General features: G+C 40.7%; 4 protein-coding genes across 20 annotated transcripts; 2 read left to right on the top strand and 2 right to left on the bottom strand.

Moving 5' to 3' along the window:
* Positions 1-36830: 36830 nt before the first annotated feature.
* erlec1 (endoplasmic reticulum lectin 1) lies at positions 36831-44506 on the top strand. Of its 2 annotated transcripts, none has more exons than XM_061837654.1 (14): positions 36831-37206; positions 37297-37401; positions 39424-39504; positions 39615-39692; positions 39782-39845; positions 40285-40352; positions 40429-40652; positions 40740-40881; positions 41510-41656; positions 41733-41792; positions 42757-42881; positions 42962-43039; positions 43126-43201; positions 43990-44506. In XM_061837654.1, exons 1-14 carry the CDS (start codon positions 37069-37071, stop codon positions 44059-44061), a joined length of 1458 nt encoding a protein of 485 aa, XP_061693638.1. In that variant the 5' UTR covers positions 36831-37068; the 3' UTR covers positions 44062-44506. The 2 variants fall into 2 exon arrangements, with proteins under 2 accessions (XP_061693638.1, XP_061693639.1); XM_061837655.1 differs by having other exon boundaries at positions 36832-37206; positions 40306-40352.
* A 67-nt stretch (positions 44507-44573) lies between these two features.
* gpr75 (G protein-coupled receptor 75) lies at positions 44574-50036 on the bottom strand. Its single transcript, XM_061837653.1, has one exon. The coding sequence runs from the start codon at positions 50001-50003 to the stop codon at positions 48363-48365; it is 1641 nt and encodes a 546-aa protein (XP_061693637.1). The 5' UTR covers positions 50004-50036; the 3' UTR covers positions 44574-48362.
* Positions 50037-51694: 1658 nt separating this feature from the next.
* On the bottom strand, positions 51695-84511 carry psme4a (proteasome activator subunit 4a). Its single transcript, XM_061836783.1, has 47 exons — positions 83881-84511; positions 82934-83074; positions 82745-82861; positions 77903-77947; positions 76527-76676; positions 71173-71236; positions 70461-70535; positions 70047-70169; positions 69864-69956; positions 68740-69005; positions 68463-68649; positions 68298-68387; positions 68136-68200; positions 66719-66869; positions 66534-66632; positions 66247-66316; positions 66075-66142; positions 65766-65981; positions 65062-65219; positions 64838-64933; positions 64481-64536; positions 64326-64382; positions 64195-64250; positions 63878-63976; positions 63709-63771; positions 63537-63632; positions 63239-63370; positions 62931-63140; positions 62675-62811; positions 62513-62566; positions 62308-62437; positions 62113-62209; positions 61880-62033; positions 61727-61796; positions 61516-61641; positions 61276-61428; positions 61097-61201; positions 60926-61017; positions 60659-60790; positions 60124-60332; positions 59976-60061; positions 59752-59880; positions 55649-55804; positions 53908-54070; positions 53084-53217; positions 52867-53007; positions 51695-52612 (listed from the first exon to the last, which is right to left on the bottom strand). Exons 1-46 carry the CDS (start codon positions 84075-84077, stop codon positions 52873-52875), a joined length of 5502 nt encoding a protein of 1833 aa, XP_061692767.1. The 5' UTR covers positions 84078-84511; the 3' UTR covers positions 51695-52612; positions 52867-52872.
* Positions 84512-85497: 986 nt separating this feature from the next.
* On the top strand, positions 85498-128966 carry wdr27 (WD repeat domain 27). Of its 16 annotated transcripts, none has more exons than XM_061836770.1 (24): positions 85499-85883; positions 87611-87752; positions 88333-88457; positions 88566-88679; positions 88760-88811; positions 88887-88957; positions 89047-89134; positions 89224-89320; positions 89600-89691; positions 89914-89978; positions 92863-92975; positions 94015-94088; positions 96800-96869; positions 97185-97250; positions 97338-97441; positions 97533-97622; positions 98069-98190; positions 98811-98944; positions 99171-99268; positions 100078-100142; positions 103283-103380; positions 109207-109309; positions 111688-111786; positions 126359-128966. In XM_061836770.1, the coding sequence occupies exons 1-24, from the start codon at positions 85749-85751 to the stop codon at positions 126434-126436; spliced, it is 2295 nt and encodes a 764-aa protein (XP_061692754.1). In that variant the 5' UTR covers positions 85499-85748; the 3' UTR covers positions 126437-128966. The 16 variants fall into 16 exon arrangements, 13 of the variants coding, with proteins under 13 accessions (XP_061692762.1, XP_061692763.1, XP_061692754.1 ...); XM_061836767.1 differs by having other exon boundaries at positions 100060-100142; XM_061836768.1 differs by having other exon boundaries at positions 100021-100142; positions 109261-109309.
* Positions 128967-144179: the final 15213 nt, after the last annotated feature.

The raw sequence follows: 144179 nt of genomic DNA, 5'->3' as shown, positions 1-144179 counted from the left end.
CATCCTTGACCCCACACCTGACACCTAGCATTACACACCATTCGTTCTAGCTAAGCCAAGATGCTGCCGTGTTGTGCAACAAAACTGAGAAAACGCACCCAAATTTCTCCTTCTTTAACCTCCCATGGGGTTAACCTGACAGGATACAGCTGTGCCTGTCACAGTTGAGACTCATTATCTAGCAGGGGAAATTTGCACGCATCTAATCATTACTGGTTATCACCTGCTGAGTCATTGTCTCTCGTGCTAATACTGTATAAGCAACAGCATACATTATGAGGGTGGTGCAGCTGTTCAATCCCAGACTTCTGTGTGTGGAGTTTGCATGTTCTCCCCGTGTCTGAGTGTGTGTAAACTTGCCTCCTGCCCATTGACAGCTGCGATAGGTTGCAGCATTCCTGCGACAATCGTGCAGCTAAGAAAATGGATGGATGGATATATATGTATAAGCATACAACAACTTCCCGGTTGCTATTTACGGCGATGTGCGCATGCAAACCCCCCTGCCCCCCCCTCGCCCATCATTCCGGCCCCTGGTTGAACGCGAGAAATGGAGTGCTTGAAAAGTACAATTTGGAGAAGAAAAAAAAAGTCTGGCCACACCTGCTGTATAATCTCTCCATTGAAACCAACTCCTCACAAAAGCATCAAATCTCTGCCGTCCATATAATGGGAGTGTTATTGTTCGTCGTCAACACCACGCTCCTCCAGACACGTCTACTTCCGCCTGTGTGAATTCTGGCTCAAACGCTTGAACATTGTACATTGTTATTTTTGTTTTGTTTGCTCAATGGCAGGAGTAGTATTGGCACGGAGCATCGAGTCGTTGTTACACTCGCTTTGTTGGCTCTGAGCACACAACACTTCCTGGTTACTATTGCAACCCCTCCCTCCCCCCCGCCGGCAGTGGTTCGCAAGAGGCTGACTGCTTGAATAGTACAATTTGGTGGAAAAAGAAGTCTGGCCACGCTTACTGTACAATATGTACATCGAAACCAAGTCCTTAGAAAAGCATCAAATCTTCGCGGTCCATATAATAAGACTCTAATAAGACTATTGTTCGTAGTTAGTGCCACGCCCCCGCTATAACACCCATGTGCTGGATTTGTGTATTCTGGCTCAAGCACACAGGCTTGACTATTGTACATCATGCTATTTTTTTTCTTTGTTATTATTTTCACAAAAATTATCTCCAAAATGCGTGATAGTGTACGTTCTCTGTTCGGTGAAACCCATTCGTATTAGTTTCAACAAACTCTTCCTTTAAGGGGGACATTGGGCTTTTTTTTTACAATTTAAACCAGTTCTGAGGTTTCATCTATGTGTGACATGTTTTGGTCCCCCAAAAGTACCCCAAGGATCAAGAATTAAAGGAAATTACACCCTCATTTTTAAGATGTGGGCTGTTCCTCTGCAATGTATGCCGGGACGAGAACGGCTCTTGTTAGCTAGATGCGGCTTCTTCATGAGCCCTAAGTTGGGGAAAAAAAGCAAGTGAGAACAGCTCAATGCATGGACACAGCCATTAATACAGAAAAAAAATGATTGTATTTTCCCCATGAAGGCAGCAATTGAATCAAGTCGAATTTTAACCTAATCTTTAAACAGATGACCTTCATCAAGACCAAAATCTCTTTTACAACGGCAAACTTTCCTGGTATGGCAGCCAAAAGACAGCGTGAGAACATTCAAGCGAGCAACAAACAACATTGCAACAACAGGTTGACATTATAGGGAAGTCATTCGGCACAGTTGCACCATTGCGAAAGAGCTAATTTGTGTAATCTTTTAGAAAAAATTTAACTCATCCTAAAGTAACTAGTCCTGGCAATTTGCGGTCCTTTTGTAGTTTGTTCCAGGCCAAAGGACCAGCATAGGTTTTCCTCAATTCAATTCGCATTCTGGAATAAACCAGTTGAAGGGCATTGTTGGATTGAAGGACACGCTGGTTCTGCTTGATGCACTAAAAACATTTAATAGTTTATTGGCCCAACCAGATCTTTGTGCAAGGGAGAGAGGATCACACAGCTGCCAAGTTACACAAAAGTTAGTGTGCAGATCGGCGTATGTGGCACATGCAGGGGGATAAGCAATAAAGAAAAAGGATGGATGGATGGAAGGAAATGTACTGCAGGTTATTATTGTTAAGGAGTACATGCTTCCTCATTGCTACGTGTCACTTCCTCTGTCACATACCATAAAAGAAGAAATATTTAAAACAAAACGAAAAAATGCATCTACTTGGACATTTTAGAATGTGCTCTGAGCACAACATAACATGTCATGGCTCCAATAATCTGAATTTGTGGAAAGTATGTATGGTTCTTCCATCATTTGGGTGTCAACCCTGGGTATTAATCATATGTCAAGAATCCAAATTAACCCTCGTCATCACTGAGTCTTAAGTTACTTGAATCGAGCAAAGGGTATCATTCAAATTGATCTCGATTTGTTGTTGCTTTTCATTTGTTTACTGATCTCTCTGCATACTGCACCAATGCATAAATGCTGTTTGATCTCCAAAATTCACTCAAAAAGGAAATCTCACAAAGGAAATGAATGAAAATGTGTCCCTGAGACTCTTATTTATTTAAGGTTTTGGTATGTATAGTCATTTGAATATCCATTTTGTCTCTTGGAGTGAATTTCGAAAGACTATTTGATCATGTGCACTCCTGTTTGCTGTGTCATTTACTTACTCATACAAGTTGGGTGGCTGCAGGGAACCACTGTGACATCAAAAAGTCTGCTGCCACTGCTGTCTGCTTCTGATCTGAGCACATACGCCACACCAATGTGGATGCATTAGACAGACTCAGAGTCAGTCAGGGGTCACCACTTAGCTCACTTGTGTTCGTGACTGTGACTATTATAAGCAAAAGCTCTATTTTTAGTATTGCTTGCTGTGAAAGCAAAATAGACTTTAAAAAAAACATCTTCAGACGGAGCTCTTAATAGTGCTGTAAAAATTTGTAGCTATTAATTTGTTTAACTCCTTGTCTGCCACTGTTTGCTTGTATTGTTTTATACTGTCATTGTTTGGTTTTGTCTTTTTCTGTTCTCTCTTTTCTATGTGTGCACCATCTCATACTATGTTCTGTCTGGCTGCGTTCACAATAAATGTCCATTAGAATACATACAACTGCATGCAAATTTGACCTAATATTCCTGTTTCAAAGCAAAACTGGCTGATTTACCATAGTGAAAGACCAAGGAGCCAAAAATGGCAGCATAAAAAAATGAAAGCTCCAAGGCACCAGTATCCCTAGGCAAGACAAGTGTTATAGAAAATGGATGGATGTAACAAACTAAAGTAGAATAGCATTGTATAACGATATCATTTATTGCCACTGCCATCTGTGAAAACTCCATTAAATATGATCATTTTGAGCAATCGTCACAATGCGGTCTGCCTGCAAAATGTACATTTCTTTCCATTGGAGGAAAACAACTGCTTCATACAGTATTTCTCAGTTTGATTAATTTTGAGCTGACAATGGAAGTGTTTTAACTGCTAATCTACAGTATATTTAAAATTCATCGAATTGAAAAGCAAGTGACTCTAAGTTGTGACTCTAACTGAGTATAATTTCCTTTAATGTTCTCTCAGTATACACTTATGACTTCCTGAAATTCATTAATCCAACCATTCTCCATACCGCTTATCCCTACTAGGGTTTTGGCCTAGCTGGAGTCTATCCGAGCAGTCTTTGGGCGAGAGGTGGGCTACACCTTAACCTGGTCACCAGCCTATCGGGCACACCCTTACAGTATACAGGGAGTCTTGGTCTACGACAAAGAGCCGTTCCTACAGTAGCAACTTACAGTAACTTGAATTTCGACTTAAGTCGGATTCCACCATTAAAGTCAGAATTTACATCAAAATACTTTGTATAAAAAAACAAATACATTGAAATACACAAGATGATGTACTTAGCATTACTTCTGAGAGGTGGATGGAGAAGAAGAAGGGGAGGCTGTGCTTAGCTATTGCGAAGGAACCTGGTCCTCAAACTTCTGCATCTCGACATGTATCAAACAACCTTGTTCTGTGATCATTGTATCCAACATAGTAACGATACCCATCACATGCGCTAAAATACGGGCTTTGTCTTTTATAATTGTCACCACGGTCGAGTGACTGAATCCTTGGTGGTGTTGGTGTCTCTCCTTTCTCCAATCTTTTTATGATCTTGAGCTCTGTTTCCATGGTAATGTACTTTCTTTTGGCTGCAGAAACATTGCTAAAAGACACAGCTTTCTTCTTTGGGGTGATAATGTCTAAAAAGGAGGGCAAAAAATGCAAAGATACTCCCAGCGCACAAAGAAGAACAAGCATTAGCCAGACAAAATGGCGGACAGGGGCGGGCGTTGTAAAGTCAAAATGTCTTCGGTTGAGACCGTCTCAACCAGAGGACTCCCTGTATATACAAACAATACACACTCACAGTCACACTGACAGTCGATTTAGAGTTTTCCATTAACCTACGATGGATGGCTTGGGGATGTGGGAGGTAACAGGAGTACCCAAACAAAACCCACACAGCCACTGGGAATACATAAAATGTAACGAAAAAAATTCTGCAAATAAAATTAAAAGCTTATGTGGCCCTTTTTTGTCTGTATTATTATCTTCGAACCTCACTTGATAGTGATGATGTTGGGTATTGTGATATTATTACTATTTCCTCTCCAAAGTCCAAAACATCATATACTGTATGTACCTGTATCTCAGGGGTAGCCGTCATCACTGCAATCCTTTTCACACCAACAAATGGCATGTGCTAAAACAAAGGATACCTCCGATTGTGTTGCAAATAAATTCTGAAATATTATCATTATTATTATCACTTGTTGTCTTCGTTGCATATTTTCACATAATAAGGTATATTTTCTTGCACTCTTGCTTGACCTACAAACATGTTGAAATAATAATGCCGAACTATACATTACTGTGACCATGTAATCCAAAATAACCTGTAATTAGAAAATAACCTGATCCATCTGTGTTGCATGTTGCATATGGTGCGTGATGCAGCAGTGTTCCTCATTACTTTCCTCCATGTTAAAATACCAACTGACAGCATACCTGGGGGATAGCTTTGTGCTGCTCCCTTATTTATGTGCTATACGCAGCACTGAAACATCTCATCCTACATGCTGTCCACATTTCCCATCTTTATACATTAAGATCAACCTGAGCAGCCCCTCTGGCGATCCACAGGCTTGGTACTGTATATTTGTTTACGCACTCTGCAGTCATGAAGGTTTCAGACATTAAAGGTTTATGTAAATCGAATTCTAATTTAGAAGTGAGCAATGAATGAAAATGAAGGATATGTAGCTGGAGATTTTTTCTTTTTAAATCAGCACTGTGAGATTGGTTGTTTGGTTTGCAGGTTGGTTGGTTGGTCAGTCGGTTGGTTAGTCATCAGAACAGTCGATCGGTTGATCGGTTAAAGTAGTTTGGACAATGATCTGCAACTGTTGCCTTACATACAAATTTGATCATTCAAAGGGCTGTACTGTAAAGCATCACTGCACTCATCAGATTACGCATGAGGTTGAGCCTGCTGGCCGCTTCTTTGTGCCCCCCGAAACTGTTATGGCCCTTTCCAAGATCAGATGAGACCAGACAGATCAGATCATAAAATGGTAGGGCCGTAAGCCACAGTTATTTATTGTGTACGTGAAAGTGATGGTCCACGAGGTATCCACTTGCTGTATGGGTGGGCTCCAGAATTGAAGAATTGTTTTTATTATCATGTGTTTTGGTTGAGTTAGCATGCATGGGACTTTATTCTAAAGACAGACAGCCTGTTGAAAAGGCCTTCAAGTTATTAATTGTTGGGGGGAAATGTCTTCATCTCCATAATGTTGGAGCCTTAAGCAGTTATTACGTTCGTGTTTATTTATATATACATTCACGTTTCTATTTACACCTATGGGCAATTTAGAGTCTTCAGTTAATCTACCCTATATGTTTTTGGGGTGTGGTAGGATATTAGCAGCATCAGCAGGGGTGAAGGTCACTGGCAGAGGGGCTTTTGAGGGACTGGCTGGACCTTTGGTGCCACTGAGGGGGTGGTGCTGGTCTTGGAGAACTAGGATGAAGAAGATGTGATGGCCTTTTTGGGGGAGAAGGAAAAAAAGTGAACACAAGGTAAAAATAACCAAACTGGTAGAGAAGCAATGAGTAAGGCTGGCACAGTGCATATTATGCATACAGTGTATACAGAAAAAATAGTGAGACCTAAAATCACAGTCACTTTGTTGCAAGGCAGTAGGAACAAAAAAAAAAAAAAAATTGGTTTTAGTTGTGTGCACTGGGGGCCTCTCCATTTAATTTCCTGGACTGAATTTTCAGTCCAGTGCGTCCCTGACACCAATCAGTCAAACGTAGTGGTGGTAGTGTGATAGTCTTGGGCAGATTTCTCCATCAGGACCTCGACAACTTGCTGATCCAGAAGAATGTTCAGCCATCAGCTGAAGTGCATTTGGGTTCTTCAGCAGGATAATGATGCAAAACACGTCACCAAGTCACCTTCTGAATGGGTTTAATGAACAAAATGGAGGTTTTCGAGTGGCCTTGTCAAAGTCCAGCCATGAATCTGAATGAAATGGAGTGCCATGACCTGAAAAAGGCTGTTCATGCTCAAAGAACCTCCATTTTTTGCTGAATTAAAATTATTCTGCAAGGAAGAGTAGGCCAAATATCTCCACAGAGATGTGAGTCATTGGCAGTCATAGAAAATGCTTGATTTCAGTTTTTGCTGCTGAAAATGGTCCTGCCAGTTATTTGGCTTAGGGGGCAATCACTTTTTCACACATGGTCATGTGGGAATGGATTTTTTTTCTCCCTTAATAATAAAAAGTTGCATTTAAAATTTGCATTTTAAGTTCCCTTCGGTTATATTTATACTTGTATAATAAACTTAAACATCCAAGAGGGCAATCTTTCCAAAAATGTAAGAGTTTAAGATGGCAACATATCTAATAAATATAACTAATTAATAACTTTATTGAGTTGTAATTGTAGGTCAGTGCTTTTGATGATTTTTAGACAAGCAGCAAAGACTCTGAAGCCATATTACTGTATTTTAGAGTTACAGCAATGTGGAAACAAATAAACATTTTAGATAGTGTGTCTTATGTGTCTTGTAAGTTTAAACGTCGTGGCACCCAGACAGACACACACCATTTCTCTGACGATCCACAGTCATGCCTGAACATTACACACAGACCCCCAGCCCACACCCCTCACTGATGGCCTCCTGCTTTGTTAAGAGAGGGGCTGCCCTGCTTTGCAAGCCTCATTGATTCTGGAGGGTCACAATCAATTAAATCTGTTAGGCTTTCATTCCTCTGGATCCGAGATGGGAAATTCGCCCCCCCCCCCTGTAAAAATCAACAGTGAGTAGGATGCTCTTTTCACTCTCAAACGTTGTATAAAATGGAGTTTCATTTAAACAGTTAACAGCTGCACTTTTGTAATGTTAACAGAAGACCAAGTGGTGTGCTGGCCCCTGTCACTGCTTGCAGAAGTTGGCCAATTGGGATAGATAGATAGATATGAATAATAAACAGGCATGGGCAGCAATGTCTTATTCATGTGTAAACAAAGACTCCTTATTTGTTTGAAGGCAACCTTTTGGAAGAAATTCCGATTTGCTGCTGCCGGATACAACAAGTATCACGACAACAACAAAGAAATTGGCAGCTTCACTGTTGATTTTAACGTTACAGTCTAAAAGTGATAACATAGCCTAAAATAAGTGAGACACAAGCACTTAACAGAAACAGTAAACCTTTAAGTAGGAATGTAAACTCTCAAAGAGGATCTCTCAATCTGCTTAAGGTGATGAAGCATTTGTCCGGAAATGTAAGAAATGTCATTCGATATTCTCTGCACAGCAGCAGATCTGCAGAGAAAACTAGTAAACATCTTTTTACAGATTCAAAGCATTTCTGTCCGATGCTTCAATTAATATAACATTCTTCACCTCGGAGATGTTTCTAAATTCCTACCATCCAATTAATCTTTGTGTTTTGCTGTGTAGTTGCAACACCTATACAGTCTGTAACTATAGAGAGATGAAAACTTTTGTTGGGGGGTCCTTTATAGATCTGCATACTGTGAGAAGGTTAATTGATGGCAGTGATCCTGTAGAATCACTTATGGAATGTTCTGATGTGTCAAATATCAGTCCAATTATGTTTGATCCCTCATAAACACATAATGTAGCCCTATATTTTGTTTACACCACTATTAAGCATTTATCTTGAAGGAGGTACGCTAGTGATTGCATGCTAATTCATTTTGCAGCCTCTCATTCTGTCAATAGCTCTACCAGGAATAAAATAAGTTATGTTTCTTCGCCCTGCCTGTGCTGGTTCAGGACTCTTGGGAAATAAGGAACATCCCACTTGGAAGTTCTGGGGTCTGGCCTAAATGCAATTTTAGTATTAACAGACAATAGGGATGACAATTTCAATAAGCTAGTATTTCTTTTTGCTTGTAAAGAGACAATTTCACTCCCTGCTGTCCTGTCAACAAAAATTTTGATTCTTTTTTTCCTTTTGGCCTATATTAATTCCGATATAGTTCAAAAGCACATCACCGTGGGGACTGGGCACCAACTATTGCTCTGGGATGTCAAACCACATGAATTTTAGAGTGGTGTTTCAGGTCTAAAATTTTGTATTACCTATTTGTAAGAGCTTCAGTTGCTCAAAATTCTTTGGTCTGCTTTGTTGTATTTTGACTTTCATAATCTACAACACATTTCAAAAGGAGACAGGTCTGGACTGCTGACAGGACAGCCAAGTACTCGCATTCTTTTTTGACGAAATCATGTTATTGTCACGTCCCATCGGAACGGGAGTAGGACCCAAATGCAAATGAGAGCAGGTGAGCGGGCAGGCAGTAGTCGATACACAGGAGGTTTCCAGGGCGACGTGAACGAGAGTCGGCAGAGAGTCAGTCGAAACTGACACGTGGGCGTGTCTCGGGAGCGGATCAGTTCCAACTGCCAAGTGAATCTTCGTCAGCAGCGAGTCCGTCGCAGTTGTGACGTCAGCGTAGCTCGGCTGGTTCGCCAACCCTTGCCGGACCTGGGCCGTGAGACCCGCCAATTCGGCGCTCTGCCGCTCTATCTCCACCCCCATTTCGCAGTAGAACGCATCGCGATTTGGCGGCTCCTCCTCCCTCTGGGCTGGAAGCTTCGCCACCAGCTTCGGGTCTGCCGGTTTCACCGTTGCCGGCGAGGAGTGGGAGGGCGAGGACGGAGTGTTTGTTGCCGCGCCGCGGGAGGTACAAGGGAGCGCCCGACCTGGACGTCTCCTCTGGACGCCAAGCGGAGGTCCCGGGTAGATGGCCAAGCGGGTTCCCTCAAACGGATTGGTGTACTTGTACCCACCGGGAGAAGACGGTCGGGTGCTGGAAACACGGGGAGATGAAACAAACTGACTGGGATGAAAGATCGGACGAGCAGATTCATAATCAGAATAATCTGAGTCGTACTCCGGCAGCCACTCATACAAATCACGGTCCTCCTCATATTCAGAAAAGTCAGAGTCCAGAAGAATATGAGGAGCCGGACGGGTCGTGGTCGGGGCGTATTCATACCTCGCTGGCGGAGCGTAAGACACGGAAGCGGAGGACGTCAAGGAGCCTACCCGGATCGGACAGGCTTGGTCCTCCGACAGACGGTCTACCTTGCGTCGGTCCCGGCAACGCCGGGTCTTTCCTGCTGGGTCCTGTGTTGGCCATTTCGTTCTGTCACGTCCCATCGGAACGGGAGTAGGACTCAAATGCAGGACTCGGACGATGCAAGGTAGTGCGGGGAGAAATGTTTATTATTCCGAGGTCGGGGATCAAGCAGGCAGTCAGGTGCAGCAGCGGTAGTTGGGACGTCGGGTGAAGAGAGCAGGTGAGCGGGCAGGCAGGAGTCGGTATACAGGAGAACGATCAAAGCAGGCAGAAGTATCAAAGGAGTCAGGCTTACGGGGTTGGTCGGAGAACAGGCGAAGGTCGGTACACACGGGTTGTCGATCAGGGATAAGAGAGTGCTGGAACGGGACATGAAGCTCAACGAACTGGCGCGGACCAGTCGTCATCGGAGTCATATAAATACGCCGGATAATCAGCCCGCATGAGGTGCAGGTGTGCGCCTCCCAATCAGCACAACCGCGCTGGCACTCGCACAGCCCGGGCTGGAGCGGCAGGATCATGACAGTTATTTGGTTTAACACGGGGAAAATGTGGCTTGGGATTGTCTTCCAAGTCAGTAGACAAGGACACTCCTGAAAAAGATGTTGCTTGGATGGGAGCATGTTATGCTCCATTACCTAAATGTACCTTCAAATCTACCTTCAAAACATTAATGTTGCCTTCACAGGTATGCAAGTTACGTATGGGTAACTAATACACCACCATAATATCACAAATACTGCCTGTTGAGGTTTGTGCTTATTGTGTGTGTTGTGTGTGTGTATTCGTATGTACACAGAACCTTTAAGCTCCCAGGCCTCTGGTAGATGTATTTTATTATAATTGCAGGGAAGAAAGAAAAAAATCCTCATAGCAGAAGCAAAATGGAGAGCGAATGTCAACCAAGAGGGAACGTTGAATGCAAATACAGCCAAGTGACTAGAATTTACACTGTTGGTCAAATATGATTTATTATTTATTCTTCCTTTAATGTCAGAACCGGGCATCAATACACGGTGTGTGTTTCTGACTGGTGATTCTTCAATTGTGTATGATGGTTAGCTCGTAAGTTTCGTCTTTCTCTTCAGCATTTTGACATTCAAACTTATTTTTTCTTGGTCAGTTGCTTTTTCTTAACTGAGAATCAAAAGTATCATAATATATTAATACTGTACATGTAGTGTCTTCTAATGTGTCACATCACATAAAATCAATTTTATACAGGTTTTAATCATTTAATATTGACATTATTTCTATTTAAATTTATACAGGAAATAATTCTATCCCAAGTTTAATTATTGCTATCTGCTGTATCAGATCTCATTTGATTTATTTTTTAAAGCGCATGGGCCATGAGACAACCAAGACAAGATGTCGTTCAAATTTGGTGCTTTTTATATGATGAATAAATAATTAATAATAATGAGAAAGTAAAGTGTGACATTTAAATTCTTGAACATTAGACATGCTAAGCGATCTATATTTCTGTGCATTGGCAAAGAATCCACACACAATAGAACATTAAGAGAGATAAAGTGTTATGAGTATTTTGAAAACGTCAATCCATCCATCCATCCATCCATCCATCTTCTTAGCCGCTTATCCTCACAAGGATTGCGGGGGTGCTGGAGTCTATCTCAGCTGTCAATGGGCAGGACACCCTAAATTTGTTGCCAGCCAATCACAGGGCACATACCAAGGGGCAATTTAACATGTCAAATTAATGTTGCATGTTTTTGGTATGTGGGGGGAAACCGGAGTACCCAGAGAAAACCCACACAGGCACAGTTAGAACATGCAAACTCCACACAGGGAGAGCTGGGATTGAACTCAGAACTGTGAGGCCAATGCTTTAAAGCTGCGCCACCCTGCCTTTTGAAAACCTAATCTTTTGATTTGCATCCATGTGCAAGACTGTATGATACTTGTAACCCTTAAGTAGGCTACATCGTTTTAATCTGACTAAATGTACAGTATGTGTTCTCTGATTTGCACTGGTAGCATTGTCACACCACTAATCAATGCTAATGTTATTGATAAAAGACATTTTCGCTATGTGTAGCACATCTACAGAGAAGCACGTCCAAGCTGATAAACTGTATGCCCCAGCTTCAATGCATGCCTTTTTTTTTCCTGACAGTTGCTTTCATGTTGCTGACATTCATTTGGGTTCTGCACAACTGTGATCAAATTAGCACTTCAGAAATGTTCCTCAGGGTGTTGGCAAGCTCAAAGAGCCATCCCTGAGTGTGTTTAATAATTCTCTTATCCAGTCTTGGCTTCGGTTTTTCAAGGTAACCGTTTCCCATTTTTTGCACGTTTCAAAGGAGGTGACTTCTTTCTGTGTGTATTCCACAGAATAAATCAGCCCTTGAAAGTATTCATGTTTCTTTGGTGGAGTCTTTAGATTGAATCCACATGACAAAAAAATAACTTTCTGAAAAAAGTTGGATACCATGTGATTCAACACTCACCATTTTCACTTGGCCATTCAACTGTCCTTCAGTCCACTTGACATCAAAAGTCAAATATCTTTGACTCGTGTTGGACACAGTGTAAAGCAGTTCTTTATTGTACCAGGGCACATATTTTATGAAAAAAGTCATAATAAAATAAAAATCTCATAGCAGACCAATAAACAATGTTTCAATACAAGGATGGTTAATTATGTAATGTCTGCCATCTAATGGAAGTGTATTTAATTGTCGTGCTTGTTTTACACTTTAAGGAATGGAGTCACCCAATTATTTGTGCAGCATATTAAAGTTTTGTTTGTTTTATATCTGTAAACTGCACAGAATACACATTTAGCTCACAGCACATAAATAGCATCCGATAAGAGCTCTCACACACTATACGTCTCCATGTGTTGTAGCTTCTTCTGCGAATGAGCTGGGCAGCGTCGCCTGACGACTGCAACACAGCGTCCTCCGCTGGCGAATTACTGTTACTATAAGAACGAACACGCTTAAACGAAGCAAATGTTATACATGTCCAGTCACACAAGAGTTGAATTTCAGGGGTAAAGTATTTTAAAAAATGTTTTGTGTGTTGTGTATTGGGTGGGCCAAAAATAATGTTTATATTATTATATATATATATATATATATATATATATATATATATATATATATATATATATATATATATATATATATATATATATTATCACTCACAACACCATGTGCCACATTTGTCACTATACACTGCTGGCATAGATAGATAAACAAAGACACATTATTTGTACTAAACCTATTGTCGTGATTGTCATGTCAAGTAGTTGCCAGCAACTCCTTCAATTTTGCTGTCAAAAAAATTTTCTTCAAGTTTTCATGAATTTTAAAGTGTTGTCCGGTTCTTTATGATGTCCCAGTTAGGCCATGTCTTCTCCACCTAACAATGAAAGGCTTCATTAGGTTTTATGGTATTTTTAATGTCTTCAAATGTATTTTGTACCTTTCTCTTGACTGATATGTTTGGACAATGAGATCTCTCTATTGCTGCTTTGTGGACGAAGCTTAGACCATAGAAGGGACTTTAAAAAATGTCAGGAAAAGACTGCTAGACAATTTGAATTCTATTTGTGGTCAATCAAAGGCACTTGAAATTGTTGTAGGTGTGTGCTGACTCACATTGAACATAAATTTGAATGTTACTGGTTAATTCTAAGCACAGCGACATCCCCAGTTGTAGGATCTTGAACACACTTTTTTCTTTTTAAACAAATTGGCTTAGTTGTACATTTCCCCTAATTTATGACATAAATAGTGCACAAAGTTTGAAATGATTTATTTTCATCTAAATTTTTTTAGTACGACAAAAACATGACATTTGAATAGGGGTGTGGAGACTTTATATCCACTGCATATGCAGAATTTGTTGTGTTCCATCATAATTATTTTAACATGGACATAATGAAAAGGGCTAGACAAAGGTGATATTACCCTTAATATTTTTGGAGCGCCTCTTTAGTGTATAATACTTTGACAAGAGGTGGCTTACCTGAGTTCTTTCCGCAATCAGAATTAGGAACTGTCATGATCCTGCCGCTCCAGCCCGGGCTGTGCGGGTGCCAGCGCGGTTGCGCTGATTGGGAGGTGCACACCTGCGCCTCATGCGGGCTGATTATTTATATGACCCCGATGATGACTGGTGCGCGCCAGTTCGTTGAGCTTCATGTCCCGTTCCAGCACTCTCATATCCCTGATCGACAACCTGTGTGTACCGACCTTCGCCTGTTCTCCGACCAACCCCGTAAGCCTGACTCCTTTGACACTTCTGCCTGCTTTGATCGTTCTCCTGTGTACCGACTCCTGCCTGCCCGCTCACCTGCTCTCTTCGCCCGACGTCCCAACCACCGCTGCTGGATCTGACTGCCTGCCCGATCCCCGACCACGAAATAATAAACGTTTCTCCCCGAACTACCTTGCATCGTCCGAGTCCTGCATTCGGGTCCGACTCCCGTTCCGATGGGACGTGACAGGAACTAATCAATTAACATTATGTTAATAACTCTAAACATCTATTACAACTTTACTCTTTACTTGTGCACTTATTCCCTCTCAAAAGGTCTCTGAAATAATATTTCCTCTTATGAGTTAAGGTTATCCTAATTTAAAGAACCAAGCTACCATATAAACTCCCCACTTTTTTAACTGAATTTCAGACAATCAAATAATGGACCTGTTTATATAAAACAAAGAGTGAACATTAAATAATAATATAAAATAAAGATTGAAATTTCAAAACTGTTTCCAAAACAAACACCCGTTCAAATAAATATAGTCAACACAAAAAGTACACAATGCACAAATGAGCTAAGCTAAGGGCCTGAACAAAAAAAAGGAATTCAAACCCCAAATGTCCCTGCAGTGTTTGAAACGGCAGGGTGAAGAAAGTCGAGGGCTGTGTCCCTTTGTCCAGAATCATCCAAGTCCTCACGGTCCAATTCGTTACGAAGTTTTCGTCCTCGTTGTCGTCTTCTCCCTCGTGGTCCAATATGGGCCTCGGTAGCTTGCTTTAGCTTGTCGCTAGCGTCCTTGCAAAGTTTCATGCATCCACTTAGCCTCTGTATTAGCGACTAACTCCACCACATTACGAGGTGATTTGAGTAGTCCACACAAACGAAGTGCATGTTTCAGCTTTTTCCATAGTTGTTCAATAGACTTTAGAATTATTTATTGTTTGCTTTTTTTATTCTTCTGTGTTTGGGGTTTACATCCTGTTGTAGGACTCGCGACCTGCAACTGGAGCTACATTTTCTGACACTGAGCAGCATATTTGGTTTCCAAATTCCTTGATAGTTTTTGAGATTTCATTGCACATATGAAAGACTGTGCGGGATGCAACAAAGTAGAAATGTATGCCACCATATTTCACAGTTAGGCTCTTTTTCCTTGTAAGCAAAATGTTTTAAATTTGTAAACACAGAGCTGATTCTTGCCAAAATGCTGCACTCTATTCTCATCCATCCAAAGGACATGCAAGTTTGCAAAATCCAGTCTTTTCAGTGTTCACCCTAAGCCAGTCCGTGTTTATTCATTACTCTCAGATAGCAGACAGTATTCAGTTAGTGTTGTTCACCACAGCAGCTGTAAATGCAATTTAGGTCCCTTTCACCGCCGTTTAAAAAGATTATGTTCATTCACTGAGAAGAACAAGGCTTGGTGCCACTTGGCTTGAAGCAGGTGAAGTTGAGAATACTGTTGGCTGCCTTGAAGGAGGCAGCTGTGATCCACTCACTCCACCATCCAGATGTTCGCAGTTGAAAGCCTACTGTAGTCTTCATGGAGGAAATCTGAATATGAAATGAATGAAAAGCCATTGCTGCATTGAAACGGAACTATTTTTGTTCAGTTAGGTTTCCCTCAGCTTTGAGACTGATATTTATCTGCTTGTTGTTATATACTGTAGATGAATTCCTTTTGGCATCTAGATACAAAGAGATGAAAATGCCACATCACATCCTATAAATAGACAAAATCAACAATAATTCAGGCAGACAGAGCTTTATTAAAGAATTTTAATCCATCCATCCATCTATTTTCTTCACCGCTTATCTCCACAAGGGTTGTGGGGAGTGCTCGAGCCTATCCCAGCTATCAACGGGAAGGAGGCGGGGTACGCCCTGAACTGGTTGCTCGCCAATCGCAGGGCACATCGAGACAAACAGCCGCACTCACAATCACACCTCGGGGCAATTTAGAGTGTCCAATTAATGTTCCATGTTTTTGGGATGTGGGGGGAAACCGGAGTACCCGGAGAAAACCCACACAAGCACGGGGAGAACATGCAAACTCCACACAGGCAAGGCCGGGATTGAACCCGGGACCTCAAAACTGTGAGGCCAACGGTTTCCAGCTCTTTATTGCAGCTTTTTCACTTCAAAATAATACACTCGGAAGTGTTAATTTGATTAGTGTTCAGACGGACAGTACAAAGGGTTGTGATAATCTGAGGACAACAAATTTGTGCCTAAACGTTTATTCATTGCAGCACAGCCAGCATTTGCTATTAGTATCTTGAAATAATTACACTTGCAAAATACTGAAATCTGTCATCATATACAATAAAAGCATCTATCCATCATCTTAGCCGCTTATCCTCACATGGGTCGTGGGAGTCCTGGAGCCAATCCCAGCTGTCATCGGCCAGGAGGCAGAGCACACCCTGAACTGGTTGCCAGCCAATTGCAGGGCACGTGGAGACAGACAACAGTCGCACTCACAATGATACCTAGGGGCAATTTAGAGTCTCCAATTAATGTTGCATGTTTTTGGGATGTGGGTGGAAACCGGAGTGGCCGGAGAAAACCAACGTATGCACGGTGAGAACATGCAAACTCCACACAGGATTTGAAACCCGGTCTTCAGAACTGTGAGGCCAACGCTCTATAGCTGCACCACCGCGCCGCTGAATATAATACATTAATTCAATATATAATATAATACACTCACCCTGCAAAAAAAAAATAGAATGTAGTAGACAATAAATTAAAGCCTGATTGGGTCGTAAAGTCTGCATTATTGTTAACGTCGAAATCACATGCAGGAGAATGTGAGCGGATGGTTAATGTGAGCGGATGGTGTTAACAGGAAAGATGAGTTTCCGTGCATTACTGTACATGTTTCTGCTAGCCTCACGATAGGTGAATCACGAGCTAAAAGTATCCACGCAGCAGGTCATCTGTCAAGGCTGCTGACAGTACCAGCTGCTTCGTTCTGGTTGCCAGGGGTACGGGCAGGTTAGAGGGTGGGCCTCCTGTTGTGATGGTTCTCTTTTCTTGAACAGGGACTGAATATAGAGCCAAGCCTCTAGTGGTGTCATGCTGGCCCCAATGGACAACTCTATAACACCAGAACAAATCCAAGAGGGAAAAAAAAAAAAAACAACAACAACAACAGAAGGATGGGAGGAACACTTTGCCCTTGCAGCTATTCATGAACATGACTGAGGGTCCCAGGTTCAAAATGGGTCAAGATGGAAGTATAACAAACACATTTTATAGGTGGACAATGTGATATGATAGCACGATATGAGCAATAATAGCATAATATTTTACAGTTGCTAAAGCATTTCAAGGGGGGAGACACATTGATTTCTATTTTCTGAACACAATAATCTGGAAGCAATAATGAGCACTGTAGCACTTTTTTTTTAATTGTCCCTCTCTTTCTAGCCTCCAAATGCCACAATCTGTTCACCGCCGACTTGCTTGCTTACTGAGTTGTGTACATGGGCCCCATCGAAACTACTTTAGCTCAATTATAAATGAAGTTGATGAGACCGGTGAACCAAAGCAGTAAAGCTGCAGGCTGTAAAATGAAAATATTGAGTCTAAAGACGACGAACTCCACAGTCAGATGATAATTAATCACAGCATGCAGAGTACGTCCCTTCTTCTTGTCATTGCGTGCGGCCCTTTTCTTGTCACGCTTGGCCGTTTGAGTCATTGGTGGTGTAACAATGAGATTTGTTAAAACCTAAAGTCAAAATGATCATCCAGCATGTATTCATGTGCATGTGTCGCCAAGTCCAAGCAATAAAAGATGAAAAACAAGTTTGTTTTCTTTGGTTTCTTTGAATACACTTATTATAAGGTCGATATGTTTTCTTTTTTGTTGGGTACAATATTGTATATATAGATGGATCATCCACAGACACAATGTCAAAACCACAAATCCCAATTCACAGAATCCTAATCCTCACAATAAAAGGGGTTCCTGTTTTAATCAAACACTAACTTGTGCTAACACAGGTTAAACTCCTACTTACATGAATATTATTATTTACCTCACTTTAAAGGCCATAATGCAAAAAAAAATTGAAAAAAAAGAAACTAAGTATGGTGGTAACTAAGCACATCTCTCCTTGACTTTTCCTACAACTTTTATCAAAATCACAATTTAGGCAGACAATAAAAAAATATTAAGTCACCAGGGTGCAATATGATACTGTAAATATGTGATACTGCTGTGTGCAACGATTAACATATGCACTCAGTTCCATCACAAGCAACCAAATATGTCATGTGTCATATAAATGTGTCATATTTGAAACATGGACCACCTAATGTTTGGATGAAGAATGATGTGTCAAATCCCAAATAATTATAAAATACAGGTGTTTTTTGGGAGCTTCCATAATATGAGCATTACGAGCCTCTTTTACATGGGGAATCCACAAAATAGCCACTTCAGAGCCATATCAAGAGATCCAAAAATAAGACAATTTTTGTAGCAACGTGACATGATAGAATCAATTCATTAGTGTTGATGCATGCAACGTCAGCATCTGATGCAACATTTCTCAAACATAAATAATTGCTTTCGACCCAAATGGGTGAGAGAAGTATGTATGAGTATGAAACTTTACTCCCCTGTTGCCTATTACACAGGCCCTGTGTCTGTTACGACTTTAGTACTTCCAAAAGCAGAATATTGACAGGGTGACTTCATTCCATTCCAAGTTATTGTCATTTCATTTCATCCAGAAAAATAAGATTGGGGGGGGGGGGAGTGAAATGAATTCAGACTTTAGTTTGGCCACTTGGTGTCTTACAATACTGAATTATACTCCACGCCAGTATGGGGTGCATGGGAGCTTTTTTTGTGCTTACAGGTCATCAGTTTACAAAGGCGTTCCGTTCCCACGTCAGCAGAGTTTGTACATAAATCAGACCAGTTTCTATCACAAACCTATTGTACATAAATCAGAGCACAGTTTCTATCACAAACCTATGTTAACAGTACTCAACATGACTACAGTTAATAGATGTTTAAAATGTTTCAGTCAAATATAAGCCAATCCCATTCAAATCAGTATCAAATAAAAGACCTATTCCTTACCATTACTCTTGCACAGTGGCAGGTGAGCAAATTAGCTCGAGAATCGTAACAAAATGAACATCAGAGGACGAAGTCATTGTAAATTTTGGACACGTTGTATTTAAAGCCAACAAGTCAATAGGATCCCTTTTTAAATACAGGAGCCAAATACAGCCCCTTGAAGCAGGCCACAGCTTAGGTGTTTTAAAACCGAGCCTAATTTTCCAACATAATTACCTGCCCTGAGACAGTTTGTGCAAGAACTGACAATTAACTTTGTGCCTCACTCCAATGTGCTCTTGTGACTACTATTATTTTTTTTTCCTTGAAGATAAGAAGAGGAAGAATCACAAGCACTCCTTTCTAAGTAAAAACACTGGCAAGTAACTCAAGTGAGACATTTAGGAAAAAATGGAGTGTACAATAGAATTAGCAGAGTAGTTTGGCAGCATACGTCAGCATCCCAGCAGTGCGAAGGGCGAGAGGCCAAAGACTCTGCTGTGAGGTAAGCTCAGGTCAAAACTGCAGATGCATCATTAATTGAGGCAAGTTTTAAATAGTAGCGGAAATAAAGTTTGGGAGGATTCTGTCTTCACTTTGGCTCCACGCCACTGATAGTATAAGGATGGAATTGGAAAAAAAAAAAGCATTGAAAAGGCAGAATAAAGTAACAAAGGTGACCAGTTGCCAAGGAGTCATGTGGCATATGGCTCTATCGTGATTATGTTCAAGTTGCATGAAGACTCACCTTGACTCAGCAGGGAAGCCACATGGCACTTCAGACCCCAGAAACTCCAAGAAACAAGCTTAGCTATCCATCGCTGAGTTTCTGAGCCCTAATGATTACAAATGCGTGAGCAACAAATGAGCTCCACACTCTAACTTTAACATATAAAACCAATGAAAATTAACTTTAAAGACCAATTACGGTACAATATGATGAGGAATTGTGTGACCTAATGCCGTATCTCCTTTTTTAACATTCATACTGTAAATTCCTCCTTGCCGAAAGATAAGAAGATCACCACTGTAAATATAAAACAAATGATGACAATTGACAAGTCTCACTGTTGGCGGACTGTTGCCCTGTCGGGTGATAGCTGAATCCTGCGTTGGGTCCTGTTATTGGTTGAGGCCCCCGTCCTTTTCAGCTGTGACTAGGTGCGGTGGCAGGGGAGGGGTGCGGAGTGTGAAGTTGGCTGGCGGGAACTGTGTGTGGGGGTGAGTGGTCCAGGCCTCTTGCCCCCTCTTTTGGGGGATGGTCGAGGTCTCTTCAGTTAGGCTGGTGGCACTTCCCTGGGTCCTGGCAATTAGGTAGCACACCCTTGAGTGATTCCTCCATGGGATAGGTGCACTGCCTTGTCCCCCCGCTGCGGGTGGAGGGGGGTGGGCCTGCCCTTCCTCAGTGTCCCGGCACAGCATCTCCATACACCAGTTAATCAACATGTATCTGATGTGACATTTATTCACTTGTAAATTCTATAGACCCACGTCAGGTTTAAATTGCTTATCCTGGGATAACTAACAATAACCCGAGTTATATTAGGACATCGACTCACGGGTTTTAACAGGTGTTTAGAAACTATAAAATCATTCCACTGCACAAGTCATCAGTATCACTGCCTTTCTCATTTCCGACATCCTGTCATATCCTGCCTACTCTCATCATGTTCTATTTTTAGTTGTTTGCATGTCCTCGCTGGGTGTCCCCCCGTTCACATTTAAGAACACAATTTGACTTTGTAATCCTACTTGTAGTTAAATATCTAGACCAGTGGTCTCAAACAGGTGGCCTGCGTTCCATTTGCAGCCCATGAGATGACATTTTGTGGCTCCCTGTCATGATCCTGCCGCTCCAGCACGAACTGTGCGGGTGCCCGCGCAGGTGCGCTGATTGGGAGGTGCACACCTGCGCCTCATGCAGCCTGATTATGCTGTGGATTTATATGACCGCGATGACAACTGGCCGGCGCCAGTTCGTTGATCTTCATGTCCCGTTCGTGTGCTCCGGTATCCCTGATCGAACCTGTGTGTACCGACCTTCGCATGTTCTCCGACCAACCTTGTAAGCCTGACTCCTTTGATACTTCTGCCTGCGTTGATTGTTCCCCTGTGTACTGACTCCTGCCTGTCCGCTCATCTGCTCTCTTCGCCCGACGTCCCAACTACCGCTGCTGCAACGGACTGCCTGCTCGATCCCCTACCTCTGCATATAATAAACGTGTCTCCTTGAACTACCTTGCATCTTCCGAGTCCTGCATTTGGGTCCTACTCTTGTTCCGATGGGACGTGACAGAACGAACTGGCCAACACAGGACCCAGCAGGAAACACCCGGCATCGCCGGGACCGATGCAAGCCTGTCCGATCCGGGTAGGCTCCCTGATGTCCTCCGCTTCCGTGTCTTACGCTCCGCCAGCGAGGTATGAATCCGTCCCGAACACGAAGGGCGAGAGGCCAAAGACTTTGCTGTGACTCTACCGGCTCCTCATATTCTTCTGGACTCTGACTTTTCGGAGTATGAGGAGGACCGTGATTTGTATGACCGGCTGCCGGAGTACAACTCCGATTGTTCTGATTATGAATCTGCTCGTCCGATCTTTCATCCCAGCCAGTTTGTTTCACCTCCCCGCGTTTCCAGCACTCGAACGTTTTCGCCCGGTAGGTTTAAGTACACCAATCCGTATGAGGGAACCCGCTTGGCCATCTACCCGGGACCTCCGCGTGGCGGCCAGAGGAGACGCCCCGTCCGGGCGCTCCCCGGTGCCTCCCGCTGCACGGCAACTAAGACATCGTCCTCCCACTCCTCGCCGGCAACGAGGAAACCGGCAGACCCACAGGTGGTGGCGAAGCTTCCAGCCCAGAGGGAGGAGGAGTCGCCAAATCACGAGGCAGATAGAGCGGCAGAGCGCGGAATTGGCGGCTCTCACGGCCCAGGTCCGGCAAGGATTGGGGAACCAGCCGAGCTACGCTGACGTCGCAACGGCGACGGACTCGCTGCTGACGCAGGTTCACGTGGCAGTTGGAACTGACCCGCTCCCAAGACACACGTGTCAGTTTCGACTGACTCTCTGCCTACTCTCGTTCACGTTGCCATGGAAACCGACCAGCCCCCTCGCCAAGCGCACGCTGCAGTGGGAACGGACTCTCCACCTCGCCAAGTGCACGCCGCAGTGGGAACGGACTCGCCACCTCGCCAAGCGCACATAGCTGTGGAAACTGACCCGGCTCCTCGCCATTCCCACGTCGAGGTTTTGGCTGTTCCGAGCAGAGTTCACGCGGCAGTTGGAACTGACCCGCTCCCGAGACACACGTGTCAGTTTCGACTGACTCTCTGCCGACTCTCGTTCACGTTGCCCTGGAAATGGATTTGCCACCGCAACACGCCCACGTTGCAGTTTCAACGGATGCACTGCAAGCTCACGTGGCAGTGGGGACCGACCCGATGCCGCCTCACGTTGCTGTGCAGGAGGTGGCGGCGTCTCCACAGCCGCTTCTCGTCCGTGCTCTGGAGTACCAGTGGCGACCGGCCCGCGGACCCTCCACACTCCTGCTCTGTCGGCGACCGGCCCGCGGTCGCTCCCCGTTCCTGCTCTGTCGGCGACGGGCACGCCCATACGTTCCCGTCCAGGAGGTGGAGTTGGTGATGCTGCCTCCGCCTTCTCACGTTCCTGTCCAGGAGGTGGCGACAGTTCCCCAGCCGCCTCACGCTCCCGTCCAGGAGGAGGTGGAGTTGGTGATGCTGCCTGCGCCTTCTCACGTTCCTGTCCAGGAGGGGGTGGTACTGGCGCCGCCTTCTCACGTTGCTGTCCAGGAGGTGGTGATGGTGTCGCCACCCTCTCACGTTGCTGTCCAGGAGGTGGCGATGATGTCGCCGCCTTCTCACATTGCTGTCCAGGAGGAGGCCATGGTGTCGCCGCCTTCTCACGTTGCTGTCCAGGAGGAGGCCATGGTGTCGCCGCCTTCTCTCGTTGCTGTCCAGGAGGAGGCCATGGTGTCGCCGCCTTCTCACGTTGCTGTCCAGGAGGAGGCGATGGTGTCGCCGCCTTCTCACGTTGCTGTCCAGGAGGAGGCGATGGTGTCGCCGCCTTCTCACGTTGCTGTCCAGGAGGAGGCGATGGTGTCGCCGCCTTCTCACGTTGAGGTCCAGGAGGAGCTGGGGAGTTCTGTGGAGCCACCCTGGAGCTGGAGAGACTTCGGGATGGTGGTCATGGCTCTGGTCCTTCTCTCCATCATCCTATTCGCTCCAGATGGCTCCCAGCCACATCATGACCTGGCCTCGTTGTTGACCAATCCACGGCTGCCTACTGACCAAGCCTCGGTGGCGACCAATCCCTGGTCGTCTTGCAACCACGGCGGAGCACTGGCCTGCCTCGTTATGGTTCCTGCTTCGCCATTTGGTTCCTCACAGAGGTCGTCCGCCCAAATCGCCCCTTGGGGACCCTGGTGCTTGGCGTCCGGGTCGTCCTCCTGACCTGTCCACCCGGACGCCTTGTTTGGTGGCCTGGATGGCCTGGGGCGTGCCCTCCTCCAGACACCCCTTCCGCTCACCCCTGCCTGTGTTAATTATTGTCTGTTTTTTCGTTTAGGCACGTCTGGGAGCCGTGCCTTTGAGGGGGGGGGATACTGTCATGATCCTGCCGCTCCAGCATGAGCTGTGCGGGTGCCCGCGCAGGTGCGCTGATTGGGAGGTGCACACCTGCGCCTCATGCAGCCTGATTATGCTGTGGAATTATATGACCGCGATGACAACTGGCCGGTGCCAGTTCGTTGATCTTCATGTCCCATTCGTGTGCTCCGGTATCCCTGATCGAACCTGTGTGTACCGACCTTCGCCCGTTCTCCGACCTCCCTTGTGAGCCTGACTCCTTTGATACTTCTGCCTGCGTTGATTGTTCCCCTGTGTACCGACTCCTGCCTGTCCGCTCATCTGCTCTCTACGCCCGACGTCCCAACTACCGCTGCTGCACCGGACTGCCTGCTCGATCCCCTACCTCTGCATATAATGAATGTGTCTCCTTGAACTACCTTGCATCTTCCGAGTCCTGCATTTGGGTCCTACTCTTGTTCCGATGGGACATGACATTCCCACCTTAGTATGCAACTTTATTGTTAGTGCGCCCCACGAGTTATATATGAATGACACTTTTTCAGTGGTGTATGAGGCGGCAATGAACCTACCAATCACAGTGGGGTATATGGCTCTCAGAGGCTTGATACAAGCAGAGAAACATTTTTCAATGAGTGAAAGTTACTGCTGTGTTGCCATGGAGGGTTTTATTAATAGTTTTGGATATAACATGCTTATACTAGCATCCTTGTTTATCTTATTTGGTGTTAAACAATAAAATAAAAATGTTGAAGGAGATTGGATATTTTTTTCATTTGTAATTTAAATTGTGTCACGTGCATGTGCGCTTAGGCTACAGACCAGGCTCAGCTCAACTCTGCCTCCAGCAGCCCCGAGGTAAATTGAGTTTGAGACCCCAGATCTAGACTGTCTAATGATCATTCTGCTGTGCCTTGCCCGTTCTGTCCCTTAAAACCATTTTCTGTCCAGTTGCGTATTCAATAAACAGAATAATTAAGGTGTTTGGGAGAAAAATGAACAGAGGGAGTATTTCAAACTCCCCTGTTACATACACAGCAAAACTGCTCCAGCACAAAAGGCATACAGATCCACCACTCCACATGGCCACGCAGCTAAATAGGACTTTTTTTTTTTCTAAAGGAAAACATGAAGAATTTCAATACAATTCTTGGAACATCTCTCTTACTGCTCTGTACAATACAAGTATCTATGTATGTGATTTCCTCCAATGCTTTTTCCTCTTTCCAGTTCTTGTTCAGGCTTTTAGGGGAATAAGCATCAAGAGGTTATCTTACAACCTATCTTGTGTTGATTTGTTTTGTATTGTGCTGTATATGTTCAATAAAGACAGTATGCAAAAATAAGACTTTCCATCTTCCAAACATGTTTTTCAACACAACAAAAACAAACAAGTGCCAATTACTTACCATCTATTACAGTTTGAGTACTTCTGCAGGATGCAGTGGTCAAACTGTCTCATTACAAATTCCTCAGTACATTTCAAACAGAATACATAATCAACCATTTGTACCTTTTTTTATGTGAACAGAGCAATGTGTATGTGTGAGTTGGTGGGGTTTTTTTCCATCCCTTTAGAGGCACATTTAGCGCATTGACATGAGATGACGTAATGCTTTCTAAAAGTTACCACAGATCATTTTTATTCTTATTATTTCACTCACGATGTTACAATTGACAAGTGCGCTGCCTCGCACCTTGTCTAAAAGCGCTAAGTGCGAACGCACTGACAAGTGTGCAAAAAGGTCATCTGCCGACAGCGCCCAAATCACCAAAAGGTCAGACTCCTTGTGCCATTTGGAAAAGAGGCGGTGTGATACCGAGCTGCCAATACACTTCCTGCTTGTCTTTTTCATCACTGTGCTAAAACCACACTTTGTTTGCTAAAGAGTTCAAAGTGGCCCAATCATGAAACATGTAAAAGGCTGTGTTTCTGACGATGATGCAAAGAGGTGTGGAAACCACGGACACGCAATCATGTTCTGTTCGACTATAAAACAGTGATATATTTGCAGATTCAACGTGAGAAAATGGCTAGCACGGCAGGCCTTGTGGTTGGCACATCTCTGCCTTACAAATCTGAGTTTGGGGTTTGAATCTTAGCTGAAGCCTTCCTGCGGTGAGTTTTCTTGTGCCAGGATCAGACTACAAGACAAATTTAGTCTTTCACGATTGCACTATATCACACTATGAATTCTTGCCGACAGTGTCAAAACACTACACAATGTGTACTGCGACACCACGTCTTTTAGGATCACTGGGATTTAGATTGTCATATTCAACCCTATCAGGGAGAAAATGTCACCTTTCATCACAACCGGACACAACTGTTTCCATGCCAACAAAAAGTTGATGTCAAATAATGGATCGCTGTGGGAATGTTGGGAAAAAAGTACAAAAAGAGGCGGAAAATAAAATGTGCAGGCTCTCAGGGTGATCGTGAGATTCCATTTTGGGCTATTTATTGAAGGATTGCTTGAAGTATGTTCACATACTTTTAATGCAATATAACTTGCAAGCAAGCAACAAAATATTGTGTAGCCTAACAAGCTAGTGCTAGTACTAACATTTGGAAGTAAACATTCTGCCGTTCCATCAAATCAGCCCCCCAAGCTTCAGTAAACATTAGTTTGTGCATGGAATCAAATGTTGACAGTGTCACGTCCCATCGGAACGAGAGTAGGACCCAAATGCAGGACTCGGACGATGCAAGGTAGTTCAAGGAGAAACGTTTATTATATGCCGAGGTCAGGAATCGAGTAGACAATCCGGTGCAGCAGCGGTAGTTGGGACGTCGGGCGAAGAGACCAGGTGAGTGGGCAGGCAGGAGTCGGTACACGGGAGAACGATCAAAGCAGGCAGAAGTGTCAAAGGAGTCAGGCTTACAAGGTTGGTCGGAGAACATGCGAAAGTCGGTACACACAGGTTCGATCAGGGATACCGGAGCACACGAACGGGACATGAAGATCAACGAACTGGCGGGGACCAATCGTCATCGGGGTGATATAAATACACAGACTAATCAGCCCGCATGAGACGCAGGTGTGCGCCTCAATCAGCGCACCCGCGCGGGCACCCACGCGGACACCCACACAGCTCGTGCTGGAGCGGCAGGATCATGACAGACAGTGTAGTGAACAAGTACAGTATGTTTACAATGGCAAGCACTGGAGGTCAAACTAGATGGAAGATATCCCAAAAAAAAATTAACATGGACTTTTCATTGGGCAGCACAGTGGACCAGCTGGTAAAGCGTTGGCCTCACAGTTCTGAGGACCCGGATTCGATCCCGGCCCCGACTGTGTGGAGTTTGCATGTTCTCCCCGTGCCTGCGTGGGTTTTCTCCGGGCACTCTGGTTTCCTCCCACATCCCAAAAACATGCAACATTAATTGGACAGTAAATTGCCCTTAGATTAAGAGTGTGGTTGTTGTCTCGATGTGCCCTGCGATTGGCTGGCTACCAGTTCAGTGTGTACCCTGCCTCCTTCCCGTTGACAGCTGGGATAGGCTCCAGCACTCCCGCGTCCCTTGTGAGGATAAGCGGCAAAGAAAATGGATGGATGGATGGATGGATGGATGGATGGATGGATGGATGGATGGATGGATGGATGGATGGATGGACTTTTCATTTTGGCATCGTGAGGCTATCATAGGGGCAAATAGTTGGTCGTGGATTATGTTCCACTAGAAGAGGTTTTGTCGTTCCCGACAAAATATGTTGGGTCTTCTCTGGGAAATCGCCTTCAGAAATCGTGCCAGTTTTTGGGTTAAAATTGTATATTGGCATAATGATTGAATTGATGGCAACAATGAGAAAATGCAATGCCTGTACTTTAAGGGGAATAGCTTGTGAAAAAGAAAAAAAGAATTGTGAACAATTACATTTTTGGAATCGTGAACTAACTGCAAAATTCTGAATTATGAACTAGTTCATTTTGGAACAGTGAACTGAACTTTGAACTAGTTCGCAGAGAAAATGAACTTTGCCAACATTGTATACAGCACAACATTCTTGAAAAGTGAGTCAAAATGGCATTTGAGGGATGTTACGAAAATTGCAGTGAATGAGCTATAGGCTAAACTATTGAATTATTTTAAATACACATTGTATAAATGTACTAATTCTATGTTTAGTTTGACAATAAACGTCAACTTGGAGAGTCAAACAACTTGAAGCCTCCTGCCTTTCTGTATGCATACATATACTGTATAAATGTAGTATTCAGTGTAGATTAAAACCAGGAGACCGGCTAATTTTTATCACGAAGCTATAATGTTTCCATACCAGCATTAGCTTATGGCCCCGTCACACCATGACGTTCTGGTCAGCGTTCTATAGCGTTTGAGGAAATGTTGGTAGTCTCCCATGGTTGCCGGGATACCTCCAGAAGAGCGTTGTTTGAACGCTAGTGAACGTCAATGATCGCTGGGAATCGGCGGAGAACGCCGGTCCGGAAAAAAAGTTTTGAATATGCACAAAAGTTCTCACCGAGATCAGCGTTCATCAACGTTTAATTTTAAACGCTGCAGAACGTTCAAAACGTTCGTGGAACGTTTTACTAAGGTTCGCCGAGCGTTGGACGCATTTTGCTATCGTTAGTCGTAACTCTACCTTTACTTGGTTGTTACTTAATCGTTTGCTTTGTATTGAGTGACTCACTGGCGACCTGTCAACGACCACTGAACAATCCCCTAGCCCACAGCGTGTACCTAAAGTCAAACGAACGTCGTTTGGAGTACATTGAGCGTCATTCGTGCGTTTCCCGAACGTCCATGCATATGGGTATATAAACCGATGCTTTGTAAGCAAGGTCCATTGAATATTAAACTACAGTAGAGAGCCCCTCCTATGGAAGATCCAGAAAGCAGCAGTTCGTTTTCGCAGAAAAACTCCAACATACCAGCCTGGTCCAGGATCCTGCAATCCTTTCTCTGCTTCTTTTGTCTCTTTGTTGGACCGTCCTCACTGGGGTTTGCAAGGTGTTTAGGGTCCCCAGGGGGTGTCACATGGTCTGTGACTTCGCGGACGTGCTCTTCCCCTTGCTGTTGTTTTTCCTCCAAACATATTGCTCGTGATGAAAGAGACTTAGCTCTCTTACTAGCAGCGCACTAACATTTTTTCTTCTCGTGGCATGATGCTCACTGTTCTAACTCATGACAACAACTTGTGACTATGAACTTTCCAACATTTTAGTGCCGGTTCTACTGTAAAAATTATACGCCAGCAAAACGCTTTTCTGTCGTTATTCACCCATTGGTTACACGCTCAACACGCTCGTCTTACGTTGATAAATCGCTCGTCGCGCCCCAATGACACGTTTGCCCACGCCAATGGTTTTTAGGGGTATCTTATTTGGTCGCTGTTACACGCTTTTCGTGCGTTAGACACACGTTTAATCATGAGTTAGACACACGTTAATCACACGGCAGATGTGTCATCCTCGTTTGAGAACGCTGAAAAATAGAACGATTGAAATGTTCAGAGGACGGTGACCAGAACGTCATGGTGTGACGGAGCCTTTACCAACACATGCGCATTCGTTTCAGTCAAACAAGCTTACACAGATAACACTGAGAAATACAATCCTTTGGTGTATTTGACTTCCGCTATGTTAATGGATTTCTTTAACCATCTTTGGGTTTGTCATTTTACAATTATTTTCACTCTCGATTTAACAAAGCAACAGACCTTAGCATAATGACTTACTTCATTGGTTTGTGTATATGTGTACTGGGTATAGCTTAGCTTCTTTTATCCTTTTAGTGCAATAACTCCTCTCTCTCAGGTGGGTCTGCAAATAAATATGTATAACAAAATATCACCTGAAATTGTTTCCAATTCGGTAAATACCACAAAGAATTCCCAAATTCATCCCCCAAGACGAACTTTTATTCAAGATCCCTGCTCGTGCAAATCACATTCCCTAACTTTATTATACATGGCGTGGGCTACTTTTCCCTTCCTGCAACAAAATATATGAGGAGCAAAATGCATCACATCAGCATCATGGCTATGCTAAAAGGACTGTGTGTAAATCCCAGCAAAGGATTTATTTGTGTGTCGCATCTGAGGAGCCAATCCTGTCAGCTGTTGTGGGGCTGCTTTGAGCCATCTCCATATCATTAGCACACTGCAGCAGTGGTTTGAGACCAGATGCCAGGTGCTCTACTGCAGATTGGAGAGCTATGCTGATCAAATTAGTTCTTGCTAACAGCACATCTGGGTGTTTACCTTAGCAGATCTGTACTGAAGAAGATTTCCATTCAACATAGTCAACATTGCAAACTCCTGTCATCTAGGAGTGTTGTATTAATGTTGTATTGATAGTACTGTGCATGAGTCACCGCTAACTATCATGGTCTTACAGGAAAATTCACAGCAGTCATTTTGACACTGTAAAATAGTAAATAATAGGAGAGATACATGTTGTAAATTACTTGATTTTGAGTTCCATTACATTTATGGACCCCTACCCTATGTTGTGCCTTGGCAAGATTATATATATGGCACACACCTCCATCAGCAATCAACATATGTTTTAACACTTTTTTTTTAATGGAATACCCTTCTTTTTATTACATTATTTGATTATCCACCCATCCATTTTCTGAGCCACTTATCCCTACAAGGGTCACGGGAGTCCTGGAGCCTATCCGAGTTGTCAACGAGCAGGAGGCAGGGTACACCCTGAACTAGTTGCCAGCCAATTGCAGCATTATCCAATTGTTATATGTTAATATAATTTAATTGGAATTTTAAACATTCAAATGAAAAGCCTGGATAATATTGTCAACTTTGCATGTCTAATATGCAGCATATTTCTTTCCCAATATAACATTGTCATTACAGTGAAATGGTGAAAAGCAATAAACCTGTTTCACACAGCACTGATTTGGTCTCATCATTTGGAGTAAAATTGGTGGGGTAATGCTTTACATCAGAATCAATGTTACTCATCTTACGAAGATATAAAATCACTGTCAATCAACATCGTAGTCAGCTTCACGTTGCTAACTAGATTATCTGATCACCTTGAGTTGTGAAAGATTTATACCTGTGGTAGCAGGACCAGGATTGGAACAGGATTTGGACCAAGGGTTTATCATCAACAAAATACTCGTATTAAGGCTGATAATGTGAGGACAATAAATTCTTGCTTAGACTTTTATTCATTCCAGCACGGCCACTGTACTTAGCCAGATCACTTGCAAAATACTGAAATCTGTCGTCGAATACAATAAATGCACAACATTTTCAATACAAAGAGTGAAAGAGAGAAAGTTTTTTCTAGTCTGGTTGCAATGTGTCTTACAACAAGCTATGTTATGGAACACAAGATGACTCATCAAAGAGAAACAAGTTCAGGGCTCCAACTATTAGTCAGTCAATCAAACTTTATTCTGAAGCGCTTTTCATGCAAAAAATAAAAAGCAACACAAAACACTTCACATAAATTAAAATGTAAAACTATATCATAACCGCCCACTACTTGCCCCCCCCCACACACACACACACACAGACCCACACACAAGTTGAAAATGATACCGTACTGAATAACCTGAGGCTGATTACAGAGCATCTTGGTGAGAATGAACCATCTCAGGGAGCCGTCTGCGCCAGGATTGGACTATTGGCCGTAGCCACAGGCCACCAGGATTGCCCCCGGTGCAGCTATGAAGAGAGAGCCACCGCCTACGGCGAGTGGGGACCACAAGAGGGAGGAACACGACCCTGCCCACTGCAATGGGCTCCTCCCCCTTTGAGGAAACACTGGAAACATCCATCCATTTTCTTAGCCGCTTATCCTCACAAGGGCCGCTGGAGTGCTGGAGCCTATCCCAACTGCCACCGGGCAGGAGACGCAGTACACCCTGAACTGGTTGCCAGCCAATTGCAGGGCACATGGAGACAGATAACTGTCGCACTCACATTCGCAACTAAGGGCAATTTAGAATGTCCAATTAATGTTGCATATTTTTGGGATGTGGGAGGAAATCGGAGTGCCCAGAGAGAACCGACGTAGGCACGGGAAGAACATGCAAACTCCACACAGGCGGGGCCGGGATGGAACCCGGGTCCTCAGAACTGTGAGGCCAGCGCTTTACAGCTGCACCACCGTGCTACCAAAGTTTATTTTATTTATTTTGATTACATACTGCAGGTGGGGGCAGCACGGTATATTGCCACTTACACGCCTCACAGCTCTGAGGACAAGGGTTCAAATCCCGGCCCCGCCTGTTTGGAGTGTGCACATTTTTCCCGTCCCTGCGTGGATTTTTCCCAGGCACACATCAGTTTAGTCACACACACACCCCAAAAAATATGCATAGTAGATTAATTGAAGACTCTAAATTGCCCATTAGTGTGAATGTGAGTGAGGATGGCCGTTTGTTTAGGGGTGCCTGCGATTGGCTAGCAAAGACTTCAGGGTGTACAGCACTTCTTGCCCTTAGATCCGATAGGCTCCAGGACTCCCGCGACCCTTGTGAGAATAAGCAGCTCAGAAAATGGATGGATAAATAGGTGGCTTTTGGGCCGGTTAAAAACTACAACATTCTCTGAAGCCCTGAGGTTCTCCGGCAGGCTGGTCCACAGACGCGGGCTATAAAACTGAAACACTGCCACATCTTGAGTGTATCCGGAGACGAGTGGATGACTAAAAGCCAGAGCCGGAGGACCTCAGTGCTCACCAGGGTTCGTATAGTAAAAGGAGTTCTGAGAGATAGGAAGGCCCAAACCTGTTAAGACATTAAAGACCAGTAAAGAATCTGAAACCAACCCTGAAATACGCTGGGATTGATTTTAAAATGGGTAAATTATGCTCTTGCCATCTGCTAACATTCTGCCAACTTCTATGGTGATTATAAAAATTGAAATACTCTCCTTGGTAAAGTGATTACAACAACAATATTCAGTGCAATGAAAGGTATCTTTATCATTTGCAACTGGTCCAGGGCGTAAAAAAGATTGGGGACCAGTGATTTTAGCATTGTTGTGCATCCATCTGTCACTTCGTCCATTTTCTGTACCCATCATCTCTCCGATGAGCTGGAACCAATCCGACCTGACTTTGGGCAAAAGATACGACCTGAACTGTTGGCCAAACAGCCCTAAGGCCGGGCACATATAGACACACACCTATGGATCATTTACAGTCTTCAGTTGACCTAATATGCATGATTTTGAAACATGGAAGGAAGCCAGAGTACCCAGAGAAGACTCTGAAATACAAACCCAGAACCTCATGCAGTGTGGCAGACACGTTTACAACTCCTACTACCGTGCTGCCCATCTGTAACTTTACATCGTCATACCATTTATTGTAAAACTGTCATACAAATGTCACTATGCTATGTAGGCAAATTGAGCACAGGTCAAAGGGGTGGGAATCAAAAACAGGTTCTGATTTAGAGCAGATCAATTTTATTGGAACTGTATCTCTCCAACAATCCCAGTTCTCCTTATTGATCCTTTGCCAGCTGCCACGTAGCCTTCATGTTTTGACACTGGACCGCTCGGGCCAGGCAGCAGTACTAATTTCTAAGGAAATGAAAAATTCCCAATACAAATGGCCCAATTGCACATATTTGGACTGAACTACTTTTATCAATAAGACAAGATGCTATGATGACAAAAGGAAAAAACACAGGAACCAGGTGTTAGCCTTGCGTTGTAAGCCAAAGCTAACGAAACTAATGTCATGGAATGGCGGCAATGCAAAGTGAAGCTTCATCAGATTTTTACATCCAATAATTTTGTAGACAACAACTTTGTGCTACCGAGAGCTTCATTCATCATAAAAGAAAACACACGCTAACACTTGATACTGTACGACACTGTGTTTTTGTATTTACTTCATAACACTTGTTGGAAGACGGCATACAGCCACCATGAAAACAGTCAGTGGGGTTGAAATATTTTAGGAGCACTGTCTTTATATAAAAAATTTGCTTTATATTGTGCATTATTTGTTTTTTTATTCATTTCAAGGATAGACCCTTGTCCTTCCTGTCTTTTCAACACATACAGCATATATAATCATCAATATACAAAATAATAAAGACAAATCAAAATCATAACACACATGTATCACACTTACACATGATGGTTCTCTAAGATGAGCTTTCCACAAACCAGTCAATATTTATACATTATACAGAGGGACAGAAAAAAAATGGTCAGCCATCAATTGTGCAAGTTCTCCTACTTAAAAAGATGACCAAGGCCTAAAATTTCATCATAGATATACCTCACCTATGAGAGACAAAATGAGAAAAAAACAATCCATAAAATCAAAGTAGTGAGTAAATGGTGAGTAAATGGTAAACAATTGAACTAAAGACTTTTTTTAGATATTTGCTTTGAGGTGTTTTTCCAAGGGGCTTTATGAGAGTAATGTGAATATGCAGTAAACAATAGTTCTAACATAATACTGAACGCTTTGTTACAGAAATGCATTCAAATGAAGATTTCAGATTTAACAATAAGCCCATTTTTGTGGTTGAAGTTTGCTGTGGTGCAGAACTGCGTTGTATTATTTGACATCATGTTTGGTTCTCTCATGAAACAAAACAATCAAAGCAAAATATTGGGACATGCTCTCATTATGTACTGTTCTACAGCCACAATAATAAACACTGTAAAAACTGTCTTACAGTGCCACTCAAAACAGAACATTATTGTCTGTATAAAGCCATCATAACATTTGATGGAGCTCTTGCTTGAGTTATATCTGCAGTACTAAAATTAATAATTACTGTATTGTGAAAGTGGTCATATTGTTGTCACTTTTGGGTGCATGCATCAACCTTCATGTTATAGACCAATGCTCTAAGTGATATGGAGATACAGTCGTGTAACATAAAAATCATATCTTTCCTGCCTTTATATTATGCTTTTCTACCTTCTGCACTCTACCGCGACAGCTCCATCAAGAATGATCAATATGACATTTAAATATTGTCATATTTGACAAGGGAAACATTAGAATACAAACCACTATGTGTAGAAAGGCAGCAGATGAATCAATACCAAATGCCATTGACAAACCGTGCATAAAGTGGAAATATTGATCGCTCTGACATCTGTCACAGTCTTGTGTATTTTTGGGTATTGGTTCAGGAAGAGTCTTTAATCTTGCTGGAAACCATCAAGTGTCAAGATACATTTTTCTTGTCTCCTCTCCAAATGATGTTAATACGCTTGGAGAAATGACAGTTGTATCAATTATGTATAGAGTGAAGTAGGTATGAAAGGCATCAATGCAAAGCAGGGTAGTAAAGTGGAATGAATTAAAATGTTCATTTTAGAGTGCTGAGTTCATGCTTGGGCAGGGGGGCTGTATGGCATCACAGAGGAAGACAGATACCACGCTTCCAATCTGATGTGATTTTTGGAGAAAAATAGTTTTTATACAGTATGTAGTTCATCCCAAATTTGTTTGATGGGGTTAAGATCAGATGCTTAATCCAAACATGCCCTCCGAGGTTTTGTTTTGTGTTCTGGGGTACAGCTATGCTAAAACGCAAAGGGGCCTTCGCAAAGTTGGAAGGATTTCACTGACAACTGAAAAACTCTTAATTCCACACTAAATAAAACTGTCTTGACTGGATCCAAAGCTTTAGTAGCATGGGTAGAAACAAGCCTATTTTCAGTCCAAAAAGGACATTTCAAATATCTGTAGTTTACAGACTATGCTTGGAGATCAGTACTTAATTGTCAGATGTGACCCTGATATATCCTATTTTAATGATACAATAGTTACCATGGAAACAAGAAGGATTCATCTGGTTGAATCTAGCAGTCATTTGATCCATGAAAGTTTCATGCAGACATCAATCAATAAGTATTATTGACACTGTGGGCAGAGGTGAGTCAGACCTATGAGGGAAGCGTGGGTGTGTTAGAGGTGGAATGATCTTTTGGGACGTTTGTCTTCCTTGAATCCTCTCCGACAGTCCACAATGCCCTCCTGCTAATCCTCTCTCTCCCTATCACAGTCTGTGTGATCACCACGTCCCACTCGTGGGAGGCTCGTTCTCATATCAACAGCTCCACCAACAGGTGAAACATGCAATTCTATTCTCGAGATTTCCAGTGCTGTTCATTCAAATGAGCGAGATTTATTTATTTATATTTACGCATTCATTTAACCTTTAGTTGTTCAGGAGACAGTTGAGAACAGATTCTCATTGGCAAAGCAGACCTGGCAGCAGACAGCTGGGTCGGCAAAAACAAAGCAACATTAAAAAAGAAAGAAAACAAACATATTTTAGTGTTACTGAATAAGACGGCGGGACGATGGATCAGCTGGTCAAGTGTTGGCCTCACAGTTCTGAGGACCCGGGTTCAATCCCGGCCCCGCCTGTGTGAAGTTTGCATGTTCTCCCCGTGCCTGCGTGGGTTTTCTCCGTCACATTAATTTGACACACTAAATTGCCCCTTGGTATGTGCCCTGTGATTGGCTGGCAATAAATTCAGAGTGTCCCCCGCCTCCTGCCCATTGACAGCTGGGATAGGCTACAGCACTCCCCGCAACCCTTGCAAGGATAAGTGGCAAAGAAAATGGATGGATGGATGGATGGATAAGACGCATGAGCAAATTGCAGGAACAACTAATGCAAAGGCAAATTAACAATTCATGTTAACACAGACACTATTCAAAATAAATCCATCCACTAAGGCCAAATATAAGGGCATCTTTTTTACTTTGTGCTATTCTTTTATTTTTATTATTAGCATAATTATTATTATTACCAGTGACAATCGTAATAGTACAGTATTATTAGTTTTGTAGTAATAGTGGCAGAGAGTAGTTATATTAGGCACAGTAATTACCACCCCTTAATCCGACAGTCCACTTTTAGACCATTGCAAAAATTTACTAAGAATAATAAATGTTAAAGTAACACCTCTATAAGGATGTCAGTTAAATTAGAAGATTGACATATTTTAAATGGAGGGTTTTTAGACTGCTCACCAATACATTTACAGTGTGTCTGTTTGTCTCACGATATGGGCCTTAATATAATTAATAATCAAGCAAGAAACCATCGTCACATTTATACAAACCAACATTTTTTTTTGTTTATTTTTCCAGTTGCCATCTGATTGTGTGATTTGTTACGGATTTCCTCCTTTGACCGCGAGATGTCCCTGCTGTCATTTTACCAAGGAAAAATATTAAGCCGGAAAAAGACGTGGCAAAGAGAACAGCTCACTTCCTGTATTTTCCTTCTGTGTTTACATCACGAATGATCGAAGTAATGGTACAGTAGTTGGTTATTCCTAAACGGATATCAAGCCGGATCCCTTCGGACGAGTTTTGAATTCCTTTTGAAGGGTTGACTTAGTGTGAGGAGCCCGCTGCTGTCGTACATGAGGAGCGGCCAGGCGGCGTTCAGCGGCCGGAGGGGGTGACAATGGCTGGCTTTCTGTTGGTGATGGCCGGCGGGCTCCTGGAGCTCTGCGGCGGCGTCTTGGCAAACGGGAACGGTCAGCCATCCTTCACTGATGAAATTCCTTTTAAAATCGCCTGGCCCGGGCCTGAATTCACACTGGTATGCCACACTTGATCTTGGTCCTTGAGCCTTGTTGTGAACAACTAAAAAAAAATAAATGTTTTAACTGGGGGTCAATGTGTATTTCAGCCCAATTCGGGCGCACTTTACAAGGACGACGACTTCGTCATCATAACCACGTTAGAGAAGGAGAAGTACAAATGCCTCCTGCCTTCGCTGACCTCTGGAGAAGAGGTAATGGTTGCATTTCATCATATCAATCGCAGACAGTATTCTGAAGCTTAAGTACTCTGAAACATTAAAGAAGAAAAATAAAACTGCTGTATGTATACTGTTAAAAACTTCTAAATTTTGACACAAAACTGAACGGTCCCTGGACCTACCTACTTCACGGTGACGGCATTGGCACGTTTTCCATAGTGCTGGACTTTAAAATAATGACAGCAGAAAGATTTCCCCCCAATCCATAATTGACTCAGATGTGCTTATGCCTGGATCGATTTCTGATGAAATATTTGAGTTCAAGCCCGATTTTGCCCCACCCAAAAAAAAATGTTGGAAGTGCTATTGTTGAAAATAAATTGACCATTCAAATCCCTCCATAAGGAAAGATCTGTACTGGATGACATGTCTTTGGTCACCTGTCTCAAAAGTGCACCAGCTGTTGTTCATATGATGAACATGACACATTACAAAAATATACCAAGTTGAACAAAGCTGCTGTTTGGAAATTCATTGAAACTGTTGTTATATTCTCCAAAAAGTAGCAATATTGGAGGTGAGGCGATTCCACTCGACAGTAACAATACACAAAATTAGTTAATACTGGGCGGTACGGTGGATCAACTGGAAAGCATACACCTCACAGTTCTGAGGTCCGGGGTTCGATCCCGGCCCCTCTTTTTTGGGGTTGGCATGTTCTCCCCGTGCCTGCGTGGGTTTTCTATGGGCATTCCGGTTTCCTCCCATGTCCCAAAAACATACAACGTTAATTGGACAGTAAATTTCCCCTAAATGTGATTGGGAGTGCGGCTGATGTCTGTCTCCATGTGCCCTGCGATTGGCTGGCAATCAGTTCAGGGTGTATCCTGCCGCCTGCCCGTTGACAGCTGGGATAAGCTCCAGCACTCCCGCAAACTTTGTGAGGATAAGCGGTGAAGAAAATGGATCGATGGAGTTAATACTGCCACTTTATAGAATACGTAGTACATTCCTTTGTCCACACACTGCGCGACATTTAGTTTAAGCATTGCGTTGTACCTGTCGGCAGTAGTCACATCGCAGGATATGCTGTGATGTTGGTGTTCTGTAATATACAGTGACCCAACTGTATAGTAAAGTGACCAGCAGAGGGGAGCAATTTAGTCAAGATTATCAAAATTGTACACTTGCTAAATTTCCTATCTCATTCTTGAGAATGTAACTCGGCAGTGTGTAAGGTGGGTTCACGGACATTGTGTAAATGGGAGTGATTGGATTCTGTTGCAATATAGTATATAATTGTAAAAATGCATAACTAGGAAAGTAATTTGTATCAGAATACTTTAGTTAAAACACTGTACAGTCACAATAAGATAATGTAGAATTTAGTTTGTTTGTTTTAGTTTGCTTGCTTATCCTCACGAGGGTTGTGGGTGTGCTGCTGCCTCTGTCCATACTGTACATCACACGCAAAGCGCCGTCTAATGGTTAGGAGATGAATCCAGTCAGAGGAACTGTTGAATCGATAATGAAAATCGGGGGGAGTATAATTGTAATGCATCGGTTAATCTCTATTTTTGCCCACCCCTACTGTATTGCATGATTCTTGCAGCACAGTGTGTAGTGTTTAGCACATCTGCCTCACAGTCGAGAGTTCCTGGGTTTTAATCCTGGCCCCCTATGTGAGAACGCATGTTCTCTCCATGCTTGCGTGGGCTTGCCAAATTCCAAAAACATGCACGTTATGTTCATTAAAGCCTCTAGATTGTCATGTGAATTTGATTTTGACACAAATTAACAATATTCTTATGGCTATAGTTTGTGGACATGTATAATTGCACTCTGTCACATTGTAGCTCTTAAATTCGAGTCCTCTCATGTAACAAAATACGCTACATTGTTAGCAACATTCATATGATGGAAATTACAACTCCAATAATGACATATTGTGTGACTGTTGAGTGTTTATTGCAAGTGTTGCTAGGTAAGAACTATTAATTATATTTAGCGCTTTTCACCTCATTAATCTCGTTTTTTTTTTTCCCCTGACCTCAGGACGGTGACAAAGAGTACACCGGCCCAAGTCCGTCTGAACTCCTGGAGCCTCTGTTCAAACGCAACAGCTGCTCATACAAAGTAGGTCCAGTCATGCTCTCACTTTTCCTTGTGTGTGATTACGCTGGCACAGTACAAGCTTAGCTAGAGTGTAACGAGAAGCCTTTTTCTTTTTCTCCACTGGCTGGCAGATTGAATCTTACTGGACCTATGAAGTATGTCACGGTAAACATGTAAGACAGTATCATGAAGAGAAGGAGACTGGTCAGGTTTGTGTTCTCAGAAGAGCCTGAATACAAAGTTATCACTTGGTTTGAGACGATGATCGTAGTAATCCTGATAATGTTTGTATCCACAGAAAATAGGTGTTCAAGAGTACTTCTTGGGAAATTTATCACGGAAAAGAAAAAGTACACAAATGGGTATGTTTTCTTTTCATCTTCCAGCAATTTTTGAAAATGTATTTTATGTGTTTATTTCATTGACACCAGTTTCAACGATCAACAGAGAATTGAGTGAACATCAAAAAGTGTTCTGGAGCCATGGCAAAAATTCAAATGAAAATCTGCCCTTTTTTTCCAAGTAGTCATTTCAGGGAAATTCCAGTGCTCATACTGTGGCAAACTCATAACTGGAGAATTCACTCAAATAAGCCCCAATTGCAATAACAAGGTTCCTTGATGGATTGGCAACACTAAATAGCTTTTTTCCTTGCACTATTTATGTTAGGTAGATCATTGTCTCAAAGTTTGATGATCGTTTTGAGGATTTTCATTCAACATTGAAAAGGAGATGCCCATTCATTACTGCTTGTTAATTCGTGTATTGTTTTTTTTTTTGTGTGTGTTATGCTCATATAAGAAATTGTATTTCTTCTGTCAGCTAATGTTGAAGAGACAAAAACGACTCAGTCAACAACCGAAACAGAAGTAAGCTTTACAACTTGAGCAGTCCACCGTATTTGCTGCTATCTGTGTGACACATATTCTACATCTTGTCTTCTAGGTGCTGTCTAAGAACATTGAAGGTCAGCTGACGCCCTATTACTCACTGGAGATGGGAAATGGGACACCTTGTGTGCTGAAGCAGAACGAGCCGCGCTCCACTTCCGTGCTGTACGTGTGTCACCCGGAGTCCAAACATGAGATCCTGTCGATCGCTGAGGTCACCACCTGCGAGTATGAGGTGGTGGTGCTGACACCCTTGCTCTGTGCACACCCGAAATACAGGTGGAAACTCTCAAAACTGCTGTTGTATATTTTATGCATGGGGTATAGCAGATGAAAACGTAAGCTGACACGCAGTCTTGTGCACAGATTCAAGTCGTCCCCAGTCAACGCCATCTTCTGCCAGGCGCTGGCTGGCTCACCGTTGCGGCCTCGGCGACTCACCCAGCTGGATAAGGAGCAAGAGGAGCAGCTCAAACCTCCTTTCAGCGCCACCGCTGAGCACAGAGAGGTTAGCAATTCGCCAGTCTTCTGTAAAGTCAAAGTGGTAATTGTTTAATATTGGTAGGATTAAAACTCACCTCGTACAATATTACTTGACTGCCATTATTTGTCACGTATAATGTGCATTTTTGTTTCCTCCCCAAACTGTCAAAAGTCAACAGTGTGCATTATATGGGTGGGGGGTGGAATGGTCACATTTTATAAATGTATACTGCCATCTACAGGTTATGAAAAAGTAGTACAGGTTTATTTCAATATGCCACCGCCACCTCGAGGTTATAAGAAACATGTACACTTTCATGAGCAAAGTTAGCTAGCACACTTTAGCCTGGCTCCCACTTTGCCTAAACAAGGTGACAACGTAAAGAAAATTGGCATTTTGACTTCACTGGTTTAAAAGAGAAAATTCACCTTACTTGATATATCTTTTTTAATTTAAAAAAAAAAGTGTATGACTCTATCTCTAGGCGCCCAGGACTATTCTTTCGCTTTGTTCTCCATGACTTAGGAAATGAGCCATTAAAGTATTTCTCGTGGTTTTAATTTACAATAATGAAACGTATCAGAGTAAAAGACCTCAAGACCTGACAAGGAAGTGAATGACTTTCATTGACAACTATGTGCAATGGCTGCAGGCGGAGTCACCAACAAGAGAGGAGGCCTTCACTTCTTCACAAAAGTCCGTTGGGGGGCAGGCGGCTGGGGGCACCACTCGGATATCCCGGCTGACAGACGAGCAGCTTGTCAAGGAGTTTCTTAGCGGCTCTTACTGTTTACACGGGGTGAGGCCTTGTCAGCTCCGCTGGAGGGCAATCAATTGCCACAGTGAGATGTAAAACATTTCAATGTGTTTTACAGGGGGTTGGATGGTGGAAATATGAATTCTGCTATGGAAAACACGTCCATCAATACCATGAGGTGAGACACAGGATGGTGTAAGTTTGTCTTTTAGGAAAGTAAAAGAACATTTACCTTGGAGAACGGATGTCAGGGGGCATGTTTGGAACGCAAATGATCTCACTTTAAAGCTCAAGTGTCGTCAAACGGATGATTTTTGGTATATCGCCTATCCAACAATGTCAATGTTGACAATGTCTCACTCAGTCTGCAACATAGCTCGGCTCCACCTCCTCCTTATACAGCACGGCGGGCCAGAACTCAGCCACACCGGCTTAGGCATCGCGTTCAGCGGTCACATCTTCCCCGAAGGCTGCGCGTCGGGCTTTGCGACGGGGGCGGCTCTGAGGAAGACTACGTTACTCAGTCGCGTGCGCGCATAAAGGGCTCTGGCTCGACTGTGACTAAAGCTGCACTGCTCGGCTCTGTCATAAGCCACACTGGCCGGCTGCGATGGCTCATCTCCGCCGCGGGAGTGGATCGGACGGGAGGCAGTTTGGCCATGATCGGATATCATCTGAATATGGCTTGAAACAATAGTGTAATATTGCCCCGGTAACTTCACTCGGTTGTGTGGTGTTGTCCTTTTCGAAAAGAGCTTCGGTGTCAGAAGGGGCATCCGAAATATGCGAATATCTCTGTTGTTCGGCTTCCATAGAAGCAGGCACTGCGCGTTTTCAACGGCGGAAGTGACGATGACGTCAAGAACAGATGACGCGACTAATATGGTGACCACTTGGATGTTGAGGGACACTTAGTGCATGACGCGCTCTCCACTCACTTTTTTTTTTCGTATGGACATTGAAGTGAATACTGTTATATGTATTTTTCATTACAATATCTATTTTAGAATGTTTATAGGAATGTCACCCGCTCTTTAAAGATCTGCCCTTTATAAATGTGCTACGTATTTACATCTACTTAACACTTAATACCTGCCTTGAGTTTGTGTTTGTTTTTTTTTGGCGGGGTGGGGGTGTTTCAGGATAAGGAGCAAGCAAAGAACATTGTGGTGGTTGGAAACTGGAATGCCGAGGAACACATCGAGTGGTCCAAGGTGAACGTGGCTCGATCTTACCACCTAAAAGACAGTGGAGTGCAGAAAGTCAAGTATGCTATCGCTGGAAACTGATCTTAAATTGAAACCAAGCCCTATTATCTATGCTTACGATCTGTTTGCCTCTCTACAGGCTGGTCTCTCATTTCTACGGCCATGGCGACCTATGCGATCTGACTGGAAATCCTCGCCAAGTTATTGTCAAGTTAAAGTGTGTGAACAGTGTTGCGGTAATAGGAGTTGACTTAATAAGAATCACGTTTCCTGACTGACTGCCACATCTTGTTCCTCCATCAGATGTAAAGAGTCCGAGTCTCCTCATGCAGTCACCGTCTATATGCTGGAGCCTCAGACTTGCCAGTACGTCCTTGGGGTAGGTCTACTCATTAGGCAGCGAAGAATAATTAATTTTGTGTGTACAGTACAATGTTAAAAAAAAATTTGTACTACTGATATTTCACTTTCTGAACATTTCAGACATACAAATTCTTCTGTGTTTGTTAAAAAAATACAGTAATTCTGTACAACCGAATTTAGCATTTATGGGCCTTCAAGGTAGTACTATGTTGTTCCATAACATGTCGAGCAGCACTGAGGTCTCTTAGAAGAAATGGAGTAATAGTGATTGTTCTCACAGAGACGAGATAATATATGGTTCAATATTGTGTGCTCAGTTTGTTTGTATTGCTGCCCTTTGTGTTTTTAACGAGCATTTGTTTGAAGGTTAAGACGTACCGTAACTTTAACACGTCCGCACCCTCATACTGGTCAGTGGAGACGTCAATTTTATTCTCTTGTATATTTTAATGAGAAAATAGTTGTAGTTGATTTGTTTTGTTTTATCTTTTTCATATTTTTTAATAATAAATACAATTGCTGGGTAACATTTCTGATCATTTCAGTTAGCCCATCTAACTGACTCACATTTTACTTTCACTTTAGCATTAAGCTAGCAGACTTTAGTTCAAATTTTTTGTTTGTTTGAATGCTTTGTTTTTAAATGTATGGTGTTGTATTTTTTTATTTGTTTTATGCATGTTTTACAGTAAAAATCAATTGGAAGTGAGTTTCACATGATTTTTAACAAAACATATCACGATCACCTTTTGAAATTGGTGATTTATTTCTGTAACTGTATTATCTTTTTTGTTTTTGTCTCAGGTTGAATCTACAGTCATATGCCGGATTCTTGACTCGGCAGATGAACACGGACTTCTGTCCTACTCCAGTTGAGTGGCCCAAAGATCATGTGGTGAGAACAAGAGGAGAAGCCCAAGTAGTACATTTAAAGGAGAAGGACGTACAAATAGGTGTGATGTGACATTTAAGACCAACAAAGGTTCATACTGTGGTGATTTTAAGGCTGGACTTGAGGATGCTCAGGAGCTGAAGAGACGATTCAGGCATCCTGATATGACCTGCGGATTAAACCACATGATGGCCTCACTCAGATAGCTTGTTTCTTAAATAAATCAAGGACAATGTGGATTCACTGTCCGCATTTCTTATATTTGCTCAAAATGATTTTTATAATGTACAAGATCATGGCTGTGTGTGTGCGCAGGGAAGGGATGACAAAAAATTGGCAGATACTTTTATTATGGGTGAGTGTAACTTATGCATAAATGGCTGTTTTGAAATGACATGCAAGTTTGATTAAAATGAATTTGTAACTTTATCTTGGATTCTGAATTGTGTTCAACGGGTATTTCTAAAAGACAGACACCGCATAATACATACATACACACGCAATTTGTCACAGGGACAAAACCAGTTACACATGAGCGACATCGCATGTTTGCATTCACCATGTTAACTTGTAGTTAAATGGATCAAATCAAGGTAAAGCTAGGTATGAGATTACATCTTCTGCCACTGAAAAACAGATAATTTCAAGATATAGTTGAGGTCATGCACTATAAAAAAAATACACTACTTGTATTGTCTTAATTCTGGAGCTGAAAATATGAATCATCTTTATTCTGCCAAGTATATCGAAACACAAGGAATTCATCTCCAGTAGTTGAAGGCACTCCAGTACGACAAATTGACAGAGATTAGCAGTATGGAAGTCCTTCAGGTTGGGTAGAAATAAGCACATTTGTTATTTAAAAAAAAAAAAAACAGAATGGTCTATATATGTTGTATTAAATCTTAACATTAATTTCAGCCCCGTGGGAAGAATATACCCTAAATCAGTGATTCTCAAACAGTGTGCCAGGGTACATTAGTGTGCCGTGAGCCCTCTTCAGGTGTGCCGTGGGAAATTATCCAATTTTATGTAATTGCTAAAAAAAAACATTTATATTTCCAAGAAATAATGTATCTTTATTCCTCTATTTATGCCAGTGAGGCACAATGACACACAACAAAAATATCCTCTTAGATGGCAGGAAGTACATACAGTAATTAATCGATCCATTTATGGTGACATTTACTTTTGTTGGTGTGCCGTGGGATTTTTCAATTGTAAAATACGTGCCTTGGCTCTATAAAGATTGGAAATCACTGCCCTAAATTACGGTGGCTTGGTTCGTCTTTGTTTTTTTTTTTTTTTTGGTTTGTTTTTTTGGCACTTGCAAGCCACCGTACTAAATGTACCTGATATACCAGAGTTGATGCGGTAACTTTCAAAACCACTACGGGGTGCTGTTTCCAATGTCAATACTGTACTCCAATAAGAAACGAGTTCTCAAATGCTTCCCAATGCAAATTTTAGTCTTGAAAGCACGTAGTCACAATTAACGCCCATATTTTTTTTCCTCTTTGATGTTCAACGCTCATCTTTTGAAACATAAATGCATGTAGAGAAAGTACTGTATAATGAAAACCAAAATAGCAACTACAAAAGGTGCGAACCTTACAACAATTTAATTACATTACAGTATTACCAACCAAAGTCACACTGCACTTACCAGACATTTCTTGAAAAGTTTATGAGGTTCTAAACATAATGAAACACAATAGGTACACCTTCAAGTGCCGCATGGGCCACTAAAGGCTGCAGCTGAGGTTGTAACAGCACATACATTATGGGATCATCAGTAAAGACTAAAAAAAAAAAAAATCACGAACAGTGGAACACCTTTGGATCGTAAATCTGTCACCTGTCAAACACAAAGCTGACAATCAATTTACACTTCTATTCATAATTCGGCCAATTTAGTCTTCAGTTAGCTCAATTTTTCCTTGTTCTGCAAGATGGGGTTCAAAGTATGAATGAAAAAATGCCATCAAGTTACTTTGGCTAAGTGGTTATATTTCTTTCAAATATACACTAGATGTCATAGTAGCGGAATAATAGGGAAACTAGGAGTGATCATGATCCTTTATAATTGCAGAGTTGCAATGTTCACCTTGACAACATTGACTGCTTAACTCTCCCCCACAGATTTGAAAGTCCCTGTCTGTGATCGTCTACCAAACTACGATGTTTCGGGCTTGGTGGCCCGAAAGACTCAATAAAGGCTTTGAATCAGAACACAAATCAGAGTGTTCAGCTCAAATGTCGAAGGTATTTCAGATCTCAACATGGGTCACAAATTGTATCTTACTTCAATTTGGATGACACTTTTTATTCACTGATTCAGTTAATTAAGACAGTTTAGATCACAGAACACTTTTTCTTTGTTGAACAAATTTTGCGTAGCATATTCAGTAATTTAACAACTAGAGGATGTCCGGTGGTATACAGCTCGTTCTGTTCGTCTATTGTGGAAAATAAAACCCATTGGCAGTTACAATATTAAAGGATACACATCGTGCATTTTCCCCACAACTTAGTTTCCAAATAAAAACATTTGTGTGAGAATGCGTTCAGCTCTTGGAGCTAGGGGCTTCTGACAAGGCTTGCAACTAAAATATTTCTGAAAGTGGCAGTCAAGAGTGTGAAGTGAAAAATAGTGAGTGCCTATTATATAAAGATACAAAGAAGGATTATGGTTTCATTCTTCAGTGATGGAAATTCATCACCAGGCCACCAAATTACCTTTGTCAATTAGTGTGTTGTTCAGTTTGTTTGCAGCAGAAACATTGCCAAACACAACATTGAAATGCATTTTGGGAAGTAGAGGCCTCACAATTTGTTGCTGTCGGGCGAAATCCTTGTTTCCCCAGAACTGCTACTTTTCAAGAAATGGGAAAACGTCATCTTATTTTGCTTGAGGTAGAAAATGCAACAAGGTAGTATAATGCCTTATTGCTATCATACAGCATTGCACCTAACATCAATACGACACCACCTCCAAATCATGTACAATTGCTAAATTATTACATTGTTCACTGACTTAAAAAAAAAAAAACAGTAATGACAAGTTGTCACCAACAACCATGCCCACCAAAGTCTGCAGTGATCATAAAACAATTTTAGTACTTCACAAAAGTAAATCACAGTAAAAAAAAAAAACATGGGCTGACGACGTTGGTTTTCATTGGTGGTTGACTTGTCCACTCTAAGACTTCCTACAGACCGCTCTCTGGTCTTCATGTTGGATTAGGAGCAAATGTAGTTTCCCCAGGTGAAACCCAAAGCCAAAAACAAACGGAATCCATTTTTTAAGCAATCCATCTAAAAGGCAACACCAGAGTAATAAATAAATAAATAAAAACACCTATTAAGTCACATCTTCCAATACTTTTGCTCACTTTAAAAGTGGCTGGCTTGAGCAGGAATTCTGAATTTATTCATCTTTTGATCTTAAATCTAAATGTCTTCAGTATAGAATGACAAAGGAATTGACGTTGCGGTTCCAATACTTTTGGACTGGACCATATTTGTGTAAATAATGTAACGAAAAATCTCTTCACACATCCCTTTACTTCCTGTTTGACGGCTACACATGTGCTGTCCTCCTTGCAAGCTGCCAAAAAAAACAAGTGCAGTGTGACAAGGCCTTTACAACTAACTACCCATTTGTAACAAAACATTCTTACAAAATCGAACATATTTTGACTAATTGCTGTCTAAAAAAAAAAAATCCAGACTTCCCCTAATAAGGCGACATAATAGCAGAATGATGACTAGGCAGTTTTACAATACTTCTCAGATAGTTTGCGTCCAACAGAGTTACAAAATTTGCAACTTCAAATTGGTGGGTAATGTGGAACATTAACAGAAAACATTGGGACACAGCAGAGAATTATTTGTGAAGAAATACGAAATGGAAACTGACCGTATTTGGACATACAAGGTTTCCGCCAGATAGCAGTGAAAAGATTTGCGTAGTGGTGAAATATTCTACTTTATGGATAGCTCAACCTCCAGAGGCCTGTTTGTGTACAAGGTTTCATTTCCTTCATATGTCCCTTTTAAGTTACTAAGGAAAAGATACGTGTCAGGGTGAGGAGAAATTGTATGATCTATAAAACTGTGACGCCACGAAACGTTTGGGAACCACTGCATGGAGCTAACATTCTGTACATGTTTTTGGACACAACCCAAGCAAATACTGTATCCAAAAGGCCCGAGTACACACACACGGTCTTCTTGCTGTGTGGCAATGACGCTTGGTCCCCTTTCAGAACACAACACTGGTTCAGACAGAGGGGATGGGGATCTGTTGCACGGAGGTGCTCTCAAAGTCCTGTAGAGTGTCCTGGTGAGTGTGGTAGTGCATGGCTACATAGGACTTGGCAAAGGCAAACGTCTGTGAGCTGGCAGGCTGGAGGCTGGTGGGCGAGCTGAGTCCAGCAGAGGGACTGCTGTTGTAAATACTGTAGTACGGCTCAATGCGCGTGTTGATGGGCGTGGATGTGCTGGCAGGGCGACCCCTCCGTGCGCCCCTGGGACTCCCGGCGCAATCTCTGGACTGACTCGGCCCGCAGGCCTGGTCCACCAGCCTCCTTTGAGCCTTTGGTGAGAGCATGTACGCCGAGTTGGTCTCGTGGTGCGAGGATTTATTCCGGTTGACTTCCAGGGTGCCCTTGCCCATGGCGTGCAAGCGGGTCTTGTGCTGACAGCACAGCAGTCCCAATGCAGCCCAGTGCATACAGCAGAGCACACGGCGGCGCAGGCCAGCACTGTTACGCGAGTACATGAAGGGATTGATGCCCGACTTGAGGAAGATGAGGACGAAGCTGCACAGCTCAAACTGGTAATGTGCGAAGCTGCTCTCTGGAGACAGAACGTCTTGCGCCAAGGAGATCCCCATTGGCAGGCAGCAAAGCAGCACCGAGAACACGATGACGACACAGGTGACGACAGCTTTGGAGTCCTTGGTGGTGGCCAAGTTGACCGTGGAGACCAGCTGGCAACAGGTGGCTCCTTGGGCTGCCCCCGGGACGACCATTTGCTGGGTCCTGTTTGTGTAAGAGTGCGTCTGAACATTCTGTAATCTGTTATACATCTGATTATGGTACAAGGGGCCCTCGGGACTGCACGGCACCCCCTCGAAGCCCGCGGCTGCCAGAGGTGGAGGGGGTGGGGTGCAGTTGGCTGCCACGGTAATAATGGGACACTTCCTCACTTGCGCGTTCTTTCTCAAGGTCTGCGCGATCATCAGATAAGACACGGACACCACAGCCACGCAAAAAGCAAAGTCAGCGAGGTAGGCGTAGAGCACCAACCTGGCCCGCCCACCTGCTAGACCAAAGTGGGGCAAGCAGGGTCCGTCCCGGCGCGGGAACGCCCGCATGGTGAGGAGGGCCGCCACGGTGAAGCTGGACGTCCACAGAAGGGCGGTAAGGGCCAGCGTGCAGGGAAAGGAGGCGGTGTGGTTTGGCTGCTGGCCCAGGACCATGCGCAGGCGGTGCAGGGCGATGACTGCCACCGTCTCCAGTGACATGATGATGAAGCCCGAGCCGGTCAGGTGGAAGGCGAAGCAAAAGCTCTTGGACACGCCGTCCACGCCACCCGCATCCAGGTAAAGCACCAACGCGAACATGGGGGCCGTCACACAGCAAATAAACAAATCGCAGAAGGACAAGTTGAGGATCATGAAGTCAAAGTTGGTGCGGAACTTGCGGAAGGCTGGGTCGAAGAAGGACAGGAACACCACGAGGTTCCCGTACGAGCCCAAGCAGAAGATGAAGACCAGGAGGAGGGAGCAAAAAGTCAAGGTGGCAGTGTGGACAACTGCCCAAACTGGGAGGCTGTGTGACGTCTGGGTGCCACTGATGTTCATCTGCTTTGGCACATCCAGCAGCTCTGATGGCATCTCAGTGCCGTTCATCATCATATTATTAGCTGCCCGCTGTTAAAGTCAAGCATTATTCTTCTAAAAAAAAAAAAAAAAAAAAAAAAAAAAAAAAAGACGCAAGCTCCACCATTGCTGCCCCCTAAAAGAGACAATAATTAAGCTGGTGTTCTCCCTAAAAACACATTTCCTGGCGATGAGTGGAACAATGACATTTAAGGGCACGCATATACAAAAATACATCACTTTTGTCCAGATATTTTGTCGAGGACGCGTTCTCAGCTTACCGTTAAGAGGCAAGCCTTCCCAGATCACCATTATTCAGTACAGCTCGTCTTCATTTTTGAAAAGGAGCTTTGCGGTCCATGAACGCACCGCAGCCCCGAAGCGAAAGATCTCTGGTTACACGCCGTTGAGATAAACAGACATTAACTGCATCATCTCGTCGTCTGCCTTGCAATCTGTAGCACGCTTGCACCGAGCAAATTTTCAATGGCATATTTGTTTTGTGCTTTTGTTGTTGGGGGTTCATCTTCTTGGCGATGTATCCATTCTTTCACCCAGGAGCCACCGGACGTGCGCTGGTTTAAAAAATAAAAAAAATAAAAAAAAAAACGAGCAAGAAGTCACAGCGACGCTTGCGAGTGGTGTGCATCAAGAATTGCAATCAACTCGTTTAGTGTTTTACGGAGAAACCGGACCACACCACATATTCTATTCTTGGAAATATGCATATATTTTTTAAATCTATTAATATAAATATGTACTCAATGGGTAATCATTTTCAGCATTGAAAAACATAGCCGTTTAGGGTCATTAGATTTTTTTTTTAATCGTATTAATATAAATATTTACTCTTTGATTAATTATCTTTAGCATAGAAAAGCATAATTCAGCCATCTCGGGTCACTGGGCTGGTACCCTCCTCGAATATTAGTAATAATATCTTCACCCGTACGTGTGATAAAGGTCATATAAGTTAAATATAAGACTCATCAATAGCGAAGTTGTGGTATAAAGGGGTTTTAAGCTGATTTAGAACAATTTTGATGTGCTGGAGGCTATTCCAGGTATCTTCAGGCAGGAGGTGGGGTACACCCTGAACTGTTTGCCAGCCAATTGCCGGGAACACAGAATCATCCAACCAGTCGCACCGAGAATCACACCTAGGGGCAATTTAGTCTCCAATTAATGCATGGTTTTGAGACGGAGGAGAAAAAGCGGAGTAGACCCACAGGAAGAATATGCACTCTACACATGCAGGGTCTGGATTTGAACTCCAGTCATCAGAACTCTGAGGCAGACGCTCCATCCAGTCACCCATCGTGCCCCCTACGAAATGGACATTGTCACATGATTAAACTTGTGGTCTTAACTGTACTTCAATTAGACTTGGTTTAAGTAAGCCCAAAATATTAAATATTGTCCAGGAATCACAGATTTAAAAAAAAAAAAAAAAACTTTCTTCTGAACAAGCAGTTTCAAAACACGTTATCAATTATATTGTCCATTTTCTATACCTGTCATAACTGGAGTTGAGTTGAGGTCTATCCTGGTTTACTTTGGGTGAAATGTAGGGAACACAGCCATGACTGGTCGCCAGAGAAAACAGAGGGAAGGAGAACTTACAAATTCCACACCGGATGCACAGGGCCTAAGCGCAAGGCCACCATGTTGTATTTGTATTATTACAACATTTTATAGGTTATATTTAAGTCACATGGAGTCAGATATCGTTTTATAAACAATTTATTTATACATAATATACAATGAGCAAACAGTTCATCTAAATAAAAAAAGCAATTTTGGCACTACACTAAAAAAAAGGTGAGGTACTAAATGCTTCATATTGGGACTCATTTCAAGTCACTACAGGAAACCATAAGTTGACCTAAAACAGCTAGTTGTAGGGGGGGCGGAGTCAACTATCAATTGAAATTATGGACTGGCACAGTGAACAATGTTTTGCGCTGGAGAACCTTGAAAAGTGCTGTGGTCCTCACAAAAACATGACAGCACCGCATGGGGAGCGCACTCTCCCCTTTCTTTACAAGAGTAGATGAAAATAGGACGTAGTGTTTAACCCAGGGAAAAAATAAAATCTCACTCACCTACTTAACCTGCAGAAATACTTGCTAGGAAAATAAAAATGCAGCACTTCAAGAACTTATAAATAAATAAATATGTTTGTGCATATTAGCCAAAGCGTGACACACAAACCCACAATGCATATAATCATCGAGCCACACAAACCATCTAATCCAGAGTTCCGTTGACAACTTTTTGCAGTTCAAAACAAACACTTTAATTTTGGAAGATGATTATGAAACGCATGTCCTACACTGGGACATTGTGTTGGCTCAGAGTTGATTCTTAGGATGTAAACCCTGAGAAATGGGTCCGAAGCGTCACATTTTCAAGCATCCATACACAAGATTAAACAACCAAACCATAAAGAAAAAAAAAACTGTACAGAAATGTTACACCCTGCAGGTCACCCATTCCTGCCATGATTGATCCTTAAATATTAAGTATAGAATAAACGTAAATGAGCTACATACATACATAACATTGCAAATAATTTTGTATGCGACTTCCTGGTCTCTTTGAATTGCAGCCACCTCCATGATGCTGGCTGGCATGGATGTAGTCTGGAAAAATTCAAGCAAAAAAAAAAAAAAAAAAAAATTTGTGAGAAAAACAGGAAGCAGCTCAAAGAATTTTCACCTATCTACTGAAAATTTCAATACAAATGTCAGTGTAAGTACTTTGCGTAAAGTATGGAGGGTCTCTCTTTGGGTAAGTATGTTTCTTACGGCTTGTCCCTTTCGGGGTCACCACAGCGTGTCATCTCAGATGAACACACATATATGATATCATATATGATATCTCTAAAATGCTTTACCAGGTTTTAGGCATAGTAACAGGGGGAGACCAGGAGGTCAGTGAGCACCAGCAGCTGATCATCGGTGAACTGCTGCTTATGCTGCTGCCAGTTGTCATGATGCGTTCTTCGAAAGTTGGACAGGGTTTTCTTCACAGTCATCTGCACAAATGTTGCAACAGTTCGGGTGATTTACTCATGTGAAACGGTAATCTTATAGCAGAATAGTATGATGTACCTCAATTGGTTGGGTATCGTTGAGGTGGGCACTGAGGTCCATTAAAAGCTGGGGCATCCAGGTGGGCACATCATATGGGCTTGAGAGAATGCAGGCACTCAGCCCAAGAACACCAGCATGGCGCCGCACAAGGTCTGTGACAACATCAAAATGAGGAAAATGAGGCAGTTTTAAACATTCCTTGAGCAAGCTCAATTACCAACACAATATTGTTTACAGTAAACCCTAATTTATCACAGGGGTTACGTTCCAATTAGTACGGTCCTGTTCGTCTCCATGTGAGCTGATGGACGCGAGTTTTGACTTTTGACTACATCAGCAGGGTATTGGCCCCATAAACTATTGTGGGCCCAGTTTGGGCCCAACATATTTTGTGGGAATGACAAATCTTCTTGTACTGTGACATAATCCATGACCAACTATTTAGATCCCTCTTTGAGCCATCCCCTTATCTTGGTGGAGGGGGTTTGTGTTCGAGTGATGCGAGGAGCTAATTTGCATCACTGGTGAGGTGTACTAAGCACGTCCCACCGGGAGGTCACCCTGGCGATGACCCGCGACACACTGAAGAGACTACGCCTTTGCTCGCCTCGGAATACCTGGAGGAAGTGGCTGGGGTGAGGGAAGTCTGTGCTTCCCTCCTAAAGCTACTGCCCCTGCAAGCTGACCTCGGATAAGTGGAAGAAAATGGTTGAATAGATGATTTGGCCCTATAACGGCAAAATGTAAAGTCTAGTAGACTGCTCATATGTTGGGGCAGTTATAAATCAAAGTATAACTGTATAAGGTGGTTTTTTTTGGTTCCTCTGAGGTTCGCTACTAACCGGCAGAAGGTATAGTGTCCACAGTTGAGCCGACACCCCTCTTCCTCTTTTTAGGCAGACGAGTCTTGCACAGAGCCTCAAAGTGAGCCTGCATGGGGGCATCCATGTGCAGGAAATTGCACTGTAGGAAGCCACTGAGTGTGGTGGCTGCCATTTCTCTTACCTGCAGAGGAAGCAGATGGACAAGCACACACCCATGCGTGTGTAGACACACAAACACACACACAAAATACTGAAATGTGAAACAACGAAACTAGTTCTTTAGGGTTAGATAAATTCTCTATTTACCTTGAATAGGAAATTGAATGCATGAGTGAGTTGCCAGTGAGTTTATACGGGAAATCTTTTTCCAAAACAACTTTTAGCCCAGTGGTTCTCCATAATTTTAGGGTCCTGGAGACCCCCTTCCCGCACTCACCCAGCCCTTCCTGGGGCTATGGGTGCGATTTGAGAGAGGCAGTAGAAACTCCACCCCACTCCATTTTCAGGATATCAGGAGGTGATAAGCAGTGCCTGGTTTCTCTACACATACCGCTTAGAATTAAGGCCATAAAGTTCTATCTTGCTCTTGGAGATCTTAGAGAATCTTATTTCTCAACGTCTTGGAGTCCTTCAGATTTTTTTTGCAAATGCAATGGGGGCTTTCATGTGTATTGCATTGACGATAGGCTTCCATCACACAAGGCCACAGTCATAAAGGCCTGAGTGGTGAAGGGCTGCAGGCCCGACTGGTGAAGGGCTGCAGTGATGGTTGACTTTCTAGAACTTTCTCCCATCTCCTAACTCTCTGGAGTTCGGCCAAAGTGAGGTTTGGGTTCTTCTTTACCTCTCTAACCAAGGTTCTTCTCCCCATATTGTTCAATTTGACAGGACAGTCAGCTCTAGGAAGGGTTCTGCTCATTCCAAAAGTCTTTCATTTTAGGATTATGGAGGCTATTTTGCTCTTGGGACCATTAAGTGCAGCAGATTTTTTCGTGTAACCTTGGCCAGATCTGTGCCTTGCCACACTTATAATCAAACAACTGGACTCCAATGAAGGTGTAGAACAATCTCAAGGAAGATCAGAGGAAATAGCACCAGAGTTAAATATGACTCTCACAGCAATTTTCTGAATACTTGAGGCTGTTTGGTATTTGAATTTGATTTTCATCTGCAAAAATCCCAAGGTTTTTTTTTTTCAATATGGGGTGCTGTGCATACATGAATGAGCAAAATAAATGATTTTACCAAATGGGTGCAATATAGCAAAGTGGAAAATTTAGGGGGGGGGTCTTATTCAATTTTTTTATTTATTTGCAGTTAAATGCTTTTAATCATGTAAAACACATTGAGTTGCCTTGTGGTTGAAATGCGCTATACAAGTACATTTGCTTTGAGTACTTTCTGTACCCACTGTACAAGGTAGAGTCTAACAAAGATAACTACTTTCAGCCGTCCCCCACTCTTCCTTCTCTCTACTTCATCCCTCTCTTCCTCTTTCAATCTGAAAAATATCTCCATAGCAACAGATTACTGCAGCCTGAGGTTTCCATAGCAACAGTTAGAGGACCACTGGGAGGGTGGTGGTGGGGATAAGAGTGAGGAACCTCGAGGTGAATGCTGAATCACTACCATGGTCCTAAAAGATGACAGGAAGCCGCCAGCACGAACAAGCATGTATTCAATACTATGCGGAGACTGACTGATGAAATACGGTGGAATCAAATTTGAACTAGTATGTGGATGAATTCTTGGTTTTTACCTCCAGTTGCTCATCCTCCAGCAGTCTTATAACCAGTGCCCGCACGTCATTCACTGCTTTCAGGTCACTCATGAAGGTGAACAAGTTGTAAAATGCCATGATCTGGAGGTATGTCAGCACCGTGTAGCGAGCGTGCCAGGAGCTGCTGCCTGCAATCTGCCAACAAAAGACACCGTCATTGCCTGTCAGTAATGGGCTGAGCTAAATGTTGCACATATAGAACAAAGTGCACAATTTAACGTTTGTTAGAGGTTTGTTCTTTGAGAATTTTAACAATTCAAGCATTACCAAAGGGGACCTAATGAGTTCAGATTACATGCATACCGCATTCATCCAACAAGACATATCTACCGTAATTTTTCAAGTATAATGCGTACTGAAGTATAATGCGCACACCCAAAGTTTACCTTTAAAAGGAAAACCCTTCTACCAATGTACAATGTGCACCACCAATTTGCCGCTACCCATATGCTCAGAATATTGGGAATGACCTGTATTTATATTTTGTTAGGTTTGTACTTGTATTGCTTTTCAAAAAACTGTCCATACAACAATCATTAATAATAATGTGCTGATGTACCGATAATATAATCTCAAGAAAGGCCACAGGACACGCTTGTCCTGGTCACTGTAATTGTCAGAACAGAATCCCTCAACCAACTAAAACAAATGCTCAATGATTACAAAACAAACATTATATTAATACTGTTAACACATATTTCACTCTGAAAAAATAAACTCTTTAACATTGTTTATAAAACAATGCATTAATTATTTTTGCATAAAACGTTTGTGCATAGCGCAGTTTATCCACTACATTACAGAACCTTGGCCAAGCCTTCAAAAGAACCATCTGACTCGTCTCCAATTCGGAAAAGATCCATAGTCGATACATTTGGCGCATCGCTGTGGAACTCATCATTGATGACTTGAAATATTTTTTTTAATCCCAAGAGTTCGGGTTGTGCAGCGCAACCTCTTCCCCTCCATACGGCTCCAATCTGTAGCATCTTTCAGTAGGGCGTCAGGTGGCTATTAAAACAATGTGAGCTTAAACTACATAGAAACGAGTGTAACGGCCAAATTTTTTAAAAAGCGAGCATTTCAATTGTGTGGGCTCTCACGTTTTTTTTAATGTCCCCAAGACACTCGAATTACATAGTTTGAGCTCACGTTGTTTTTATACCCACCCGAAGCCATTGAGGTGAGCTATCCTTGTTTCGGACTGTGGCGCAACTTCCGGGTTGCCGGCATCATCGGCACGAGTTATGACACATTTCTTTTAAAAGCAGCTGCACAACTAGCCGTTGTGGTCGACATTTTTTTGTCTTAGTTTAAACAAAGTCACGGGCAGTCGTTTATGATCTTTGGTGCAGTAGCAACAAGCATGCTCCGCTAAGAATTATAAACTGCAAGCTCCCGGAGGAGGTCATAGAGTTCAGGTTGGGGGAGCACATTACTGTAATAAACATAAATGTGTAACATAAGACATCAAATATCATATTGAAATGTATATGTATACATTTTTTACCACGCTATGGATCTGTATACGACTACACAATGTGATTGTATTTTTTATCTTTCATCCGTACCGAAACATAATGTGCTCTATTAACTTTTGAAAATATTTTTGAAAAAAAATTGCGCATTATTTGAGAAATTACAGTAATACTTTTCTTTTAAATACTGCACTGAATGTCATTTTTCAATTAAGTCCCAGGTCAGTTATCCACTTAAACACAACTGGGTGTAAAGTAGCTTTTACTGTAGCCAGGGGTTGTTAGAGCAACCAAATATTGTACTCAAGTAAGAGTACAATTACTTTAGAAAGATTCCAGTAAAACTTTGGCCTCCATATAGTGAAGTGAAATAAATACTAAAATTGAGCTCTAAGAATTGGTCATATCGTGATAAAAAAACTGAGCTGACTAAGCAGTCCAACAGGCAGAAATTAATCTGTATGCAAATTTATTTTCATGGGTGATTTACTGGATTACTTCACCACTGAAGTTAGTGATTTTTTTTTTTTTTTTTTAAACAAACAAGGCTTAACAAACGCCTTATTACTGCACAGTTCCCACGGAGTTAAGATGATGCAGAGTATTATGACACTTCTCACACAGATTTGTTCAGAATCCAATTCCAAGACTTTAAATTAGTTAATAACGTGTAAAAACACCAGAAAATGTGAGGAGCGACCAACAGTATCGATCTTTGAAAAAAATATCGAATTACATTAACCGCATTTGGATGAACAGGGTTTCCGCACCTGACAAAATTTTGTATAAGTAAAAGGTACATATAAGTACTATTATGCATTGACAGGGTTCATACTCAGTCGGACCCATAAAATTTAAGGGCTTTTTAGGGCCATTCTTAGGGGCTGACACGAAAAATTTAGGGCTGACACGGAAAAAATTTAGGGCCGACACGAAAAATTTAGGGCCATCGTGGGAAATCAAGAGTAAGGAAAAAAGTCTCACCCAATGGTGCCATAGACTGTTCTTGGTTCATCAAAGGTTCCAGTAGCTCAGTACCTGTGACAGTGATCACCTGTCGCCCCTTGTGGTAGTTCTCATTGATATGACCATTGTCAATGTCTTCACATAACAGTATACAGAAAAACTGATTCTAACTACAATTGCAACTATATACACAAATGTCTTCGACTGATGTCTGTCTCAGCACCCCTATTCTAGTTCCTTGAGCCTACCCAGTGTCTCCTCTATTTGCTGCTGCAGAGGTGCCAAAGAGGCTCTCTTGTCCTTTGCTCTGCCTCTGAGTGCATTGGGCTCAGTGATAAACCTCAGCTTCCTCTTTTGTTCTGCCTGCTCACACAGCCTGTCAGCCTTCTCAATAAGCGTAGATATGTCAGTCTCTATTCTGGCTTTTTTGGCTTTGAGGCAGTAGAGATGAAAAGTGGGCAGCGATGCCAAATGTAGCCAGGTACGAAGTCTTCCTTTCCCCACAGTGGTAGTTTTTAGCAATGTGTTTAGCAATTATCTGGGAACATGACTGCAAACACTTTTCACAAGATTTGTAACTGTAATGGTTGCAGATCACTTTTACTTTTAAAGTCCACACGATCTCTGCCTTTAACGAGTCCGCCTTCGTGTATTGAACTACGTTCATAGAGCCTGACTTCTGGCTGGTTGAAGTCGATGGCTGGACAACTGTAGGTGCGCATGCACTGCTAGTACCACTGCCTGAAGTTGATGCTTCACTATCTTTATATTTTAGAAACAGATTCATACCAACGGAAGATGAGAGAGTCTTCGCCAAATCAGCGTGTCTCCTTTTTTTCCGGTGCGACTCCAGCGCTTTGACGCCCATCTTTCCTAGCTGGTAGCTTTGCTTGCACAGATGGCAGTAAAACATGTGCCGATCTTTTGCATCTCGATGAACCCAGCTTCCAAACTCCTTACTTTCAACCCAAGCATCTTGAAAAATGCACTTCCCCATGATACAAGCTGGATCGATGAAAGACGTAACGAAGACGAAGTTGTAGCGCCGGAGAAAAGGAGTCGGGGGCGGAGTGTCGAACACACGAACAAAACTTGTTTTATTGTTCGACATCAAAACACTACTCGCATCACGGCGGGAACTCTGTTAACCTTTTTACTCCGGAAGCGCAACAACAAAAACAGTCCGTGCGGAACACCGCACCCCAACTCGAGGTCCCGCGGGTGAATTATGTAAAGACCACAAAGTGAAATGCCGACTCACGGAAACGAACAATGGAATATCAACGACAAGATGGCGACTCGTTGTCAACACGGTGACTTCCGTTGACAATTTCCGGCTGTTTTAGACGCCAGACGGATCGCTATATTTTTTTAAATAAAAGATAATTTTTTTTCGGGAGAATTTTGGCAGTAGAGGTCCTCCCTTTGATTTTTTTATAATTTAAGGCCTTTTTAGGGGCTTGACCGGTTTTCGCTGATTTTAAGGACTTTTAGGAGCCCCTAAATGCACCTTCGAAAATTTAGGGGTTTTTAGGGACTTTTAGGGACGTGTGCGAACCCTGATTGACTAATGATCACAAAAAATAGAAAAAAAATCTGAAAAAATCTAGTTGTGTCAGCTGTTCCTCAATGGCTTACCTCCTGCAGGACATTGAGGACCATGGGGATCTGTTCTGTGTAAAGGAGCCCCTGTGACATGAGAGACAAGCAGGTCTTTGCATCCCTCTTCAGCTCATCATAACTGTCATCATTTTCAACTGGTGCAATCTGGAAACATGCAAAAAATTGTCAGAATTAGTTGCCTTCAGTCTACTTTAGTGAGTCCAGTGAGAGGGTGAAGCAGTAGAATTCATGAAACTTACTTTGAAGAGTAGAGGAAGCAAGCGCAGGTGCTCAGGGACAGCAGTGGAGTAGGACCGCCCGGCACTCGAAATCAACCACTTTAACACTGAGGTGGGAGGGTGTTGTCAAATGTAACCGTTTTAGACGGGCCACCCAGTGTTAACTCACCTGTTTTGAGAAGCTTGATTGCTTGTGTTCTCTCATCCTGCTCCCCCACCTCATTCTCTTCAATCACATGGTTCTGGATTTCCTCGTCGGCTTCAGTCAGGGGCTTCAGCTGTAACAAAATTCTGTCGGTGAAGTCTGAGATGCGAGGCGAGGTGGTTGGTTGAGTGTAAGGCAGGTTGACATCTATCATGAAGATGTAGGTCAGCACGCTAGAGGGAGGAAAAGATGCAGTTAGTTCATAAATATTTTTCAAGGTCAAATCCAAGTTTTTTTCACCTTCTCAAAGATATTATATAGACAAATATTTATCCTTACTCAAAATAAATAATTTAGTTCAAATTAATCCTCTAACTGAAACATTTATAGACAAAATTAGGTTTCATAATTGCAGAGGAAATACGTAACATGTATACACAAGTAATTAAAATAGTTTGAAGACTTAGACAAACTGAAAACAACAGCACTGGTGGGGAATTTTAAGATGACAGAGAAAGGATAATATTAAGAAAAAAAATGTAAGACAATCGTTCCTCACCTTCCAATCCGCTCCCGCACATTTTTGTAAACCTGGGTCAGTTTGGGCTCCAGGTACTGCAACAATCTGTGGAGGAGCTCTGGCACACGCCACTCCTGTTGGGCAAGGCCTCCTTGGAGCACATACAGGCGACTGGTGTGGGGAGGAAAAAAAGCATCCAACAGCCCCACCAAAAAAAAAAAAAAAAAAAACCCAAAAAAAAAACAAAATCAACATTTTGTCAGTGGTATTGAAACGATTTCTAAAGAAAGCGATCTTTGTTCTGACCAAGCATCGACAAATGAGCCTCCCTCCCCATTGACAGGAGACTCCATGAGCATCTCAAAAAGCCAGTGAAGTTTGCGGGGGTCTCTACTCTCCTGTAGATGGCAAAGAAAAAACAGAAAGGTTATGAACAGCAGATCAGAAAGGGCATGATGAATGAGTGGGAAGGATTACGCATGCGGTGGCTATGCAGGTGCCCCAGTCTGCATATGTTTCTACGGTGATGTTGGACAAGGCTGTACGGAGGAGTGGACACAACACTTCCCAAAGGCTCTCAACCTGTAAATTAAGCATTTTTGTTGAAGATAAATCCAAACAATGTTGTGCAACAAAATAAAAATGAGGTAGACCACCTTAGAGTAACTCCAGTGCTTGGATCCTCTGATTAGACCAGATATTATTTCTGCAACACAACGCTGCTTACTCTCATGGTTGTCTGTTACCAAGCGCTCCATGTGAGGCTGCAGCAGAGGCAGGAAGGTGTCACTGAAATTGCGGAACAAACCCTGGAAACAGAAAAGAAAGTGTTTTTCGTAGTCCTTTCATTAAAAAAAAAAAAAAAAAATGAAAATCACTGTAAGAAATGTGTTCACCTTGAACAAACAGAATCTGCGTGTGCTAAACTTGTCTTTGCCCTTTCGATCCTCTAGAGAGAGAAACTCAATAAATTGATTGATGAATACTGGGTCCGAAAAATGGTCATAGATGATCTGCTCCCGCTGCACAGAAAGAAAAAAAAAGTGATAATATTCAATAAAGTGCACTTACAAAGTTTTCTTTGTTGTTTGAACAATCAACACAAACCTCTGTCATTTCCTCCCGCGTGAGGTTCTGTTTGGGCTGCTCTTCCTCAGGAGCATACATCATCAGTTTCCTAGAAAATATTGTGATCAAAAACTGTAACAGCAAAATATCAGAATAAACCTAAACCAACAAAATCCAGTCTTAAACATGAACCTTGGCCAACTGTAGTAACCCCAATGAGTCTTTTCCACAAAAGCACAGAGATCCCAGTCCTGCTGAGTCCTTGGTAGGCTGTTGCTGTTATACTGGAGCCACTTGTTGTCTGGGCGGTCACCAGCCACTATACCTTCAGGCTCTTCAAGTTCACCTTTTTACAACAACAGAAATATTTTTTCAACATGTTTGATAAAATGTTTTTGAAAAGCAAAGACGAAAACTGGAAAAACCTTTGTACTGCTTGCAAAGCTCAGAAGGGCTAACTGGCACTTTTTTATGAGGCCTTTTTATTTGCTTCATGATCCCTGCCACAGCGGATATTGCCACCTATTGGACAAAATAAAACAATTCACTTGCTCAAGTTTCTATCTATTCGTGTCAAGCAATTATTGGTGCGCTGCTGTGACGTGTGGAGAGGGCCCTACTTTGCGCACGTGGAGGGAGTCGTGGTTGAGGGTTTGGACAAAGAACAAAACAGCTGCTGGCGGGAGTTGGTGGTCATCTCTCAGGAGCAGTGACAAGAAGCCAATAGCGAGGTGCTCAAATTTCCAAGGCCTGGAACATTATAAACAAAGTTCTAACCAAATACACACATTGAAATGTAATGTTGTAAATATTCCAGCAACCTACAAGTTTCTGTTCCCGAGCGAGTTTAGCAAATCACCAATGAGCTGCTGGTACTTCCTAAAACATAGTTACAACATACTGTTTGTTTTACATCAAACAGGTCACACTGAAGTTATGACACAGTAAGGCAATCACAACAACAACATGTTATTATAAATAACTTACTCGCCAGACTCTAAATTCTTGAGTTCCTGCCTGTGAATGCCTTTTAATGTTTCTTCTTCGGAGGGAACAGGGTCTTTAGGAAAGGGATTTCCAGTGACCATAAGTTGTTTGGCTACATTACAGGTCTTTTCAGGGATCTATATGATGAAAAGATACATTTGTGAAAAAGAATATGGCAAATTTTAGCTGATGAGTTTTGTTCATGCTGGGTGGGTTGCATCTCTCAAACAATATTCAATTGTTCTTTCATTCTTACGCAGAAGTTGATGCCAATGGTCTCATAATGTCGGTGAATTTTGTCAGCAAGGTCGTCAAAGAGTCGCACTATGGAGGGCTTCTCTAAAGACATGGCTGAACTGAGGCCAGATCGAACAATAGCAGGCCACGTCAGGTCAATGCACTCCCAGTCATGCAAATTGGCTAGGCACACTCCACTGTGATTCCCAAGCAGACAATACAAGGCACCCTGGAAAGGCACAGACAATCATGTGCTAAAATATAACACCTACTCTGATGCAAATCATAGACATGATAAAGAAACATAATAGTTTGGCAATGTCATACTTTGAACTGTTGCTGTGTGACGCTGCTGTTGTCTGGGTTGAGAAACTCGAGGACGTGAGGGATCACATCCCTACAGCAGAAATTGTATGTACCAAGTGCAGTGAACAGTACACTTTGAGCTTTGCTACGTACCTTCAAAGAAATAAAATATTTTAAGTATTGAACACACAAGACACAAAATGGTAGATTAGAGTTGAGTACAGTTGAGTGAATCCAATTCATTTATGTCAAATGAAAAAAAAACCCAAAATAAAGACAGGGCAAGCTAAGATGATGGTAGATTTTACAATGTCCTCACTTGGCTGTAGGTGCTTGTGGAGAGGCGCAACAGATCCCTCATCAGCTCCTGGTGAATGCTTCTGTATTGACATCCTTCCACCGTCAGCTTGCGTAGCTGATAGTTCACAAAGTGCCAAAATGAAAAAAAAAAAAAAAATCCCCAATACAAAGGCAAAAATTGATCAACTTACTTCATGCTGGAGCATGACTCTGTCGATGAGGAGACCTCTGTTATGCTGTTTTCTGCCATGAAGCTGCAGAAATTTTTTTTTTTTAAAATGCCTTAACACAAGCCTCGAGGTAACTTATTTGAATGGATTTGAATCATACATATTAGATGGCAGCACAATAAATACTCACCCTGTTTTCCATTGATTTTTTCACAAGGTTGAAGCTCTTCCAGCGAGAGTCAAACTCATGTTTGTGGGAACCTTTAAAATGCAGCAATTCACTGATAATCTAGAACACATTCAAGACAACAAAAACACTTTCAATAGATGGCTAATAAATTCCCTTTATATAGAAATCATATAATTCCGTCTTTATTCTTGGAATCAGGTAATCCACAAGTATTTACAATGTAACAAAGCAATTTTGTTCATAATACTGCTGATAGTCATTTGATTCACCAAAAAGTACAATTAAAAATTAAAAATTATGATTGTCAGTCTGTTTACCTTGATAATGGAAAAGAGGGACTTGGTGTCATCTTCAGAATGTTCCAGTATATAATCTTTAAAATGAGATAAAATAATTTATGAACTATGAAGTGATAAAAACTTAGTTGGGGTGTGGCCACAGCACTTACGAAGCAACTGTCTCATCACATGGCAAATGGAATCTCTGTAGCTCTCTTGGGACTCATCTGCAGATAAAAATGACATTTACATTACAAGAAAATACTTACTTTAAAACATAGTTTATTCATTATTGTAGACTATCTGAAAACAGTGTTGAGCATACCATACTTTGTTCCAGTATACAGGATGGTCTCCTCTAGAGTCACCATACTATGTACCCTGTTCCAAAAAGCACATAAATAAAGATATGTATCTTTTCTCTATTACTATTAAGCGGAAAAAAGAAAAAAAATGTAGTAAAATTACATGCAAGGATTAAGAAAAGTGTCACATTATAAATATTTTAAGGCATGAATTTGCAATTTAAACCAATGCCCCACACAAATTTGGACAAGCAGCAGCTGCTCACTTTGTGTGTGTGTGTGTGTGTGTGTGGATGTTGAAGGTGAGCAAAGACACATCCAGAAATGTACAATATTAATTTAATACCACAACAATTTTAATCAGCAAAACTGCTCACAGTTCAGGTATAAGCTCTCCTTTCAAGGGAGGCATAAGACTCCCAGCTCCCAAGAGACAATGTTGAACAATGGTGAGACTCTGTAAGACATCATCCCTGCAGAGGAAAAAAGCAAATGTGTAAATGCCACGACCGCACATTCAAGGAAAACAACACTGGACCTGGATGGATATTGCAATGCATTGCATTTAGCAATGCAAGATGGAGTTTGTGTTGCATTGTACCTGCTCATGTCTTGTTCTCCCTCAGCAAAACTTTGAAGTCTTTTTAGTTCAGGTTTAAGAATCAGGCCCAGTAAATAAAAGGTAAAGGTGGTCTCATCAGCACTGGGCACATGCCACCGGATGTTCAAGTTCCACAAATCACCTGGACGACCCCAATCCTGCATGGGACAATTTTAAAGGAGCATAAACAAGCTGGCAAATAAACAGGCTTAAGTTCAAGCTACATTTTCATCACTTGTGATTATACAGTCCATATTAAAGGAAATGGTGTATAACATGAACAAAACAAAAAAAAAAAAAAAATCAACGCGTCAAAAGTTTTACGTGTATCCGTATTTACCATTTTATGAACATAAAAATAAAGGGGCTTTATTTAGACATACAAGGCCAGTTTATTTTCGAGATACCATTGGTGGGATTTACTAAAGACGAATTCATTCATGAAACAAACATTAAGAGCTGCACTAAGAGTCACAAGAGAGATTTGACATCCAAAATGCAGGGGACAGTGATACAGCTGTGTCCTATTTGTTCTTCTGACAAGTGGCCAAATAGGAATCAAAGTAGTGACTTTCATACAGTCAGAAGAAGATAAATCCAGCTAGGTCAGAAAGTCATTTTGCTTCTTCACTTACAGACAAACTCATTTCTCCAATGACACAAAACAGAATATACATATAATTGTTTAAGTAAAAAGTGATCACCTTGATGGGTAGATACTCTGTGATTGGTTGCCGGAAGCCACTTGGCACACTGCAGTACTCAGTAGGATAGATGAGGGCTGTAGAGCGGAGGATGTGATGGAGTAGGTTGCATGCTAGGATATAGCCCTGCTTACACTTGAGGTGGAGGGTCAACTGCAAAATCTGGACCAAGTCAGAGGAATAGGCCAGGAGCTTTTTACCATCCACTCGAGTAACCTGGAGGGAATATGGCAAAAACACCCAATGATGATGAAGTGAGGAATTAAAAAAAAACTGCATTGCTGAGTCCAGAAAATGAGTTTGGCTCACCTCTGACAGTAGCTGGAGATTCCATAAAAACTCCTTGTCAAGTTCTTCTTCATGTAATACTTCTTCATCTGTTTAAATAAAATCAAAGTGAACATCAGGGAATAATAAGGACGTAAATTAGTCAAGTACAAAAACTGAGAGAAACTTCTTTTTTGGGCAACAGTTCACTTACTAGAAGCAATTTGGTGTATTTGACAGCAGCAGTGAGGCACAAACATCTTAAGGGATTCTGCTGGGTGACACTGAAGTAAAAAGTATGTGGAAAGTGAACAGTATGAATGGTGCTCAATTATTCAACTGCACACAAGTGCAAGGATTAAGAGTTATGGCATAATTTGGGATCTATCAGTCATTATAAAGGGAACAAGATTATAAAGAATCAAATTTAGGCGTGGTACATATTTATCGAAGATGCCACTATTTTGGGTAAAAAAAAAAAATAAATACAAGGATAAATACCTTAGCAGCAGCCCGGCACATGTCCGCCACCATCCTTCCAGCAACACGGGTTTCAAAAATGTTGGTGGTTGCAAAGTTGAAAACCTTTTCTAGGGCCACCTGTTACAACCACAAACTGTATCATCGTATTTATAATAAAAAGTGAAATCCTTTTTTAAAAAATTTAAATGTTCTTTAGTATTGACCATGAAGATGTCCAAGGAGCACTGAGTAAGGATAGTGCTAAAGGTAGAAGACAAGCCAAGTTCCACCAAACTCTCCAAATGGGTCATTTTCTCAGTCTCTGCTTCCTCACGTGTTTGCTCTAGAGTGCTGCTGTCGATCAGGGCAAAGCACCTGCAAATATTATCAAACAAGCAACAATATATTTGTAATGGTAGAATAAAGCAGCTTGCTAAGAGAAGCAACATACACATAAATCTTTGTTCTTTACTGTATTACTGGTGGTGTAAGAGCAAGTTACAAATACATGCATCCCTTTTCCTGGTGTTAAAATGAATAAGAAATTGAAGGAACATGGATAGACTTGGATTTTTTTTTCCAGAAATGTGCAATTTTACAGACAAACATACAAAATGTATATTATTAGGCATCTATCAATCTGTTTGGAAAATGACTTAAAAATAGACCAATTCCTTTATTACACAAAATGATTTTGATTTTAATTAAGGCGGAGGAACAATTACAAAGATGGAGACATGCACTGTAAAGGAGAGGAATGAAGATTAGCCGAAGTAAAACAGAATATATGTGCGTGAATGAGAGGGGTGGTGTGGGAAGAGTGAGGCTACAGGGAGAAGAGATAGCACGGGTGGACATCTTCAAATATTTAGGGTCAACAATCGAGACCAATGGTGAGTGTGGTAAGGAAGTGAAGAAACAGGTCCAAGCAGGTTGGAACAGCTGGCTGAAGGTGTCTGGTGTGTTATGTGACAGAAGAGTCACTGCTAGGATGAAGGGCAAAGTTTAGAAAACAGTGGTGAGGCCGGCCATGATGTACGGATTAGAGACGGTGGCACTGAAGAAACAACAGGAAGCAGAACTGGAGGTAGCAGAAATGAAGATGTTGAGGTTCTCGCTCGGAGTGAGCAGGTTGGAAAGGATTAGGAATGAGCTCATTAGAGGGACAGCCAAAGTTGGATGTTTTGGAGACAAGATTCGAGAGACCAGACTTCGATGGTTTGGATATGTTCAGAGGTGAGCGAGTGAGTATATCTGTGGTAGGGTGCTGAGGATGGAGCTGCCAGGCAAAAGGGCGAGAGGAAGACCAAAGAGAAGGTTGATGGATGTTGTGAGGTAAAACATGATGGCAGTTGGGATTAGAGAGGAAGATGCAGGAGATAGGCTAAGATGGAAAAAGATGACAAGCTGTGGGAAAGGAAAAGAAGATTTTGATTTGAATTCATGAAAATAAATGTATTTGAATTTTTGTCATTGAGTTTTGTTTTTTATTCCACTGCTTTTACTGAAGTTTACATTTTTTTGCCATAGTATCATTTCAGCATCAATTTTGAAGTACTTTATGTAGGTAAAGTTAGACTTTAGTATTGTCACGCCACTACTTCTGCAATCTTTAAATATCATCATAATTTTTCAGCATACCTGTCCATAAACTGGAGCACAAAGTCTTCAAATTCTGCAGAGGCTGAGCACATTTCCTTTTCCACCTTAAAAGTTAGGCAAAGTTTAAAGTTTAAAACAAATCAATATGCATGCTCATTTTAGGGTATTCAAATTGTCAGAATTGAGTGAATTGCGATTCACCTCTGTCAAGTCTGTGTTTTCATGAAGAACAGACGAACAGTCCACCAAAGGCACAAGAGTCACAAACGTAGCAATAAACTGGAAAGTGATCTGTATGGAGAGCAACATTTGGATATTTATTTATAATGCCAGTAACAATATAAGAGTACTGGAAAATGTTCCCACCATGCACTTGCTGAAGTCATTTGGATCAACTCCAGGCAGGGCCCTCATGAGTAGGGGCAGCATGTGAGTGGGTCCTTCAGGAAGGTGCTTTCCACCAGAAACTAGGCTCCGTGCTACACCGATCATGCAGCTTAGTGTGGCTGTCAACTGGTGGGGCTCTGTTAGAGTTTCCAGTGCAGGGTATGTTCTACAGAAAAGACAATAACAAGGCCTCTGTGTTCATCCCAAAGAGTGTCTTGCACAACCTGGGTCATAAAATGTATATGACAGAAATTACCTCTCCAGAACTGGAGGAATGACCAACTCAGGCCTCATTAGAGCCAGATTCTGGAGAGCCTGAGCAGCATCGAGACTGCCCGTTTTGCTGAACATGGCAAGCAGTACTGGCTGCATCATACTCTGTACAAAGTCTGTGATATCGTCCTCAGTGAGCTTATAATTGTCCGGGATCGGCGTTAACCATGAAGGCTTTCTGTAGCGCTCTCGGTGCACCCGACGGACAACACTGGCAGGAAGACGCTGCAACAACTTCATGAGTTTCATCTGCATAGGACCGAACAAAGAAATGTTACAAGTTATCTGTTGGTTTAAGCGATCCAAATGAAACATTTGTCAGGGCCACATCAATCACTTCATTCACGAAGTATTGCACGATCACTTTGGCTCGGAGGGATGGGCTCGAATATCAGAAGACACTTTGCAATATTTTTGATAGTACATAAAATATTGGAGTGATATTACAGTAGTAGTAAAATTAGAATTTCAAAACGTTTTCCCTACAAAAATTAGTGTGGTTTATTGTGTATATGGCATTCTAAAGACATTTGAAAGAAGGCATTAATAATGATGCATTACTTTTAAAGATAAAAAGGATAAACCAAACTCCATACAGATAGAAAGATACCAGCCAGGGCAGGGTTTTAATCCAAGAACTTTGTTACAACATGCTGCACCACTGCACCACTGTGCCCATTCAACTCAACTCTATAAATAAAAGTTGCACATGGCTGCCCGTCTCGTGTCAAATGTGGAAGAGGGGCTTCCTCATACAGAATGGCATGTGCGCCTGGTCCTGGGGATATTTAATACTATTGCAACAATCTCACTCACATGTTTTCTTGTTATTTCTGGACTAGACATGCAAACCACGACAGCCAAAAGGATTCAGGAAGCAATGACGAATGTGTTAGCCTTTCTGATGCTGTTCCTATTGCTGACGTGAGTTGGAAAGAATCATAGCCGGAATTATCAAGTACCAAACAATGGAAGTTGATCAGACAAAAATCTAAGTGCACTGTGTTCCTGAAACAAAACTATCATTTATAGTAATGCAGTATACTACACTACAATATACCATTCATATTCAATGAAAGGAAGCAAAAAAAAAAAAAAGGAACTGACCAACCAGCGGCCGTGGTTTGATGGGTGGAAGAAAGATGTGATGCTGTTGAAAAGGCCAGTGAGCTGTGCTTGAGTTTGCTTACTTGGTCCGCCCTAAAATTGATAGGAATTGGTGGTCACACCGCCTTTTCTTTTAGGTCATGTTGACCGAGGTCACCAGAATGCCTGAACAAAATAACAAACCAGAAGTGACGATATCCAAAGCACCACATGGCCGATGTCGTAGGCATTGGTTAAGTATCGCGGCAACATCATTTGACTGGTCCCCACAGGAAGATTCAAACTCCTCAAAACTCTTGTGAAAATCTGTAATGTAGTAACAGTAAACATATTTGTTTGTGCTTTATTGAATGGAGAACATTTATTTTTATAACGATGTTTTTCCAGAGAAGAGTCACATGGTTGGAACATGTTTTTTTGTAGCTATGACCAACATGATCAGCTCAGAAACTTGATAGGTTGTTTCTTGCAACCAGTGGTGGTTGTGAAACACACCTTGAGCCACAAAACATTAGTCATGATGCACAAGAACACATGCACAAACCCCTAAAATTTGTGTGTGAAAAGCTGTGATCTAATAAATCAATTAAAAGGCACCTTAGGAATATAAGGATCCCAGTCAATGTAGCCGATGTTGTCGTTGGCCAAGCGAGCAAAAAGATTCACCAGATTCTATAAAGCAAGCATGGACACATGTAAGCAAAACGAAAGGCCTCTTTATACTTGTGCTTGTGACGACCGTGCTGATGTCACTGCAGAAATCCTGTGTGTTGTTCCCTTTATACTAGAACGCAACTGACATGCAGAGTAAAGAAAATGTCCTCCAATTCTTCTCCAAGTAAAAGATGTCGCTACAGCTGGTATTGATGGGATGCCACAGGGTGGCCTTTCCTCAACACTTTTTGGCTATTTCCGGTAGGCGTTTTTACTTTCCTTTCCGTAACAAGGAATAATGCAACAACAATGGCGACAGTGGAGTAGTGTCTACTTGAACAATTGGACCTATATGACCAGGTGTTTAATTATGCTGCATACTTGATCAAGGCAGCGGCAATGTAGGTGGTACGTGGAGCAGGGAGGAACAGTGAGTACGTCATCACTGCAGACCAAAAACAGACCAATCACAAAAGATGATCTCGCAAGAACTTTATTTGATGTGTGTGCGCCAAGCTCGGCAGAGGTACTGCGCTGCGCAATGCATAGGTCATGGGATACAATGAGAGTGTTGTTAACAACGTGGGAGTATAAAGAGGCCTTAATTCAGTGATCATGTTACAGCAGGTCATGAAAACACGTTTACTGTCCTCACCAGTTCCCAGCTTGGAAGATTCTGCACTGATACCCACAAGTTGATCAACTCTTCAAACCACAACCTGTCAAAAATCAATTTGGTACATGAAGTCATGTGGTACTCTAATGCAAAACATTTGAATAAAAGCATAAAAACACTGCAATTTGTCATGAACATCCATCCATTTTCTGAGTCGCTTATCCTCAAAAAGGTCGGGGGAGTCCTGTAGCATATCTCATAACTATTGGCAGGAGCGAGGTACACTCGGAACTGGTTGCCAGCCAATTACAGGGCTCACAGAGACAAACAACCATTCACACTCACAATCACACCTAAGGGCAATATAGAGTCTCCAATCAACGCATTTTTTTTGGATGTGGGTGGAAACCGGAGTGTTCGGAGAAAACCCATGCAGCACGTGGACAACATCCCAATTGAACACAGGCCATTCACACTCACAATCACACCTAAAGGCAATATAGAGTCTCCAATCAACGCATTTTTTTTGGGATGTGGGTGGAAACCAGAGTGTTCGGAGAAAACCCATGCAGCACGTGGACAACATCCCAATTGAACACAGGCGGGGTCAGGAATTGATCCCCGGTACTGAGAACTGTAACGCAGATTCTCTAACCAGTCTACCCACCATGCCGTCTTGTCATGAACAGTATAAGGCAAATTATTTTCCCTGAAAAAAAGTTATGTGAATGGAGCATTTTATATATAAGGAAAACGTTTTTTAAAAATCACATTGAATAAATGTATCCCTGTACCTGGGGTTGTAAAATCAGTGTGTTTTCATTCACAGGGTTCATACTCAGTCTGACCCAAAAAAATCTCCGGGCTTTTTAGGGGCATTCTTAGGGGCTGACACGAAAAATTTAGGGCCATCGTGGGAAATCAAGAGTAAGGAAAAAAGACTCACCCAATGGTGTCATCAACCGTTCTTGGTTCATCAAATGTTCCAGTACCTCAGTACCTGTGACAGTGATCACCTGTCGCCCCTTGTGGTAGTTCTCATTGATATGACCATTGTCAATGTCTTCACATAAGTCTACAGAAAAACAGATTCTAACTACAATTGCAACTATATACACAAATGTCTTCTACTGACATCTGTTTCAGCACCCCTACTCTAGCTCCTTGAGCCTACCCAGTGCCTCCTCTATTTGTTGCTGCAGAGGTGCCAAAGTGGCTCTATTGTGCTTTACTCTGCCTCTGAGTGCATTGGCCTCGGTGATATACCTCAGATTCCTCTTTTCTTCTGCCTCTTCACACAGCCTGTCAGCCTTCCCAATAAGCATAGATATGTCAATCTCTATTCTGGCTTTTTTGGCTTTGAGGCAGTAGTGATGAAAAGTGGGCAGCGATGCCAAATGTAGCCAGGTACAAAGTCTTCCTTTCCACACAGTGGTAGTTTTTAGCAAAGTCACTATCTGGGAACATGACTGCAAACACTTTGGAATTATTTTCACAATATTTGTAACTGTAATGGTTGCAGATCACTTTTAAAGTCCACACGATCTCTGCCTTTAACGAGTCCGTCTTCGTGTATTGAACTACGTTCATAAAGCCCGACTTCCGGCTGGTTGAAGTCGATGACTGGACAACTGTAGGTGCGCATACACTTCCAGTACAACTGCCTGAAGTTGATGCTTCACTATCTTGATATTTTAGAAACAGATTCATACCAACGGAAGATTAGAGAGTCTTCGCCAAATCAGCGCATCTCCTGTTTTTCCGGTGCGACTCCTGCGCTTTGACGCCCATCTTTTCAAGCTGGTAACTCTGCTTGCACAAATGGCAATAAAACATGTGCCGATCTTTTGGATCTCGACGAACCCAGCTCCCGAACTCCTTACTTTCAACCCAAGCATCTTGAAAAATGCACTTCCCCATGATACAAGTTGGATCGATGAAAGAACTGCGCTACTTCGTCTCGAAGACGAAGTGAAATGCCTACTCACGGAAACAAACAATGGAACTAGTTGTCAACACGGTGACTTCCGTTGACAATTTCCGGCTGTTTTGGACGCCAGACGGATCGCTATTTTTTAAAAAATAAGATAATTTTTTAGAGGTCCTCCCTTTGATTTTTTTTTTTAATTTAAGGCCTTTTTAGGGGCTTGACCGGTTTTCGCGGATTTTTAAGGACTTTCAGGAGCCCCTAAATGCACACCTTTGAAAATTTAGGTTTTTTTTAGGGACTTTCAGGGCCGCGTGCGAACCCTGTTCTAATATGGAATGTTTAATGGTACAAATTTTAATCCATGCATCCATACATTTTCCTAGCCATTTATCCTCACAAGGGTCATGGGAGTGATGGCCGCTAACCCACTATCATTGGGCAGGAGGGAGGATACACCCTGGACTGGTTGACAGCCAATCAGAGGCACATGGAGACAGTCACACTCACAATCACACATAGGGGCAATTTAGTAATGCATGATATATTATGGCAAATAAGCTGTTATAAATGTATAAGCTGTTTTATTGTTTTTCAATGCTTTTAAATCATGTAAAGCGTATTGAATCACCTTGTGTATGAAATGCACTATATAAGTACATTTGCTTATCTTATTTTTTGCTGGCTGCTAAATTGATATTATTATCACATTACATATATGTTGCTGGGCGGCATGGTGGTTCAGCTGGAAAGCGTTGGCCTCACAGTTGTGAGGTCCCAGATTCAGTCCCGGACCCGCCTGTGTGGAGTTTGCGTCTTCTCTCCGTGCCTGCGTGGGTTTCGTCCAGGCACTCCGGTTTCCCCCCACATCCCAAAAACATGCAACATTAGTTGGACACTCTAAATTTCCCCTAGTTGTGTTTGTGACTGTTTGTCTCGATATGCCCTGCGATTGGCTGGCAGCCAGTTCAGGGTGTACCTCGCGTCCTGCCTGTTGACAGCTGGGATAGGCTACAGAACTCCCCACGACCCTTGTGAGGATAAGTGGCTAAGAAAATTGATGGATGGATATATGTTGCTATCGCACTAGACAGCAGAAATGGTCACGCATGAGTTTGGTATACCTAATACCATAATCAAAAAATGTCAACTGAATGAGTATGTTACTCAGTCGTTTTTAAAAAGAAAGTAATCGCTCTTACAGGAGGTGTACAAAACTATGAAGTAGCAAGGCAGTTCAATTTAAATGAATTAAACGTGAGATTGTGGAGAAAATCAAAACGAAATCCTCAAAGATAAAGCACATAAAAGAACTTTAGGATGTGGGAAAGTGGTGAAGCTTCCAGAGATGGAGAAGAAGATGGAAAATGGAGGACAAGATGCTACGGGGACCATTTTAAACACTCGTTAGCCTAAAACATGAGCATCATCTCAACTTTGCTTAATCTCACAAAACAATTGTCACCAAAGTGTATAAACACCTATACTCATGCTCACTTCTAACTGAAAATATCACACCACTATCAAACCAGCGTTTTAGATTTTATGGACTTTAACAGTCTTCCTTATTCAGCAATTTTAAGATGAGTGAGCTATATATTCTCTCACTCACACACACACACACACACACACACACACACACAACACACACACACACACACACACACACACACACACACACCACACACACACACACACCACACACACACACACACACACTACATTCCTGTTAAAATCATTTGGCTTAATAAGAGTGTAGCGTGAATAAAGTAGTTTCCTCTGACACATTTTGGTATTAATGGTGAGGAAAATAAGTATTGAACACCCTGCAATTTTGCACGTTCTCCCATTTTGAAATCATGGAGGGGTCTGAAATTTTCATCTTTGGTGCATGTCCACTGAGAGACAATTTAAAGGATAATCTGGAAATCACAATCCATGATTTTTTTCAAATATTTTATTTGTATGTTACTGCAGAAAATAAGTATTTGAACATCTGTGAAAATCAATGTTCATATTTGGTACAGTAGCATTTGTTTGTAATTACTGAGGTCAAACGCTTCACGTAGTTTTCATCAGGTTTGCGCACACATCAGCAGGGATTTTGGCACATTCCTTAACACAAATCTTCTCTAGATCAGACAGGTTTCTGGGCTATCGCTGGGAAACACAGAGTTTGAGCTTCCTCTGTAGATTTTCTGTAGGGTTTAAGTCTGGAGACTGGCTAGGCTACTCCCAAAGCTTGATATGGTTTTCACAGAGCCACTCCTTGCTTATCCTGGCTGTGTGATTCAGGTTACTGTCATATTGGAAGGTCCAGCCACAACTCATCCTCAATCCTCTAACTGAGGGGAGGAGGTTGTTCCCCCAAATCTCACAATACATGGCCCTGGTAATCCTCTTAATACAGAGCAGTCATCCTGTCCCATGAGCAGGAAAAACAACTCCAAAGCATGATGCTTCCAACACCATGCTTCACAATAGGGATCATGCTTTTGGGGCGGTATTTCTCATACTTCATCCTCCAAATGCGCCAAGTGGAATTAAGACCCAAAAGTTCTATTTTGGTCTTATCTAACCACATAACTTTTTCCCATATCTACTCTGGATCATCAAGATGGTCATTAGCAAAGTAACACGGGCCTGAATGTGTGGTGATTCAAGCAGGGGAATATTCCGTGCCATACGTTTTTTTAATTTCAATATTTGTTAGTGTGTTATTCGCAGTAACCTTGGAAACAGTGGTGCCATCTCTCTTCAGGTCATGGACCACCTCCTCCTGGATAATTCAGAGGTGATTCCCCACCTTTCTTACACCACGAGGTGAGATGTTGCTTGGATCCCCAGTCCAGGGGAGAATGAGAGTCATGTTTACCTTCATCCATTTTCTAATAAGAGCTCCAACACTTGATCTTTTTGCACCAAGCAGCTCGGCAAGTGCCCTGTAGCCCTTTCTGGCTTTGTGGAGGTCTACAATTTTGTCTCTGATCTCTTTGGTCTTAGCAATGTTAAAAGTTGGATTACTACTGATTGTGTGGGATGGACAGGTGTCGTTATGTAGCTATCGTCTCAAACATGCTTCTAATTTAGAAAAAGAAGTGGTGTAGGTTCACTTTTGAGAGGTAGACAGGTCTTAGAGGAGCAGAATTTTTGCTGATTGGTATGTTCAAATACTTATTTGCAGGAGTAACATAAATAAATTAAATCATACATTGTGATTTACAGATTGCTTTTTTTTCAAGTTTTTGTCTCTCAAAATGGATATGCACCGAAGATGAAAGTTTCAGACATCTCCATGATTTCAAAATGGGAGAACGTGGAAAATTGCAGGGTGTTTAAATAATTATTATCCTCACCTTATGTGCAAAAAGACACCTAAATGGATGTAATGTGACGAAATTTGCAAACCCACCAAAAAAAAAAAAAAAAAAAATTAACAAACTTATACAGGTCAAGGCACTCTTACTTGAAGCCCTTATGATGCAACTCCAGTGGTAGGGTTGTGGGTAGAAAGAGTTCAAAGTAGCAGATTGCTGTCTGCATGGTGACATCAAATGGACAAAATAGCGGTCTCCACTCGTCCAGCATCTCCTGGGTTGCAGACTCTGGAAAATATCTGTATGAACGAATATCACAAAGTCATACATAGATTAAGTATTAACATTAACAGAACATCTTATAAAGCTCACCCAAATATGGACAACCATCAATAGATAGATATCATATTCTCACACACCTTCTGGAACATCTATCATTATGCAGCAATATAACTGTAAACAAAATTGTGATTTTCATATAAACTACAGTCCATGTTTCTAACAAAGGGTATAACAGTACTGACAAGCAATTGCAGTAAACAGGCCCCAGCAGCACTAGAATGTATGTCCAGCATGGGGGAGATGATAAATCACACACCTGGCACATTCTGGCTGTGGGCATCAATCCAGTGGTTCTAATGGACCCATAATCCCACTGGGGGATTTCTATGGTTCATTATGCGTGTGTAAACTCTGCAGGTTATGTCAGGTCCCTATCCTCCTTTAAGGAACTATGGCCACTGCTACTTGCAGCCAAAAGCCACTTGGCCCTGATGATTGGTTATCTGACCACAATTTACAGTCTCTTGCCCCAGTGACAGGAAACTCTCACACAAGACAGAATTAGACAAGATAATAGGATTATCTGACTAAGTGCAAAGTGAGGGACATTCTAGGGCTTTCCTAAGATGCATGCACATGTAACCATGGTGGTCAAAGTCAAGGACCAACTTATTTATGGACTGAAGAATCATACTGGTCATCTTCTGTAAATACAGAGTTCACAATATGCCAGTGCATTCAAGGAAGTACTTGCTCTCCTGTTGACAACTAGCACAATAATGCAATCAGGTCCTTTATAATCATAACCATTTCTAGCATTAATTTCATTCATTAATTCGAATCCCTCAAGTAATTTTATTTATTATAAGTTCAGCACAAGTTAATTCTTTCTTGAATGAATTTCTGGGAAACATGATACTTTAGTTCATTGCAATAATGCAAAAGCTCATAAAAACAATTTATTTATTTTAAGACACTTTAAAAATGTTTTAAAATTTTTCAGCAAGACAAAAAGATGTTTTAAAATAGTGTTTTTTTAAGAATAATTTCAAGACAATTCACAAGACTGAAGCTATCAAAATGTTTCATACGCCTGGTATCAAGATAGAGAAGCCACATTCATAAAAATACATTTACCGAATGTTCATATTTAGCAACTTTTTGATTTTACAAGAACCTCATTGTCCTTTTTTATATATTTACGGAAATTACTGCATGGATCAGGAAAACACGTGGTACTTACGGCCTGCAGGTTTTCACAAGTGTCTTCAAAACACCTTCCACAGAGCTGCAATAATCGAAGCACAGGAGAAAATGTTCATGGTTATGTCCAATTTGCAGAATCCTATGTCAAAATGAAGTACAGTAATTCCTTCACAGAAATCTGTTTTTTTCGGACTATGCATACAGAAGCCTTTTTCCATGTTCCTGGTGCATAGGTCGCAGGATGTATTAATAGTATGAGTACAGATACTCATTGTGACTAACAATTTTAAGAAAATACACAAAGAAATGTTACCTATTTGTAAGAGGTTGTGCTGCAATTGCATTATTAACATTGACTTGAAAAAAAATCCTGGCATGACAACAGAATTAAATTCAAAAGCAGACAGGAGTGTTGATGAAAGCTCTGGACTGATCTAATTAGAGCTTTGCAGCGCCTCACCTACAATCCTACCTAACCGTGCTTACATGCACACTGAAGCCATGCCTAGTTGGAAAAGGCCTGCTGAACCCAATCACCAACTGCACATCGCCATCCTTTTAGAGCTCACACACTTGGATTATAACAGTGGTACAATGTCAAATCATGTGTCAAAGTCATCAATATAAATGCCAATGTATCACACTTTAAGATCACAAAATAAATAAACATGCATTGCAAGATCCTCAGTTAAGAGCCAACAATAAAGGGCCAATTTAAAGCAACTCAAGGAGTGAGATCCTCATTCCAAAGTATGTTAAGAATGAACCTGCAAGCTTCCCCAGACACACTCTAGGATGGGAAGAAACTTGACAGGAGTTTATATTACTGCAAGACGTGTGGAACTACTGTGTAGTGTTTTTGTTTTACTATCATGACAGTCGAGGCCTTATACTAGAAGCTCTCATTATCATTTCTATATGGACATTTTTAGAATGATCTCTCAATAGGACATTGGTTAAGGAGGGAAAACATTGTTAGCCGCAGTGCAACGGTGTCTAATATGAGTGTAATGTTAACACTGATTGGTGTTCTGATCTCAAGCTGCATATGGGTTCTCTGTTTTTCACATGCAATGTCAGAAGACGTGAGTGTCTCACAGGATGAACTCAAAAGGAACACACAAAACAGGAGCGATTGTCCTTACCACCTCTGAACCAATTTTATCATAATGAGTTTAGAGGATGAATGTGCCCATGGAGAACTGAATGTGAAAGGGGACAAAGGCATAAAGAACATTCAGCACCAGGCAGAGTGTCAATTATGCCAGAATATGAACATATGACACAGCTATATTGTGGCATTTGTTGTTTTGAAAAAGGTGAGTTGGCTGTCAGCCAAAGCAGTTTGTTAAGATCAGCTGTAAAGACACAGCTATGCTTGCAAAGCATGAAAAACACATGTTCACATAGCACCATAAAAGATCACCTTGCACTGCTTGCTTTAAGAACACGGCGGATGAGCACCGTTTAAATGCCTGCCAAAATTTGCTTAAAATCCACATGGCAGCGTGAAAGGAGTTAAAATACTGGTATGGTACATTAACTCCACTTGTACATGCAAAGCAAGTCAAACTATTGTTTTATGGCTAAGATCCCAAAGTGCAGATGCTAAATTCATTGTTCACTCACTCCAACAGATAGCACGCACAGTTGGCAACAGGTATAAAAGTGGTGGCCACAGCTGTATTTAAAAGAGGGTTTAGCGCTTTTGGTAGCTGTTAATAGTTTTCACCATGGAAGAGCTATGCAAGCGCAAACTTAAGTTTGAAGTGACTGACATGGAAGTGAAACAAGGAGAGGCAAACATAATAATGATTGAAAAATTGTATTTAACTCCACTTGGGTCCATGTGAATTGGATGTATTGTATCTGCCCGGCTTACAATACATTTAAAACTTGGGACGCCACACCACAAAACTTGTTCTGGGAGATGCTAGCAACAACTCTTTCAGGGTGTTAAAACGACCCAAAAGTAAAGAAATGCATTGGTGAAAGTAAGTAAGTCGTAATATTTCTTTGTTTCGGGCCTTTCAAAAATGTTAACACAAGCACAAATCTCTCTCCTGTCACTCAATTTCCCTGCACTAGAATGGCACAACTGAGCTCGCTAGTTTTCACCTGCCTTTCAGACACACAATTTATACACAAAAACAGCCAGCACACTTCATCTGAAGTTTGATAATTCACATTGGGTGTGCTAAATTAATTGAGATAAATGTATTGTGTTATAATATTGCCCAGGTGATGGACATTGTACAATCATGAGTGCGCGCATTTTGTAGATCAGCTTCTACATCTGTTTAAGTGAGCAATCTAGTTTGGACCCATTTTTGCACATTCAAACTTTTGCAAATGAGGGCGCATAAGCATAAAACTGAGTTAATAAATATGAACTATGTACATCTGTATGGGGTCATTTATAGAAGGTAAAATATTATGATAGCTTTTGGGAAATGTACTGTAAGTAAATGTACATCGAAAAAGGACATACAGTATAGTGTTGCCTCCAAATAAGAACACTCCAAGCAAAGGTTGTACAATTTTAAAAGGATCCAAAATATTTGCTCAAATTGTCCTACAAAAGTCACACAAAACATGGGAGTTCAAACCATCATCAGTATATCAAGTGACACAACCTTAATGATGTAATTGATTTTTTTTGGCATTTTTATAGATGCAGTATTTTTTTTCGCAATGGCAAAAAGAAAAAAATGTGATGACAGACAAAAACCTTGATTTTTGAGGCTGACCACTGATCACGTAGTTTAAAAAAAAAAAAAACTATCACTGATCTGAACACAAGATGGAGCAATGTGTCTATTTAAATGACTTGTTCATTTACTTTATATACTTGTGTCCTATATACTTAGTATCTTCAAAAGTATTTTGGAGCAAAGACAAAAGATTGAGATAAAACATTCAAGGATTGGCCACTCACAGAACTAATGGGTGATAATTTCGTGTCATTAAATTACTCCGCACACACCAAAACTTTAGAGCATGGTTCAACCGAACCGTGGCCAGTTTACGTACAAGTGTGAGTGGCAGCTTGTTGGCTACAGAATGTTTTGTTGCCAGGTTGGGAGCCGTATCATTCTTGAACATCCCTTAAGCAATCAGTGAATGAACATCCTATCCCAAGAATCAGTGATCACTACAAGTTTTTCCTTATTTTATTATGTTTCCCCTCATACAGCGAATTTGTGTGATCTATTGTTGTTGTCATCATCACCAAGGCAATGGCTATATCCAGTGGCGTATGATTGGACATGATAAAGCCCAGTGTTGTTAAAAGATGGAATGAGGTGGCATCAGAATACAAGATTTTATTACCATATTCTGACATAGTGCAATTGAGAAAGACCAAATTTGTCTTCTTGTAATCTTAACCTGCCATTACGTGTTGAATTAAGAACTCCAAAAAAGTCCCACACCGTGAATGTTTTTTTCATCGACAAGATTGAAATAAAACTATTGGCCGTCAGTTAGTTAGAGCAATACATCACAAGCAACGCGACATGGCTAAAAATACACCGGCTTTTGAATCGGTACAAGATGGCAACGTGAAATAATGTCTTTTGCGAAGTCGATCAATTATTTCATTGAGCAGATGGGCAAATTAGGATATTAAAGCCAATTCGCTGATGAGTATAAAATGCTAACTATCGTCTGATACCGATTCAAGATGAGCAGATTGGTGTAAAGTCTAGACAACAACTAAAGAAACTGAACATGGAACTTGTTGCAATGTAACTTGCATTCATGCATTGCTGTCCAAAATGCTCCATAAAAAAAGTTGACAAAATTAAGCATTAAAAAGTAAGGCAACAACAGGTTGTTTTCCCTTCCCCGTATCCTCAATGTCTTACCATGTGTCTTATGTATTAAAAAAAAAAAGTTGCGTGGATCATCTCGTCATTTAGGTCCATTTGTTTGAGAAAATAAAGAGCGCCAAGACTGGTTTACATGATGCCTTCAATTCCAACTTGTTATAGAAGCCCAAACCAAATGGAAATGTGACATATAAACACGTTAATCTGAACAAACAAGACAAATTTGAATCATGTATTTAGAATAGAGCTGGGAAAAACTCTGCGGATGCCTTGTCTCGACATAAACGGACACAGTCATTATTTAGGCACAGCATAAATTTGGTGGCCCCCGATGGAGCTTATATACGACAGAGATATTTTTACCTACAACCACACATTTTTAATCAAATTTTTAGGTTTTTTGATCAGCATAAAATGCTAATTATCGGCTGATACCGATCAAGCCGAGCAGATTGGTATAAAGTCTAGATTAGAACTAAAGAAACTGAACATGGCAAAAAAACGTTTTTTTTTCTAACCAATTGTATCAAAACAATCACAAATATTATGCTGAATAGACAACGGACCTTCATCGTAATAAGTGAAGCGAAGTTCACAACAAAATACACATAACACAGCAGTTCAACTCTTGTCAGCTTTCAGTCTGATCCGCACACCGGCTCACCACAACGATTACACTTTAGAGTCTAGAAAACCTACCGCGTCCATTTTATTAATCTAACGATATGTTGACAAAGTAATTATCATGACAACGCTAGGTAGGAATATGAGAATGTTACAGAACATAAAACATTGGCGGAATAATTTAAAAAAGATTTTTTGATGCTAACAGTTTGATCCTGTTCATTCAAGTAGCTTTATTTCTAATCGTAAAATTGTTTTGTAATGGAAACAAATCAGAGTTTAACCAGTGTTCAAATTTAGAGGGTTCACAGTATAATTCAAGCAAGGGCAGTATATCAATAAGTGTGTAAAAAGGAGAAATAAGTTGGGAGAGTGTTTTAGTTTACATCATAGCATAAGCAGTAACAGCAAAAAAAGCCTACTTGGGAAACCAATTGAGGCCCAAATGCTCCGTCTTGGAGAAAAGGATCCTGTCGTGCAGTTCATACAGAGGCCTCCATGGCAATTCCAGGTCCTCCCTTGAGAGAAGCTCTCTTTTCCTTAGAAGGAGAATACAGTTAGGCTAACATGTAAACAGTTTTGCTGCTTCGGGCTACATGGCTCCTTCTTACTTGAGCAGGTTGATGAGGAGACGAGCCAGGCCTTGCATCATGCTGACCTCGAGACGAGGGATAGTAACTAGCTCATAGAGCAACTTGATGAAAAGCACGTGGTCTTCTTTGCTAAACTTTCGCCCATATAGACGTATGTACCTACATCAGAGGAAAACATCTGTGTATTGTTTTTATGACTTTCAATCTCACATTTGTTCGTTATGAGGAAAATTATGACATTTCGAATAGCCATGTTTTATAAATGTGCCTTTTAGTCCCAGGAAAGGCCAGAGGAGGTGGACTGTTATGAAATGGTTGTATCACCACTTGTATGCCATAATAGTACTGAGCAGAATCTGGGTCAAACCCCATAGTGAACTTTCCGTCTCTCTGAGCCGGTAGTGCCTCACTCTGCGACACAGCAATGTGCCAACATGGATACAGAAACGGATTAATCAGCACAGCAACATAGTACAAATTGAAACGGCACTCTTCAGTAATCCACATTCATGTTGACAGACGCCACCAAGTGATTCAGCACTAAGTCTACAAATATCACATGGTGAAACAAGTGGAGATTAGTCATCGCAATTCTTGCTTTGCTTTCTTTTCTTAATGAAACAGTGGAGAATAAATGTAAATAAACATTACTTGAGGTTTTGATGAGTGTTTATATTATAGGGGATATTGGTTATCTAATTTGATACGTTTTAACATCAAAAAGGCAATGCAATTACCAGTAAAATCTTCTGAACTCGTGTAACATTGAAAACATTAGACAGATTAATCAAACATGACAAAAAGATCATAGTGACATAACTACTCGCAAGCACAATATCAAATACAATCAGTTGTCGACGAACTTCAACGTATTAGCCTTACTTTCGTAACTACACTTGAATTGAATAATAATCTTAATTTCAAAAGCACTTAACATAACGGTGACTTTTTTTTCCCATACTTACGTGGAAAGTTTCCTTGTCCAAAACAGCACGCCGGGCCATATTTCTCGAAACTGAACAGCCCGGGCCAAGTTCCCCTTAATTTTACTCAAAAGATCGTTGGATTCGTCATCGAGCCTTTCCGCATAAGGCAGCAGTTTGTTGTATACGATGTCTTTCTGGGGAACAAATCCCAATACACCCGACTGTACCTCTTTCATATCAGATACAAAACCTTCAATCTGCAATTTTTCTTGGTTCGGTTTCGTGGTATATAGCAACAATAACTAAAACACTTCCTGGGCTAGTTTTCCCAGTTATTCACCCGCAGTGTGACTAAACAGAGTCACAAGTTGACCGCACGCTCGGTAGCCATTTATCCGAAGTTAAGATAGCTTCTCTCCACAGTAAACATTAGCAAGAACCGATGTTAACATGTTAAGGCTAATCAGGAAAAAGAAAACTATTTGCCGGGATACGCGTTGGCACGCACACTTCTTGTCTTCGGGGAGCGGAATCCTTCAATGTGACAAGTAGCTAGCAGCCACGATAAAGTTAGCAACCGACTACAAACGTCCAGTCATTTCCTCAAGACCGTCGGTCGTCGAGTGATTCATCCAACTACACCCGAGTACAAGGGCAGACCACACCCAGCGACCTGGCGTACGCTCTGCGTCATATCCGGTTGTCGTCGAATGCCTACGTTTCCCAGAGTTCCAAGAGAGAGTTTGTCGACGCTGAGCTTTTCAAACACACTGACCTCAATTCTTGTTTTTGTTTGTTTTTTTTTTTTTTTTGTTAAACCACACGTCTGTTCTCCTGATATTTCGTTCGAACGATTTGGAAACAAATGTCAGTGGTTATATAATGTTTGACCTCCAATATTAGCTACTTTTTGGCAAATTCAAACTAATGAAAACCTATGAAGTTCTTTTTGTGGTCTCGTTTTATCCAACTTAGATCTCCAAGCACCACAATAATGCTCATTACAGTGGTGGCAGTTCCTCATCTGTAGGGAGGCTTTGGATCTACAGAGTCATTATTCAAGTGCTACAGCAGAAAAAAAAAAGATACTTATTGGACAAATGCTCGTCTGTCGCGATGCCATTGAGCAAGGCACTTCCACCCACCCCCAGCACTCAGCCCTTTATTTTTGTCGCGAATATGTAAATGTTCCATTTCTAATATTTGTTTTATTTGGCTATTTCTCTGTCTTAATGACGCATTGTCATTTGAGTATTTTGAAATCGAGTTATTTATTTATTTAGTAATTGGTTTGTTTCTATATGCCCTGCGATTGGCTTGTAACCAGTTTAGGGTGTAGTGTACTCAGCCTCTCGCTCAAAGATCGCCGGGATCGGCTCCAGCACGCCCTCGACCCTATTTAGGATTGCAAAAATAGATGTTTTATTGTAAGCGGCTCAGAAAATGGATGGATGGATGAATGGATGGATGTTTTATTGCGCCTTCACGTACGGCCATTTAACAAATATACTGACTGCCACCTGGCGGTTACAGATGGCAAACGCCAAACAATCCCAAAATGTTTTGGGGAAAAGTGAAGACATCTCACTTTGAAGCGAATTTCTGTACCGCTGACGTCAAATGAAAGCGATGACGGCTTCATTCAATAGACAATCTTTATCAAAGCCAAACCACAGGTTTCCTAGCAACCGCTAACACTTGCCCACACGAAACGTGGTAAACTTGTGGAAACCCCATTTTAGGTTAGACCAAAATCGTGTATTTCTAAGTAAACTCGATGTTTTAGCGATACGAAGTGTAAATACTGAATAAGTGACAATTCTTTGTGTTTCGTTCTAATCGCTTTCGTGCAAACAAGCGATTGACTTCCAAGGCTCAGGCATTGTGGTCTGCCGTGGAGAAGGAAGATGATTGTTGAAAAATTCAAATTGACTTGTGATAGACTTTTATCGTACCAGCAGCTGGCTTGTTGTTACAATTACACTGCCATCCCTCTGCGTGGCGGTGACATTCTTCTTTACAGTAATTCGGACGTTGAGAAGGTTTGTCAGCCCAATGTGTACATGTTTGTGACGAACACATATACAGTACCCTTACTTGAGTAATCTTGTGTAAAGAATGAACTGTTTGTGTTATGTTTTTTTCATGGGCAAGCAGTTTGGCTAATGTTTATATGTATGCATTCATTTTTGGTGTGTGATGTTGGTTGAGCACTATGATGCAGAAGTACTTTTTTTAAAAATCCGTCGAAAACTTTTAAAACATTTGTATGCGGATCCAGAAATCTGTATTTACATTGAAAAAATGGCTGATAATTTTTTTTTTTTTTTGCTCGTTTTCACACACGCACTTGTGTGTTACTGCCACGTATAGGAGTAGTGGAATACTATAAGTAAGATTTCCATTTTATCCATCCATCCATGCATTTACTGTACTGTTTATCTTAAGATCTATCTTCGGGTGAAGGGAGGACACACACCCTGAACTGGTCACGAGCTGATCTTAGGACACATATAAACAACCATTAACACTCACGGGCAATGTTCACACACTGAGTCTTCAATTACCCTACCATGCATGTTGTGCGGATGTGGGAGGAACAGAAATACATGGAGAAAATCCACAGAGGCTAGGGGAGAACATGCAAACTCCACAAAGCCGAGGCCGGTAGTTGAACCCGTGTCCTCAGAACTGTGAAGCAAATGTACTAACCAGTCGTCCATCGTACGTCCAATTTTAAACATTTTTTATATTGTACCTCTTGTCCTCACTTGGGTCAAGACTCTTAAGTGAGCGTGAGTCTATTGCATCTGCCTTTGGACACCAGGAAGGGTTCACCGTGAATTCTTATCAGCAAATCACATGGCACACAATCACAAAGAACTATTCACACTCATATTTATACAAGTGATTACATGAATTTTCCACTTTATCCTCACTACACTACACAAGTGTGTTGAAGCCTATCCTAGCTGACTCTGGGCTAGAGCCAATAGCAGGTCACATATAAACACACAAATGTTGGCACTCAGATTCACACCAATGGACAATGTAGAATCTTCAGTCAACCTATGCATGTTTCTGGGATGTGGGAGGACATCAGAGCACCTGAAGAAAATCACACAGTCTTGGGGCTAACGTACAAGCTTCACATGCGCGATGCTGGATTTTAATCCAGGTCACCAGAAATGTGAGGGACATGTCCAAAGCAGTCATCCACCAGGCTGCTTTTCAATTATTTTTTTTCTTTTTTTTTGTACCGAGAGAAAACCCACACAAGTACATGGAGAGCAGGCAAACTTCACACTAGCAGGCCAGAACTGAAAGTGAAACCCTAAACCATAGAACTGTGTAACAGATGAACTAACCACAAATCCACCCAACAAGCTGCTTTCATCACAACTTATAGTTCAAATGCTTGGAAGGTCTTTAAATTTTCATTTACCACAAAAGTGGTTGACCAACTCCTCTTCCAATTTCTTCATTTTTTATTGTTTCGTGCTCCATTCCCTAATATATGCTATTATATATTTTTCAAAACTGGTGTTTTAGGAGAAGATTTAAAAATGAAAGCGAGCTTAAATTGACAAAATGACATCTATTAGATGATTCATAACCAAAACACGAAAAGTAAAAGTCCACAAGATGATTCACACTAAACACGAAAAGTAAAGCAGGTTCAACAATACTGTAGGATATTGTAAGATTACAAAAAATGGTGAAAATAAAAGTAAGGACAATGATGACTTGTGTTGTAATGTTTCCACAGACATTTCGGCTCAGTGGCCATTATGGCGAAATCACCTCCATGACTTTTGGAAAAGGGAAGTCACCTGTCCTTCTCTGTTCTGCCTCTGCTGATTATATTATTGTCTGGAATGTGGAAGTGTGCCTGAGCAGACTCACCCAAGGTACAGAAAGAGAAAGTTGCTGAATGCAAATCTATACAAGCTCGGCACCTTGCGCAGTGATTCTCAACTGTTGTCGTCACCCTAGGAGCTGCATATTCCTTTGTAGCATCGTTCCAACCCACTTTCATAGACATGAAGAACGATAAATATTACTTTGTTTAAAAATTAGATCTAAAAACACACAGTGTTTCTTTACAGAGTAAACAAGTGGCGAGAGACCAAGGAAGTAACATTTATTGCCACTTTTCTATTAAGTCCCATGTGAGGATTCATTATTCCTCTGTAGTGTACCCCCAAAAATCAGAATAGGAATACATCTTTTTTTTTTTACTAGCTGTCTGCAATGCACCCAGTATAGTGTCATCATCCACATTTGACTCCCGATGCTTCAGTTCAAAACCACTGATTTAATGACCAGTGCAAAACATTCCTTTGCCAATTCAAAGATGACAATGCTGAGTTTTGATGGATAGTGTCGGATAGGTATTAATTTAACAACCAGTTTATTTTTATTTTGCTTTGCATTTGTATACAACTGTACCGCATCATCGCTAATGCAGCAACGTGAATTTGACCACAGGTAGTTTTGCATCTGGAACAGTTATTGCAAGTTCACTGGGTGAAGTGGTCCATCTTTCCTTCTGTTTCTCTGATGGGAGAGTGGTTGCATGCTCTGGAGCCGCCGCATATATTCTCAGCTCACAGGTATTTGGACGATGTCAAATATATATTTAGGACCTGACCTCTGATGTGGAGATGCAAATGTTATTGTAGATACAAATGATGTACCATTATGATTTCTGTTTATATCAGAAACAAGAAAGGATTTCGACATTGACTGGTCATTTGGGACCTGTTACCTCAGCAGAGTTTTGTCCATGGGATAAACACATTCTTGTCACCACATCAGAGGACCGAACGTTCAAGGTACGCAGTTACCATCTGAATGATGTATTATTATGCTTAGGATGCTATTTTTGACTGAACTGTACAACTCTATCTTCCAGCTATGGGATCTACACACTGAAACCGCTCTCTACCAATCATTTGTCCTGTCAGGTATATTATTTAGGAATAAAAGCAATCGGGGCTTTTTGATTGTTTAATGTATTTACACAAGCTCTTCATTTCAAGCTTCACCACTACTCAGTGTGTTCTTCATGGTGAAAAAGAATTACATGATCACTGGCTCCACTGACGGGCAGGTTATTACATTCAGCTTTAACACAAAAAGTGATGCTATTTTACTATAATTCTAATCTATGGCGGAACAATTATTTTCTCTCTGCTTTAGGTTTGGTGTTTTTCTTTCAGCAATACATTTTCTTGTCAGCTTGTGACCAAAATAGACCTTGACAAGAGTGAACGAAGACATCAAGCAGGTGATATCCTAGACATGAGCAAAGGTTATTGCATCAAGTAATTTGATATGACTACTCCCTCTGATGTTGTTTTTCATTTTGTGTTTTAGGAGTGGCTGAAAAGTCCTCTGAAGTGGACATTTCAAAACCTGTTCTCAAAATGGCTTCTTTTGGCTCATCTAATGACAACACTAATGCAGAGAAAAGGTAAGTGGACAAACTATCTAGCTACCTAGCCCTCCATCATCCTTGCACACCAAAATATGAAACATGTCACACAATCACGGCACATTGTTATGACTGCAGTGTGGAACTATGGATAATAACTGACTATCTTCAAACTTTGTTTCCTCTCTTTCTTCTGTGTATCGGTTGCCATTTTAGTGGTGTGCATGGCTTGCACTTGAAGTATAGCCTGTATTTGAAAATAACTAGATACCCTTTTTCAAAGGCGTAAGTTGAGTAACTGCTTTCATTACTCTCTAGGGACGAGAGCTGGTTATGTATTGCAAGTACCGACGGTTTGTATATCGTCAATCTGGCTACATCTGAACTGGTAACAGTTCTACATTTCACAGGTATGCTCCTCTTTGTGATTCTGTTGCTAATGTACCACCTCCCAGAAAACAACACAGCATTTTATATACAGTGTGAAAAAGGACATTAGGTTAAGAAGTGTTGCATTTGCATTCACATGATAACCATCAGCTATTATTACCAACCTTGGCAAAAATATTAATGTCAGTCTAATTGACTGGAACACATCTGACGTATTAAGACTGTATTTCAACCGATTTTAGACTACCCTAATTTGAGCATCACAATGGCTGGGTCTTGGGTCTTCTCTGACAAGTCTAACAACTCTGTGAGTATCATACAAATAATCAAAATATATTGCTACAGTTTTCAATAATTAATAAATTTTCTCTTATTTTTTAGCCACAGGTAAATCTAAGATAATTTTAGATGCGGGATGCCCTCATAGTAGCGTGGTCTCTCAAAAATCAGGTTGTGGTTTCCATCCCCAGCTACCTCATGAAGTATAAAGGTCCTTTATATACTCATCTACTCATAGTCATTTGCCATCTATTGGCATTAGTAGGGTTAGCAAGGCAAGAAATTGGTGGGTTGCTGGTTTGTATACCCATCAGTTCTTATCCATACCCAATCTTATGTTGTCCAAGTGTCCCTGGTTAAGACACTTAATCCACATTGCCCATGAACGAATGTGGTTGGATGTTTGGTGGTGGTCGGAGGGGCTGTAGACACTGAATGGCAGCCACGCTTCCGTCAGACTGTGACGCAGACACAAGTACTGGTTGCTTACCACCACCAGGGTGTGACTGTGGAGTGACTGAATAATGCGTGTAATTGGAAAGCGTGTTTGAGTGCCTAGAAAAGCAGTGTATAAGTATAATGCATTATTTTCATTATTAACGTATAGAACATAGTATATTGTATATAAAATATATGGTAGCCAGAGACAACTTATGAATATAGAATTTTTTTTAAATTTTTAACAACATTTCTTTGAACTCAAAATGGTCAAGATAGCTCAAAATAGGACAACCTGATGTTTCATGTGGTTGGCATGTCTGCCACAAGGTCAAAGGTTGTGGTTTGGACTCTTGACTTGACCTTTCTGTGTGACGTTTGAACGTCAGGCTTCTGCAGGTTTTCTGCCTGTAGTCTGATATCTTCCCACATTCGAAACACATATTTTAAGACGCCACTAAATCATCAAAAGCTTTGAATGTGAGTGTGAGTGATTAGTGCACGTTAGCTAAGATTGGCACCAGTTTGTTAGGACTGAACAGAATAAGCAGTGGAAAATGGATGGATCCCACTGTCAGTATTGTCATGCTTCCCATGTTTCGCTCCATTTGCCAAGATTATAGACCAATGTAAAACTGAGGTGAGATGAGGAAAGGCTTCCGGTAGCTGGACTACATTCCTATTTGTATACCCACAATGTGGAATTGTCAAACCTTTCCTCATTATTACATCAATTGTGTAGACTACACACTAATCATGTCTACTGTGGTTTCCTTGTTTTACCATGCTGCAGACATTTTCTACAAAATGTTGTTATCACATAAAAACTCAAGTATAAACTTTAAATATGTGCTTTATTGGTTTACCAATTAAAGTCTGTCATCAGTAAAATGAATGAGGAAGGTTTTTATTTAGTCTTTCCTGATAAATGTAATTGTGTTAATGGCCTGTGCAGTTAAAAATGGCATCACAGCATCGTTGCAAGTACACCGTCTTGTGTTCACATTCCACTGTTGGACTCTTAGCAATACAGCAATACCTGTATAAACAGTGCCCTCCTGGCACCCCTAGTTAAGATGTGTTTTTTAGCTTCTAATATTTTTTTTTCTAAATAATATGGGACCTTAATGGAAAAAAAGAGCAAAATCCAACCTTCAATACAAGTGCATTTATTCAGTGGGGAAAGAAATCCCACATAAAGAAATAATTATTTGACATCAAATAATGTGTGTCACAATTATTAGCACCCCTGGTGTTAATATTTTGTACAACCCCCTTTTGCCAACAAAACAGCACCTAATCTTCTCCTATAATGTTTCACAAGATGAGAAAAGACAGAAAGAGGGATCTTCAGCCATTCCTCTTTGCAGAATCTCTCTAAATCATCCAAAGACCTGGGTCCTCTCCTCTTCAGCTCACCCCACAGGTTTTCAATGGGGTTGAGATCTGGGGAGGAGCTTGAGTTTGTGTCTGGTGAACCATTTCTGTGTAGATTTGGCCATATGTTTAGGGTCAATGTCTTGCTGAAAGACCCAGTGATGACCCATCTTCAGCTTTCGGGCAGAGGGCAACAGATTTTTATTTAAAATGTCCTGGTATTTCAAAGCATTCATGATGCCATGCACCCTAACGAGGTTCCCAGGGCCTTTGGAAGAGAAACAGCCCCACAGCATCACTGACCTACCCCCATACTTCACAGTGGGTATGAGGTGCTTTTCAGGATGCTCATCTTTCGTGGCACGCCAGACCCACTTAGTGTTTGTTGCCAAAAAGTTCAATCTTGGTCTCATCTGACCAAAGCACACGGTCCCAGTTGAAGCCTTAATACCGCTTGGCGAACTCTAGACATTTGCGTTTATGATTGTGAGTGAGGAAAGCTTTTCTCCGTGCATGCTTCCCAAAGAGCTTGTTGGCGTGTAGACAGCGCCTGATGGTTGATTTGGAGACTTTGTGACCCCAGGATGCTACCATTTGTTCTAATTCTGTAACAGTGAGCTTAGGAGATCTTTTGATTTCTCTTACCATCCTCCTCATTGTGCGTGGTGGCAAAATAAACCTGGCAGAAATGCTTCAATTATATTTATTTCCTGGGAATTGTTAAGAGTGCCAATAATTGTGGAACAGGTGCTTGAATGAAAAATAATTATTTTTTTAGTCAGGGATTTTTTCATTTTCTTACAATTCATTTGAGTTAGAGGTTATATTTTCCTAAAATTTTCAGTGTGACTGTATTCTTCTGAAATAAACACTGAATTTATTTTAAGGCTTTTAACACATCTTAACTGGGGGTGCCAATAATTATGGAAGCCACTGTATATACAGTTGTAAAAGTTGCATTTGAGGTTTTCTATTTCATTTTGCCCAAAGGAAAGGAATGATGCATCTGTCTGCAAATGTCTTTAAAATGTGAACATTTTAAAATGAGCAAAAATGATCAGCATTATCTTGACAAGTACGAAAATTTTGCCACACAGATTCTGTTTTTAGTGAGCTCTTTATTTACTCCGTGTGTGAGCCTGTTGGACTTCTGTTTGGGTGACGCAGAAAGAAACCAGGCTGGAAGTCAAGGCTTTTCAGTATTTCCAAGGTAACCTTGAAATAAAAAAAAGCAATGTAATTTTACATTTCACATGCATATGCAAACACGCACACTCACCGGTGGGGGGTAGTGAATTTCATACCTGAGCCTTCAGTGACCTAATTGGGCTTAATTTAACACACAAAATACTGTAGTGTACAAAAATGCTCTGTGTGTGGCATTAAAAAAAGAGATGCATTTTGCACTTTTTAGGATGAATACCATGATTACCAAGTCAAGCAGCAGTTACCTTTATCTTCCAATACATCACCTACAAACCATAAAAGATATGTTAAGTATTTGTTGAGCTGCCTTGACTCATATATGATTTTAAGAGGCATCCCATTTGTAATCCATAGGGTTAAATATCACCACCCTCTGCAATTATAACATCTTAACTTCTTCTGGAAAGGCTTTCCTCCAGGTTTAGGATTTTGCTTATGGGAATTTATAACCATTTTTCCAGAAGCGGATTTGTGGTCATACACTGATGATGGATGATGATGATGTTTAATTCCTGACATTTTTGCACATAGTGTAAAATTGTAATCTTCTTCTTTTCCTTTCGGCTTGTCCCGTTAGGGGTCGCCACAGCCATCTTAGCCTATCTCCTGCATCTTCCTCTCTAACCCCAACTGCCCTCATATCTTCCCTCACGACATCCATAAACCTTCTCTTTGGTCTTCCTCTGTCTCTTTTGCCTGGCAGCTGCATCCTCAGCACCTTTCCACCAATATACTCACTCTCCCGCCTTTGACCATGTCCAAACCATCGAAGTCTGCTCTCTCGAATCTTGTCTCCAAAACATCCAACTTTGGCTGTCCCTCTAATGAGCTCATTTCTAATCCTATCCAACCTGCTCACTCCGAGCGAGAACCTCAACATAGTGGAAAATTGTAATAGACAAGCTCAATTGCTGCTTCTGAATTGAATTTTTGATGTATCAGCAATGTTATGACAGAGTGACTAATAATGCTGCAATAGAAAAGTTTGTCAGTATTCAATTCCAGTAAGTAATTTCCACGGGTCACACATCCCTTGCTTCCAGTTCCTCACCACTACTGGAGTCTCCTCTCGTTGCTGAGTTCAAGAAGAAGGAGCCCAATCATGTGAAGAAAAAAGGTCAGGACATTGTCTTCTTTTCATGGTTACAAAATGGTTCCGTGTCATTAAAGAAACTATGTAGTTTTAAATAACAGCCTCAAAATCATTTTGGCAGAACAGCTGCTTGTGAAAAGGATACTAACATTTCTGTAATGTCGAAGATGACCCTGTGTCACAAATTTCACTGTATAATAGACCCCTGTCATATTGTGTTAGCTGTAGAGTAATTAGAGATGTAGTTTTTCATAGGGTCTTTTCAGAAAGTCACATTTTTCTACTTTAGAAGAGATGAAAGCTGAGTGAGGGTGGCTGATAATAAATTTCAGAGTGATTATGGAAGAGGCACTTCAACTATTCAAAGTGGGGGGTGAGGATACTAAATTTCAGGGGCACTTTTGGCTGCTCAGAGGGCAGTTTTTGACACACATATATTGTAGGGGCACTTTGATTGCTCCCAAAATCACATTGTGCCACTGTGAATTTATAATAATAATAATCCATTACATTTACATAGTTATTTTCTTGGCACAAGCGCTTTACAATTGCATGTCCTATTCATTCCCTCCACATTCAAACCCTGGTGGTAAGCTACTTGTGTAGCCACAGCTGCCCTGGGGCAGTCTAATGGAAGTGTGGCTGCTGTTCTGTGCCTACAGCACCTCAGACCACCACCAAACATCCAACCACAGTCATTCATAGAGATTGTGGGAAAAGTGGATGTCTTATCAATGTTAATGTTTTATTTTTTTTTTTTATTGTTTTTTTTGTGACCTCATGGAAAAGTAACCCTCTTTGGGTTCCTCATGTACTGAGGCGCAACATTAAATGCTACCATACCATAGAGAAAGCCTTGAAGAAAAACAAAGCAATTGTTCTTACTGCTTGTTCTTACTAAATGTAATTGTTACTTTATGCAAAGTCTATTCCACAAAACCACTTTATATTCCTTCAGACAGCAGGGGGTGTTAATTATTTATTTAACTGCCTCCAATTTGACCACTTTCACCTCTTTAACAGGTACTTGAAAAATGATGAACACAAATACATTGCAAGCAGAATGTGGGTGTTTAATTATCCAAGTGGGGTTACTTTGCGCAGTCATTGGTTCCATGATCAAATAAGGCTATTTGTGACCCTGGTCTATCATTAGGCATTGGGCAGAAGCTTGTTTCTATTCTCAAGGGAGTCCGGGCTACTTTATGGTTTTCCTGTTGTTCTCATGAGGAGGTAGCAATGGAAACGGGCAAAATTATCCAGACTCCCCACAGCTGAATCGAAGAAACCTGCTGAGCCACAATGTGATGTAGTGTGTCAGACCTAATGTCACAAGCATTTTCTGACTAATGCGGCCTTAATCATGCTGGGTGATTACGTATATCTGCAGAATTTAAACACATTAAACCATAAACCTTTCAGGCTTTTGGAAAAGGAAACATTATTCCATTCTATGTCTGGAATGGGTCTGCTGGAACTCTCTTTAAAGAACTGAGTGAGAAAGGAAGTGACAACTCACTTCACCATTATGATGTAAACCTAATAGCGAGGATGACTCATAATTTTAGTTTTAATAATTCTTCATTTTGTTTAAAAAAGTTTTTTTTTTTACCACAAGAACCGTTAAACTTTTATTTTTTTCCCTACAGTCAGTGTCCTATATTATGCAGATCATAGTCATTTAAGATTTTTTTCATTTTATTTATGACTTTGTTTTATTTATTTGAGAAATTTGAGACAAATGGCTCTGTTGCTTCATATTGTGAAGAGAAATGCAGGGAAATGTGGGAAGTAACAGACAGACGCATGAAAGAAGTTTTCCAGGTTAATAGCTTATATACATTCATTTCACAGTAAAAAGTTTTCGAACTGAATCATACTTTAATCTATATACCATCATCCAAAAAATTCTGTCTGTTATACGTATTGGTTGTGCTTGTCATTGTCAACTCAAATGTGAATGTGGGAATTTATACATTTTTAGGAGCATGAATTGTATTATTTTTATGTTTTTCTTGGACTACATCTACCATGTGCTTTTACTCCTGTGCATATTGTGATAAAAGGTCTTCAAAAATAGGCACGATGACTGTTAAATCAATCATTATCACATCTTAAAATTCCCAGAATTTAATACATTTATGTGCATCCAAAGAGGTTGATTACTTATGACGTTTAGTCCCATAGGCGCAGTAGAATGTTGTGGCAAGTCAGTGCATTTTATAGGAATGAACCATCTTTGAAATAAATCTGATACATTTATTTACTATTCCCGACCTCCTCATAGCCTTTGTAAATTTTAAAGCTAATACTATGGCCTGTGGTAATTCTAACAATTTTTAAACCCATATGTAGTTTTTGTGCATTGTTTTCCAATTTATCTGAAAGTCTTCAATCTTCACATTCTAAATGAGCACACTCCAAACTACTTCTCCCACTTCTCTCAGAAACTGATGAAGGACATTTAGAATGAAGGTGCAAATCCAGGGTTTTCAAGATCAGGCCTTTTTCAATATTTTCCTGAATTTATTAATAAAGAAATCTGTTCATCTTAAGACTAAAATTCAAACAATATGGAGGAAGTGATTATCTGTTAGATGTACAGATGCTCTTAATTGTAATGGGTGTTCTATGGGGAATGGGTGTTGGAGTGGAGGTATTTGCATACGCCACACAAGAACAATAAGCACTCATCCAACATACAGTGCACCTTTTTTTGTTTGTTTTTTCAACAGGTGGCATAAAAGAACAGCCGCTTGTTTTCCACTCAAAGGTGAAATCATCTGGTTACACAAGCTCCCCAAGGTACTTAATACAAAATGAATGCTTTTAAATTGAAATTTAAACTGGATAAGACAACAAAAAAATGGCTGGCTGGTTGGATGTGATGCCTTGACCCTAACTTATTGATGATGGAAACATTCCTTGATGGTTCCCACCAACACACAGGATTGTCAATTTAAACCAGTTTGTTTATTGTGGCTCCTCCTTTCACTACTTCCACAGCAGTGTTTTAGTATTAGGGTTTAATTCAACGACAGATGGTAAATACTTCCTGGATTTCTCGCCCCAAATTTCTTGGATACATTCTTATTAATCAAATATTTGAAATTATTACAGAATGGTTTTGTTTTCACCCAAATCAACTGCACAGAAAAGTAAGTCCACCATGAAGCCCAAAAAGAAGTAGGTGCTTTATATTATCCATAAAACACAGTATTACATTTAAAGTAGTTATTGATTTTTTTTCTCATCTTGTCAATTATCCACTAGAGGTTTACTCCTCAAAGATTACCCAGAAGACATTGCAGCACCTACTGTTCTTCGTGTCCGTCTGAGTATTACAAACAAGCCAATCTTTTGCCTACAGTATTCAGGTAAATATTGAACTCTGTTAATTCACCTAAAATGTCATTAGTCATATTTAAATGTGTCATACATATTTATTGTGTCTTGCATTTCTCTCAGGTGATGGAAAGCAAATCCTGTGTGGTCTTGGTGACAACTCTGTCTTATTGTACAAGTCTTCCCTTACTGGCAATCCAACTGTTTATACAGGTAAATGGCACCTTCACAATCACCACTAAATGATCACCTATTGAATTGTGCTGTTTGATCAAAGCGTCGACTCATTTAGCCCATAGTCATCGTGTTTCATGTGTGTGTCATCTTTTTTGTTTTTTGTTTTGCCCAATGGACTCCAAGAGATTGCACGCATTCCAATGTAGTTCAACACTTTGGACTATCTTCAGGTTAAATACTCTGCAAATATATATTCACTTAACTCTGTCAAACTTGTAGATGAAGACCCACCCCCTTCCCCCCACAGATGCTTTGTGTTTTTTGGTACAGACTATTCTGTACCATAACCACCAAAAGAGGGCGGCAGAGATACAATGACCAATGTCGGGATCTAAACGTCATTCTGTCCACGTCTCAGAAGTTTCATAAACGTAAACGTTGCTAATGAAGACTGTATATTATGAAAGGTTCTTTGTGTGCAGGACATGATAAGCCAGTGAGCAGTGTGAGCTGGAGCCTCAGCAGACAGTGTTGGTTAAGTGCATCACATGACCAGACTCTGAGGCTTTGGACTCATGACATCCCAGAGCCGGCTGTCATCATGGTAAATGTAACTTTCCCACCCTCCACTGATACTCATGGTTGTAATTGATCTGACAAACCATTTTGGACCTGAACACTGACATGCTGTTTGCCTATTTATGCAAAGCGTCACATGTGCACAAGGCCTCTTTCACAATAAAGGAACTATGGACAGAAACAGAATCCCAACTCTGTTTTTTTACGTTTATTTTTTTCCCCATAATTTCCATGTTGTGAAAGATTGATAACACCACAAATAACAATTACAAGATGCTTGGTGTTCTGCTCTGTGCTTTCATTTGCACAGTTATTTGCTATTGTCTGTCTATAAAATCCCACAATTGCCTTTTTGGTAGCATCGCAGAGACAAAGACAGCATTAGTCTACATGTTGGGTATGTATTTGGAAAACTGAGCATTTAATAGTTCTACAGTACTACAACATTTTTAACTTTTAAATGCTTTAACCCAAATGAAACAATAAATGCTCCTTGTTAAATTTTCAGTCATTAAATGTTCCATGTAAGACATTTATTATAACTCTTTACAAAATGTGTTTCATTTTGAATATATGAAGTACAGAAAATGGGTGGATCTATTAATATGTTTTGAAAATATTTTGGTTTTTTATATTGTCTTTCAGGGAAAAAATATGTTCTCTAAATTTATCAAAGCTGCCCAGTTTTATTACTTGGACAAATTTTTGCTTCTAGCATCGGGAGACTCAATACACTTATATTTGTATCATGTGGATGTCTCACACGATGACATCAAAAGGTAGGCCAATGTACAGTATTTTTGGATCTATTTATATTTTCTTAGAATTGCATAATGATGAATGCCAATACAGTATATATATTTTTTTGTAATTTCTAAAGTGTCAATAAATTGGGTATAATATATTTACTTGTAGTACTGATATGGGTTAACATTTTAGTTTGTGTATTACTTTAAGATTTAATGGTTAGTGACATTCACAACTGATTACTTTTTTTCACTTCAGATATCAGCAGCGGAGTTTTGTCCAGTTGTCAAGTAGCTTTTCAACATCTTCGGGAGCAGATATTACAGACTTGTCTGCTATTAATGATTTCTTTTCCTGTATCCTTTCATTTGGTCCTATTCTTCTTATGACAGGAAGTCCAGAGAAATGGCCATGTGCTGCAAATAAAAGAGTGACGCAAATGAAAAAAACAGACAGGCACATAAAATGGCATGAAATAATAAATAAATCCTGCACGATTAAGATTATGCAATCACAAAAAACAACTTGCAAAAGTACAATCTTGCAAGATAAAAAAGCTGCAATCACAAAGAACTGCAACCGAAAAATGCGACAAATCCAAATCAATCAATCAGTACATAAATAAATACACAAATCCCAAAACAACTGCAAGAGAAAAATGCTCCATGTTTGTGTTACACAACGATAGTCTACCAGGCCTCGAAAGACGCAACCTCCAGGACGGACAAGACAATTTCCTGCTATGCAGCAAAATGACCGTTTGCACCCCATTTGCCCCTGTCAGCGACATAGTTTTGTTAAACAAATCTTGCTTCTCCACTTGTTAGCTAGTCCGATGCATCTGAGCTATGTAAGCTATGAAGCTTCCACTGCTGGTTTTAGTGTTTCATTTTTCAGGAATGTTTGCTTTCTAACCTCTAGTCACCTAAACAACACACTGAATCCACCAAACTAGTTGTGCGATATCCTGTCTAGACCTCCTTTGTCCCCTCTTACAGTCACAAAAATACAGAGAACACTGAGAATAATAACTTCAACTAATTTCTATTTAATTCCATGTTTGTCTTACCTCCACCATACTGAAGTTACCGTGACCTTTCTGGTTCAGACATTGTTGTGGCATGTGCTTCCGATCGTTCCATTCAAGTCTTTGACATGAACAAAGGTGAAGTCATTGCAGAGCTGCCTGATGTTCACAGCAGAGCCGTCCACTCCATCACCCAAAATAAGGTGATCATTTTAAAATTTTTACAGTCCCTATTTTAAAAGTTATGCTTGCAGTCAACTCAACAACACTGCAATATCTTGCATCATTGTTAGTAACACACGCATTCCGTAATCCCTCCATCCATCCATTTTGTTTGCTGCTTATCCTCAAGAGGTCGCGGGGAGTGCTGGAGCCTATCCCAGCCGTCAACAGGCAGGAGGTGGGGCACACCCTGAACTGGTTGCCAGCCAATCGCAGGGCACATCGAGACAAACAGGCGCACTCACAATCACACCTAGGGACAATTGAGAGTGTCCAATTCATGTTGCATGTTTTTGGGATGTGGGAGGAAACCGGAGAGCCCGGAGAAAGCCCACACATGCACGGGGAGAACATGCAAACTCCACACAGGGAGGGCTGGGATTGAACCCGGGACCTCAGAACTGTGAAGCCAATGCTTTGCAGCTGAACCACTCTACCGACCATAAATACATTTGAAAAAAAATTAAATAACGAATACAAATCGTGGCGGCCCGGAGGAAGACAGTTTTGAGGACTGGGGTTGAGATCCCAGCACTGCCTGTGTGGAGTTTGCTTGTTCTCTTTGTGTCTGCGTGGGTTTTCATCAGCCACTCCGGTTTCCTCCCACATCCCAAAAACATCCATTAATTGAAGACTGTGATTGTTTCACTTTATGTGCCTTGCCAGGTTCACCCCGGTGGATGAGAGCGTGGAAGGGCGTGATTGTAAGGAACAGCCCCCACAATCAGAACCCTAGTGGTGTTGTGCTGTACTCACCATGGATAACAAACATCACGTTCAAGCATAAAGGTGTCCATACGTGCACTTGGCACCAGGACACCCCAGGTCGCCGTTCGATGAAAGACTTGTGATCGTGGCATCGGACTTGCAGCCCCATGTTTTGGACACCTGGGTGAAGAGAGGGTGGAGCTGTCCACTGATGACCACCTGGTGGTGGGTGGGCTCTGATGGTGGGAGAAGATGCCGCTCTGACCTGGTAGGCCCAAACAAATTAATGAGGGTCTGCTGGGAACATCTGGCAGAATCCCCCTGTCAGAAGGAGTTTCAACTTCCAACTCTGGCAGAAATTTCACCCATGCCATGTGTGCGCTGTAGCTATGTGAGTGGTTGGCGACTAGTCCGTGGTGTAACACACCTTTCGGACAAAATCCAGCCCATCTGTGATCCTAATTAAGATAACCTCCATTAAAAACAATATTAATGTTTTGATTAAAGTAAAATATGGAATTTATATTTATTTATAATAGAGATGATGGCAATCAGCTACGACAATATACTATACTGTATATAACACCCAATGATAACTGTACTGTATTTAATTTTTAAAAAGAGAGAACATTGAACTTTATCTGGAAAGGACTCACCTTTCCTTTTAAAAGACATCATCAAAACCCCCTAAGACATTTAATCCCCCTAATCTAATATATATTATTGTTTCCACTGGTTAAAAGCGAAACCCATTTAAATTCCCGAACAGTCATCCAGCTGTCAACACAGTGTTTATGAGCACAGTTTTCTCACTTGTAGTTGAAGAAAAATATAGGTAATCAGCTTTAAGATTGGAAAAAGGCAAAGTAAACCACTGTCGAGATCAGAGCCACACAAAGGAAAATTTGTTTTGGCATCAGTAGCTTGAGCAAGTTCCATCTTCATTGTGAAGGATTGACTATTTGGAAGATGTTATGATGTTGCATAAGATGGCTTTGAGTGTTCAGGTGGTTACATAAGGAGCACATTATCTGTGAGGCATACGTGTTGGGTTGTGGTGTGAATGAGGCAGTCAGTGGCTAATTTACCATCCATCTTGCTGCATGTTTGAACCCCCTGGTGTATTAGGATTAGAAGTGCCATATGAGATGGCTTGAGGAGATTCCACACGAAATAATGTTTTTGGAACGATGCTGTTCCATGATCCAATTTGGGTTTCTGCAGCTTTACTCCCTCTTTGCTGTCTTGGACCAGTGTGAGCCCAATTTGCTGTTTTCTAACAAGTAGACAGCTTGGGCCTACATCCATATCCATTAGAGTTCTCCGAAGAATTGAGGAGCACTCGGAATAAAAACGAAAAAAATCTGTGATCAATTTCAACTGGTGATGTTGGATGTTGATTTACACTCAATGAAAGAAATGTTTTACAAGCGTTTATCAGATTACAGAGAGTCCTCGCCCTTCTCGTGTGTGGAAGTTATACTGATCGTGCTCAAGATCTTGACCAAATAGCTCATATGTGTGTGAACCTGAGTACATAAGTAGTGACCCCATTGTCTCGCTTCTGCCCGTTGTTCTGTTGTACTGTTCTGTGCTTGGTACACTGGATTAGCTGGATAAACAACGAATGTCATGGATTAAATTAATGCGTTCAAGTGTGATACACACATCTGATTTCATGCCTCACAGGTGGCTCTTTGCTGTGACACCAACTATTGTGCCCCATCATTGTTGAATTTGTTGTTTCAGCTGAGCTATTGCGTCAATGGGTGCCCGAGGGCCTGAGGAATGCAAGGGAGTTAATACCAAGAGAGGATTTTAGGGATTTCCCTAACCTGGACAAATAAAGTTGCTCCTCTTTGCCTTGCTTTGTATTGTCAAAGTGGACCAATCTGAGAAGCTGCAGCATGGGAAGTAACGTTTCCCCTCTTGAAATTTCCAGTGCATCCTAGGTAAAAATTCACCTGGAACTCATCAGACTAGAAGAGGGGAGGACTTCTCGGAAAACTGAACTGGAAATGCCCTCTCAGACTCCCATTTTCACACTTTAAATGGAAATCTAAACAAAAAAAAATACTCTCCTTCTATTTCACACACATTGTTATGCATTATATGATGCTACAGATGTCATATGGAATTGGTGTATGTGTGCTGTGGAAACGTATAGAACTGGAATTTTTTTTTTTAAATAGAAAACATCTCACATTCCAGCTTCACTACCTTTGGCTTTGATTCTACCCCTCCACACAGAGTTCTGGAAAGTGCAATGAAATATTTGGAAGTCGTTTGCTTATGCAGGCTATATTGCAAGAGATTTTTCCAGCACTTGATATTCTGTAAAGCTAAATCGCAAAATATCTGAGTCATCCGTGTCCTGACAAGGCATTTTTGTCCATTTGTGTATATTTCACAGGGCTCAATGTTCAGCACGCAGGCACCAGAATCCTATAACCTCTTCCTCACAAGTGCAGTCACAGATGGCGTGAAGTTGTGGGATCTTCGCACACTCCGGTTAGTGGAAAGATTCTTCACTGTTGATTAATGATTGTTGACCATGTTAACGTTTTAGAATCAGACAGTAACAGTAGCAACACAATTCAGTACATTCAGGATCAAACAATTGAACTGTATCTACACAAAAAAAACGCAATTGATTTTTGATTGTCTTTATTAGTGATATACTGTACTAAGTCATGTTAAAGTTATAGAAGAGGTTTGAGTTTACTTCAAATAATTTAATCATAAATCAGATTCTTATAGTTTTGTTTTTTTAGAGGTTTATTTTTCTCCAACAATCTTAGCTTGATTACAAATTGGACATCTATACCTATTTACCAAAAATAAAAAGGCTCAGGAGTTCTTTGTGCACACAGCGAACTATTAAGAATGAGCAGCAAAGTATTGACGCTAAGATTTTAATTTCCATCAGTGTTTGTATCAGCTGAACAATCGCTTCATCCAAGTAATGCAAACCACATATGCATAAACATCCATTCACTAAAGTTTCTTCACTTTGTTAAATATTGTGTCATAGCAGCTGATATTGTTTTTCTTCATGTTGTATAAGAAAATATACAGCGAGAGCCTTATTCCTGTCTGATTAATATATGGGGCTGATTTCCAACTTGTGTTTTTTTAGAGCTGGCTCGAACATACCCCACCAATATAAGCACAAGGCATACACACCAAAAATTCTTAGTGGCTTTGTTTATTTTATGCTCCATCTGATGAACTTTCATGGCTAGAGGTTAAAAGATATACCCTGATCCAAATGTATAAATTATACACTTTTCTGTGCAACAGATGGGTGCAGTAAATGTACCCTGTTATATCATTCATCTGAATGTTCAACAGGATTTCCTGGAAAATAAAGACATCATACATTCTGGGAATTGATTGTTCATGGAACTATGTACTTTCATATATAATTTTCAGAGCATGCTGCTGTTCTTTAACAAACCCAATTCCAATGACATTGGGATGTTGTGTTCAATAAAAACAGAATACAATTATTTGAAAATTATTATTATAATTAATTATTAATTAAATACACTACAAAGACATGATATGTAATATTCAAACTGATAAACTATCATTTTTAGCAAATAATCATTAATGTAGAATTTTATGGCTGCAACATGTTCCAAAAAAATGGACATGTAATGATCCACTGCGGTGTATGCTGTTTAAAGGTTTTATACCAGTTATTTGGAAGAGGGAATACTTTCACTATAAGTGGGCAGTCAGCTGACCTAATTTTTAAACTGCCCACATTTATTTTGGCCCAAAATGTGGAATTTATATGGACCAACTGAAGCAAGCTCATGTCGTCCAACTTGGGCCCACAGGCTTTTACCGTAAGCATTTGTTGGCTCACTCTGGAACAGGGTCAAAACGGTAATCTTTAGACCTTTTGCATTGCTGCAAAGTCAATCCTTCCCATTAACAACAGCAAAATAAACATTTTCCCCATTTGCATCATTAACAAATTGTTTTCTTAAGGCTTCACAGCTGTGTAGCACAAAATCTCTTGCATTCTCTTTGTATTATGTGCTTACTTTCTATTAAACATAGGTCCTAACTTTCTATCATCTCATCCCACCAAACATCAAAATTATCTCTCGAAATTATTTTCCAACCACGGATCTTTCCAGAAAAAATATGCCTCACCACTGTTGGGCAAAGCATTTCCTCCTTTCATTCGAAACATTCAATCTCCATTCTGACCTAGAAAACCAGTGTTTGTACTTGAACTGGTTAGACACTGCTCTATGTCAGTATAGTGTTGGCAAGTTGTGTGAGCACTTTTCACCGCATCGCCATGTTTGAGCCATTCAACAGTCCAATATTAATATTATTGATATTGGACGATATGAAAGAGCTGGGTCACATTTTACACCCAAAATTTGAAGATTACATGTCAGCAATGTACTCTTACCAAATGGGAAAGCTATTCAGTGAGGTCAAAGACAAGGGACTGATTCTGAATGTAGATTTTACTCCCAAAAGTTTTGCTCTCCTGTTTTTTCCATCTCACTGGGTTTTACTAGCTGCCAATTACTTGACATGTTGTCACCGCTATAATATGTCACAGTACTTCCCATTTTTATCTTTAAGCGTCTGTTTTCTCTATTTCCATTTTTAACTGGGTCGCTGTGCTGGGAAATACCTCTCGCTAAGTGGGCTTGACATCTCGCCAGCATATGTTAGTTGACGGCGCTATTTGATGTTCCCAGGGAGATCTCTCACTTGTTTTTGTTGGACTTTTGTTCAACTGTCAACTACTGCCACGTAATGTATTTATAAATGGGTTGTTAGTTTTTCGTTATTATTAACTAAATACAATTGTGTGCAACTGGTTGATAAGCATCCATCCTCCATTAGCCTCTTCCCTGAAGTTATCTGGGACCCTAGAAAATGATGAAGATGAATGAATGAATGAATGAATATCTTTCTTCATCTATTTATCCCAATGAGTAATAGTGAGTGATAGAACAAATAAATATTTTTCTTATAGATTCTAGGATATACATACATTAATTAATTTATCCACTCTTTGTGACATTTTTGTTGGTGTTCTGTGAAATTTTCCAATGGTAAAATATGTTCCTTGGCTCCATAAAGGTTGGAAATCACAGCTCTAGTCAGGTCATGTATTCTAATCAGTCAGGTCAAACCAACTTTACATGACAGAAATAATTGCTGCTAACTTACCGTACATAAATCTAATATGTATGTATGTAATACATTTATTTATTATCATTAAATTACTTCAGCCACACTGAAATTCTTGAGAATGTTTCGACAGAATGGCAACGTTTACCCACAACCGTTAGCACTAGCATTAGCTTACTAGGCTACATATATATTTGTTGCCTGCTTGCGAGCCATATCATATTTAAAGTATATGAACATACCACAAGCAAGCCTTAAAAGCATGTCCTCTCCTGGGCACTGCTGGCCACCAACACGTTTTTGTTTTCTTTCCCCATTTTGTCCTTACAATACAGACGGCGTGATACAGTTGTGTTTTCATCTCCACGGTAACAAGTGTATCCAGTTGAAAGATCGATTTTGTCTTGCGGTCTGATGAGGGGGATTACATGTTTTCTGTCTCAGGCATGTTGTCTGTCCCACAACGCCAACATTTTGTGTGTGTGTGTGTGAATAACTTTATTGCCTATCAAATATTCACAGTACTACGAAACACACATGACAAGGCTAAAAATAATCTATTTTTTGCATTCAAATATACTTTGCACAGTCACTGATCGGATCGGCGAAGTATGACATTAAAGCTGAATAGCCGATGAAATACTTAATATCGTCCAATACCAATCAGGCCGGCGTAAAATGTAGTCATTACAATATATACAATATTTATCTAATCTTTTTGGTCCCATGAATGTTTCATATGCATGGTTTTGGATTGCTGGAGGAAGCCGGAGCACCTGGATTTCAAATCCAAAACTTCAGAACTGTGAGGCAGATGTGATAACCGTTTGGTCACAGTGCTTCATATGGGTGGATAGATACTTTATTTATCCTGTGAGGGAAATTAGATTTATTGGCATCATAAAGTTTAAACATTTCCACATGACTCGGTGTTTGTTACGACGCGTGAAATGGAAAAAAATAAATGAATTCAAGCTTTACACAGATGCACACACACACGTCATTTTTTCAAAATGACATCATAACCACAGAGAGATTATTTTGTACCTGGTGACAAGTTTAGCTGCTGGTTTTCGTAATAAACCATAGTGTTTAAAAAAATTAAAGCAGTGGTTGATCTGTGACGGGATAGTAAAATATTTACTTACAAGGTGCAGGCATATTTCTCACTGAGCTTATGTAGTCTCACCAGATGTAGAAATGACTTTCACTCCACAATTTTCTTCATAAATGCGATCCAAAATGAATGAATCCTCCAGTGAATATACAATCAAAACAGTCACGTAATTTTACTGTTGTCCAACAAAAAACTAAACATGCCTTCCATTGAGGACGATTGTGACCATTTACCCACTTGTTGCGCTGCTAAACTTCTGAAAAGGTTGCTCGGCCCACTTGTTTGAAAGCAGCCAAAGGCCCAGCATAACAACCAGCCTCTCTCACCATGCATTAAAAATGGAATTTTGCAAAATAATCAAATTTTTAATAAATGTATCTGTAATCTTATTACATGTTCTTTTTCTGTAACTGTACTGGATTACAGTTCCATTGTTTGTTTGTTTCTTGCACTGAATATGTAAAACTGGTACATGTAGTCTGTCACCCCTTTAGTCTGGCTGCAGGTGAAACAATTTGAAATGATCAAAATGCAAAATGTTGATTTTACAGCATGTAAGAAATCCATCAAAAGCAAGATTAATTATTATTGTGAGTGTGTCATCAAGATATGTGCTTACTTTTAATTGGGATTGCTTGGTGGGGACAATTTTTGACCATGGGAAGTCAAACCACATTATTACTTTATTTTATTTTTGTTTATCGTTTTTTATTTTTTAGTCTTTTTTAAATGTATGCAGAATGAACGTGACGCAAGTATTAGCTCACACTTAATTAACCATCAAATGGTTATGCAGATTTGCACAGGGACCGTAACCTATGACTTTAAATTTGCCAAAAAGACAAAAGTGGCCTTAGAGTTGTTCTCTATCAAACAACCACAAGAAAATTCAGCATGGTAATATTCACATAGTTTCTATTGGTGTCTTACAAATTATTCATTGTATTGTCATTATCTTCCCCCAAGTTCTAAAGGGAAATATGTATTTGACCTACTTTCAGCTCAGTTTGATGACTACAACATGGATGTCAAAGGCATGTTCTCACCAGCTCCAGTTAAGACTTGGACCTTTGCTCAGATAGCTGTCAGTGGCATTGTAAAGACATTTTATGCCGTTGCAAAGCAAACGAAACAGCCCAGCATGTGGCGAGAGGCAGCAATTTGTCATCTGCTACCTCCTCTTTTGTGTATTTTACTTTAGCCACCGCCAACTTCTTCACCACAATGGATTTTGATTTTTGTGAAATGTAAAGAAAATATTGGCGGCAGTAGCATTTGGATTTTTAGCAGATTTCCTTTGCAAACTGCTGTGGTTTCAGAATACCTCGACAGTATTTATAGTGTGTAGAGCACAAGGAGCAGCATACTGTAGCTCCACTTTTTAAATGACAATCAAGACTTTGAATATCTCAAAAATCCAATACAACATACTTGTATACAATATCAATTTATTTGTATGTATTTGACTATTAATATTGCATTTGAAACAGCCACAACCGTATCTTAACACAATTTGTTGTAGTTGTTTGTAATTTTTTTTTGTTTTTACCATAGACAATAGCTATTCAAATGGTTCTAACAAAACCCTTATCATCTGTAATGACCATGTTTTTAGTAACATTTGAATAATTTTAGCAGTAATGTAAAGTAAAAAGTCGATAATGATTTTTAATAAAAGCCACATTTAAAAAAAACGTCACAGCGCGAATAAGTTGATGCACACTGATTGTTAATGCTTCATAATTGTTAAGGCTTTAAATGTCACCTTCTGTTGTATTAAAAGCCAAAGAAAAAGTAAAACAATGTTTTGAGTTTTTCACATACTGTAATGTACTTGACAGCATTTTAAACTCTTGGAGATTTTTTGCAACTTTAAAAGATCATTTCACCCCAAAATTGGATAAAATTTTGAAACTGACCAGTAGATTTTACACTTTTCAAAGAAGCCAGATTAATAGTTTTCTCAAGCAAACATTTCTGATCTTTTGTCTCTGTTTTGGTATAATACTCCTGACTTCATCACCACTGCATTCATTTGTCCTCAGGTGCGTACGCCGCTATGAAAACCATTTGAACCGTTGTCATTCCTGTTCTTCCAGCATTTCGCCATGTGGTCGATTCATAGCATGCGGCTCAGAGGACAAATGTGTGAGTTGTCGATTTCCATGTGACATTCAAAATGACAAATGAATTGCGTATGAATCAGTGTGTGGTTATGATTTTCATACCATGTCATTTAATGCATAATTGTAACTCATTCGTGGCCAAATTATCAAGACAGAGAACATTTGATGTAGTGTAATTCCCGGCCTCCAGAGCGCAGCTCGTTGCAAGCCTCACCGAGTACATTTGTATAGAAAATACCATTTGGTACATACATATGCCGCAGCTGTGTAAAAGCCACAACTGCCCACATTCAAACCCGCATTGAAACACAAGATATTTACAAAGAAAGACAGTACACAGAAAGAGTTTAATGCTAAAGCTAGCACTAACTCTAGCATCACGCTAGCGTTAACAGGGCCGGTTAAAATATAACTTACCAGTAAATATCACTGAGACACGCTAGGAACACAGCAGCAACACGCTAGTACAGCGCTAACAGGGCCGATAAAAGTCACTTCCTCAGCACATATATTCCACCGGTCTCATTCTTACCTTTTCTGCTCGAGTGCCCCCTTGCGGCCGTTAGAAAAAATGCACAAATTAGCCACATCACCACGAAAGCGGCAGGGTTGAAACCGTGTGAAAAAAGTCATGGCTTGTAGGCCAGAAATTACGGCATACGGATGTTTATAGGACATTTTTCTTACCTGCTATGGTTAATATTCATTCATATGTCAATGTACTTCTACTTTTTTGTCTTGACGTTTTTTCATATGGTAATTTTCCACATGATTAATTTTGAGCTAGGAAAAATCACGAGATTCTTCTGATTCTCATTGGTGCATTTAGGGGTCCATTTTGACCGCCAAGGATTTTTATTTTTTACATTTGACTCAGACATTTTTAATTGGACTCAGACCTTTTTCCAAAGTCCAACTCAACATCATGTTGAAATAGTGTTCTTAAATTGCTTTTCCAGACAGTGATTTTTACTTGCCTTCAAAATATCTTGGAAAATGTCCTGTTTCTTCTTATGCTGTTTGTATGAATAAAAAGTAGTGGAAGGAAATGTGCACGCATTACATTTATTTGGACAATGCAAAGATTCAAGAATACTTGGGCCAATATGCAAAGCTGGCGAGAATATACAATGGTGAAGTGTATTTCTTCCATGAGGCAGACATTACTAAAACTAACCGAAGCAGATTTTTCACATTTTGATTTTCCAAATATTCATAATAATCATTTGAGTGTCAAGCTGGTGACCAGTGGAGGGTGTCGCTCTCCCAACGTCGGATGGCAAAGGGTCCAGCTCCGAGACACTTGCGAGAATAAGACAAATTGAACATAAAGAAAACAAAAACTGTGTAGCTGCTTTACTATACTTACAAAAAACATCTGAGTTTTTTTTTTATTGAGGTTACATTGAATTGCCAAAAATTCCCTCCAGCCAAGTGATGCCCCGTTAAACTCCGCCTTGCATCACGTGTCTCGAGGAGGAAACACTCTACCTATGGAAGCTTTGCCTTGAACCTTTTTCGAAGAATCCCAATGCAAAACAGCTGTAGGAAAGTGATGAGTCGTCGTCTGCTAACGAAGCTCTCTCTCCACATCTGTTTTTATCTGCTTGTGGCACTGAAGCAAACAAATGGCTCTTAAAGTCCAATGATTGCAGCCAAAGAGAGAGAGAAAAAAAAAAAAAGAAACGCTGGGCAACTGATAACACATATTCATGTCTCTGACAGTTTTCATCACATACTCTCTGTAAGAGTTCCAAACAAGCTATCCTTGACCTTAGGGTCATTTCTCTTTCCAATTTCAAACTTGAAAAACGGGATGACATCACAGTATTGCCATATCGTACCTTAAAATGGCCTTTTCCTGTATTTGCTCTCTACTCAAATTAGAAATGTAGTCCCTCCTCAAATATGTTAACTCACTCATAAATGAATCCATTACAACAAACGTGAATCAATCAGTATGCCGACTTGACAATATGGAAAATAAACAATCTGATACTGAATAAAAATGTAAGTTCTTAAAAAGGATTTAGGACTTTAACACTGGCCTCTACAGTGTAGTGTAGCGTTTTGCAGTTTCTTTCATAACAGACTAAGAAAAGAAAGTGTTTTCTTGACGAAAACGATACAATTATTTGACAGAAAAGGCCAGAAAATGCATGTCACATTTAATACAAATGTTATCAGTCAAAAGTAAATAAGCTTACTGATGGTAAGATGCAATCACTGTGGAAAAAAATCGGTGATGATACATTGCATAATATCGATTCACGTGCAGTTCATCTCACATTTCCCAAAATCTGACATAAATGAACATTCTCGTGTATATATTATAATCTTTTCTGATCAATAAAAAGCTTTAGTTGTGAGGGTTCATTTTGACCATCTCCCTTATTTAAGGTTTATGTGTATGACATAAGAAGCAGCAGCTATCTGCACAAGCTCCAGAGAGACTCCGAGACAGTGCTCAGTGTCGCCTTCAACCCTGGAACTCCACAGGTGAGGAATGAAATCACTTAGTTAATTGATACTAACTAGAGCTGGAACGATTCATTTGAACAAAAATCAGATTCGTATCATGATTCATGGTTGGCGATTTGATTCAAGGATGATATTGGTTCAATCTGAAACAATTCAGGGGCTTGAAATTTCATCCATCCATTTCCTGAGCCGCTTATCCTCACAAGGGTCACGGGAGTGCTGGAGCCTATCCCAGCTGTCATCAGGCAGGAGTCGGGGTACACTCGGAACCGGTTGCCAGCCAATCGCAGGGCACATGGAGACAGACAGCGGTCGCACTCATAATCACACCTGGGGCAATTTAGAGTCTCCAATTAATGCATGTTTTTGGGATGTGGGAGGAAACCGGAGTGCCCGGAGAAAACCCACACGCTATACCACGCTGCACATATCCCTACAAATACATCCTCGAAATACAAAAATCAATACGTGGATGTACCCTAATACTAACCTTACGGTAAATACACCTTAAACTAAGTTTCTTTAGATTTGTCCCATTAGGGGTTGCCACAGCATGACATCTGATATGAACACTCATATTTGCTCGGCACAGTTTTTACCAAACCAATGCTCTAACCACTGAACACATAAGAGTATCAAACATTTGGAGAATGCCAGAAGAGATACTGAACATTGTGATTGTAAATGACCTCGTGATCTGCTAATTAAATTTGTTGTGAAAATAAGGAATTGACAATATACTGTGACTTTAAGTGAAACTCAGAGCTGAACTTACATAACTAGGATTTATTTGCCGAGGAACTCATACAAGATTTTAATTTCTAGTCAAATACAGTATGTTACCATTACCATACCATTAATTATTCCCATCCCGCGGCCCTTGTGGGGATAAGTGGCTCAGGAAATGGATGTATGGATAATTCTTACCACTGTTCCATCAGATGGGTTTTCATTGGGAATCAAGGTCATCTGTTAGAAATTTAAAGGTCCTTGTGTGTAACACTACTTTTGCAACAATGCTACATTCAGATTCCCCAGTGGAAAGTTTGATGCATGACCACTTGCTGGCTGGAGTACAATAATCTACACAGTTACGAGATGCACTTCATCAGTCTGTGCGTGTTTACTCTCTTTTCATAACTTCTGCATATTTTATTTTGCTTGTTGGCTCTAATGTAGAGTTTTCTATGCAGGAGGTTGACAGATAAATTGTGATTTTAAGAAAATATTTATACTAGTTTCAAACTGCTCAAGAATTTACACTCATCTAGAAAAAATAAGTTGTCACTGGTGGGTTTTAGCAATCAAATGGAAATTGCTCATTAAGCTTCCATTTGAACATACAATATGTACTTATAACATTTATTCAGATATACGTGAAGACCTAACTAGTAAAATAAAAGATGTGCAAGCAAATGTGCTTGGCTGCATGTGCGCACACACACACGCACACCCACGCACACACACACATCATAGATGATGTCGCCATAAGATCTACACCCATACAGTATTGTCCATTTTTAATTGAGTTATTCACATTACACATTCACAGGTATTTTTTTAGCGTCACATACTCAATGTAATTTGTCAACATATATTTTGTTATTATCTCGTATTAATCAATCTAAAATACAGTCCATAATTTAAATGAGCTCTTTGGAGGGACAGTTACTTCATCCCATATGTTTTTTGTTGCTGTTGTTTTTTGACCTTGTTTCATTTCAAATGAATTGTACATTACAGAGGAATGCATGCATGTACTTGAAGATGTAAATATTGGGAAAAGATGTATTATTATTATTACATATTGTGTTATTTCTACTGCTGGAAAATATTTGTAAGCCTAAATATAAGGTTTTTCTTGATTGTTTCTAAGAATTTTTGGATGCACAATTAAAATGCAATCAATACAAATACTGTATCAAAAACAATAACCAAAATACCACTTGGAAAAACAAAGACCTACCCAAATTTTGGGTTTGTTCGTCCACATATTCACATCCACACACCCACCGGACCATTTTTTTGCTTGTGCAGGGAGAGGTGAGGGCCAAAAATATTCACATGTTATTTAACGATAATTAATGATAATTCATACATGATAATTGAACGATATCAATCAATCAAAAGCGTTTATTGTCACTATATGATTTGCTGTAGCATAGTAAATGTATTTATAACGCACTTTTCAGGACTGCACAAAGAATCGAATCTTAATCTGATCGTGATTTTCCCGCCACGATTTAATAAGCTTAATCATTGGTATTTTTTTTGCATTTAAAATGTGGGTACTGTTGCATATGAAAAGTGCTTCAGTTGCAGCAGCGCCCGCAACATAGTAAACCAGCCACCAGGGGCCGAATGGTTTCGGCTTCATTAAGGGGCAGCGCCGTGCTACAGGGCCAACTGGGGCAACCGCCTCTCGGCACGTTGGTGGAGAGTCAGCGTGTCATGGTAAGACAGTATTTACAATTGTTGTAGCAGCTGTCTTGGCTTCAACTTTTTGGCTGGCCTGACTGCAGTGCAACAACGCCATTGCCTAAATACAGAGGGAAATCTGTCGAGTTCTTGTGACCCACGGTCAAGCAGAACAACAGCGACGTACCCGTCCTTCACTGAATTGACAATTTTCAAATGAAAAGTTCGTGCTTGCACCCTAAATTTATCCTGTTTTATGATTTGCGTTAACTAGATGCGCTTCCATTTGGTCACAATTCGTGATTGTACTTTGTAACAGGATATATATTCATGGAGCCTTTGGGTATATCGTATTATGTAAAGATTGAAGTTACACTGAAAAGTCTTACATATTGTTTTTTAAAATGTAGTGCAATAAAAATAAAGGTAAACAAACTTCTCTCAGTATGAAAGGTTATTATGATTGTATATCTTTGACTCGAGAGCGCAGGTGTGCTTCATATGGCTGTTGGGTAAATTTCTTCATAACCTAAAAAATACCCTTACAGTACCCAAAACAGGCCCTCGTTAGACTTCCGAGAGTTGTAAAATCCCATTTACTTTTTCTCCAATTAGTCTGTATCGAGATTATGTAATAATCAAGTGGCTCCTCTTTTAATGTGACCACCTCAAAATGGACCCAATACTTTTACAATTATTTTATGAGTCCTGTAAATTGTCTGTAAGATAACTTAGGGATACTTTGTCTTGTACAGGGAAGCAAACCAATAACATAAAAGCAGTTTGCCCAAGGATCTTCCTTTCTTAAGGCCATATCTCTGGGCCAGATGTTGTCTATATTTACTACTGTGAGAACTCTCCAGCACAAGGCCCAGACAGATAATGCAATGCATATTTTCCACTCATTTACCACTCATGTTTTCCACTCTAATACTCACAAGACCATCAAGGCAGGCCGATCCACGTCTGTAGTTCATTTCCTCGGGTTTATCGCTGAGTTTATAACGCTGTTATGAGCGATCCCAACATTTTGCTTTTACTTTTCTCAGCTGTCCTGTCTTTCACAGTTTAAGGATTTCAGGTGGCCTACATAGTTCATTGATTTTTGTTGTTGTTGTTGTTTGTTAGCTCCTCCTTTGGATCTAAACCATAAGTTTTGACTTGTAAACTACTTTCAGACATGCAACATGTAAGTGATGCATATATTTTTTCGTTTGAATTTTTGCAAGCTTTCCAATGTAAGCATTGCCAATGCAGTTTTGGTGTTGTCCATGCACTCACTCCCTCCACTGGAATTTTAATGCTTCAGTATCACATAGAAAGGCAAAGCAAAAATGCTATAGCTAGCCCGGGGGAAATTAACAGCTAGTCCTGAGAAACAGCTTACTGGGTCAGACAAGGGAAATAGGCCAAATGAGGCTGTGCTTTATTTGGGTTACTGTGATAGCTGTTTTTTAATCTGAAGCTGTTGATAGCTCCTCTTATGTTTTTTCACCAGAGATGGAAAACATCTTCATCGCATTAAAAATCTATACAATACGCAGGAAAAGAGCGCAAATTGTTGCCGTCTGTTTGTACTTATGTTCAATGCAGTGTCCTATTTTTTCCCTTTGCCTTCTCTCTTAAGACGTGATTTGAAAACAAAAAAAATGTGGAGTTGTGGTGTAAAATATACAGTAATTTGTGTTGATGTCCAATACTGTGCATGACCAAACAATATACTCTACTGTACTACAGATTCATTTGGTAAGCATCCACAATGTACCATCAAGTGCAAAATGAACAATCCAGGAAGTACAAATCTCCCAAAATGAAATGAAAACTTTGCTAACACACAACATGGCTACTGGTATTCATTTTCAACATGACTTGGTAACGCTGGACTTAAGGTACTTGAAAGTTGAATATCATTGGAGGCCTGCTTAAATGGGGCACACACTTAGCAATAATTGGGCCAAATTTTGTACCTAATGGCTCTCTCAAAAGGTTGTCACGTACAATTATGTACAAACACCAACGAAATGTTTCAATTTGATGACATTTTTCAACAAAATGTGGGTAGAACTCCAAATATACACCATCTGGATGAAAATACTACTGTATTAAATAGATGAAGCAGAAAATTTGGGGGGTCAGAAAACCTTGAACAGAGCAGAGAAATTAACTCTGTGCATTATGGGAAATCACGGCCATTGTAGGCCTCCAGCAGCATAACTGAGAGATGATTCAGGACAAGCCCGAGCCAGCCCAAGCTAAAAGTTTTCAATCATACAAACGCACTTGACAGATGACACACTTGACACACAATTTCTTTAATCCTTGGAGTGGAAAGCGCTCTCAGAAAAATTGGCTGAATAAAAGTTTAATACATCTGGGTGGGAGATAGATGCACACAAAACAAAAAGCCATGTTTTTATATCAACTGCATAACGTAAAAAAGTTAATTTTTATGTATTGGAGGACCAGGAGACACGTCTCATACATGGATTGTAACTGTCTCTTTTTTTGTTTTGTTTTTTTTTTTGTCTACGCCAGTTGATCAGTTGTTCTAATCTGTGTCGAATTCATTCTTTCCATTTTCATTCGGCAATGGAAAAATGGAATGCAAAGAATTAGTGACTCATTTTGTTTTTCATCTTTAAATGTCAGAGTTTTCATACCCAGTATACGGTATGTAGTGTAATCCCAAACCACACTGTGGTTCGGGGAAACAGGGTTTCCGTTGCATCTGGGAACATAATGTAAAGAGCACAAGGATATGATAATCCAAATGCATTGATTGGACTTGGCCACCTCTGTTTTTAAATTCATATAAGGTGTCTGTGCAATGGAGAGGTGTATGGAAGGAAACAGGAAATCACTGAGTGTTGATGTCATGTGTTTTTCTTCATTTTCATTTTGATTAGATTTACTTTTTCCCCATGTGGCTTTTCAATGTTAATGATTTCACTTCCAGTTGTTGTTGTCTGCCTAGTCCCTTGGGTCTACCAAGCTGCTCCTTCCAACCACTCGTGCCCCGTCCAGGAGCTTCTAGTTCTCTCGTCATTTTGCTTGTATTCAGTTCCTTGCTTTCTTTCAGTTTGAATTGCTTCATTGTCATGCATCGTCATGTCATGTTTCCTCCATCCCGTCAAGTTTTTTTTTTTTTTTTCATGGTGAGTTTTTTGTTTCTTAGTGATACTTTGCATCACAATTTTTGGACTTTAATTTAGCTTTTGCTCCATGGTACATTTTTGGAGAGTCCTCTACCTCTTACTTCCCTGCACTTGGGTCCTCAACATTTTGCTTTGCCTCCAACACCATGAAAGCCGAAAGCGTAACTCTTAAATGAGTCTTTTGGTTGGTCTTTTGCCTTGTTCTTTATCAATAACTTGGAATCCTCATTTGCATGTTAGATGTAGGAGTACAGAGCTGTGAACACTAACTGACACGGACAGCTGTTCCATCAGCCCCCAATTTGGAAGACCACCTCAATCTTATTAGCAACTTAATGTTATTGGCTCCTTTCTCCAAGGGTCCACATGTATCATCTCTACTCTTTCCAGCCTGGAAAAAAAAATCCAGCTGGTCTCCCACTCGACTTTTTTCACTGTATTTCATTTGTGGTCAATTGGTATTTGAAACTATTCCAAGTATTTTGCTCCCATTTTTTATTTTCCTGCTCCCAGGAAGCACTCCGCTTGATCAGACAGCAAATACAGAGCTGTCTGCTCCAGAATCTCACATCGGGGTGAGATTCAGACAGAGCTGAGATGGACCTTTTCTGAGAACAGCAGGCATGAGCTCAATAGAGCTAAAGTAGCATTTAACAGAAAACCATGTGTCTAAGTCGATAGTGTGGCTAAAATTATTGGGGCACCTACAGAACTGAATCTGTCACCACCATGCTTCATTATTGGGACTGTATTGGACCTGTGGTTAGCAGTGCCTGTATTTCTTCAGGTCCTTCAGGTGTTTTTTTTTTTTTTGTTTTGTTTTTTTTTTTTAGCAAATTCCATGCAGGCTTTCGTATCTTGTACTGAGGACAGGCTTTCGTCGGCCACTCTGCCATAAAGCCCCAACTGGTGGAGGGCTGCAGTGATGGTTGTTTTGTTAGAATTTCTCCCATCTCCTGACTGCATCTGTGGAGCTCAGCCACAGTGATCGTTGGGTTCTTTTTTGCCTCTCTCACGAAGGCTCTTCTTCCCCAATAGATCAGTTTGAACAGACAGCCAGATGTAGTAAGGGGTCGAGTTATCCCAAACGCCTTCCATTTAAGAATCATGGAAAAGGCTGTGCTTTTAGGAACCATAAGTGCAGCAGAATATTTTTTTTTCTTTTGTAACCTTGCCCAGATCTGTGCCTTGCCACAATTCTGTCTCTGAGCTCTTTTGGCAGTTCTTTTGACCTTATGATTCTCATTTACTCTGAAATGCACTGTGAACTCTAAGGTCTTATATAGACAGGTGTCTGTAAGTTCAAAGTCCAATTAGTATAATATAAAAAATATAATCAAGAACTGCTGCACTTCAATGAAGGTATAGAACAATCTAAAGGATGATTGGAAGAAATGGATAGCACCTGAGTGTCACATCAAAGGGTCTGAATAGTTATGGTTGTGTGATATTTCTTTTTTTTTTAAATAAATCTGCAAAAAAAATTCCAACAATTACAATATTTAGTGATGTATATGTAAATTAATAAAGGGAAAATAAATGATTTCAGCAAATGGCTAAAATGTAACGGTGAAAAATATAAGCAGGTCTGAATTCATTACTTTCCGTACCCACTGTACAAGTCCAGAATGTGGTCTAATGCATAGATGGCACAGTACTTCTCACATCTCTCTGTGATTTAGTGCATGCCCTGCACATGTCTCATAGATGACTTATGGTGCCGTCTCCCATCTCTCGTGTGCATGTTGTTTTCCGTCTGTGCAGAACATCCTGTTATTTTGGGACCATAATAGTCTGTGCTGTCTGCTTGATAATTTAAATCATTTGTGAGAAATTATTATTTATTCCAAATTTCTCTTAAAGGACATTGTGTATGTACCACATTTCCAGCATTAAATTATATTTTCTGACACTTTTGCCGATATTTGGATGACCTTCATCAGAAAATTAAACCCACATTTTTTTTCACCTGCTTTTGAACTCTGCGTATGGCGTAGTAGTGGTGGTAGTAGTAGTACCAGAAGCAGTATTTTTCTGTTATCCTGGAAGCTTATCCAATAATTGTTTAATATACTGTTGATCACATGCAACATTTTCCTTAGATTTATGGCTTGGAGGGAGACTATTAAAAATGCTGCAACTTCACCTCATGCAATAGGCCATGTCCTGACCATATGAAAGACGATGGGAAAAACTAATTTCATAAGATGCCCTAACTCGGAACACCTATAAATTAGGCGCTGTTTTATCTTATTCCTGGAGAACTTAAGACGCTTCTGATAAATCTTCGATACAAGAACAGACCTAAATATTCAAACTATGGATTTTTTTTTAAAGTTCAAAATTCAGTGAAGTCACACAGCTGGTAGCACGGCATGACCCCTGCATCTACAGTGAAACAGAACTCAAATATATCTGACCTGTGACCTTGAAATCCAATCGTCGTCATCTTCACTCAAGTTAGCCTCAGTGAGCAAAGGTTGGAGGTCATCGGGGTGGAATGTGTTGGATTACAGATGCTTGCTGCAAGTGTACATTGGTAAAACAAAGTCAAGACTTTACTTTGTCCTTCTATGCACTTAGTAGCATGTCAAGTCTGTTGCTGATCTCAGTAATGAAGCTGCTCGCTGACCTCGTTAACACCACAGAACATTTTGGAGCAACCCAGGTGCACATCCCAGACTGTGACACAACTCTAGTTTACGGTCAGTGAACAAGAGGTCATGATGAAAAGACAGCTCTGAGAGGACTCAAAAATGAATGTTATAGATTATAGCTTGCCATCCAAATGAGCAAAATTCCACTTCTTCTTCTTTTCCTTTGGGCTTGTCCCTTAGTGGTTGCCACAGCGTGCCATCTTTTTCCATCTAAGCCTATTTTGTACATCTTCCTCTCTAACACCCACGGTCGTCATGTCCTCCCTCACAACATCCATTAATCCATCTTTGGTCTTCCTCTCCATCAACCTTTTCTTTGTTCTTCCTCTCGCTCTTTTGCCTGGCAGCTCCATCCTCAGCATCCTTCTACTAATATACTCACTCTCTCTCCTCTGAACATCTCCAAACCATCAAATTATGCTCTCTCTAACCTTGTCTCCAAAGCATCCAACTTTGGCGCTCTCTCTAATGAGCTCATTTCTAATCCTATCCAACCTGTTCACTCCAAGCAAGCATTTTCAATTCTGCTACCTCCAGTTCTGCTTTCTGTTGTTTCTTCAGTGCCAACATCTCTAATCCGTAAATCATGGCCGGCCTCACCACTGTTTTATAAATTTTGCCCTTCATCCTTGCGGAGACTCTTCTGTCACATAGAACACCAGAAACCTTCCGCCAGCTGTTCCACCCTGCTTGGACCAGTTTCTTCACTTCCTTAACACACTCACCATTTCTCTTTATTGTTAACCCCAAGTATTTGAAGTTGTCCACCCTCTCTTCTCCCTGGAGCTTCACTCTTCCTCCTCCGCCCCTCTCATTCGTGGACAATTTTTTCTGTTTTACTTCGGCTAATCTTCATTCCTCTCTTTTCTAGTGCATGCCTCCGTCTTTGTAATTGTTCCTCTGCCTGCTCCCTGCTTTCACTGCGGACCACTATATCATCTGCGAACATCATAGTCCAAGCAAAATTCCACTGATTACATGTAATAAGACTTCCCATCTGATTAAGATTGGACTCTTGCAGCTATGTAGAAAATTGTTCATGCAGTTGTAATTGAGAGTAAGGTGAGAGGTGTGTGCATCCTGCAATACGTCAATATCTGCGATATCTGCAAACAGAAAGATAGCATAGTAGGAATTAAGAGGATTTGTGCTATATCCTTTATAAAGCATACTTTTAAATATACAGCAGTTATGCCTGTTTCTTTTGTATTTCATTGTAAGTCAGTCTTTGAAAAGTTTTACCAAAAAAACCAAACACCTAGGTACAGTATTTTTCTCCAGAAAATGAGGATCTATAGTTCAAAGATGACGTGGTAGGGAAGAACTGAGTTCCATTTTTGATTCTGCACCCAACATTTTGTTAAAAATTACTGTTCGACCTAACAACAAAAAAATGTGTTCCCCAGTGTAATTGTTGCATTTTGGAAAACTACAGTGGGTATGGGTTGAACAGTTTTGTCGACTTAAAGTGCCACTGTCATGAAATGCATGATTTTTAGTATGTTATTAATGGAAAAACGGCAGCTGACATGGACCCATGCATTTTTTCATGCGTTTTTATGTTTTTGATGTATACAGATTTTTGTAACTCCCACCATTGAAAATCCTCTCGAGGGATTTGTTTTCGAGAAGAAGCAGGAAGTGATGTAAAGTACAGACCCGCCCTCAAGTGGACTCGTTTGTTTCCATTAGTACCTCCGGGAAGGTAGTTCGTTGTTCCTTCGTGTTAGCCAAAATGCCGGCTCGTTGCATTGCTGGACATTGCTTGAACACTCAGGAGGATGGATTTACCTTTCATAAGTTTGCAAGAGACCCGGTTCGTCATGAAAAATGGATTTCACGGGCACAGAGAATGAGACCTTTGTGGGTTCCAAATGACAGGTAAGTGTGTATACAGTTACTAAAAAAAATAACAGTTTGGGGCAGACCACGTAATCGGTCTCTTAAAACGTAACAAAAGATTTGCGTACGAAATGTGTCGATGTGTGCATTGGATGGCGTCGGGCTGCTGCGTCGCTTCGCCAGCGAAGCGCACGGGCTGCCGGACGGCGGCGGCTCTGAAGAATGCTGCCACAATGCAGCACTCTGCCGCGTGCGACAAGAATGCAGTAAAGCGCCCCAGCTCGACAGTGTTGTTCATCGCATACTGCGGCGTCTATGAACAACCACCTAAAGCAGCACGGCTCGGCTCTGCCTCACTCAGCCGCGTTCGGCGACAATGCAGTAACGTGCCCCAGCTCGACGGTGTTGTTCATCGCATACTGTGGTGGCTGTGAACAACCCCCCAAAGCAGCACGGCTCGGCTCCGTGATAAGCCACCTCAGCGCCAAAAATGAGCCACACCAATGAGCCGCGATGGCTCATCTCCGGCTCGGAAGTGGATCGGACGGAAGGCGGTTTGGCCGTGATCGCATATCATCTGAATATGGCTCGAAACAATAGTGTAATATTGCGCCAGTAACTTCACTCGGTTGTGTGGTGTTCTTTTCAAAAAGAGCTTCCGTGTCAGAAGGGCCGTGTTCGTCTCCCATAGTTTGGGTGCACCGCGTGTTTTCATTGGCGAATGTCCGGTTGTCATCACGGACGGAGGATGCAGCCAATATGGCGACCACTTGGATTTCGTAGAATGACACTTCTGCAACTTTGCGCATGGATGACACGCTCTCCGGTCACATTTATTTTTTCGTATAGACATTGAAGTGAATGTTATATGTATTTTTCATTACAATATCTATTTTAGAATGTTTATAGGGATGACACTTGGCCTTTAAGGACCAGAGTTCAAGTCTACTGTACCGTGCTGAAAAATATCCGTGATGTAATCGATTAATTGACTTTGAGTTGAATAGCATTGTTGTCGTTCAACCCCTAACAGTTAATCGTGATGTTCAATTAGCCTTCAAAAATTTGGGGAAACAAAACAGCACCTTTCATGGGATGTCTATTTGCCAATGTCATTTGTCGAAGAAACACACAAGAATACCTCACACATATTTTGGGGGGATTTGTCACGATTGGATAGAGGCTGTACCAAAGAGCAGGTGGCGGTAGAAAGGTTGTGATTAAGAATTTGTTGAAAGGGCAATGGGAATGGTCCTTGGTCCTGCCGCGTGGTGGAGGCTGGGATGTGCGGGAGGCAGTGAGGGAACACAGGACAAGGAGAAACACAGTAGTCAGTGCGATGACAAGAAATTAGGTTGCTTTCCTGAGACAGGACAGCTGTGGTACCACTAGCGAAGCTGCAATACTCTGGCAAGAGTTTCTGAGATCTGATGGGCTTCAATGTAGGTGGTAACGAGAGCTGATTCCTGACAGATGCATGGCCGAGGAAGGTGCTGGGAAGGGAGAGGGGAAGGGGCGAGAGGGGACAATGCTCCATCCAGGCTCCAGCATTGGATTTGTAGGTCATCTCATGATTATTATTATGATGATTATTTTGGGTATATTTGCATATAAATTTCCCTCGTGTAAGTCATTGTAAAAGCATGTTTTGTTGGAAAATGCATGACTAAACTCATTACCCTGAGGAACAGAAGAAAAACACTGACACATCATTTTTGTCTTGACTGACCTCATTTTTTACGATTACATTTGCACAAAATTATTAACTGTGCTGTTTAAAATAAACATTCACTTTGAAAATATTTGGCTTCAGTCTCCAAAATGTTGTAGTTGTTTAAACAAAACGATAAAACCAACATGTTCCCTCCCCACACACCCCATTTTCATGTCCACAGTGTCCCAAAACTGGTCTAATACATGCATGTGTGATCAGTCCCAAATTGCAGTATGATCAGTTGTATGAATCATCCTCAGACTGCTATTGGCTAAATCATCTGCTTGCCCGCTGAATGTTTGTGTGCCTCAAAAAGCATTAGAATCTGCATGAGAAATACACTATGCGGATCTGTTGTTGACCTCAATGTGTTTCACATTACAAATTGGCAGATACTGTGGCTCCCCCCGCATTCCTGCTGTTTGTATTTTTTAAAAAGATGCAGACCTTGACATTTATCTAAGTGGAGACTTTAACTCTTAAATTGGATAAAGGGATATTTGGTAGCTTATAATAGGTACTATTACGTACGATAATGACGTATTGTGATAATTGGAAAATTAAAAAAAAGTGTATGTGTCAGTGTGTGAAACTTAATTTGAAGTATTTTAAAGGTCCACTGTCATGAAATGCATGATTTTTACTATGTTATTAATTATTATTAAAAAACGGCAGCTGGTATGGACCTATCCGTTTTTTCACCACAAAACATGATTTTTACATGACATCTATGGCCTTTTGTAACTTCCGCCATGAAAATCCTCTCGAGGGATTTGTTTTCGAGAAGAAGCAGGAAGTGACGTACAGGGCAGTAGCGGACTTAAGCGGTCTCCTATGTTTATACGAATTTTACCTGCTGGAAGGTAGCTCGTTGTTCCTTCATGTTGGCCAAAATGCCAGGTCATTGTATTGCTGGATATTGCTCGAACACTCGGGAGGATGCATTCACTCTTCATACTTTTCCAAAAGACCCGGTTCATAGTGAAAAATGGATTGCGCACCCGTGCAAAGAACGAGAACTATGAGGGTTCCATATGACAGGCGTGTTTACAGCTATTAAAAAAAAAAATAGTTGGGGGGAGACATAATCTGTAAATCAGGGGTGTTAAATGTGTCGATGTGCCACCCTGGCCGAAGCTGTGATTGGCGGACGCGGCGCCGCCGGGGTGGCTCATCGTGGCGCGTGGCCTCTGTGGCTCATGTCCACCGCTGAGGTGGATTAGACGGGGAAGCAGTTTGGCCATGGCGGTGTCATCGCATGCGGGCGGCATTGTTTTTATCATCGCCGCGGAGGTGGATCAGACGTTGAAGCGGTTTGGCCGTGATCTGCATATCTTCTAAATATGGCTCCAAATAATAGGGTAATATTGCCGCGGTCACTTCACTTGGTTATGAGATGTTCTCTTCTTCGAAAAGAGCTTCCATGTCAGAACGGGCGTATTCGTCTCCCATAGTAGGTGGCACAGGGTGTTTTCAATGGGGAATGTCTCAGTGTGACATCACGGACAGAAGATGCAGCCAGTATGGCTACATGTCATACATACATACATAGAATGTCAAATGAGACTTCCGCAACTCTGCGCATGGATGACGCGCTCTCCGCTCATATTTATTTTTTCATACAGACATTGAAGTTATATGTATTTTTCATTACAATATCTATTTTAGAATGTTTATGGGCATGACACTTGGGCTTTAATCTGCGTACGAGAAGAGCAAAAAACATTCATATCGAGGTTTTCCTTTCTGGAATATTACATAAGTAAAGTCCATTTGGACATTTTCCCTGCTGGCAAGTGTAAGCCAATATTCTAGAATATATGAGAACAGTACATCATCATCCCTTCAAATTGCTGCTTTCATTCAATGCTAGGATGAGAGCTGTTCTGCTGACTGTTAAAAAATAGGTAATGTTTTCTTTTACGAAGAAACATAGCAGTGATTTCTTAACACGTGCTTGTGTGTGCTTGCGTGTGTGTGTCTGTATGCACGTGTGCTGAATCCACATCTTTGTGTTTATATGTGTGCAAGCTTCTAGGAAAAGGTCAGATTTTCAAGGAGCTCATATTATTATGTGCTGTAAGTTATTGAATATACGCTTGGAAAATATTGCCGCTGCAATTTGTCTGCATCCAAAGCACTTGTTCAATGCTCAATTTTAATCATTTAAGAATTCCCCACCATGTCAAATTAAAACAGCTTACCACTATTATGAATACAAGATGGCTGTAGTACAGAGAAAGGTGTGATTCACCTATTTATGTTCTGAAACAAAATTTCAACATGGCTCAATTTAGTGTATTGTGTGCTTATATGCAGGATTAATTGCACTACAGGAACAAAAATTGAAGGATGCAAAATAATTGTAATAAAAATACAAATGTTGCATGTTTGTTATATTGTCAAGATTTAATTAATCAGCCCATTATTATTACTACTCAAATATAATGCCACCATCTTGGTATTTTTACAGGGTTTCATTTTGTATTAGTTTATTTTCTGTAGCAAAAATTCAAGAGGGCAGTCGTTGAGATGGTTGCATTTGCACTGTTGCAAAAATGTTTCGGACTTATTATGGAGGAACAGCCCAACGTTTAACTAACTCAATTCAACACTGTGAAAAAGCTCAGCCTGACAAACAATGTAAAAATGTACAAACAAAAAATGTAAAACCTAGTCAAAAAAATCACAGAGGGGGAGTTTGACCTCTGTGGGATGAGCTCTCTCTAAAAGACCATCTATGCAATGTGGTGTTTGAACCACAACTCAATTAAAAATGTCATTTTCTGTTGTTTCTTCCATAGCTTCTGACCGGGACTCTGGATGGGAAGATAAGCGTGTTTGATACTCGCAGTGGTCTCCGTCTGTCACATATCACGTAACATCTCCAACATGGTCATGTAATCACAAGAGGCTTTTGGAAAGGATGTAGAAGTCCAACCTGGCCGTTATCTATTACTGATGGTATATTGTTACACTGAACCAAAATGTAAACGCAACACTTTTGTTTTAGCTCACATTTATTGTGAGCTGAACTCAAAAGATCTAAAACTTTTTCTACATACGTAAAAGGCCATTTCCCTCAAATATTGTTCACAACGGTCTGTAAATCTGGAAGTATTTCTTATTTGCTGAGATAATCCATCCCACTTTACAGGTGCGGCATATCGAGATGCTGAATAGACTGCAAGATTATTGCACAGATGTGCCATAGGTTGACCGCAATAAAACGTCACTCTAAAATGTGCAGTCTTATCGTACAACACAATGGCATAGATGTCGTAGGTTCTGAGGGCGTGTACAAAATGGCATGTTGACTGAAGGAATGTCCACCAGAGCTGTTGCCTGTGAATTGAATGCTCATTTCTCTATCATAAGTCATCTCCAAAGGCGTTTCAGACAATTTGGCAGGACAGCCAAACGGCCTCACAACCACAGAACATGTGTAACCACACCAGCCCAGGACCTCTACATTCATCATGTTCACCTCGCAAGATCGTCTGAGACCAGCCACCCAGGCAGCAGCTGCAATAATCGGTTAGGATAACCAAAGAATTTCTACACAAACTGTCAGAAATTGTCTCAGGGAAGCTCATCAGCATGCCCATGATCCTTATCGGGGCCTGAATCCAGTATGTCGTCGTAACCGACGAGTGGGCGAATGTTCACATTTGATAGGATTTGGCTCATTGGAGAGGTCTTCTCTTCACGGATCAATCCCGGTTTTCATTGTGAGGGCAGATAGCAGACAGCAGACATATATTATGGACAACACATACCATACAACCACGATGAGACCCTGAGGTCCATCATTTGGCCATTCATCCACGATCACCTCATTTTGCATTATGATAATGCATGGCCCCATCTTTCAAAGATCTGTTCACAATTCTTAGAAGCTGAAAAGATTCCAGTAAATCTTGCATGGCCACCATACTCTGCCAATGTCAGCAACTTCGCACAGACATTGAAGAGTAAACCAACATTCCACAGGCTACGATCAATTCCCTGATCAACTCTATGCGAAGATGTGTTGCACTGTGTGAGGCAAATGGTGGTCACACCAGATACTGACCGGTTTTGTGTAATAATCATCTAATCAGCATCTTGATATGCTTAACTGGGGATTATTATTATTATATAAAGGGATTATCTCAACAAAGGAGAAATTCTCAAAAACACATATTTAAACAGGTTATAATACTTGAGGGAAATTGCCTTTTGTGTATGTAGAAAATTTTTAAGATCTTTGAGTCCAGCTCACAAAAAAATGGGAGTTCAAACAAGAGTGTTGCATTTATATTTTTGTTGACTGTATACCGTAATTCCCGGCCTACATAGTGCTTCTGGTTATAAGCCTCAACCAGTACATTTGTAAAGGAAATACCATTTGGTGCATGCATACGCCGCAGCTGTGTGAAAGCCACAAGGGCCCACATTGAATCCTACATTGAAACATGAGATATTTAAAAGAAAGATGGTACACAGAGAGTTCGGCGCTGCCGCACTAAGGCTAGCGCCGCCACGCTAACATTAGCGCTGTGCTAACAGGGTCAGTTAAAAAAAACATACCGGTAAACATCACAGAGACAGGGCAGTAACACGCTAGCACAGCGCTAACAACGCCAGACCGGTAAAAGTCACTTCCTCGGCACATATTCCACTTGCCTCACTCTTACCTTTTCCGCTCGAGTGCCCCCTTGCAGCCGTTAGAAAAAATGCACAAATTAGCTGCATCACCACACAAACCACAGGGTTGAAAGCGTCAAAGTCATGGCTTATAGGCTGGAAATTACGGTATTCATTTTATTGTGTTCCCTGCTACAGCGGATATATTAAGTCGAACATCTCTATTGAAATGCCAGGTTTTCATGATATAAAAAAAAATGAGAACATGATAAACACTTTGCTAACTGTTTTTCACCAATAACTGATCTATAACCTCTAGTACTAAAGTTGAAGAAGAAAAAAAACAGCCTTTTGAGAGGAAAATAAAAATAACTAGTAGGCATTACCCAACATTGTTTTGTACTGATACTGGTATCTGGAACTCTTCATAATTCCCTTCACCCTGAATAAGGCCTTGGTTCCAGCTGAAGAAAAACAATTCCAAATTATGATGCTGCCATCACCATGCTCCACTAGGTATGGTGATCTTTGTTGCGTTTGACCCAGAAATATACAGTATCTTTTGTTGAGGGCACACAGTGCAAACTTGGTTTCATCAGCGAGTAACACATTTGTGTACTTTTTCATAGATTTGATGTGTGTTTTTGCACAATTTTAAAACCAATGTTGAACTTTTTGGCCATGATACTCAAACCAAAGCAATCAATGTCAAGAAAATTTCACAAGGACATGGATATTTATTTGGGATTAATTAAAGGTACGCTCTGTCTTTTTACTTTTCCACTTGAAGCTTTTTTTCAATTGAAATTTGCAAGTTATTGGTCCCATTAATAGTCTTAACATGTTTAAAATATATATTTATATGGCTCACTTTTTTGCTGTCATACAGAAAATAATTGAATATGAACAGGGGTGTCTAGATGTTTTATGTCCACTGTTACAGGTTGTCAACAAATATCCACTGAAAATTGCCCCAATTAGTATTTTTCTAAATCCTAGAAATCCTTGATTGACTATTTGAGGTTTTCACCAGCCTCATTTAACTGTAATCTCTTGATATAATATTTCCTCAATTAGACATGATTATAGCTACATTAGCCAAAAACAATCTCATCAAGTTTCTCCCATCCATTTACCCACATTGAGCATTGGGGCAGGTCAAGGATCAAACTGATGTAGAACAGATGTAGTGGTGCATGGCTGGCTGTGATCACCACTTAGCACATGAGGCCCATGACGTCAAGTGGGTGCAACCTGTGAGGCTGCCAGTTCCGCAGATGGTGCTGATGCTACTACCGCTCGTCACATTGGGCTCAAAACTTTTTACCCTCAGACCAAACCAAAACACCACACCTGCTTGCAAGGGTTCACAATGTGTTGCTGCACTGTTGCTATGGTTTCAGATGGATATAAATAAAATACTGCCTGATCCACATAACGTTTTTCCCCTATTTTTATATATATATATATATATATATATATATATATATATATATATATATATATATATATTATACAGTTCTTGGAATGTGCCCATCAAGTCTTTGGACTGTATCAGATTTTTGTCTGATCCACCCTTGAGGAATTATGTCACTGTCAGAGTAAGAAATCTATGAATTTATTTTAACTGACAAAGATACAGTAACAAGGTTAGGTCAAATCAAAAGTGGACTTAGTACATGGGATCTCATCACAATTTTCAACTGATCTTCAAAGCTTCAGTAATCTTGATGCAAGTGACTCGTTCGATTTCAATCAGTCACTCAATCGCAATTTTGGATCTAATCTTCAGATTTTCACTGACTACTCACAAGAACCCAATTATTTTTGAAGGGTATTCATAAAAAACGAAGGTAGCTAAATTCAAAGGTGAAATCTGTAAATTGTAGTTCAGAGCCATATGAATCCCAAGTGTTGTTCCAAGTTTCATTTAATACTGTTCAAGGCCATAGCAAGAAGACTACTAATTTTAAATTAGGCGACTAAGGTAATTAAATACAAAAGCTGAACTCTTGAGGTTTTTTTCAGAGCTCTATTAATCGCAATGTTTCACTGATCTTTAAAGTTTCTTTTTTGTGTATTTCAAATCTAATGTCCGAACATAAAACATAAAATCTGACATTTTGTTTTTCTAGACCTCGACTGTCTGGGTCCCTCATTCAGTCAGTTATTTTATAGCTCAAGATTGCTGAGTTAGTTTTGGTCCAGGATGAAATCTGTCAAGCTGCTTTTCAGAGCTCAGATAAGTCACAATTTTCAGGTGATGTCTTTCAAGATTTCCGGGTTCATTGTTTCATGTCAAAGCAATAACCTTGTTAATGTTGAATTATTTTACATGCAAATGCCCAAGTTGGCTCGTTTCATAGATCAATTCAATATGTACTATGTGATCATTTGTAACCACTGAATCTTGGAACTTCAAAGGTTAAGCAATTATTCAGAGCTTTACTGAAGCAGGGTATTACATCACCACTTATCCTCACGAGGGTCGCGGGGAGTGCTGGAGCCTATCCCAGGTGTAAACAGGCAGGAGGCAGGGTACACCCTGAACTGGTTGTCAGCCAATAACAGGGCACATGGAGACAGACAACAGTTGCATTCACAATCACACTTACGGGCAGTTTAGAGTGTCCAATTAATGTTGCATGTTTTTGGAATGTGGGAGGAAACCGGAGTGTCCGGAGAAAACCCACGCAGGCATGGGGAGAACATGCAAACTCCACACAGGTGGGTCCGGGATTGAACCCGGGACCTCAAAATTGCGAGCCCAATGCTTTGCCAACTGATCCACCGTGCCGCCTGATATGTCATCAAAACGTAAAAAACTTTGTACACTTTGAACACTTGTTCAACAAAACAGACAGCGGACAAGGGAACAGAAGAGAGACGTTGGTTAAAAGAAGATGCTTTACAGCTGATAAATACAAGAAAATGTTGTGGGCCGCATTTAGATCTTTAAACACAGTACACCACTTGAGCAGGCGTGTCACTTCACATTAGAAGTCATCTTTTTTATTTTGTAATGTGAACATTGGATGGGTTTCAAAATAAATCACAATTGGGTATCATCCTGCAGTGTGAACGCAGTGTATAAGTAATGGACGGCGCAGCAGTGAATGGAATATGCAATTGAATTACAATCTAGACGACGCAAGTTAAAAAGATTAGAAGCTAATGTTGCATGAGAAACCATCTTAACTACACAAGTTATGAATAGGAAACAGGAAAACTGTGAAACTGCTTACGTCTACAGAGGTAAACCAAGAAGGTTTAGAGCAAACAAACAGATGAGACAACAGATCCGACAGCCGCTTTCAGTGTGTTACTACTTTGCTGTTGAATGCCAATCAATCAGCACTTTCCAACATGTCAACAATTCTTGACTTTTAAAAAAAACATTGAACCACAAAAATAAAAATAAAAAATGAAATATGTAACCAGTATTTATTCCACTGACAACCAATGTATTTTATAATTTAGTTGAACTGGTATTTTACCACAATAATCCCCGGTCAAAACCGTAGTCTTTTTATAGACGCTGAAGGTACAATCAGCTTGTCAACCAAATATCGAGCAGTACTCAGCCACTGTTGATAAATTAGACGCGCCGTATTTTATTTGGCATGTTATCTGATCTTGAAGCTAATAACACATAGATAACTCATTTACTCGTCTCTTTTTGAGAAAACTGCTCCTGTTTGCCTCGTCCAGTCATATGTGCATAATTAATAGCAAGGCACGCAGATGTTGCGCTATTTGAGTTAGTAACCCAAATAAGAGAGTAGGACTGAAGACGCATAAGATTTATTGGGTGAGTAGCTTGGTTGGTTTGTCTAATACCATGTCATATACGCATGCATGTGTATGAGTTTATGCCACAAGATGAACTGGCAAAGTTAACTCTGCCCTGTCAGTGAGCTTTAATGTTCCTGCATACAGCAGCAGCTTTCTGCGGAGACAAACACTCGTAAATTGTGTTTTGGAATACATTTATGTGGCCAGGTCTTTACTCTATTTCATTGTACTGGAATGTGCACGTGTTAGTCAGCGTGTGTGAGTGTAGTCCTTACCCTTTTTCCCCCTTTATGTGTTCACATCATACATGGAGATTTAGTGTGAACATGCAGATATTTATATTATGTTACAGTGTACAAAAGCCTTTGTCTGTGTGAGTTCATCATGTGTGCACTCCCTCAGTTGATGTAAGCAGAAAAGAATTATGTGTTTATCGTTCCGCCACACCCTAACATCCTAACATCTGGTCCAAAGTGTGATCTCCTGCAATATTTTCAGTGAAATTAAATAACTAATGGGACACATACGATATACTGTATGACAGATGTAACAACATGGAAGTCACATTATGAGATATAAACATTAAATCCTATTTAGTGATGCTTTTGATTTGTTTAGAGTACTGCCCTTTCCAGATTTCAATGCACCACATCACTCGGGGGGAGGCACCAATGCACAGGGTAGGGCCAGTGACTGCCAGTCGGGGACCTGGTCGGGTGTGTGGAGTGGTGGGGGGGCGGAGTGGATTGGGTCCCTATGACCCCCGCTGGATGGCCAGCAGACCGCCCTGGGTCACTTGGGGTGGGATGTGTTCCACCCACTTGGTGCTCCCTGGGCCCAATCCCACTCTTTGATCAATTGGGTGGGGTCCTCTTCCTCTGTGCTGTGGCCAGAACAATTACAGCACATTTCTGTCAGTCTTTGTGCATGCAAAATGCTGTCAATTCACTTCCATGTGTCTGTAGGCACACATCCCTAGGACTCTCACTGAGTGTGGGCCCACCCACATATCACGAATAACTCATGAATGCAAATTGCTTGTGTAACCCCTCACTTATACTCTCGCCATATAGATTTCTATAATTCACATCGTCAATCCCACCCCAGAGTTGTACAGCTGGGTTCACGACCCCTGTCCTGTATGCTTCTTCTCCTGCCCTTGTCCTGTTCTATCTTGTTCTGTCCTTCCCTCTCAGGGTGTAGCACTGCAGCCCCATTCAACACGCATATTTATTGTTCCATTGTTGCAGATGTTTAATGATTTACTTTTTTCATCCCATTTTACAATTAGTTATTTGTCTTTTAGCTGTGTTTCTCTCTCCCATAAGAAACTTTGTTCTGTTCTACTGATTCTCATCAATTTTAATACAATGCTAGAAAACCACAGAGGCACCTTAAAAACGCCACTGTGACACAGGAAAATTGTTCTGCATAGAAGGGATACGGATCCTCCATTCTGCTTGACCCAACAGCCGAACAGGACCCAAAAAAATAAATAAATAAGGGAGGGAGAATATTTTCACATACTGTCATAAAAACTGTGACTCATTCTGTTCTCACACAAAGCTTTCCAGTTGTCGTATAATGCATGAATAAGATTAACAAGTATCCATTTTGATTTGATGTTTATTCAGTTGCGATGTGTCACAATGTCCAACACAAAGCCTCACATTTCGTGGAAATTTTTTACTTAGTTGAAGCCTTCCATCTTAAAATGAGAGTGGGTCCATGTCTGACCTCAGCTCTGAAGCATAGACATCAAACGGGCTCATCAACTCGGGTGTTATATCTTGTGACTTGCGACTCCACACACATACAGCGGCTGATATAAGTATTTACCATCACCATTTTTCTCACTAAATATACAGTTGAAGTCAGGCGTTTACATACACTGTGTAAAATACATTAGATTTTTCATCTCATTGTCTGAAGTCAAATCAGACTAAACTCCAGTTTCAGGTCAGTCAAGATCACCAAATTTCTTTGTGGAGTTTGCATGTTCTCCCCGTGCCTGCGTGGGTTTTCTCCGGACACTCCAGTTTCCTCCCACGTCCCAAAAACATTTTAACACAACATCTAAATTGCCCCTAGGTGTGATTGTGAGTGCGACTGTTTGTCTCTATGTGCCCTGCGATTGGCTGGCAACCAGTTCAGGGTGTACCCTGCCTCCTGCCCATTGACAGCAGGGATAGGTTCCAGCACTCCCCCTGAACCTTGTGAGGATAAGCGGCTAAGAAAATGGATGGATGGATATTATTTTCTTCAAGGTCAAAAGCTTACATACATACATCGAGTAGCATTTTCGTGGAACTGCATGACTTGGGTCAAAAATTTTGGGTAACCTTCCACAAGCTTTTGACAGTACTCTGGTGGAATCCGGGCCCAATCCTCCTGACAGAACTGGTGCAACTGAGTCAGGTTTGACGGTTGCCTCCCTCACACACGCCTTTTCAAATCTGCCCACAAATTTTTCATAGGATTTACATCAGGACTTTGTGATGGCCACTCCAAGACATTGACTTTGTAATCCTCAAACCACTTTTTAACCATTTTGGCAGTATGCTTTGGGTCATTGTCCATTTGGAAGACCCATTTGCACCAAAGTTTTAGCTTCCTTGCTGACATCTTGAGATGTTGCCTTAATATCGCCATGTAGCGTTCTTTCTTCATGATATCATCTATTTATGAAGAGCTCCAGTTCCTGCTGCAACAAAACAGCCACATATTGGCACCCCCATGCTTCACAGATTGTATGGTATTGTCAGGTCTTCAAGCATCCGCCTTTTTCCTTCAGATGAAGTGTTGGTCTTTAAAGGAACAAAACCTCTCCTATTCACGAAAAAAGCTCAACTACTTGCCATTTTTTATGCTTGGACCAAAGCCCTTTCTAATACTTTATTTGGCACCATCTTGTGGCATTTTGGTCCCAGGGAACTATGTTGAAGTGACAAAGGGAGCTTCATTTTGTAAGCCCCTAACCATGCTAAACAGAAAAGTACAGTATTAATTTGCCACAATCATCACCTTGAGCTGAGCCTTTTAGAGAATGGACTTGATGTTGCCTCCCTTCATATCCTGAGAGACTTTTAATTCCCTATAATTACTATTGCTGTAGTTTGGTACTGCTTTTGTTTTTTGTATTGTTTTCTTATCCCTCCACATATACTGAATATTGGTCCTTTTGAAGGTTTCTTGCTGTAACAGGTAAGGCTTGTTCTTGGGCACCAACAGTACACTTAAGTTTTGTCTCTATAAGGGTGGTGGTGTGGACTGAAACTTGTTCCTTTTGTCTCAACCTCAACCTTTATTGAATGGAAATAACCTGATGACTGAAAACATGGAAGAACTTGGTTTAACCCACTCTCTATATTACAAAGGAGGCACATTCATGGATGTTCACAGATTTCTCTTCACAATTCCTTTCAAAACTCTGCAACATCAAGAACACGGTCACCACACGGCCTCAGCTAACACTCATTTGCACCGCACAAACCACATGGTGGTCTAACTGTGCACACGGACCTCGACGTCTCCACTTCTCCAGCTAGCGAGTTTATGTTTGAAATGAATGAAACACATTCAACAATGCACCTCTGTGACTACACCTGCTTTGCAAATGTTTTAAACTAACTTATATTCACATTCTACAACAAAACAATGAAAATATGTGGAGGAGAATAAAATAACAAAATGCGTACCTTACACTCGGGAATCTCACAAACAAGAGGAAGTAATTTGTCCCACTGGTATCAATATGTTGAATGGACAGAATTATTGTTTTGCATTAATACTGCTCTACAAAGAACAACGTACATTGGAACATTTGTAAAATTGAAATCATAATTTAGAATTTATTATGAGTTCTGGACTTTCATAGACAATGACAGAAGTAGCAAATGATGTCCTCTAGTTTGGACACAAGCACACAAGTAGAGAACTATCACATTAATCAATAGAAGATCTTGTGTAGGTATGTAGATGTGAATCTGCTTGCGTCACATAACTTGTGATGTTTTTTCTTCTCACATTCTCCTTTTAACACCCCACTTGAGACTCAACCTTGTTTTGAAATAAGTGTTACAAAAGCCAAAATAAAAGCAAAACATTCAGGGATGGTCATGTGATGCTCACTGAATGAAGAAAATGTGTTCGTTTTCCCTACAAAGTTAGGGAAATTCAACTCTTCAATTAACCTAAAGACATGTTGGAAAGCGGAAGGAAACTGGAGTTTCCAGAGAAAACCCATGCAAACATGGGAAGAATACCCAAATTCTGCCAAGGAACACTTGAGCTGAGTCTAACCTCGAACCTTAAGCAATGTGAGGAAGGTGTACTAACTGCTAGGGCCTCATTCTGTGATTGTTTTTTCCAACTTGTCTTAATTTCAAATCAATTTTGGGCTTTCCCTCTAATCACATTTAAAGCATAATTAGATATTCAACACAACACCTATTTTAGAAGTTCCCCTTTATTCTTCCTTTCACCCTTCTTTCTTCACATCTCTAGATGCAATCAAGGCAGATGGACACCCTCCATGAACGTTTGCTCCTACAACTATAAGTTATTCCTCCTCACTCTTGCCAAACGCTTCCTCAGCATGTATTTGGAATGATTAACTAAATGTGTCTTTACAACTGACAGTCACAGTTCATAATGGTTAGCATCAGGCGGCTAAGCCTATTATGAAAAGGTAGGGTTTTGATTAGTCCTATCCTTTGGTATTTGAGTGTGTCTTTATAATACTGATATATTTCCTTTTTGGGAAGAAAAAGATCCCGTGTGAAGAAGCTTTGGCCAAAGAAGGATGAAACTCTGCCCTCAGTCTCCAAAATAAGACAGCCTTTTAAAAACTTTATGACGCAATCTGTCTCAGGTCCAGGTTTTGATGATCATGTCCCCAGAATTGGGATACAGATTCTGTTTTGATTTCATTGACGGACCACCTAGAAGCCATGGAGCAAAGGTGTCGTTTAATCTTATTGGGGAGTGTTTCTCCATCTCACATTCTTGTCTTGAACTTCTCTTTTCAGGTCGTGTGGTTACTATCACCTACTTGACAAGTTGAGGTTGTGGAGATGCTCTATTTCTTTTTGGCGCCAGGTTTTAGATCCCTTCAAATTAGATCCAATTCTTAAGTAAGGAAAATCTTCTCCAGCTCCCACTGTCCTCATTTCTCAAAATGACAAATGTGACTCACACGCTCATTTACCTTGAATGTTTAAAACGTTCACTGAACCGACAGAAGCCAACTATAAAACCTGGAGTCAATAATATCTGGGAAATTCTTTACTCAGAACATTCTGTATGCAATGTATGTTTCCTCTCAACTGAACTAAATGAACCTTTGTGGAGTGAAGGACCAATGATTAAAACTACTTACTATAGAAAAAGTAATGTTCGTCTTTGATGAGAGAACCCATTAAAGATCATTGTTACTGGTCATATTATCATCTGTTTTATAATTTTCGGCAACTTTAGTTCCTTTAGCTAGTTTTGGCTTGATTTTTTTTATTCCAACAAATTGCAGTGGAACCTCCACTACTATGAAAGTAAATATGTGCCACCAGGACTTGAATTTAAAATGCCAATGAAAATTTCATGTTGTAAAATTAACATTGTTATTTCAAAGAGATCACATTTTCAATAGTTGGATTTCAGTTTAACTTTTCAATGATATGATAGGTGAAAATTCAAACACAATATTTTCAGTCTCCTGAGATTCAACTGGCGACAATTTGCTACCTGAAATTCACTGTCTAAATTCAGTGTTAAGAAGGCAGGGTTACTTCAGGTCAGAACCCAACACCCAGCCAGTTACGCTTTTTTTGTATGTGACATCACGTTACTAAGAAAGCGTAACTGGATTGGCTGGGCGTTGGGGTCATCCAAACGTTAAAAATGCTATTATTTTAAGGTAAAATTTGAACATACTGTAATACTTTAAGTAAATGTAATTGTATACAGCAGGAATGTCGTGACTGTACCTAGTTAGAATATAGAATGTTTATAATTGAGCAGAGGTTTGTCATTCACCTCCAAACACGGACCACATACAGTACAGTATGATGATTGTATGAAGGATCTGAATATCAACTAGGCTGCAGCACCTCCTGTGCCCAGGGACCCAAGGCCAAAGCTCCTCCTCTTCATCCACCTCCTCTTTATCTGCCGCATAGAGATCTCCACATTTATTTTTGTCCCTCTCACATAATGGACCTCATAGTATTATCTCTCCTCATTCAGAAATATTTATAATTTTAGTTGATGAAAGTTATTTTTCCAGATATGTGTAGAATGAGTGCATACTTCTTCAAGTTATTATAAACTTGTACCAATTAACTGACTACTCTGCCTTACAGTAAGTCCCCATAGCCCATCATCACATGCAGGAAAATGAGAAGTCTGGAAGTCATTATGGGATGATTGCATCTCACAAATAAAAATGCAATTGGGTTGGGCCGAGCAGAAGAAGTGGAATGCCGATTGTGCTTCTGTAATCTACCCCATACAGTATATTCAAATCTGAATTTGGGTAAATACAGTCCAGGGTGTATTATGCCTCTTGCCCAAGTCAGCAGAGTTCGTGCAATAGAAAACGTATAGCTTGATATTCATAATTAAATGGTAAATTTCCTTTCACAAACATATTTTCTTATAGTAAACAATGGAACATGGAATAATCAGTTTGAGGGTCAGTCAGCATCTTGAAATCACAAAAAAAAATTTTACTGAAAATGATCTGAAGTGGCGTCACTGATGGTGTAGTGGTACACTCGTTTGACATTAGTGTGGGCACCATGGGTTCAGTTCCCACTCAGTGACAGTGTGAATGCGGATGGCCTGTGTTCATATGTGCCCTGCGACCTACTTCGGACCAGTTCAGGGTGTAATGTGCCTTTTGCTCGAAGTGAGCTGGGATAGGCTCCAGCACCCCATGACCTTAACCAGGATAACCGATGTTGAGAATGGATGGATGGATCATCTGAACTGAACTGACTCAAAAGTTACCAAGTTATTCAGTTCAGAACATTAGGAAACTTACATGTTTATAAACCAATGGTCAGGAACAATTGCATTGTATTATGCTCCATTATGTCCCAACTTATGGCAACACGGTGGTCAGATGGAAAGTGGTTGGCCTCACAGTTCTGAGGTGCCGGGTTCAATCCTGGCCTGTGTGGAGTTTGCATGTTTTCCTCATGCCTGCGTGAGTTTTCTCTGGGCACTCCAGTTCCCTCCCACATCCCCAAAACATGCAATATTAATTGGACACTCTAAATTGCCCCTAGGTGTGATTGTGAGTGCGGCTGTTTGTCTCGATGTGCCCTGCGATTGGCTGGCAACCAGTTCAGGGTGTACCCCGCCTCCTGCCCGTTGACAGCGGGGATAGGCTCCAGCACTCCCCGTGGCCCTGATGAGGACAAGCAGCTAAGAAAATGGATGGATGGATGTGTCTCAACTTGTAAATATTTACAAGTAGCAGATTGTAATATATATGAATACACGTCCACAATTCTTTCATAAAACCACATAGAACATGAACAGAAGATTTAAGGTTCCTATGGCAATGAAAAAGATGACATCACATATTTATGAAAACACTTATTATTACTGCACCACTGTTAATGCCTAAAATCCGTTTTTTTTGTTTTTTTTTTTGCGAAAGCAATTTTGTAAGAATGTCAGAAATTCTATGTTTACAAAAGTTTGAAGTTGTCTGGTCTTTCACTTTTCGAAAGAACAGTCGAGCATTTTTTTTCAGTGAGCATAGATGTTTGGTGTGTATGTAATTTGTTTTGAATGTGACCAGAAAATAAACACATTCTTTGGCTTGTCTTGAATACTGGAACAGTTTTCACTTAAAGTTTTCTTACTATTTTGCTGGTTGTCTACTATCTTGGTCTGGGAATTCCACTGCTTGTCAAGATGGTGTGGTTCCCCATTATGTACAATAAATTGTGTCATCAGGTCAAAGGCGGGATCATGGAAGGAAGATAGATACTGACGAGCATTTGCTGAAAGAAAATAAACCAGAGCACACAAGTGTTTAAAAGAGACAAGACAAGAGACAAAAAAAGTAAATACAGCACTGTGACAGTGGACTGACCTATATTTGGCCAGAGGAAGCTATTCCTATTTTTTGGCACTTGAAAAATACATTACATCCATACATCAGCCCTCCATCGGCATGATCAATTTTTCTTTTTAAATGTTTTTTTGTGTGTGTGTGTGTGACAATAAAACAACCAATTAGCCTCTCAGGTTGGGCACTGGCCAAAGTAGTAGTCTACTTGTTTATGATTCATGAAGAATGAAAAATTGGACACAGGGGGGCTTACGGAGACACTGGCCTCCGTAAGGCGCTACTCAATGCCGTGTTAAGCTTTGATATGAAGAGTTTCCTCTCAGCACACAGTAATTTTCCCTCTGCAAGTGTGCTACTTTAGTTTGGGTTAATGTTGAGAGTCCTTTTTTTTTGTTTTTACTCGTGTGACAATTTTTAATGTTCAAGAGTGATGCAGGAAGTCGACAGCCATCAGCAAGCATGTAGTTCCACTTCTCTTTGTATTACACTTCCCTCACTTATTTTCAAAAGCTAAGTAGTATTGTAATTTTTTTTTTTTTTTTAATCTCCCTTTACACTTGTACATATAACACTTAAGAATGTAACTTAGATTACAGGGATGAGTGATTAAGGCTTTATGATGGTACTATTTTTACCCCTGGAAGATAACTTAATTGTGATTATTTTCCAAGGGAAAGATTGTTTCAAAATTAACACAAAATTGAGCTTTAACACTAATTGTCATCATTGAATTTTTTTTATACCTAAGTTATTTGTTATACAAATAAATAGTGAAAAAACTGTTTATAATTAATAAATGCAATAATTATGACTGGTCTGTTTGAGTCTACATACTAAGATAAATATGTAGGACCAATTAATTTATGATTGTTGAGGTCACATGCATTCAAGAGCAGTTACATGTAGCTTCCATGAAGTTTTGATATTAAAGATTGCTTTTCTTCATATTTACAGATTTAACATGTGAGTTCAAATACACAAAGAGCTGAAAATCCATTTGGGAGATTGTGCAATATAATATTTTATAATGCCAGCCCAACAAGCCAAATGTGGTTCATTGGTATTGCTCAGTTTTTGGCAGGATCCTCATCCAAAGTCTGTTTGAAGTAAATCCTCGTGAAATAAATGATTCTCATCCATCCCTTAAAGATTATTTTTGACTCTTACGTCACACGTGTCTCTCTCACCTGTTTGCAGTATTTCAAACCTAGACGTGTGTTCTTTAGTCATACCAAAACGTTCTGGGTTTTTTTTTTTTTTTTTTTTGGTCTGGGTTTTTCTTTTGTGTGATTTTTTTACATTAAAGAAGCTTAACAACCTCAACAGTTAGGTCACAGCTTGGAGAAGACAAACGGAGTCTGCAGTTGTTTATCAACCAAAGTGACACCACTCTACATCTCTGGGAGTTTGTGGCTGTGGTTCTCTGCTTGGTGGTTCACAGTCAAGATTTGCGAAATGAGCTTATGGAAACACAGATGAAAATTGTTGGAAATAATTTAAGTATTATTTGGTTAAGGATTAACAAGCTATTTCATATCATCTTTTGTATGAGATCATAGGGCCAATGTGACGTGGGTTCTTTTTTTAGAGTACTTTAGAGGATTTATCACTTTTCTTGAAAGTTTATTCGTGAATATGTTGCACTTTGTTTGTGATTCTAAACTTACTGGGGTGCCACCAATAGTGTATTGGGACACTCGCCTTACTTGGGTTGAGGCAGTGTGAGTTCCGTTCCATCATATGTGCCCTGAGATTGACTCGTGACCAGTCCAAGGTTTAGTCCATTTTTCTCCTGAAGTCAGCTGGGATATGCTCCAACTCATCTCTAACCCTGACAATATAAACAAGTGGTTTTCAAACTCCCATCCTTTTTGGAGATTAACTAATTAATAAAATAATTAATTAACTAATTATTCACCACTGATATTAACTTTATAGAAAATGGAGCATTAGAACAGAATTTATGATGCAAACATTAGATGCATATTTACTTAATTAGATGATCTATGAGTGCATATTCAGATGTTAAGCATTATGGATGTTATGATTAATCCATACATGCTCAATACCGCTTATGACCGTTACGGTAACAGGTGAGGGAAGGAAAGGTCTCACCCAGCCTGGCCTTAACTGAGCAATTTAAAATCTTCAATTAACCTAACATATACGTTTTGGGAGTGTAGAAGGAAGCCCGAGTACGAGGAAAACCTATATAAACTTAAGTTTGAATCTCAGAACTGTGAGGCAGATGTGATAACCACGAATCCGCTGTGGTGTCTGTTATAATTCATTTACATTTTATTATAATACTGTACATGTAAGAGTTGAAAACTGTAGAAGACGAATGAAATTTATGATAGCACATTTTACTCTTCAAATCTTTCTTTTAAGTTTTCCCACTCCTTGTGGAATGTTTTTCATGATGCATGAGCCGAGTCACATTCTTCTACATCTAAATATTGTCTACTGCTTTGAATTTGTGCCACTGCACTCAATCCAACTTTTTAAAAGACAAAGAACAAACTGTCCTTGGTTTTTTTTGTTCCTTAAATGGAATGTACATTGGCAGTGATGTTCACCATCCTTGAGATGTAACCCATTATGTATTGTATATCCGTGTCTCACCCTCGGGGCCGCTCAGCAGGTCTCTGAGAGTGAGATGCAATATCAGCCTGACTTTCTCTGACACTACAGAAGGAAACGTTGGCAAAAAGCGGACGATCAGACGCAAAACGCTGCTTGCAAGCAAATTGGAAACATCCCAAGTATCTCATGTATCAGGGTTTGTTTTTTTCAGTTTTGCCACTTTCACATTACTGACATAGCAAGAATTCTTTTTTTGATTTATGGGTTTCAAATAGCTTTTTGGTTGAAACATCTTCAAGAGCCCACTCTTATCAAAGAAGCCACGTGTTTCTTCAGGAAAATCCAATTTAGTGTTCTTGTCTACTGTTCACTGTGATTGGCTGGTGACCAGTCCAAGTCATACTCCGCCTCTCGCACAGAGTTAGCCGAGCTAGGTTCTTCCACGCGCTTGACCCTAGTGAGGATAAGCAGTGCCAAAAATGGATGGATAGTCCAATATTCAAAGCTAGTCTTTGTGGCACAACAGAAGGATCTTTTGATCAAGTGTGTCATTGTTACTGCTTGAAATTGAAAATGAAAATATTAAACTTTTAACCTCTGAAAATCCATCCATCCATTTCCTGTACCACTTATCACCACTAGGGTCAAGCGTGCTGGTGCCTATCCCACCCTGAACTGATCTCCACCCAATCGCACGGCACATAGAGATAGACAACAGTCGCACTCATGTTCACAGCTACAGGCAATTTTGAGTCTTCAACAACCAAGCACGCATGTTTTTGGGATGTGGGAGGAAACCGGAGTGCCTGGAGAAAACCCACGCAGGCATGGGGAGAACATGAAAACTCCACACAGGCGGGGCCGAAATTTGAAACCCGGTCTTCAGAACTGTGAGGCAGATGTGTTAACCAGTCGTCAACCATCCCGCCTCTCTCTGAAAAGGATTGCAAAATTTAAAATAGCCTAGTTATGCTTCATTTGTCAAAAGAACAGCAAAATGTGTTTTTTACATATAGAGCAGCCCCATTCTGTGAGCAGTGCTAATGATCTTATTCATTTAAAAAATAAATAATTTTTAAGTTTCTGTTTTTATAGGCATTTTGCACAAATAATTATTGTTGCTGACAACATCAAACAGTTCTCTTATAAGAGCCCATGGATGGGGAAAATCTGTTGTGTTGTCATCCTTAAAACTCTCTGTTTAATGTTTGGTATATGCCTTCTCTTTCCCATCTCCCATATGAACACCGAGTTGATCCAAGTAATATTCCTGTTTTGATAAAAGGAGTGGAAAGTGCAGATATCTGTTTGTAAAAGTAGGGTGTCGAAGTAAATAAAAAAAAAAAAATAAAACCACTTTGTTACATTGCACCTCACCTCTTATGGGTTATGCTGAGCTCACCTGCAACCCTAATGAGGATAAACGGGATTGAGGATCAATTGGTGGATGGATGGATAGGTTGAGGCTGAACTCTTGTCTGCCATATTTCAAGAGAATGAGAGGATCTGCTTTGGTTGGACATGACTGA

The sequence above is a fragment of the Syngnathoides biaculeatus genome, chromosome 12 (assembly GCF_019802595.1).
Source record: "Syngnathoides biaculeatus isolate LvHL_M chromosome 12, ASM1980259v1, whole genome shotgun sequence".
NCBI lineage: Eukaryota > Metazoa > Chordata > Actinopteri > Syngnathiformes > Syngnathidae > Syngnathoides > Syngnathoides biaculeatus.
Note: the sequence above shows the minus strand (reverse complement) of the source record. Positions and strands in the feature narration are given on the sequence as shown.

Bases quoted from the DNA above. Each gene is read 5' to 3' on its own strand.
- erlec1 (XM_061837654.1), top strand. From the start codon at position 37,069: ATGGCTGGCTTTCTGTTGGTGATGGCCGGCGGGCTCCTGGAGCTCTGC. The intron at 37,402-39,423 runs GTAATGGTTGCA...CCCTGACCTCAG, and splicing joins CGCTGACCTCTGGAGAAGAG to GACGGTGACAAAGAGTACAC. The intron at 39,846-40,284 runs GTATGTTTTCTT...TGCTCATATAAG, and splicing joins AAGAAAAAGTACACAAATGG to AAATTGTATTTCTTCTGTCA.
- gpr75 (XM_061837653.1), bottom strand. From the start codon at position 50,003: ATGATGATGAACGGCACTGAGATGCCATCAGAGCTGCTGGATGTGCCA.
- psme4a (XM_061836783.1), bottom strand. From the start codon at position 84,077: ATGAAAGAGGTACAGTCGGGTGTATTGGGATTTGTTCCCCAGAAAGAC. The intron at 68,388-68,462 runs GTGGGAACATTT...CTCTCCATACAG, and splicing joins ATGACTTCAGCAAGTGCATG to ATCACTTTCCAGTTTATTGC. The intron at 59,881-59,975 runs GTAAGTTTCATG...GCATGTTTCCAG, and splicing joins TGCTTCCTCTACTCTTCAAA to ATTGCACCAGTTGAAAATGA.
- wdr27 (XM_061836766.1), top strand. From the start codon at position 85,749: ATGATTGTTGAAAAATTCAAATTGACTTGTGATAGACTTTTATCGTAC. The intron at 97,623-98,068 runs GTAAATGGCACC...CTTTGTGTGCAG, and splicing joins CAATCCAACTGTTTATACAG to GACATGATAAGCCAGTGAGC. The intron at 98,945-99,170 runs GTAGGCCAATGT...TTTTCACTTCAG, and splicing joins TCACACGATGACATCAAAAG to ATATCAGCAGCGGAGTTTTG.